At 51.9% G+C, this 121,896-nt stretch overlaps 4 protein-coding genes and 1 long non-coding RNA gene across 5 annotated transcripts in view; 4 read left to right on the forward strand and 1 right to left on the reverse strand.

Moving 5' to 3' along the window:
- LOC144943509 (uncharacterized) overlaps positions 1 to 1,367 on the reverse strand; it is a 3,975-nt gene extending 2,608 nt beyond the window's left edge. The window contains exon 1 of the long non-coding RNA XR_013639502.1: positions 607 to 1,367. This is a non-coding gene — a long non-coding RNA (uncharacterized LOC144943509). The remainder of the gene's footprint in view (positions 1 to 606) is intronic.
- A 302-nt stretch (positions 1,368 to 1,669) lies between these two features.
- On the forward strand, positions 1,670 to 16,106 carry FAIM (Fas apoptotic inhibitory molecule). Its single transcript, XM_078871027.1, has 7 exons — positions 1,670 to 2,225; positions 7,061 to 7,123; positions 8,122 to 8,257; positions 9,654 to 9,757; positions 10,195 to 10,319; positions 11,030 to 11,079; positions 13,359 to 16,106. Exons 2-7 carry the CDS (start codon positions 7,080 to 7,082, stop codon positions 13,509 to 13,511), a joined length of 612 nt encoding a protein of 203 aa, XP_078727153.1. The 5' UTR covers positions 1,670 to 2,225; positions 7,061 to 7,079; the 3' UTR covers positions 13,512 to 16,106.
- Positions 16,107 to 23,081: 6,975 nt separating this feature from the next.
- Positions 23,082 to 35,249, forward strand: LOC144943511 (E3 ubiquitin-protein ligase MARCHF9-like). Its single transcript, XM_078871028.1, has 4 exons — positions 23,082 to 23,472; positions 26,572 to 26,727; positions 28,605 to 28,797; positions 34,760 to 35,249. Exons 1-4 carry the CDS (start codon positions 23,350 to 23,352, stop codon positions 35,080 to 35,082), a joined length of 795 nt encoding a protein of 264 aa, XP_078727154.1. The 5' UTR covers positions 23,082 to 23,349; the 3' UTR covers positions 35,083 to 35,249.
- Positions 35,250 to 41,972: 6,723 nt separating this feature from the next.
- Positions 41,973 to 88,661, forward strand: LOC144943512 (mitogen-activated protein kinase kinase kinase 3-like). Its single transcript, XM_078871029.1, has 18 exons — positions 41,973 to 42,518; positions 47,177 to 47,360; positions 53,915 to 53,994; positions 58,122 to 58,237; positions 59,498 to 59,538; positions 60,382 to 60,481; positions 61,051 to 61,167; positions 64,797 to 64,917; positions 66,758 to 66,894; positions 71,445 to 71,515; positions 72,740 to 72,807; positions 73,451 to 73,543; positions 74,347 to 74,553; positions 76,976 to 77,124; positions 77,985 to 78,116; positions 78,892 to 79,021; positions 80,348 to 80,525; positions 82,483 to 88,661. The coding sequence occupies exons 3-18, from the start codon at positions 53,991 to 53,993 to the stop codon at positions 82,706 to 82,708; spliced, it is 1,890 nt and encodes a 629-aa protein (XP_078727155.1). The 5' UTR covers positions 41,973 to 42,518; positions 47,177 to 47,360; positions 53,915 to 53,990; the 3' UTR covers positions 82,709 to 88,661.
- An 8,360-nt stretch (positions 88,662 to 97,021) lies between these two features.
- On the forward strand, positions 97,022 to 119,671 carry LOC144943513 (cytochrome P450 27C1-like). The gene is given in 11 exon segments (XM_078871030.1): positions 97,022 to 97,098; positions 102,879 to 103,194; positions 109,287 to 109,477; positions 110,051 to 110,244; positions 110,546 to 110,755; positions 113,264 to 113,430; positions 114,411 to 114,461; positions 114,463 to 114,581; positions 115,569 to 115,647; positions 116,432 to 116,740; positions 117,759 to 119,671. Coding segments are annotated over 10 exon segments (1,752 nt in total). The 5' UTR covers positions 97,022 to 97,098; positions 102,879 to 102,882; the 3' UTR covers positions 117,879 to 119,671.
- Positions 119,672 to 121,896: the final 2,225 nt, after the last annotated feature.

The raw sequence follows: 121,896 nt of genomic DNA on the forward strand, positions 1-121,896 counted from the left end.
TGTAACGGATTAGTTGTTGGATAAGGGGCCGTCCATAAATGACGTCACGCACCTAGGGGGGGGGGGTCAGACATTTGTGACGATGTGTGACGAGGGGGGGGTTTGAGAAATGTGACGTCACATCAAAATGCGCAACTTTTAATAAATATAGACAAACTTAACTAAATATACTTTTTAATAATGTTTTCTCCTACAACATCAGAGTGCAGCACCACATTAAATACGCACTACAATGACAATAGTTGAAAGCGATTTGAAGCATGTTTTATATTTTGGGGGGGGGGGGGGGTGGGAAGAGCTTTGTGACGTCATATTTGAGGGGGGGGTCTGACTTTTTGTGACGCCGTGTGACGATGGGGGGGGGTGGGGTGGGGGTCAAAAATCGTCCAAAATCGCGTGACATCATTTATGGACGGCCCAAAAGGGTAAAAAAACGAGAAAAGGGTAACGGGTGGGGGGGGTAGAGAAATGGGTTACGGATGGGGGGAGGGTAGAGAAACGGGTAACGGGTGGGGGGGGGTATAACGGGTTAGGGGTAACTGGTTGATGGTAACGAGAAACGCGTCACCGTCCGGGCTACCGAGTAAACGGGTGAGGGATCGTTACCGGCTCGGAGTCTCTGCCGACCACGCTCCGCCACCGTGGGCGGGGAGGCGCTCATGACAGCGCTGTAGCTGCTGGAGCTGCTGTTGTTGTTGTGTCCACAGCTGTTGTTGTGTCCACAGCTGTTGTTGTTGTGTCCACAGCTGTTGGTGGTTCGCGCTGTCCGAGAAACAACTGCAAATGTCGCAGCTGAACGCTGTTTGCCCGTATTGCGGTTTCTGGCTGTTATTAGTAGTTGTGATAGTAGTAGCTCAAGTAACTATTGTAGTTGTAGCTGTTGTTATCGTTACAGATCTTGCTGTTGTTAGTAGTAGTTGTTGTTGTTAGTAGTTGTTTGTTGTTGATGTAGTTGCAGGGAGTCGGTTTCTCGCAGTCGCTCACACCGGAAGCGGAAGCGTCGCGTTCAAAAGCCTCGCGCCCTGCGCGTCGACCAATGGGAGTCGCGCCTCGCTATGCCCCTCCCCCTCTCGCAGCGCACATGCCGAGCGACACACCACCGCAGCAACGTACCGTCGTAACCTAGTAACCATAGTAACGGCTTCGGACAATCGTATAAGTTACCTAACTCAGCATTTTTCACAACGGCGGTGCCTAGCAACGAAGTTCTATCCAACAACCATCCCTTGGTAATAATAAAACAAAAAACACACTTATTAGGCGCCTTTCACAATGTCCCGAGGCGTTAACGCAAATGTGTAACACCGTCGGAGAGCACCGACAGTCGCGCGATCAACAATCTGCGGCATCAAATGAACCTTAGCAACATACGGGTCCCGGGCTAAAAAATGACGGTCCATTAAGAAACATCACCTAGCAACAACCGTTGCCGGGCAACGACGGGCAACGGCTGTCGCGACGGCGACGCGAGCGCGCGCGAAACTGTTTCCGGTCCACGTCGCGCGCTCATTTGCATATCGCGTAGCGGGCGAGGCGAGCCGACCAATCGCGGGCGCTATCGGGCACGGCGGGGATCATCACGTGGGGCGCGCGCGACCAATGGGGACGCGGCGCGAGGTTTCTGCAACCATGGCAACGCGCGCGAGACGAGGAGCGGGCGAGCCCCTCCCCCCTCCTCCTCCGACGTTTTCATTAAAACCGATTCTGGTGCAGGAGCACACGGCCAGAGGCAGCAGCAGCAGCCTTTAGCCTTTGCTAAATTCACGAAGCTGCGTGTTGCTGACTGCTTGACGTGTTTTTGTTTTGTTTGGGAAGGGCCCTGCGCTCATTAACTGCGTTTTAATATCCGGCATAAGTACACGTTTAGAATTACGTGAAAGCAAGAGCTTACAGCCTTGGGCCCCCACCTGCCATTTCAGAGCAGAACCTGGGGTCCAGGGCCCAACCAAGACCAGGACAAGTGTTCTGGAACCTTGACAAGGGTTCTGGGACCTTGACCCTGACCAGAACCTAGCCCAGGACCCGAGAGCCGGAGCCGAGGTTTGAGACCGTAGCCTGGGACCAAGACGGATCATCTGGACAAGAGCAGCACGAGAGAGAGAGAGAGAGAGTTAAGGACTCGGAGCTCGTCCTCGGAACAGAACCAGAGCACGACGCGGAGCAGAAGCTGAGATCCTGACGGGGGAACCTGGCCCCAGGGACTGAGACCCCGGCGTGCATCCCAGGTGCTCGCACCGTCACTCATTTGGAGAGAAAATGAACCTCCTAGGGCCTCATCATAACCACTAAATGTTGACACTCCGACTGATGCTCCTGCTGCTGTTGTGGAGTGGCTCATGCAGACAGATATGGCTTGCAGGGTTTTGGTGGTACATGTTATGTCGTTTATTGTGAAAATTCCGTCAGTTCCTATGATCACTGTTGCATTGCTTTCATGGCTTTATTTTGTTGATTTCGAAAAGTTTTTTGGGGGTTGACCATGTTTGTTTGTTGTAGTACGGAGTTAGACTGATGGCCTTAATCTAAGTTGTCTTGTGGTTGTTGTTGTTGTTGTTTGACTTGCATCCCACTGGGATTTGTGCACACAGCTTTTTCTGCAATATTTTGCTGTCTTTTCTTGGATTTTCTGTTTGCACATAGTCACATAGCCACTTTAAGATGTTTTCTTGTTCATGTTTTTTGTTTGTTGCGGTTGCACCCGATTCAAGAGCCGAATGGCTCACAGGGCTATACCTAATAAATGAACTTGAACTATCCCGGTGACTCTAACCCCGAACCTCGAGACCCCCTGAGGAGTATAGATTCGTATCGTCTTCCGAACTCATTAACCCAAACATCACTTAACAGACATCCCTTTACCCAAACCCAGGTACACTTAAAGCCCTCACATGAAGACCCCCTGAAATGCAGCTAAACCCAACCTTACTCCAGGGACCTCCTTTCCCTAATACAGAAAACCCAAACCAGAGCCCCCCTTACCTAGAGAACCCCCTAACCATATCCTTGAGACCCCCATAACCCTAATCATAACCCATATACAGTGTCCCCGAGAGCCCACGCTGTTTGCTCGAGTCAGTGAGCAGGGTCAAGCGATAATCATTTTACTTGGAGGAATCCGATGTCCTATGAAACTCTTTTTCACAGACGTCCAGTCAGTTTTCATAGTTTTCACACCGGACCCACATCGTATACCATAACTAGGGTTAACGTTGTGCTCTAAATATCTGGGATACAGTTATATAAGCCTGATACAGTACCGCCAATTAGGTTAATAGAAGCACATGAGCCAAGCCTTATGTACACAGTTGTGTGTGTTAGGTTCCAAGGTTCCTTGTGCATAAGGACGTAGTAGTGTTGCTCCACTCTAAAAGTGCACCAGTGGGCAGTAGTGGGCAGCCTGTACAACCACGTCTAGCCCCGTGTCCCACGGCATCATACCCTTGATCTGAGCAGTGTTTACCCGGTGTCAGTGGTATACAAGCGATCCTTCCTCACTGGTTGTTAATCCGGGCTAATGCCTTCCTGGATAATGACAAAATAAATGAGCAGACAAAGCCTCCTACTTCCCATAGCTGGGCTTCCACTCCACATTAAATTTAAACATTATTTTACACATCCCATGGGCTACGTCGTCTTCTGGGAGTGATTTTTTTTTTGTTCAACGCCAGCAAACTCTGGACTGGTTTTGACGTGGAGTGTTTCATCAGCAGAGTACGGCGTAACACGTCGGCTTTCGCGACCAATATTATTCATAATAAAGGTTGTTTTGGGTGAGAATGCCCAAGTATAAATGTGTCCTAACCGTCCACCACCCCCGACACAGCCAGTAAGGTTTGTAACGTAAACAACGCGACAATTTAGTTACAATTTCAGCGCACCGGTGTGTAAATGTTATTGTTTACTCTCCAACACACCGGTGGGCTGAAGTAGTAAACTAATTGGCGCGTTGTTTACGTGACAAACATTACTGGGTGGTGGAGGGTTAAGACTCATGTATACTAGATTTGAAGCTTTCGTGACTGCAAGGATTCATACTCTTAGGTTTTTTCGGTAAAGTCACGTAGGTAAAAAAATAAAAATAAATAATAAAAATAATAGAAATAATAATAATCACTTGATACAGTAAATCTCGCTGTGACGGTCCCACCTGATGACGGAGACTTGTGTTGCCTCCGAAACGTCGTGATTTATTATTTTATTTCTATTATTATTTCTATAATATTTATTGTTTATTTTTTATCTACGTGACTTTACCGAAAAAACCTAAGAGTATGTACTCATTTATACGTACGCGATCTAACCCAAAACCCTTTATTATGAAGACGAAGGCTTGCTTCAACAAATGCTATTAAATTTCCGGATTTTATTGGCAAGGACCCCTGTCTGCTTGACATGAGAAGTCATGACAGCCGAATCAAAGAACGCCATTACCTGCGTTTACAATTAAATGCCGTACCGAGAAACATTTCCACATTGAAATGGGCAGGGGGGGTGGACGCTAATTGTTAATCGTGTTCGCTTTCATGAAAACTGATAGCTGCACAGTTATCCGATTAGCACGTTTGGCTACGTACGGTGCAAAAAAAGCTCAACACACACGGATAATTATAGGACGAGGTTACCACCACTCCCAAGTGACTCTTATCCACGTAAAGTTGTGGATAATAGGACGAATTTAGTGCCTCCCCCAGAGGCCATGCCTGAGTCATTTCATAATTACAGTTAACAAGAATGTACAGCCCTTTGTCAATCCACTGCTACTAAAGGCCTCCACATGCAATGTCACCCTTTGAGGATATTTGACCAAATCTCACTACAATAATCAGTGCATGTGATTTAGGGTAAAGGCAAATACTGTGAGAGTGTTCATTTTTTTTCACCACTGCCGTGTTACCTCTTCCTGTCCACAAATTCGTATCGGAGGAAAAAAATCTCTCTGTGATAATAGGATTTTGTCACAGATGAATTGGAGCCGTGGATAATGGACGTCTTGTGTAATAGGACCACAGATAAGAGAAGCTTCATAGAATTGGATTATCTGTTATGCACATTGAATACTCTCCGAAAAAATATTCAACCAAACTTAAGAGTCACACATTTTCTTTTTATCCAACTTGTTTCATTTAAATGAATGCTCAAAAAAAAGTTATTTGCACGAGTTGGCGAGTTCAAGGCATCCTCATGTGTCACGTATTTCATGACTTTTGCACAGCGGCATAATAATGTATGCGATATACGCCTGTTGCGCTTATCATTTTCTGTTGTTGGTTGTCCTCGTCATAAACGCATTGGATAAACACTTGCAATTAAACGCAACGTAGCCAGTAATGCGAGCTTACGCAACCGTCAGCAGGCATCCTCACCACTGCGATGTTTAATTTGGGCGAAGTGGCCTTCCCGGGTTACGACTCGTCTGTTACAGGCCTCTCCGGTAGTATGCTCGGGATCTCATTATTCACTTCACCTGTGATTCCATGAATTGTCATGATATTGGGTCACGATTCAATTCAAGAATGGATTACAGTAATCCCTCGCCAATTCGCGGTTCAAGTTTCGCGGCCTCAGTGCATCAGCGGATTTTTCAAACTGATTTAAAGGCCTCATTATACCTGTGCAGTAACACCATCATCATCATCATTCATCATCACATCCATCGAACTGCACAGGTCTGTCATCGTCGTCATTGTCATCGTCATTGTCATCGTCGTCGTCGTCATTACTGGAGTCAAGTCTCAAGATACTACTGTCATTGGTGAGTGTAGAACACCATAATACGTATCGTATGAGAGAGAGAGAGAGAGTGAATGTATAATATTAAGGTTTTATAATTAAATAGATTTAAGTAAAATATATATATAAAGTATGAATATACATATTTTAAACATTCTGGTACCCACACACACACATACGGAAATTCCTAGGGGGCCAATCCTACTTTGCGGATTTTCACCTATCGCAAGGGGTTCCGGTCCCCATTAACCGCGATAAACGAGGGATCACTGTATTATTATTGTTGACTTGGGCCAATGTTAGCGAACCTAATTATATGCTCGGTTGATTATTATACGATTTTATTTACGGTAAAAAAAATACCTATCAATAATAATGCAAACGTTCTACCAGCCTGCAATGATCAATGTGGTGGAAGCATGGTCCTACAACCCCATGCCCAGCCTTTATCCAGCAGTGGATTTACAAAAGGACTGTAAATTATTATTTTAATTTTGTGAGCGCTTTGTGCTTAAAAGCATAGCGGCTCACTTGTGGAGGAATGCTCGCGGAAAATCGACATTAGAAATAGAGAATTAATGGAGTATGGGGGCAGTGAATGGGTAACTGGTTGGGTCATAAGTGGAGCACATATAGAGTGGATAGAGCATGGGTGGAGCAGATAGAGGTGTAGGGTGATGGGCAAAGCTGAAAATCTCACTGAATATTTTCCCAAGTCGCTGGTAGACGTGCCATCAAGCACCCACACACCAGCTCATCTCTCCGCTCCATCTCTACATCGGACGTACTATCAGATCTGTTCCATCTCCTTGGCTGCCGCTCCAACATTATTCTCGAATATGTTCATTGTCCCTTCCGGCGACATGGCTTTCTCAATCCCACTTCTCTTAACAGTAAAAATGACGTCTTTAACTTGAGGACATGTGCAGGGAACATAGACAGGTCAAAGAAAATGTTAAAGACTTGATCGTAGCCACGGTAAGTAAATCTGCACATTTGTTATCGCACACTGTTTTGAGTCTAGTCCACCACCCATGCACCACACTCATCTTTGGACCACCACTGTTTTAAGTCTGTTGCAAAACTGGCTCAGACTCAAGGATAGATCCCAAACATGCCGGCAACTGGTTTCAGGTCCACAGGCCGAAGACCTCAAAACTTTGCTGGCCGTATCGCACAACCATAACAATAGGAATGGAGGATGTGGTATGCAGGGTGCATAAATATCTTCCATGTCTTTGACCGCGCTGAAATATGCCCGCGAGATGGACGATGGGTGCTTGTTGATGGGTTCAGGGTAACCCTGAATCTGCTTCTCCTCTCTGTCCAGGTTGGAGCTACCAAGGGCAATGGCGTCACGCGATGAAATCACCATCACTCAGGAGGATATGCGGTGCGTGAGCAGACATCGTCATCAGCATACAATGATCAACGCCATCATCAATATCACTATTGCAGCATCATCATCAGCTATGATCAATCTACTTTTGGCTGAAGGCATCGCAATCACTTACCATCTCGCAATTGAACAATTCCTCTTCATTGCTCCATCTCCGTTGTTTGACGTACTCTCGTGCGTTCATCCTCCGTTGGCTGCCACTCCATCATCGTTAGTCTCGACAGTTGGCCATCATCCTGTCCAGCAGTGTTGGCTGCCCAAGCCTGCCTAACTTATCTTGACAAAGTGATGTCTCTGACTTGAAGGCCTTCCCGAGTTATCGCCTTCTCCCACAGTCCTGCGATGTAACGATACATCAGGCACCTGCACACGTGCTCATCTCATTGCTCCGTCTCTACATCAGGCGTCCTCTCGGGCGTGCTCCCTCTCCTTGGCTACCGCTCCGAAATTATTCTAGAATATGTCATTGTCCCTTCCAGCGACATGGCTTGCTCAATCTCACTTCTCTTAAAAGTCAAAATGACTTGAGGACATTCACAGAGAACATAGACAGGTCAAAGGGAATGTTAAATACATCATCAACATAACATGAACAGCATTTACATCCTCTTGTCATTAACATAATCAAAATACAAATATCATCCCTTTGTTAAATTATCATCATCATATTATTACCATCAAATCGGCAAAATTATTTTTTTAAGGAAAAAATTCCAGTATAAAGTCACAACTTCAAATTGCATTAAGTCTCTTGACATTCCAGCCAAACATAATTGGAGTAACAGCAAAAAAAAATCTATAATTTGAAATAAACAATACAGATTAAATTCCTGGCTTAAAGTCTCGTTATTGATGAACGTGTAGACTTTTTTTGTTCATTGTGCTTGTGCACCACTGCCAACACAGCAGCAGCATCACCAAACACTTTGCTTAGTCCTGTATTGAACCGCGACCATCAGTCGCTAATCTGTGTGGTTGTGGTCACTGGGCAGGGCGCGCTACGCTCACGCGGACCGCATGGCGGACCTGGTCGCCATGTGGGAGGTCGCACTGAGCGACGGAGTGCACAAAATCGAGTTTGAGCACGGCACCACGTCGGGCAAGCGCGTCGTTTACGTCGACGGCAAGGTGCGGTCCGCACGCCCTAGCCACGCAGACAAAGATCCCCCCTGTAGCCTTAACAGACTGTTGGGGCAAGTGCTGTAATTGAGTACCTACGAAGGCCGGCGCAGCACACATAGATAGACAGTGCCACACCTCAGCTGAACTTTGTCTCCCCAGTGCTGATGTTTACATACCACACCAGGTATCCATTTAAGGCCTAGTTTACTTAGGGGATGCCAAAGACAGGTACGGATATCGCTTATCACTGATGTTAGCCGTGGCCGGGAAGCAAACCCGGCTCGCTGTGTTATTTGCGCTGATGTGCTAACCACTACGCCACCGCTCCCACACGCATGTACGCCTGCTCACATGCCAGAGGTCGTAATCGGGTACCCGATACCCGTACCCTACCCGATACCCGGCTACCCATACCCAGCCGGGTACGGGTACCCGTTTGCGACCCTGGTGCGGCCGGGTACGGGTAGGCCGTGAGTCACTGGTGAGTAACCGTTTGTCACTCATTTCCCAACGTCTTGTCTCTTCTCACAATTCAAGTTCCTAGAATCAACCCACCCGCGCCTGCAACATGGCTTCATCCCAGAGGTCGCAATCGGGTACCTGATACCCGTACCCTACCCGATACCCGGCCGGGTACGGGTAGCCGGGTATCGGGTAGGGTACGGGTACGGGTACCCGTTTGCGACCCTGGTGCGGCCGGGTACGGGTACGGGTAAGGAATCAAAACCCGTTTGCGACCTCTGTCACATGCCCACACATCTACATGTGTCCCTGCACACCCCAATGCACACACCCACCCGCACCTATCTCATGCCCATTTAGTAAAGTAAAATTAACATTCTATTCATTGTTAATCCAACAATAATGATTTGTTTTTAATGTAGCGCCCTTTGCATTCAATAAGCAATTAACATCGCATTGTCAAACATTTTAAATGAACATCCCCAGTCGTAGCTGTCCCTGTGGACATGAGATGACTTAACGCCTGGCCGGCAATCGGATATTAATTAGTCTGCCAGAAGGGTTTGATGATTGCTACTCTGTGCGTTATTCCAAGTGAGTAATTAGTGAATAATATTTGGAAAATTTGGGCCATGACACCGGCACACAATGGCCTGCTCGTTTCAAATGACATCAGGGGATCTCTGATCGACAAAGGGGTCTCTACACCATGCCGGTCATGGGGTTTGTTTGTTTGTTTGTTTGTTTTTACCATACTTCACCAAACTGGTCAGTGCAGATTGGTGAAGGGGCTAGAGGGCACGACAGGTTCTGATATTACTTGCCACTTGATGTTACTCGCCATGGCCGGGATTTGAACTCGGGGCTTCGGGTTCATCGCGCAGCATGCTAACCATTGTACCACCGCTCCCATGCCCCTTTACACGGGCCATTTACTTAGGAGCTGATCCGCCGGGACTGGATGTTCAAGCTGGTTGGCAAGGAGACCTTCACAGTTGGCGCCACCGAGACCAAAGCCACCATCAACATTGACGCCGTGAGTGGGTGAGTGATCGATGATGCTGCTGCTGCCTTCCCATGACCCCAGCCCCCATCCGCTCCCCACCCGCCGCATCCTGGCATGAGGGTTGGAGAGTTTGAGGAAAAAGGGCCTTTCCCATGACACCTCCTGGCAGAAAGCCATCGACACTTCACGTGATGGCGTCAACGTGCAGCTAGTCCTGGCACAATCGATACGGTGACGTCACCGTCACTTCGTGGCGTATGGCGGCTGTTGTTGTTGTTCGGGAGGGGTGGAGGAGGGGGGGGGGTGAGAGGCGTTTTGGTCTTTTCTGCTTTCATGTCCCAAGGGAATGATACCTAAGTCCCTGTGCACTCTGGTCCTTTGCGGGGTTTTCAACTCGGCGTGTGGAGTTCTGATGAGGAGCACCTTGAGCACCTGACGTGGCCCGTGCATGCCCATGTGTCTGGCTGGGTCGCAGGTTTGCGTACGAGTACACGCTTGAGATCAACGGCAAGAGCCTCAAGAAGTTCATCGAGAACCGGTCCAAGACCAGCAAGACGTGGGTGCTGCAGCTGGATGGGGTGGACATCCGCGTGGTGCTCGGTGAGGCCCCACGGATGGACTTGAATGCGGGCAGGGAGTCGAAAAGTTGGAAGGATAGATGGATGGGGACAGCAGAGGAGAATGAGCGACCCCCTACTGAGTGATGGTTGACTGGCGGCTTTGACAGGAACCCTTGTCTTTTGGAGCGGAGATTATGAGGATGGGAGCAGGGTCAGATGAGAGGGGAGAGGTAGGCAAGCATTAGTCATTGGAGGATCTTTAAAACAGGGCGATCTTGAAGTTGATCCAGAATTATATTGAGAGTCATTTTGGCTGGTAAGAGTATCAGGATAATGTGACTCCCTTTATCGGTGCAGGTGAGGACTGTAGCCACGACTACAGACTTTGTATGTTCATGTTTGCGTGTTACTGCGTGCTTGTTTTTGGGGGAGCGGTAGTGGAGCAGTTAGCATGCTGCTCTACGAACCCGGCGACCCAAGTAAAATTCCCGCTCACGGCCATCAACATCAGTGACAATTACCTGAACTGGTCCTGGGGCTCCCCTAGGTCGACTCAGCCGCAAATGAGTACCTGGTGCCGTGTGTAAACATCACCACTGGGGAGACAAAGGCGGCCGGGCGTGGTGCTGGCCACCCCCCCCCCCGTGTGCCTTGCCGACCATCATAGGTGCTGCTCGCTAACAGCACTTCCCACCACAGTTGGTTGAGGCTATATGGGTGACCTTTGTCGTCGTGTGCCCTATTCTACAGAGAAGGACACCATGGACATTTGGTGCAATGGAGACAAGATGGAGACTGCGGTGAGTGTTGCCGCCGCTTGCTCCGCGGAGCGGTACGTGCCGTTCAGCTGTGACCGCCAGTGTCGGCAGTACGCAACGTTCCCGTATTCATCGCCACGACTCTTCTATTGGGGCTCATAAAAGGGTCTCTTTTTTGATGTGAAAACACAGCTTTAAATTGGTGTTGTACAAAAGACAGCCTTCAATGGGGTTGTACAAAACAAACAACTCCAGTCGATTACGTGCGGAAAGAATAATGTGATGCGTTTCCTTGACAATCATAAATGTGCAAATGAGCACGTTGTAAGGTTGCCGATTGAAATGCTGAGAGCCAGCACTATTCGCCGGAAAGCACAAGGACATTGATTATTTTTATTTATAACCTACACTGTATAGATGGATGATGTGATTAGTTTATTTATTTAGAAGGGAAACCTTGAAAGAGAGCCTTGAGACTCAATGAGCCTGTCCTTGCTGCTATATGAATGACCTTATTTTCATTTTTCTCTTTAAGTGGCACAGTGTGTTTCATTGCATGGTGATGTGAACCCAGGGGCTTACGCATGATTCCCAGCAATGGTCAACATCTGTGGAGAGCGATATATGATTGTTTTCAACTTGTAAAGAGCCGCACGGTATCCGCTCGCTCTCGAAGACAGAGGCCGACCTTAGAAGCGCCCGGAGGAGCCGCTGACAAACGGGAGGCGGTGAGCCGGTGCCAACAATTGCCCAAGCTCTGTGATCCCCTATAAAATAAGATGTGTTCAGTCAGTTAATGAGTTTACATGCGAGAGGAAATCTGAGAAAGCCCACGCATAGGAGGGGGAAACACTCTATCCCATATTGAAGGAACAGGTGGAGTCCACATTATTGCCTGGATGCCCATGGGTAAGGAAGTTTCACAACATTTATATTATCCACCAATCCTCGCTGCCTCCCCAGTACTGGATTACAGGCGTGCACCACCGCCACTCGGTTATCTGAACCAACCCTGAGCTCCCTTCAACCCACACTGACCAGCGCGGTGAAGTACGATCAAATAAGCGCTATGGCCAACACGGAGTGAGGCGGCCTTCATCCAGGAGGGGATTAAAAAAGAGTAGTTCATAATTACGGTTTAATGTGCCGCTTAATTTAATTATCTGTTCACCTTCGATCAGCTGGGATGGAGCCACAAGTCTTCCTGTTCTGCCCACTCTGACCTGAAACCCAGCCTCTCCGTGCTAGCTTTAATGATGTGGAATTTAAATGTGTCCTTGTAATGTAATTCAACCATGAAAGCCTTACCGAGCCTCAACTCTCGTTGCGGAAAGCTGCTTGCATTGGAATGTTTTGTCACTTGCATTTTGCGTTCAGCCTTTTACACGACACCCATGCCGTAATTGTAACACCACACGACACACATGTACGATGGAACCTTTGTCAATCCGCTGCTGGATGAGGGCCTCCCCAACCCATGTAGACCATGGGGGTTATTTAACCATACTTTACAGCCACTGGTCCGTGGTGAATGTGGGGAGGCAGAGGCGTGGAAGCAGAAAAGTAGTGAGCAACAGATTTTACTGCACTGCCCTCTGCTAACCCACCACTGCCCTCTGCTGCCCACCACTACCCTCTGCTGCCCACCACTACCCTCTGCTGCCCACCACTACCCTCTGCTGCCCACAACGTGGCCCCGCACAATGACAACACCCGGTGTGGCTTCTAGGGGACCATGGGTGTGTGTTTATCGTGCGGCAGGAAACCAGAGTACCCAGGGAAAACTCGCTTATATGGTGGGGATAACACTCAAAGGTCCACACACACACAGGGTCATAACACATTTGCTGTACCACCACCTCCTGGTCACCTCGCAGCGCCAGTGGGTCTTAGCAATTTTTTGCGAACTACCAACCCCTCACGTTCAAAGCACTGGATATCACAGGCATGTGCCACAACCAAAGACAAAGATCTACCGTATAGCTTTACCAAACTGTTTGAGCAAGTGCTGTTGGCGGGCACTTCTGAAGGCGGGCACGGCACACAGGGGGGTAGTATGGCCAACGCCAGGTCCGGCCGCCTTTGTCACCCCAGTGCTGATGTTTTCGCATCGCACCAAGTACTCATTTAAGGCTAAGTCGACTTAGGGAAGGCCCAGGACCGATTCAGATCATGAATCATCACTTATGTTGATGGCCATGAACGGGAATGGAACTCGGGTCGCCGGGTGCATAGCGCATCGCGCTAACCGCTGCACCGCCACCACCAGCGTTTTACCCACCCACGTGGCCCTTTCTCTGCTGCTGAACGAACGGTGGCAGGGCGAGTTTGTGGAGGAGGGCACTGAGACGCACTTCACGCTGCTGGACCGGCACGAGTGCTGCATCAAGGCGGTGAGCAGCGGGCGCCGGCGCGAGGGCATCGTGCACAGCCTCATCCTCAACGGGGTGGAAGTGCCCGAGGTTCTCGAGTGACGGTGGCACCGTCAGCACAGCCGGACAGACGGAGCGGCGGGGCGCACTCGCTGCGTGTGACCAACGATCATCAGAGATTTAAGATTATTATCATATTTGAATAGAGATGAGATTTGCTATTATTTTTATGAGAGAATACATTGCTTAAATGAACAGGCTGTGGGTGCGGCAATCCCTGCCGACTCGTGGCCACCGGCAATTCTAGGACACGGTAAAACGGGGAGCCCCAAGTTGGGAGCCACTTCATTGTCCGGGGGTAGTAAAACCCTACGAGTGGGATGAGACTGTGCAACTGCTGTGGAATCTGGCAGAAGGTGATGGGCGAGGTGCGGTGACATCAACAGCACTGGACGTGATGACCACCTCTTCAACCTCGACTTCAGTGACGCCCGACCACTCAATTCCCATCCACTCGATGCCACTCCATTGCAGGGGGCATACAGGAGGCAATGCTATTAGGAAGGCATGCCCACCTCCCCCCCCCCACAGAATCACCACTACCGGTGACATCAGCACACAACGTCATCCAGATTGCTATGAAAAAAATACGTTTGCGTGTGACCTCCGCAGGTTAACATGTGACCAACACTTCGGTTCACAGCTCAAGATCCCATCCATTAGCATCTCAAGGGCAGCTGCCTCGAACCAACACCATGATCCTTATTCTCCCACGCAATTGTAATTGTGGTTCCTGGTTCTAATATCTGTGTCGTGTGTGTGTGTCAAGATTTTGCAATTATGTCCACATTGTTTCAAGATTTCCTCTGCGCCTGCTATGAAACACTTCTGTAGATGGACGTTGCTGGGCAATGAGTGAGGCCCGGCGGATAATTCATTGAGCAGTAATCGCCACATCCCACGAATGTGAAAGATGAGCTGCCTGCTTCAAGCGTCGCGTCCGACCGCTGCTCATACATAGTGCCCGACGGCTGCAACGTACAAGGGGGCTCCGATGCTGTGACGACCGTGGGGGTGCTGCGAATGCGAGTGGCGTGATGGCGTAAACTACCGAGGGTGCAATTCGCTTCGTTTGTCATTTAATTCGGGTGTAAGTTAAGCGGGTGAAAAAACGTAAATTGTGTTTTATGCATCCTACCAGAGAAATGAAAAGCAGCCAAAAACTGAAAAGGCCATACACTGCAATAGAGAGGAGGGGCATGCAGTTTGGGATACAGAACACTCGCCAACCAAATGATAGCCCTACCCTTAACTAACCAGCCACTAGTACTAGCTCTCCCTCTGACTAAACCCTAACCACACTCGCCAACCAAACACTACCTCTACCAAGAAACCACTCGTACGACAAGCCATTCCACTGATCCGAACACCACTAACTACTTCACCAGCCAGTCTCATTATCCCCTCCCTCGAACTCAACCAAAACGACTACTCGCCAACTAACCACTACCACTAAACAACCAGCCACTCGTGCTAGTCATTTGACTGATCCTAATACGAGCCGACTATTCAAGCAGCCAATAGTATTCACCCTCCCTCTAAGCCCTCACCATACCGACTAAACACTTCCCTGAACCGACTAACCAACCAGCCGCTAGTACTAGCCCTACCTCTCGCTAAACCATAACTACGCTAGCCAACCAATCGCTACCCTCAAACCTAACCAAGTAGCTACAAGCCACTAATATTACTCCCACTGACCTTAACCGTGCCACTTATGGCTCTTTGTCAAAGCCCCTTTTCCACGATTGGGTCACTTTTCAGTGTTGGTGTTCACAGTACCCATGACACTGGCAGCGAGGAGTCCAAAGGAGGCATGAACGATTGGTCCTCACGAACCCGAGTTAATTCAGTGCAAGGCACCTGTGGCAATCGCTTCCTTGCTCCACACGTAGTCAATTTACGATCTTGGCCAAAAAAAAAGCTGTTGACCTTGTAAGCCTCTGGCTCATGTTATGCGTTTGTCTCCGATATTGTGTTCCTTTCGTGGTTCTTGTGCGGTGTTTTGTGTATGATTCTAGGTTGATGTGAATGCGTGTCCATAATCTTCCTGTTGGCGACATCGCTCGTGCTGATCATGGGTGCTTAATGCAAATTGCGGATTTACGAATCGCAGCGTGGTCAGATGTGAAGGTCGATTCGCATCTGTGATCATCCGAGTTGCTTCAACAGTAAAGTGGCGCCGGCTGCTGTCCGAGCGGCGAACGAGTGCCCACGCGGATCGGGGTTCTCTTCTCGCGTGCAGCTCACGCCCCGAGGGTTCGGTGAGAGTGGAAGACAATAAACCGCCTGGGCCCATGTTAGTCACAGCCTGGCGTGACCGCGTGATCATTCGGGTGGAGAGACGATGAAAGCTTTGAGAGATGGGTTGAGGATGCCTTCATCCAGTGGTAGATTGATCGTGGACGATGAAGAGACTAGTTGGTGCTTTGATAGGACACTGCCTTGGAATTCCAGGTGTTGGAAAGGCTTTGGTTGCGAGGTGGCTATGAGATGGCAGCACATCATTTGATCCATCTGTGTGGAATTTGAGTGTGAATCCCTCTTATCTGTAGCTTTCCTTCCTGGCCACAGCTAACATCAGCAGCAAGTAATATCAGAACTGGTCCTGGGCTGTGCATCATCCCCTTCAACCTGCACTGACCAACCAGCCTGGTGAAGGAAATTCAAAAGACTCCCAGCATCGGCAACCCTTCATGCAGCAGTGGGCTGGCTGTAAATTTATTTTGACTCCGCATGAATGAGAAAACCCAGACTCAGGTGTCTATGGTTAAACATGCAACAACAGGGCTAGCCACGTCACTGCGTGCTATAACCTATGAACGTATCATCTCCATCCTGCTTGTCATCTCCACTAAGATCTTATCCCCCTTGCTTGATCCAGTGTAGCCAGTTTCCAGCTCTTGTCTCTATGGCACGTATGACATGTGTACATTAATCCATCTGTGAGCTCCACTCATCATCAACGCCCATTACATTGACTCATCCCCATCACCCTCACCCAGCATCATCATCATCACCCCTTGCAAGACGACTTTGACCAGCATGGAAGAGTAGGCCAAATATCCTCTCTAGGAGCTCTCTAGAGCGACATCTTGTCAAGGCCCTTTCAGCAGTGGTGTGAGCAAGAAATTGCAGGGATGAACCTTTACCTTTTAGTCAAAGTGAGCATCCGAGCAGGTGGCTCAACGGCTCTAAATCAGAAGGTTGGCAGTTCAAAATCCTGGTTGGGGTTGCAAAAACCCATCATCCCACTTGGGGTCGATAAAATAGGTACCACGTTGTGGGGGAGTCAACGGTGGTTGTCCAATGGAGATACTCGCGGAGAGGCTTCCCGAGTCATGCGAATGTGTAATTTCCACCACTGACTCATCAGGTTGCCACACACGCGCACACCGAGAGCCAACAGCGTCCCTTCTCTCGGCGTGCGATGATCGTGGCGCGCAGAAAGAGATGCGTTATCGGCTATTGATTCTGGCCGCTCTCCCTGCTCCACGTTTCCTTTCGGGTTACGGGAACATCCATTACTGGCACTCGTGACCCGTCCCAGGGCGGCTCGGAGAGCGAATGAATGAGCCGATTAATCAATGCGCTAATGAATGAAGTGAGCGAGTGAATGAATGAGCGAAGAGGCTTGTGAGTAAGAGGCCCCGTGCTCTCGGCTCTTTGGGAGATCAGGTGAGGGTGGAGACGATGGCGACGAGGAGGATATTTTATTGGTGATGTGCGTGTGATGTGTGAGTAATGGATACCACGGGTGTGCACATTAACATAATGCTGCTTGGATAATTGATGATCTACCGGTGATGACATACGGATGATGATGTGTGCATGATTATGTGAAAGTGTAGATTCCGGTGATTTGATGATGCAATGTGATGGCGGTGATAATGTTGAAGTTATATTTTGTGAATGTACAAATGATGATGAATGAGTGATGATCATGATGCATGGATAGAGATATATGGACGGCGAAGATGCTGATGTGAAAACTATAATAGAGATGATGATGACGATGTTGATGATGATGGTGATGAGCAGTGGTGATATACAAATCACTCTTGTGTATCAAAGATGACGATTACCACCGCCATCATCAGCAGCATAATCTGCTTCAAGGCGTATGGATACAAACATATGGATGATGACAGTGATCGACTGACGATGTACACCTGAAGATGTGCGGACAAAAGTACGTGGTGGATGATGCGGTACAAACGACGATGACGACGACGATGACGATGGCTGCTACCGCCGGGGCGTTGAGATGCCCCGGGGCTGCTTCGTGACAATGATCCGGCAACTCGAGCCCTCGGCATTGATTACAACAGGAAGCTTTTACATGTTCCATCCGAGATGCGACCATCGCTCCTCCAACACCACCACCCCGCGAGACGGGGGGGGAGGGGGGTGTGTGGCGGAGTGGTGGGAGAGGGGTCACGCAGAGGGTGGGAGAAGGACCAAGGTCTGGGGAGGGTGAACATGTGCATGGGGATCGAGAGGGGTCCGGCATGGGCGTGTGGGAGCCAGATTTGAGTGTGGGGTTGAGTTGGTTGGTCGGGGATTTATGGGCAGGGCGTGCGGGGGGGGGGTATGGATGATAATGACGATGTCACTGATGAGTGCATGGATATGTATTATAACGGAAAGATAATGTGATGATGAATGGATTAATTGTGATAACATAGATGGTGCGATGATGCACATATAACGATGTGTAGATAATGCGATGATGAATGGATCATGTCGAGACAGCGACGATGATGATGATGTCCGGTTGCCTGGTAGGGTGTGAGGCTTGTGTTGGTAGTTGGGTGATCTGCTCGTGTTAGCTCTACGTGTGTGTGACGGGGTAATGTGGTGTACGAGGTGTGCTCAAACGCAACGTGATACTGGTAGGAACCTCCTGGTTACACCAGCCCACAGGGGATTGTTGTGTCCGTCGTGCAGGGAGGGGCTGGGTGGGGAGGGAGGGGCTGGGTGGGGAAGGGAGGGTGGGAGGGGTGGGGCTGGGTGGGGAGGGGCTGGTCACCCCGTGGTGCCCTTATAAAACTCAACGTTTAACCTACTCACGCCGGCTTGTGCCCGCCCTCACAGTCGGGCATATGTGCGGAATACACCACGCCGCCGTTGACCCTGGTCATTGACCGAGCAACCCAACGTTCCTAACAGCTCCCTCCGCAGGAAATGTGTTTACTGAGCCGGGCGGTGCCGGCTCACGCTGTTGCACGTGGCTGCTCGTCATCATCAGCACTGTGGAGGCAGCAGCGAGGGTTGGCGTATCACACACAGATGTTGTGAAACTCCCTTCCCGTGGGCTGTCGAGGTGCCATGCCCCGTTTCCATCTGCACGGGGATAGAGTGTTGCCCCCTTGACGCGTGTGGGGTTCCTCCCACTTGTGTAATAAACAACTCATCGTTAAATGGACGAAAACATCTTAAACGTAGCAGCGCCATCCTGACGAGGTTGCCCTGGATAGAGAAGTACATCTCTCAATTTGGAACGCACTCACGTCTGCACATGGAGACGCAAGGGAACCAGAGACGAGTGGCCCCGAGGCAGCCAGAGCCGGCGCTACGAACAGTTGGTCCAAGCTCTAGTGGTCTGCCAGTAGGGTGCAATGATTGCGATGAATTCTCGCAATGCGCAATCTTGGAAACTGACGCCGGTACACGATGGCGTAGTCGTTTCAAACGGTGTCACGGGATCTTTAACGTCCACTGTGAAGCAGAGGCCGCGAAGTATTGTTTTTACTCATAATAAAGGTTTTTGGGTCAGATCGCGTTATTTATAAATGTGTCGTAACCCTCCACCACCCGACACGGCCAAACAGTAAAAAATGTGTCACGTTTTCAAAGGACAAATTAATTGACTTCTTTAGCCCACCGGTGTGCTGAAGAGAGAATCAACAGCATTTTCTAAATTTGAGTACGACGTTTCGCTGATAATTACAATCAGCTTCATCGGGCAAGAATGGGAAAGCTCTCCTGTTGCTTCCGGTCTTAAATAGAGCAGCATCAGGGTGACGTCATCATTTCATTCAATTCAATCTGGTGCAGTGATTCGAGGCAAGGAGGGGAGGGTATTGTAATTATATAGATTGGTAATCATTCAATTGTAAATAACGCGATCTGACCCAAAAACCTATATTATGAATAATATTGGTCGCGAAAGCCTACGTGTTATTTTTTTATGGTTAATCGCACACCCGCAGTATTAACCAGGGCGGCCGTCGGGTCTCGAACCGCGAAACCACTGCAACGAGCGGTGTACACTCTGCCACTGGACCGGTGTCGCCACCACCCCAGCACTCACCAGCCCAGCGCTGTGAATGCAAGGGTTGGTGGATCACGCCGAGAGTTAGACTCTCAAGCGCGGTGTCCTGCGATGAGTCCAGGAGATGTCAGCACCCAAGCAAGTCGATTCATGAACCCATCTGTGCGGACCTTTGAATGCCAACTTCTCCTCTTCTTACCATATGAAGCCAAACACTTCGTGTTAAGAAATATAAGAAATATGGAATCGGCCAAACATCCCAATGTGGCACCCTCCTGTACACGAGTCGCGAGACTCAGTGAGGCTTCAATTGATAAAATATTCAGTGATACCAGCCAGGCTATTGATCTGAGTGATCACCAGCCAGGCTATTGATCTGAGTGATCACCAGCGAGGCTTTACTTTCTCCGCGTCCCACGGCCGTGCTCTGGCGAGCAGCGCACGGGTTAAAGCGCCGCCTGCGCCGCGTAACCCCCGCGCCGCGCTGCGGGTACCGGGGTCCGGGCGGGGCATCGTCGAGGGGACCCCGGGATGCCGACCGCTCCCAGTGCGGCCCCTGGGAGCCGTGGCGACGGCTGCTGGTGTCTGTGGGACGCGGCGGGGTTCTGGGGTGACGTGGATGAGAGACGGAGTGCGGGGCCTGGGGGATTTGAGGGATCCGGGATGCGAGGGAAGGGGTTCCGTGACGCCTTGGTGCTAGGGGTCCCGGGACGAGGGGCTTCGTGGGGGGTTTGGGGAGGGGTTTTGGGGGTCGCGGTTCAAGGGGTCCGGGTTCAGGGGTCCGGGAATCGGGGTTCGGAAGATGCGATGATAGGGGGGACTGGGGTCCGGTGATATTGGGAGACTTGGGGTCGTGCGGTGTCGGTGTAAGGACAGGGGCTATAGTATCTGCGGTGCCGGTGTAGGGACAGGGGCTATAGTATCTGCGGTTATAGTATCTGCGGTTATAGTATCTGCGGTGCCGGTGTTAGGGGACCCGGGGTCCGCAAAGACTCGGGGTGCCGCACATCGCTCATCACGTGGCGAGAGCAGCTGGCAGCAGTGCAGGTGCGTGTTCACGCGTGTGTGTGTGTTAACGCGTATGTGTGTGTTAACGCGTGTGTGTGTTCACGTGTGTGTGTATTCACGTGTGTGTGTGTTCACGTGTGTGTTCACGCGTGTGTGTGTGTGTTTACGTGTGTGTGTGTTTACGTGTGTGTGTTCACGCGTGTGTGTGTTCACGCGTGTGTGTGTTCACGCGTGTGTGTGTTCGCGCGTGTTAACGTGTGTGTTCACGTGTGTGTGTTCACGCGTGTGTGTTAACGTAAATGTGTTCACGCGTGTGTGTGTTAACGCGTGTGTGTTCACACGTGTGTGTTAACGCGTGTGTGCTCGCCCGTGTTAACATGTGTGTTAACCTGTGTGTGTTAACGCGTGTGTGTTCACGCGTGTTAACGTGTGTGTTCACGCGTGTTAACGTGTGTGTGTGTTCACGCGTGTTAACATGTGTACGTGGGGAGCTGTAGCGTAGCGGTTTGCAAACCGTGCAACCCGAGTTCGATTCCCGTTCACGGCCAACACCAGTGACGCTTATCTGAATCGGTCCTGGGCCTCCCCTAGGTCGAGTCAGCCTCAAATGAGTACCTGGCGCGGTGTGTGAACATCGCCACTGGGGAGACAAAGGCGGTCGGGCGTGGTGCTGGCCACCCATTCCCTTCATGTGCCGTGCCGGCCTTCATAGGTGCTGCTACTCGCTAACAGCGCTTGCCCCAGCAGTCTGTTAAGGCGATATTGTGTGCACAATCACACACACGTGTAACACTCACACACACACGTGTAACACTCACACACACGCGTGTATATCCCACACACACGTGTGTAGCACACACACACACTGAGTGAGATAAGAGGGGAGAGGTAGGAGAGTGTGTGGAGGGGAGTAGAGTGAGATGAGTGGGGAGAGGTAGGAGAGTGCGTGGAGGGGAGTAGAGTGAGACGAGATGAGAGAGGTAGGAGAGTGCGTGGAGGGAAGTAGAGTGAGATGAGTGGGGAGGGGTAGGAGAGTGTGTGGAGGGGAGTAGAGTGAGATGAGTGGGGAGAGGTAGGAGAGTGCGTGGAGGGGAGTAGAGTGAGATGAGATGAGAGAGGTAGGAGAGTGCGTGGAGGGGAGTAGAGTGAGACGAGATGAGAGAGGTAGGAGAGTGCGTGGAGGGAAGTAGAGTGAGATGAGTGGGGAGGGGTAGGAGAGTGTGTGGAGGGGAGTACAGTGAGATGAGATGGGAGAGGTAATCAAGCATTAGTCCTTGAAAGATTTTGAAAACAGGGCGATCTTGAAGTTGATCCAGAATTGTATTGAGAGTCATTTTGGCTGGTCGGAGTATCGGGATAATGTGGCTCCTTTTTCCGGTGCAGGTGAGGACTGTAGCCACCACAACAGCCTTTGTGTTTGTGTGTGTGTGTTTGTATGCGTGTGTTTATGTGTTTGTGTGTGTGTTTATGTTTGTGTGTGTGTGTTTGTGTGTGTGTGTGTTTGTGTGTGTGTTTATGTTTGTGTGTGTGTGTTTGTGTGTTAATGTTTGTGTGTGTGTTTATGTTTGTGTGTGTGTTTGTGTGTGTGTTTATGTTTGTTTGTGTGTGTTTGTGTGTTAATGTGTGTGTGTGTGTTTATGTTTGTGTGTTTGTGTGTGTGTGTTTATGTTTGTGTGTGTGTGTGCGCGTGTGTTTGTGTTTATGTTTGTGTGTTTATGTGTGTGTTTATGTTTGTGTGTGTGTGTTTCTGTATTTATGTTTGCGTGTGTGTTTGTGTGTGTTTGTGTGCGTGTGTTTATGTTTGTGTGTTTATGTTTGTGTGCGTGTGTTTATGTTTGCGTGTATTTATGTTTGTGTGTGTTTATGTTCGTGTGCTTATGTTTGTGTGTGTGTGTTTATGTCTGTGTGTTTGTGTGTTTCTGTGTTTATGTTTGCGTGTGTGTGTTTGTTTGTGTGTTTATGTGTGTGTGTGTTTGTGTGCGTGTGTTTATGTCTGTGTGTGTGTTTATGTGTGTTTGTGTGTGTGTGTGTTTATGTTTGCGTGTGTTTGTGTGCGTGTGTGCTGTATAGCGCGCACCGCTGACGGGCTGCCGCATCAACCAGAAATCCGCGGAAGTTCGCGACTTGTGGTGGTGGACAAGGCAACCGCTGGAAGAAGAAGAACGGCGTAGGGGGGAGGGGAGGGGTGGGGAGGGGTGGGGAGGGGAGGGGAGGAGTGGGGAGGGGGGGTGGAGAGGGGAGGGGTGGGGAGGGGTGGGGAGGGGTCGAGAGGGGTGGGGTGGGGAGGGGTGGAGAGGGGTGGGGAGGGGAGGGGTCGGGTTGGGGAGGGGTGGAGAGGGGAGGGGTGGGGAGGGTTGGGGAGGGGTATTCCCCGGTCCCTGACGTCACGCGCGAGGAATCCCCCCTGGTACCAATGCGCGTGACGGAACAGTTTAAGCCGTTGCCATGGAGGCGGTCAGCCGGGGGAGGGGATGTCGCTGGGAGCTTACGCCGGGGTCCACTGGGGTCCTGAAGACGCAGAGGGGACCCTAAGGGCGCAGCTGGAGGAGTCTTGAGAAATCCCCTTGGAACCCCCCCCCCCACCCCCCCCGAACCATGAGCTGCCGCGGGGTGGAGGAACCCAGCGAGGGGGACCGGAGCCGCCAGGATGCGGGGTCGTTGGGGACGGGGTCTCGGACCCCCCCGATCTGCAGGATTTGCTTCCAGGGACCCGAACAGGTGGAGTCTTCTCGGTCTGCAGTCTCTCTCCCCCGCTCTGATCATATCTAAACAAAATACGCAAGCAGACTACGCAATTTCGTGAATCTGTACTTCTCGTCAAACAAGGACCACTAATGTTAAAGTGATGGACGTTCATCTTCTTGGTTCTTTCGGTAAAGTCACGTAGAAGGGAAGTAATAAAAATAAAACATAATACAATAATTCTCACGACGTTTCGGCCACAACGCAAGCAGCCGTCCTCAGGTGAAGACCAGGTCTGTCGGGGAGACAGCCTGGTCTTCAGACGCTGTCTCCCCGACAGACCTGGTCTTCACCTGAGGACGGCTGTTTGCGTTGTGGCCGAAACATCGTGAGAATTATTTAATTACGTTTTATTATTGTATTACTTCCCTTCTACGTGACTTTACCGAAAGAACAAAGAAGATGAATCCCTGCAGTCACGAAAGCTTTAAATCGTGATGGCCGTTGCCTATAACAGTTGGCAGTTCACCAGCTGACTGCTGATGAGGCATTGAATGCCGAAACCCGTTCAGAAGATTCCCACGGATTGAACCGATGCTGCTGGAATTATGCACTCTCATCAGTCGCGTGCGGCTGATGGGTTGGGATGTGAAACAAAGATACATACTTGTATATTTTACATGATGTTACAGATACTGGACTTGAAGGATACGTATAATGTGCTCCCTGTATATTCATGCCACGGCGTCGACTGCACGGCCGCTGCCGGGTAACGGCTTGAAGCCAGAGAGTCGTGGTACACTTTGTAACAACATTGTTGTTAAAATTGTTTTATTCCTGGGTAGTAAGTGTTATTTCCAATTGCTTGTGCCTCAAAAGTAAAAAAAAAATGGCTATTCTCCACAAACTTTGCTTTTGTGACCAGGACAGTGATATTTTGAAATTTAACTATTTTCAATGGGAAAACGTGTGCATTTGTGTTATTCCTTCACGTAAAGTCCGGTTCACAAAAGCAAAGTTTGTGGGGAATAATATCTCTAGATTTGAAGCTTTCGTGACTGCAAAGATTCATCCTCTTAGGTTTTTTTCGGTAAAGTCACGTAGGTAATAAAAAGTAATAAAAAAAAATAATAATAATAATAATAATAGAAATAAAGTGGGAATAATAACCAGTTTCTATACTTTTGAGACATAAGCGATTACGAAAGAACACTTACTACCCAGGAACAAAAATCGTGTGACATAGTGACGTATCATTAACGGCCTTGCCCGTGATGACCCCTTGGCCTGAGAGCTTGGAGATGGGGGTGGGAGGGAGGGTCCTGAGATACATAGCGGTAGTTATTGTTTATTTCGCGTGACCAGGTGAGACTATCAAGAGATACCGGGGTAGAGGCTCATTTGCAAGAGTGACCTTGGGGCATCGGTCTGCCAGTAGGAGGCGATAATGGCGATTGTGCGTAAAACCTCATTTGAGTCTCATGTGCAAGAGTGTCTACCAGCCACGGTGCTGCTGTATGTACAATCCAAATTGAGTCACTCGCGGTGTCATTTTTCGAATTTGGCAAAATTGTACCGTAAAGCTGGCACACAATCGCCTACTCTTGCGAAATATGCCATGGGATCTTACACGTCCACTGAAGCAGACTGTGCGTAGTAGGAGCAGTAGTATTATGGCTGTTACACCGGCAGTATTAATCGGGATGGCTGCTGGATTCGAACTGTGAACTTTTGCAGCAGTGACGCGCTACCGCTGGACCGCGTCACTGCCCAGGGCGAACTCGTTGACCACGAGGCCACCCGAGTTCGAATCCGGGCCACGGTTCACATCGGTGGCCGAGGTTATGGTTGAACAACTCCCATGATCGATATCGTGTGGAGAGGCCTTTATCCAGCAGTGGATTGAAAAAAGGCCTGTAATTTATTGTAACTGTGTTATTATTCGTATCTAAATAACGCTGTGCATAATTCACGTGCAAACTACACACGAACTTTGAATCTATATACGGTACACGCACATCTTTATCACCCTGCTATCGCTACTACTTCCATGGGCACTGTTCAAGCAGACACTCACTGTCTTGTGTCATCGATCATTGCTACCCCTGTGTTCAACCACGACGCTGCAGGTTACACCAACAACAACAACCGCCATCCGCCACTAAGTGGCAGGGACATCACCACGAGGCTTGTGCCAGGCCAGGTGCACTTTAAGGCCAACGTGAATCGTCGAACGCCCGCCGGCAGGAGGTCACGAGACAGAGCCGGTTGCAATGGGTTGATTGCTTGAGATGTCTGGCCCGATGCACCAGTCACCCACTCAATCTCCCACTCAATCACCCACTCACCACCCTACCAGACGGAGCGTTTCATCTCACCCGGACAGTATTCAACCACCACCGCACAGCAGGTCACTGCACCTGCGTCTTCCCTCCGACTGCTCCACTTTGAAATTTCCATCCAACCACCACCACCATCATCTCTTATACTACTACTACTACAGTATCGATACTAATAATAACCATATTCATGATCCATAAACGCCGCTATCTATTTACAGCCTGGATAGTGCTGCTTGTCGCTGGCCGCTCGCCGTTCCGCCGGGGCTGTTCTCAGCAGCTGTACCAACAAACAAACTCACAGAGGAAGAGCGCTTAGGGGCCGTCCATAAATGACGTCACGCACCTGGGGGGGGGGTCAGATATTTGTGACGATGTGTGACGAGGGGGGGGGGGGTTGAGAAATGCGACGTCACATCAAAATGCGCATCTTTAAATAAATATAGACAACACGTTCTACTTAATTAAATAGATTTTTTAATAAATGTGTTCTCCTACAACATCAGAGTGCAGCGGCACATTAAATACGCACTACAATGACAATAGTTTAAAGCGATTTGAAGCATGTTTTATTTTTTTGTGGGAGGGGGGGGCAGAGCTTTGTGACGTCATATTTGAGGGGGGGTCTGACTTTTTGTGATGCCGTGCGACGATGGGGGGGGGGGGGTCAAAAATCGTCCAAAATCGCGTGAACGTCATTTATGGACGGCCCCTTACTCACGGAATGCCGGTGCCCGTCTGCCCTGTGGCCCTGGCTGCCCCGCTAACCCGTGCCCCCCCCCCCCCCCCCCCCCAGGGGCTGCTGCTGAGCCCGTGCCGCTGCGCGGGGTCGGTGCGCTTCTCGCACCAGCGCTGCCTGCTGCAGTGGACGAGCGAGCGCGGCTCGTGGAGCTGCGAGCTGTGCGGCAGCCGCTACCGAGCGCTGCCCGCGCGCCTCAAGGGGCCCCTGCAGGTGCGATCGAGAACCCCCCCCCCCCTTCCCCTTCAACACAAACCCTGACCGCTAGACCCTAACCGATAAACACTAACCGCTAAACCCTAACCGCTAGACCCTAACCGCTAGACCCTAACCGATAAACCCTAACCGCTAGATCCTAACCACTAACCCTAACCGATAAACCCTGACCGCTAACCCTAACCGCTAAACCCTAAGCTAGACCCTAACCACTGAACCCTAACCACTAGACCCTAACCGCTAGACCCTAACCACTAAACCCTAACCACTAACCCTAACCGCTAACCCTAACCGCTAGACCCTAACCGCTAAACCCTAACCACTAAACTCTAACCAGTAACCCTAACCGCTAGACCCTAACCGCTAGACCCTAACCGCTAAACCCTAACCGCTAAACCCTAACCGCTAAACCCTAACCACTAAACCCTAACCGCTAGACCCTAACCACGAGACCCTAACCACTAAACTGTAACCACTAGACCCTAACCGCTAGACCCTAACTACTAGACCCTAACTACTAGACCCTAACCGCTAGACCCTAACCGCTAGACCCTAACCACTAAACTGTAACCACTAGACCCTAACCACGAGACCCTAACCACTAAACTGTAACCACTAGATCCTAACCGCTAGACCCTAACCGCTAGACCCTAACCGCTAAACCCTAACCGCTAGACCCTAACCGCTAGACCCTAACCACTAGACCCTAACCACTAGACCCTAACCACTAAACTGTAACCACTAAACCCTAACCGCTAGACCCTAACCGCTAACCCTAACTGCTAAACCCTAACCACTAACCCTAACCACTAACCCTAACCACTAAACACTAAACCCTAACCACTAACCTTAACCACTAAACCCTAACCACTAAACCCTAACCACTAACCCTAACCACTAAACACTAACTACTAAACCCTAACCACTAAACCCTAACCGCTAGACCCTAACCGCTAGACCCTAACCGCTAAACCCTAACCACTAACCCTAACTACTAACCCCTCACCACTAAACCCTAACCGCTAAACCCTAACCGCTAAACCCTAACCGCTAAACCCTAACCACTAAACCTTAACCACTAACCCTAACCACTAACCCTAACCACTAAACCCTTAACCACTAAACCCTAACCACTAAACTCTAACCACTAACCCTAACCACCAACCCTAACCCCGACCGCCAGAGCCCACGAGGTCCCAATGGGATCACTCTAAATACCAGAGATCAGAGTCTCCCTTTGACGATTGGTGATTTGTTCGTTTCCAGTTTGAGCAAAAAAGACACCCATACTTGAGAATATAATTCGTGCACGCACTCGGTCAGCGTTAATGTATCCAGGAGACAAAAATAACGAAATGTTCAGCGTTGGCAATGTGTCAAGACAGCGCGCAAGTGGTTTGAGAGGCAGTCTGATTCATCTGTTTGAGCAGCAAGGTTCTCTCGTTATGGGGCACCTTGACAAAGACAAGGTCGCACAAATGTTGGCATCCATCCTTGTGGATGTATCTGTGATAGCGGCTCCGTAGGCAGAAGGTGCGTGCGTGTTTGCATGTGTGCGTGTGTGTGTCCGTGTGTGCGGAGTGGTGGTGTAGTGGTTAGCGCGCCGCACGATGAACCTGGCGACCCAAGTTCGATTCGCGCTCACGGCCAACACCAGTGGCGATTATCTGAACCGGTCATGGGCCTCCCCTAGGCCGACTCAGCCTCAAATGAGTACCTGGTGCGGTTTTGAAACATCGCCACTGGGGAGACAAAGGTGGTCGGGCGTAGTGCTGGCCACCCACCTTTAACGGCGCTACTCGCTAACAGCACTTGCCCCAACAGTCTGTTGAGGCTGCACGGGGGATCTTTGTCTGTTGTGCGTGCGTGCGCAGTGGCGCGCCGTGTCTCTGTCGGTTGTGGAGCGTGTGCAGGTGTCGGCCGTGGTGCTGGGCGCGGTGTTCCTCTGCGCCAGCCTGGCGTGGCTGCTCTGGTCGGCGTTCAGCCCCGCCGCGCGCTGGCAGCGTGTGGACCCGCTGTTCCGCGTGTGCTACGCCATGTACGCCTGCATGGACCTCGTGTGCATCGGTAGGCGCGGCGCACGGCCAATAAATGGAAGTCGCGTGAACGAGCGGGTCGATTTATGACCGATTGAGCAGCACCGGTGTTGCTGTAGACTGGTCTCGCAGTTGCAACTGCCTCATGATGTCGGTCACGACGATCAGCGGAATGTCGTTACCCGTTGAAATGTTCGCCAATCACAGCACCGGTGGTGCTGGTGAAGCAGGAATAGACTGGGCACGTTGGCTCGCGTGACAACTTTATTAATGATCAATTCAAATGGTCCCCACCCTCCCCAATCGACAGCCACCATGTGTGGGCACATGATGGCTCAGCACCGGGCCTATTATCGGGCATTTGTCTGCTGGTAGGAGGCGATGGATACTTCTGCTGTGTGAAATCCCAAATGAGCGATTGACGGTGTCACTTTTCTAATTTGGCAAATTTAGCATGGGTGGGAAAAACCCGATTTTTCCAGCGGCAGGCATCGGGTTTTTTCTTTAATACAATTAAACCCGATTTCGGGGAATTAAAACCTGGTTTAATGAATACGAAACTCTGATCCAAGGCTTAGGCTGCTTCCTCGTCGGTGCTGCTATCGTACTCGGGGGGCCGTCGGGCACGGGGTAGTCGTAGAATGCGGCGGGCAGGTTGGTCGTGATGAACACGAGCTTCTCCACAATCGTGGGCGCCAGTGAGTTCCTTAGCTTGGGGAATGGATGAAGCCCATCGTTGTGAAGTGCGGTTCTGCAATTAGAACCAATTAAACCGGATTTCTCCCAATCTCAGATGATCGGGTTTAATATAAAAAGACAACTAAACCCGATTGTAAAAAACCCGACTGTGCCACCCTTGAAATTTAGACCGGTAGCGCCGGCACACAATGGCCCGCCCTCTTCGTATGGCGTCGGGGAATCTCTAACGTCCACTGTGAATGAGACGGCGCGTGATGTCTCGTTGTCACACACCCCAGCGTTAACCAGGGTGGCCTGCCGGATTCGACACGCGAACCCCTGCAAAAAGCAGCAAACATGTCACCACTCGGTCGCGTCTCTGCCCCACAGCCACCCTGACTTTGTCTCAAGTTTAAAATGTTTCGGCCTCATGCTCATATGCGCCACGGTGGCGAGACGTTTACTACCTCGACTGGTATGCAGGTTGTGGGTAAGATCCCACACCTGACGCCTGTATATTTGGAGTTCGCACGTCTCTTTTCCGTGGTTGTGTGGGATTTTTCTCCGGGCACTCCGGTTTTTCCCTCCACAATTCAGAAACACGCATTGAGAGTATTTGGCTGCTTTACATTTCCACACGATAAGCCACTTCGTTGAGTGATCATTTGTGGCCACGTTGATTCTGAAAAAGAGCTATATATCTCGATGGGCCTTACCTCACACCACAGTCAGATGTTTATCCAGTATCGGGCACTTGTTTGATGACGACGACAAACATGACGATGATGTGGACCGGTTTGTAGCCCTGACGAGGTCCTCCACGGTGCATGGCTCCTAGAGGAGTTGACAGACCAACAAACAGATGCTCCGTCGTCCACCACCACATGAGATGATCAACTTGTGAGACTTGCAAAGGGCGGGGCTACTTGAGTTAGTGGTCGGGGCTAATATGAGAGACAGCGAATCGGATTCCTCCGTGCGGGTTGGGATAGCGATGGAGTGGGCGTGGTTACAAAGTGGGTGGGGTTATAAAGCAGGCGGGGCTGACCGCAGGAACCTCCCGATAATATGGTAGCTTTACGCTAACCGCATTAAATTTTGATTTAAAGCTTCTGTGACTGCAGGGATTCATCTTCTTGGTTCTTTCGGTAAAGTCACGTAGAATGGATATAATAAAATTATAAAAATAAAACATAATAAAATAATTCTCACGACGTTTCGGCCACAACACAAGCAGCCGTCCTCAGGTGGAGAACAGGTCTGTCGAGAAGACAGGTATTTCCATTCTACGTGACTTTACGGAAAGAACCAAGAATGCTAACCGCATTGTTCGTGGAACACGGTGACGTGAGACCACTGCTGTGCTACTGTTCCTGGGCCATTCCTGGGCTGGTAGCGAACTGTTCTCCTGAAACCAAATCTGTAAATGACAGGGAAAAGCCCCGCATAGCGGAGACCGGCTCTCAGTGGTCGTGGAAATGAGTCACAGGGGGCTTTACCCACCCAAACGAGTTGGGCATGTGTGCCCAACCACGGCTGGATGACGAGGGCCTTCCTCACCACAGTACGCATCGTGGGGGTTGTTTGACCGCATCTCACGATGCTGCTCAGTGCGGGTTTTGTGAAGAGGGGAGGATATAACACATTCCTGCGGAGGGAGCTGGTAGGAACGTTGGGTTGCTCGGTCAATGGCCAGGGTCAACGGCGGCGTGGTGTATTCCGCAAATATGCCCGACTGTGAGGGTGGGCACAAGCCGGCGTGAGTAGGTTAAACGTTGAGTTTTATAAGGGCACCACGGGGTGACCAGCCCCTCCCCACCCAGCCCTACCCCTCCCATCCCCACCCAGCCCCACCCTCCCCACCCAGCCCCTCCCCACTCCCCACCCAGCCCTCCCCACCCAGCCCCTCCCTGCCCACCCAGCCCCTCCCTGCACGACGGACGGACACAATAATCCCCTGTGGGCTGGTGTAACCAGGAGGTTCCTACCAGTATAATGTATGTTACTGCACTGGGCCCTGCTGCCCACAGATATCGCCACGTGCTATACCGTGAGCAGGCAGCACGGGGCGCTGCCATGAAAGCAATAATACGAGGAAGTCTCCCATGGCCCCGTTAAGAGATCAAAAGTGAGGTTTGGGTCGGGGCTTAGGGTTACAAACGTGTTCATTGGGATGGACTATGCAACGTTTTTGCCTCATATCACCTGAATTCGTTTGTGTGAATTAATATGTATTACTCAATAATTTCCATCAAATAATAGCTTATGAATGGTCATCATTCCAAAAACGATGCCCCCCACCCCCACCCTCAGCAGAGAGATGTCGATATAGGAAAAGTCTAGGGTTCCCGAAATGAATACCCTCGCCAATAATTAGGTTCGGCAAGCAGCATCCGGACGCGGCTTCGATGTTTCCTCAAACTCGCAGAACACCCCAGTGGCCACAACAAATCAATTTGTCTTCAGATAATTTATGAAAGAAGTCGTGCAACACGGGAGGGCAGCGACTCGGTCATGGAGCTTGGCTCCGCGCCTCTGAGTTGCGGCCGTTACGTCCGCAAATGTGTGCGCGTTATAAATTGCATTATTATTATAAACCACAGGAGCACCGATTTTGATGAAAACAATAATTGTTCTGTGAGTGTTCAGAGGATCATTACCAGTCAAATATACCCCCAAGAAAATACTTAACACACTCGTCAGTATCACCGTGTGGGCCTTAAGATAAAAAAACACACATAATCGGCGACGTTTCAGGCAATGGCCCTTTTGCATTCGTAAATGACACAGCGGATGCAAGCAACAGAAATGGCACTTCAATAGAATCTACGATAATCCTGCAGTGACGTCAAACTAATCACGGCCACAAGATATATGTGTTCAATGATATATTAAATTGAAATAATGTACTCGTAATACCCTCGAATAATACGTACTAGTTCTCCTGCGTGGCAAGAGAGAACCGCTGCTCGCAGTATCTCTTTAGGGTGGAGTTAGGGCACCGAGGCTGCCACTTTTATGCCCCGGCTAAATTACTCAGGGAAGTGAGCAGAGCACGCCCTGTCCCCAGAGACTGGATGCTGATTGGCACTTAACAGAGTCCGAGTCTTTCACCCAACCTTACGCACGAATTTCAAAATACGTACGCAGTGCTTGAGTCCGCATGGGCGAGCGATGCTAATTCACGAGGCTTCACAATCCAGACCGACGTTAGATGTGTTACCCCCTTCCCTCTCGAGATATTTCTGCGATGTCCGTTTGTAGCGCAACAAGTGGCTGTGAGATGATAATTATAAATCCGTGGAAGCTCCACAAGTGTCTCTCCCTTTAATACTCATCAACCCACTGTTACAATTGTGTTACTTTTGAATATATCAGTGCCAGTGAGGAAGCCGTTGAGTTATCACATAACAGTGGTTGATTTTGATTTGCTTGATCAAGAGCTCAGAGGTGGTATAGCCCATTAGTTTCAATCCGGCTGCTGGTGTGGAGCTTTGGTTCATTGCTCTTTGCAAAACGATGCCCGGGTGCGGTCAAAGTGACGGCCCGGGGCACCAATTTCAGTCGAGTGAGCGCTGAGCGTTAACGTCGGTCTTAGGTATTTGCTGAGTGTACGCGAGCACAGTCTACTCATGACGTTATGAAGTAATAGCTGGGCAGGCGGGTGGGACAGACTCAGGTTGTAGATGATGACACCAGACAAAAGCAAAGACAAAGATCTCCCCTATAAATAGCCTTAACAGACTTTTGGGGCGAGTGCTGTGAGCGAGCACCTTTGAAGGCCGGGCACGGCGCACGATGGGATGGGTGGCCAACACAATCGTCTCCCCAGTGCTGATGTTTACACACCGCACTGGGTACTCATTTAAGGCTGAGTCTACCTAGGGGAGGCCCAGGACTGGTTCGGATAATCGTCACTGGCGTTGGTGGCCATGAGCGGGAATCGAACTGGGGTCGCCGGGTTTGTAGCGCAGTGTGCTAACTGTTGCGCCACCGCTCATAATGGAACGCACATGCACCAGCGGTCGTGATAAGCGCCATCATTACCATCGAGCGCTCGTGACACACAGGGCCCTGGAGGCAGCAGCTGTGAGTCGGTCAAGTCTGGCTACTCTCACAGATGCATTACTTTTAGATAAACCTGTTTTGCTCGTTGCATTATGAGAAACGCAGGTTAATCTATAAGCGAATGCCAGCATTCCTCTCTGCAAGAGTTATGCATTCATACTTTTTATAAAGTGACGCCGTCAGACCAGCAAACACATGGCCCATAGGTTTTCACAGCCAATGTTATGATTCAGGACATATATATTTGGGTTGTACCATGTAAGGATTTGTCCAAATCCCTGCCATTAGGAATCCTCCAACACCCGACACAGCCTAATTATGTCATGAGTACAAGTACAAACGTTAAATGTGACAACAATCATCGCTACCAAATGTAGCAATTGTGTACCATATGTATGTATAGCAGAGGTGGGACAAAGTCATTGTTATGCAAGTCCAAGTCGAGTCGCAAGTCATCAAATTCATGACTCGAGTCTGACTCGAGTCCAAGTCACATGACTCGAGTCCACATCTCATAGGTGGGACAAAGTCATTGTTATGCAAGTCCAAGTCGAGTCGCAAGTCATCAAATTCATGACTCGAGTCTGACTCGAGTCCAAGTCACATGACTCGAGTCCACACCTCTGATGTATAGTATCAAATTGCTACATTTTGTTAAGAGGATTGTACATTTCTATATTGTCTCATTGATAAATCATCATTCTTAAACTTATTGCCAAAGCTAAAACAATAAATAAGTGGCGTGTTAAACGCTTGTACACATGCTCATTAATTGATTTGGCCGTTTTGGGTGGTCGAGGGTTCCCCACAATAACATTTGGTCAGATCATTATGTAGCCTAAACCAAAACTCAAATATGAATCACCAGCATACACAATTTCAATACAATTGAAAAACTCAATTCAATATAAGGGAGAGTCTTTCATATATATACTGCATTTATTTGCTTTAAAAACATTGCCAAAACATTGAAAAGCATCATTATCAGCCATTAATTAATTATCCAGCGATGGGTGAAGGTCTCCCCGTGTTGTGGTCTCCGGATGCCAGGATCCACCTTACTCGTGTAAACCGATCTCATTGCCACCTCTGTCGTGGTCATCCTCTGAGCCACATTTTCAAACGGACATTTCTTTATTTCATGCCCTGATGCCAAAAATAGTTGGAATAAAAATTGTAAAAGGTTCAATGAGGACGATGAGATCACAAAGAGTCTGCTCTCTGTATTTCCCACCCACGTACGGCAGGCCTCATTGTGCACGAGGGCCCGTCGGTGCGCCGGGTGGTGCGCCGCTGGCTCGCCGTGAACCAGCACTGGCGTCTGCTCGACTACGACAAGGCACGTGCCGTGGAGGACGAGAACCCCATTACGGGACCCCCCGCCCGGCCTCCGGCCCTCCCGGGCCCGATCGGGGCCGTGCGAAGCCCCGAGGTCAGCGCGGTGGTCGGATCACCGTCCCGCGCGTCGCCGTGCGCTTGCGCTTGCGGTTGCCTCGGCGGACGCGTGTGCGGCCGGCACGGGCAGGAGGTGGAGGAGCGCGGTGCCACCACCACCACCTCGGATGTGTGATGGGACGGGCCCAGGGCCGCCGATTGTCGTCACTACTGTGACCGCTGCTGGAATGTATCTATGCAAATAATCATACACGTGGGACACGGAGCGGTGACAATCAAAAGAGAAAGCCAAGACAGAAACTGCTGGCTCACGCAGCAAATGGAACTTCACATGGTGAACAGGAGCACTGTAACACGACAGATGCGTTTTCGCAGAGGGGGCACGCGAACATTCTTTGTTTCGCCTGTGGCTTAAGGTATAAATGATGCATACATTCTTAATGATTGTCCAACACTTCCCCATTCCTCTGGACTCCCCATTGCGAAATGTCCACTGCACCCATTGCATCTTCGTGGTGTTCACACGAGGAAGTGGCATTGGAATTTAGCAAGGTCAGACTTCTCATAAAACCCCAACAAATTCCTCGTGCTCGGGCTACACGCAGGAACGCGGGCCATTTTGGGTGATGGTGGAGACCAATTGCATCTGGCGAAACGCACTTGACAGACGGCCAGCGTTTCATTCGCCTGTAGACTGGTCCGTGTGCAGGGTGCTGTGAAGACCAACACTGACATACGAAACAACAAGTTGAAAAAGAACTGCATTGCTAATTGGTGAGTACAGCTCATAAGACAATCAAATGCTAATCCTCCCCTTAACCCTTACCAACTATCCAACCAAACATTAGAACCAGCCAGGGTTGGTTATTGACAGGCACTGCATCACCGATGCATAATAATCATTTGGTATTTTACCCTATATTCCTATAATTCTATACACAGGTTTATAAAAAAAATATATATGAGGATAAAACAAGGCGAGATGGAGACAGCGCGCCAAAATAATTCCCGGAGCAGTTTTGCCGGCCTACTCCAGCTAAAATTGAGCACCCGTACCAGGACAACAGACGTGTACCCCACCCCAAAGCAACACGCAGCGAGTCTTCCTCTTGATTTCAATGACCTTACCCCACACATTTACCTCTGGCACTTCTCTAGGCTCGGGGGTTCCTCTTCAACTCTCTCGTTCGCTTTTCGGTTTCGTTGTTGACAGCGTCTTGGCCAGTAATGAGTTCGGCCCCTCGGAATGCCACTCACCCCTCCGACTCGACGCTTCTCACGAACGACTCATCTCGCCAGGAACCGGTGCTGTGACTTGTCAGGAGGGGTCTGATGCTGCTGCTGTGGTGAAATTCCAAAGTTTTGTTTAGGAGTCATCTTACATTTTTCAGCTTGAGCCAAATGATTTGTAATATTTTACCACCGATACAATGCTGCTGCTGCTACTCTTAAATGATAAATACAATAAAGCTGGGTTGCTATTTATTCCATGCATTTGTATTTTATTAGGAGGTAGTAAAGATTCTGGTTTTTGCAGGTTGAGTTTTTTATCATCGACATAAATATATATTTTTTTCATGGAGAAGGGAAAAATTAATCAGTAAGTTATTGAAGCAAATGTAAAGAGGCAGCCCTGCAATATCTTGCTCATGCCCCTGCTGGCAGAAGAGCCTCCACGAGATGGAAGCTTCTACATATCCTCTTAAAAGACTAGTTGGCCTACTCTTCCACGCTAGGCAGACTTCTTTGGAAGAGGTGGGAGTACGGCCGAAGGTGACCTGCCTGTTGACTACGGTGTAACCATTATGCCACCGCAGAGGAATTCCGATTAAGTTAATGTTGAACTGGTCATTTACACAATTAGAATGTGGCTTTATAAGATGTGTAAATGCAAGATGTTTGCTCATAATATGATGGGTATCTTATGGGCTTGACATCATCAGTTCCCCCGTTCTCAATGTGTTGTTCAAAGTTTGTGTACCATTGACTGTCGTGCCGAACCATACACTTCAACAGGGTCACTGCGTTTATGTAAAATGTTAGTGGTGCGTCGTTCCATTTCAACCCGTGGGCGTAAAGGGGGCCGCGTGGGGTCTGGTGGAGATCAGATGGAGTAAAGTGGCAGGCGTTTTGGGTAAAGTTAGGGTCAGGTCCGGTCAAGCGGAGGTGAGTTGGGGTCAGGTTCGGGTAAGTTGGGGTCATGTGAAGTGAGGGTCATGTGGGGATCGGGTCGTGGCGGGGTGTTCTTGCCTTCGCCCCGGCCATCAGACGGATGGCGTGTACCTGGGGTGAGTGCACAGCACCCACACGACAAAGATCCCCCGTATAGCCTTAACAGACTGTAAGGGGCAATGCTGTTAGCGAGCACCTATGAAGGCTGGCACGGCACACGAGGGGGTGGGTGGCCAACACCACGCCCGGCCGCCTTTGTCTCCCCAGTGGTGATGTTTACACACCGCACCAGGTACTCATTTGAGGCTGAGTCGACCTAGGAGAGGCCCAGATAATCGTCACTAAATGTTGGCCGTGAGCGGGAATCGAATCCGGGTCGCCAAGTTCGTAGCGCAGCGCGTTAACTGCTACACTACCGCTCCCCACACACACACAGACACACAACACACACACGACACTCACACACACACAGTGACACACACACAGACACAACAACAACCGCCATTCGCCACTAAGTGGCGGTGACGTCACCACGACGCTTGTGCCAGGCCTGGCACAGACACACACACACTCACACAGACACACACGACACACACATACAACACACGACACTCACACACACACAGACACACACACGCTGCCTGCCATCACAACCTCCCTGGCCTCCACAGATTCCTCGTTTGTTCCCCTCTTGCCGAACGGACGCGATCGGAGCCACGTGACTCGCATAAACAATGCTCGTGATTGGTCCAAATGCGGGTGCTTAGTAGGGGCGGGGCTGAGGGCTCGACCAATCAGTGTCAAAGACAATGTCAATATAATTATTCATTTTAATTTTATTTTTTCACCCACGTGACTTTACCGAAAGAACCAAAGGAGATTCCTCCTTGCAGTTACGAAACGTTCAAATCTAGAAAGAAATCAGTTTGCATGTTTATCACAAGCACTGTGTGTGGTTAGTGTAGTACTGGATTCCTTACAAAGGGTATCTCTTTGGTGTTGAACATCTTAACACCTCCTGTTTTATTGCCAGAAAGGGTTAAAAAAAACTTCTTATTTTTCATACGGCGAGTTTCCGGTCAAAGGGTCAGGGGCGAGGAGGGGGCGTTTCCGATTGATAGGGGGCGGAGTCGTTCACAGATCCCTCCCCTTGTGACCCCCCCCCCTCCCCCGTCGTGACCCCCACTCCCTGCGTGCAATCTGTTTTCTACGTTCATTCTATATGTGAAGCTTTCGTGACTGCAAGGATTCATACTCTTAGGTTTTTTCGGTAGGGGGAAATAAATAAATATATAAATACTTCTTGTAGAAATCAAATAATAAATCACGACGTTTCGGAGGCAACACAAGCTTCCTTCATCAGGTGTAAAAAGGCACAGCAAAATAACTACTAACTGATGTAGGAAGCTTGTGTTGCCTCCGAAACGTCGTTATTTATTATTTTATTTCTATTATTATTTATATTAGTAAAAATAATTTTTATTTATTTATTTTCCGCTACGTGACTTTACCGAAAAAAACCTAAGAGTATATTTCTACGTTCACTTTGTTGAACACGCGGTCGGCTTTCGCGACCAATATTGTCCATAATAGAGGGGGGTTTGCGGTAGATCGCGTAAATATACGTGTGTCATAATTGGTTTTTTACCCTTCTATCTGGCAACAAAACTGACACCTTTTTACAAGGAGTCATGTTTGCATAGACCACAATACCTGCAGTCATAATGCAAACAAAAAACATAACTCTGATAATATATGCACTGTCCTTGAAGTTGATTGGTCCACACCCGAGACAGCTTTTCGGGTGTGGACCAATCAACTTCAAGGACAGTGCACATTATCAGAGTTATGTTTTTTGTTTACATTATGACTGCAGGTATTGTGGTCTATGCAAACATGACTCCTTGTAAAAAGGTGTCAGTTTTGTTGCCAGATAGAAGGGTAAAAAAACAATTATCATATTTTTACTGGCAAATGAGGTTCCCATAGTATACGTGTGTCGTTATACTCGCCCCACCAGTAAGGTTTGTCACGTTATACAAAACGTGCCAATTCGTTACTCGTTCTGCCGGCCGGTGTGTTGGAGAGCAAACTCACATTTACAATTTGAGTCCGACGTTTCATCGGTAATTACAACGAACCTCATTCGGCGACAACTCTGGCTGTCGCCTGATGAGGCTGGTTGTAATTGACAAACCTTACTAATTGGCTGTGTCGGGTGGTGGCGGGTTTAACGACACATTTATATGCGATCTAACCCAAAAAAAAAACCTCATAGGATTAATTTTGTCCTTTCATAAATGAGATATGCCATTGTGAACATGCAACCCAAGCAATGGCTCGGATAGGACGGCCATAGAGACACATAGAGACGTTATAATAGATACGTAAGATCTTGATTTGAAGCTTTCGTGACTGCAGAAATCCATACTCTTTGGTTGTTTCGGTAAAGTCACGTAGGTAGAAAAATAATTATTTTTTATTACATCTTTCTACCTACGTGACTTTACAAATAATTAAAAAAAATTCTACCTACGTGACTTTACCGAAAGAACTAAAGAGAAAATATACGTAAGATGCCTATAGAGATACATTCAAGATAAGCCACAGTGTAACCCAAACTATGGACCAGATAGTAAACCACTGAATCTGCACTCCTTTAGAGGAGGAACAGCATCACCAAACGAACTTTCTCCTGAAGCCTTCTCGTGACTTGCAGACCTCGACATTTGCCATACGCAAGAATGCAATAAATTGGCCATAACGTCTATCATAGTTTTTGCTTTAAAGGCAGTGTTGTAAACAATTGTGTAGGAACATTTTTAGGTTTTCTTTCGTTACAGTATCAAGTTTAGCTTTACAGAAGCACTATTTAATATTTTTTAGGGCCCAGTCCACCTTCAAAAATTGTCCTTGTAAGCATACCCACTGTACTCTGTTATGTGTTCCAGTTGTGTCCAGCCGATGCACAATGAATGACCACCATAACGATGTAGTAATGAATGAATAACGTAGCCGCACAAGTCGTAAAAATACAGCACCCGTGCCAATGTGTGGTGTTCCTTGTTTTCCTTGCCTGTCTCCCTCTATTAAATATGCCCACTGTGTCTGTGCGCGAGATGCGGTCGCATTTAGACGCCGTATAAACCGACGTTTAAGTAACCCATCTTCGCTCATTCTACGTGGTATCTAAAAAAAATGCTTCCCTGAAATGACTTGCTCAATCCACTGCGTATAAACCCACGTTTAAGTAACCATCTTCTCTCATTCTATGTGTGGTATCTAAAAAAAATTGCATCCCTGAAATGACTTGCTCAATCCACTGCTAATGGATGGGCTACCAACTGCAAGGGGAGCTCTGCAGAGCCCTCTCTGGTGGTTGTTTTTGTTGCAGATCCCTCCATGCGGCCAGACGCCCTGGACAAGCAGGCATGAGTGTCCCACACTTTACAACTCCACTACAGACGGAGACGGGAGACAGTCCACCCGGTCTGTCTCCACGAGTCCACCGTTTTGCCAGCGGTTCCCTCCTTTTATTGATTTATTTACACGCTTTTATTTAACTCACTTTGTTGTCGTATCCTCAAATCTTGTAACTCAATTTTAACCCACTTCCCAATGTGGTATCGACTGCAAACTTGGTATACGTATGTCATACTGATGACAATACTATATTCTATCATAAAAAATAAAATATCTATTTTTAAACATTCTTTTTTATATGTTATGCTTTGGCTTGGGTCTAATTGTCCACGCTCAACTCACGTTGGCTGTAATTGGCCACGGCCTCGTACGTTATGGCAAGCCTCGGGGCCATTTCCTGGAGTCGTGGAGTTCTGCCATTACTCGTACGGTTCATTTCATTAAAGCGTGTTTAAAAAAAGTATTTTTAAATATTACTTATTTTTGTCTCCTTCATTCCCCGCCCCCACCCCACCTTCCGATCAACCGTGGGGTTATCATCCGTGTGTTTGTTACAGCACGTTACTGCTGCGTGGACAGGCAGGTGGGATTTGAGAACGTTGAATGTTGTTGTAACTACGGCGCCGCGAGATCGACGTAGCATCGAACGTCTCGCATTCTCTCTCCCCTGCCTCCTTGCGTCTCCTCTCCGTACAAAGTCTCCTGTCCCCTCGTCTGTCTCCACCTCCTTCTCAGTCACCTCCTGTCTCCTCCTCCATCTCCTCCCCTTCCTCCTCTCTCCCCTCCTCCTCCTGTTTCCACCCCCTCCTCTTCCCCCAGTGTGTCTCCTCCTCCTCCTGCTGCCCCCACCTCCTCTTCCCCCAGTGTGTCTCCTCCTCCTCCTGGCCCCCACCTCCTCCTGGCCCCCACCTCCTCCTGCCCCCACCTCCTCCTGCCCCCACCCCACCTCCTCCTGCCCCCACCTCCTCCTGGCCCCCACCTCCTCCTGCCCCCACCTCCTCTTGGCCCCCACCTCCTCCTCTTCCCCCAGTGTGTCTCCTCCTCCTCCTGCTGCCCCCACCTCCTCCTCCCCCAGTGTGTCTCCTCCTCCGCCTGGCCCCCACCTCCTGTCCCCACCTCCTCTTGGCCCCCACCTCCTCCTCTTCCCCCAGTGTGTCTCCTCCTCCTCCTGGCCCCACCTCCTCCTGCCCCCACCTCCTCCTGGCCCCCACCTCCTCCTGCCCCCACCTCCTCCTGCCCTCACCCCACCTCCTCCTGCCCCCACCTCCTCCTGGCCCCCACCTCCTCCTGCCCCCACCTCCTCTTGGCCCCCACCTCCTCCTCTCCCCCCAGTGTGTCTCCTCCTCCTCCTGGCCCCGTCGTCTACGTCACCGCCCCCTCCTGCCCCCCCCCGCCCCCCAGCCCTTTCCCAGCCCCGCCCCCCGACTTCTCGCGAGGCTCCTCCCCCCGGGTCCTGGGGGAGGAGCTCCGCGTGCCGCCCCCGGCTCCTCCCGTCTCCCCGAGCCCCTCCATTGGGGCACTTCGCCTCGCCCCGCACCCCCCACCCAGAGCCTCCTCCTGGCTCCCCTCGACCTCCGATGTCTCTACAAGGGCCCCCTCCCCGCTCGTCTTCACGAGCCCCCCTCTCTGCCTAGGACCTCCACGAGTTACCCCCCCGGTCCCCTCCTCCACCTCCTCTTCCTCCACCTACTCCCGACCCTGCAAGTCCTCATGTCTGCCCGCGCGGGCTCTCCTCTGCATCTCCATGCCTGTCTCGGCGTGTCTCCCTGTACCCACGCAGCCCCCGGTCTGTCCCCCGTCTCCGTGAGTCTCCCCGCCTGTCTCCACGAGAGCATCGTCTTCCAGCGGCCCCCCTATCTGTCTCCCTGATTGCTCCGCCGCACGCTGTCTGGGCCTCGTGGCCCTCCCTGGACCCCCCCTGACTTTCCTTGGATTGTACCCCCTGAGGTCCCCACGTATCCCGCGGGACCCCCCCCCCCCACTGCCTGTCAAGAGAGAGAGGCCCTCTTCGTGGAGGTGAGTGTGGGGAGGAGGGCCCTGGTGCTCGGGATTGTGTTCTCTTCTGTAGGATGGTGGCGGTGGTGATGGTGGTGTGTGCGTTGTATAAGAGGACGTGGAGCTGAGTGAACTTTGTCGATGACTGGTACCAGCGGTGTCAAGATCGGCCACTGTAGAGGAGGAGGCTCGTGAAGGACGCTACTGGAAAGTTGGAGGCAGTCGCCCTCCAGCAACAACGGAGGGCGGAGGAGCGACGCTCACAACAACGAGCGGAGTGCCGGGTGGCTAAAGCACAGCAAGTTGGTACAGTAGGGGGCACAGGTGGTGCATCAGCCACTCATCTCGGTCATCTCAGTCAGTCGACCCGTGGCACCAGCTGGGTCTGTCCCGTGACCTCCTGCCAGCGGGCGTTCGACACTTCACGTGGCCTCAAGGTGCACCTAGCCTGGCACAGGCGTCTTGGTGTCACGTCACCGCCACTTAGTGGCGAATGGCGGTGGTTGTTGTTGTGTGTGTTAGAGGACGATGGCCGGGTGGAAGCGTTTCTCCGTGTGGTGGTTTTGGTGGTGGTACTGTGTGTGTTTGTTCGGGGTGTGTTGTGTGTACCATAGAGGATGGCCCCGGTAAAGTGTTGTGTGTTGTGTCGAGGTGTGTTGTGTAGAGGTGTGTGTATTGTGTAGAGGTGTGGGTGTGTGTGTGTAGAGGTGTGTCGTGTAGAGGTGTGTCGTGTAGAGGTGTGTCGTGTAGAGGTGTGTCGTGTAGAGGTGTGTCGTGTAGAGGTGTGTTGTGTAGAGGTGTGTCGTGTGTTGTGTAGAGGTGTGTCGTGTGTTGTGTAGAGGTGTGTCGTGTGTTGTGTAGAGGTGTGTCGTGTGTTGTGTAGAGGTGTGTCGTGTGTTGTGTAGAGGTGTGTCGTGTGTTGTGTAGAGGTGTGGGGTGTGTTGTGTAGAGGAGTGTTGTGTAGAGGTGTGGGTGTGTTTATGGAGGATCGCCTTGCACAGTTGTGCTTGGTGTAGTGTTTTAGGTTGGGGTTTTGTTCTGGGTTCGAAATGATGGCCGGGTTGGTGTCGTGTTCCGCTGTGTATGGCTTCGGGTGTGCTGTGTATGGGTTTCGGTGCGCTGTGTATGGGTGCGGGTGAGCTGTGTATGGGCTCGGGTGTGCTTTCTGAGTTAGGTAGCAGTGTTGGGGAGTGCTCTGTGTGTCGTATAGGATCTTTACTGTGCTATGTTTTAGTGGGTAGCTGGGCTATGGTGTTCTCAGTATTGTGGGGTTGGTAGTGTGGTGGTATCAGGGTGTGTTCTGTAAGATTCTGGTGCCGGTAATATTTTCGTGCGCTTTGTGGTGAGTCTTGGGTGGTCGTGTCAAGGTGTGCTCTCCCTCTCTGTTCTGCGCGATGGTGGGTTAGTGTGTGCAGTGCGTGTGTGTGTTTGTGCTCTCAGGATGGTGTGTTTTTGGAAGGGTTATCAGTAGAGGGGTGTCCTCTATTTTATGGAGTAGTCGGTTCATTGTGTTGTGCGCGGTAGTGGATTAGGTTGATCGCTGTGTTGTGTAGGGGAGGTAGTGTTTGTTTGTGGTACTGGTAATTCGGGTGTGCTCTGTGTTGTGATGGTATTTGTGCGCGCTGTGTGTAAGGTGGTGTGTTTTTGCGAAAGCTGGCCGAGGAGAGGTGTGGTCAGTGTGGCATGTAAGGTATATTGTTTTGTGTACTTTGTGTGTGGTGTGCCATCGGTTGCGCTTTGGTGTGTTGTGTAGGGACGGGTGTTTGTGGAGCCTGGCTGGGTGTCTGTCGAGTCTTCGTGATGAGAGTTTCTTGACAGCTTCAGGAGTTCCTTCATCCAGCCATGGGATTGGATCGTGGCTGATGACGATGATGACCTATTTAGGTGGAGGTTATGTTTGGAGAGGCTGACCAACGTGTCGGTCTGTTCAAGTGCAAGTGTGGTCAGGTGGAGGTGCATTGAGGTGAACGATGTGCAGGTGAGGGGTATGCAATTGTGGTGTTCCCAGATGGAGGTGTGTTTGGATGGACTTGCCACATGGGAGGTGTGTGCGGGTTGAAGTGTGCTCGGGTAGCTTTCGCTGACAATGGCTTTACAACGTACCTTTTGTGTTTCCATTGATAGTCTTGGTTCTTTCGGTAAAGTCACAGTGTTGATGACAACTGCGACAGTGTATTTTTCTCCTACCTTGTGATAGATTACGTTAAACCACAGTTTGCAATTACATGAGATTGCATCTCTCTGATGTGTTGTCGAGTTGTAGGAACCGAATTGTTTCGGAAGAGGCTCTCGGCACGTGGAGCAAAATCATCAGGCATCGTGCGGAACAACAAAACGCAGTACAATCCGAAAACGCATAGGATGGGGATATACAGCACAACCACAAAATACCTCCATGAGATTTTATTTGAGGCACCCAAACTGCCAGCTCAAGGGATTGCTGCCTGAGATTTGTGCCATGTGATGTTCCTTACCACCACAATTCTGCATCTTTCAAAGCACCGAAGGAAGAGCGATCGCAATTTCTAAATTGTATGAGAGTGTTTTTAACACAAATAATCAACTGGGGTTTATCAATAATGCCTGTGGCAAAGAGGCGTGAGCTTCCACTCCGTAGGTCTTCATGGTTGTGCTGCTGGATTAGCTCTCCGATATGTTTGGGTTTTTCGGCATAATGTCTGACGTTTCGCTTGATGTGCTGGGAGATTATTCAGCAACTGAAATCTGAAAAAAACTAGAAACTGTCGCCCTCCTTGAGCGACCCAGGAACCTTCCCCACAGCCCTCGCCCCCCCAGGTGAAGGAATCTCCCCAACCCCGTAGAACAGGTTCACTCTCAGAGTCTTCAGGTCCACTGAGTTGGCAACTCGGTTAGAGCTCTGCTGAGGAAATGAGTAACTCCCGTTGTGATTTTTGCTTGCGACCTTGAGGAGTTCTCACACTGGGGCATCACCACGTGGGGTCAGATCACCGTGCTTCGTCGCCGCTGAGAACCCCCCGCGGCTTCAGAGAAAAGAGACAACCCGAGTCGGCCGTTATGCGCCTCAAATAATAATGTCAGGAAAAGCGAGTTGGAGACTTAAGAGTGGAATATTCTACCACAGTTCGCCGCGGCACATGTTGCATGAATGAATATCTGTTTGTTTTAGTTGGGCTGTTTTGTTTTCGCCATTTTTTTCTGCTTCACCAGTCCGACGAAATATATATATTTTTTACAATATAATGTGGATTTATACAATGTCAGAACATAATATTTTGCAAGGAAGGCAGTCATATGGAGAGCAAACAATACATGTCTTGAGCCTGAACTTCAACAGCTGCTGGGAGTCGACAGCATGCATGGCTGGAGGAAGAGAACTCCAGATTATTGAGACAGCAGAGGAGAGCGACCTCCCACTGAGTGAAGGCTGACTGTTGGCTTCGACAGAAAGCCATGGTATCTGGACCAGAGAGTGCGTGGACGAGAGTGGGTGGAGATGAGAGTGTAGAGGTTGCAGTGAGATGAGAGGGAAGAGTTAGGAGAGATGAGAGGGTAGAGGTAGGCAGAGGCAAGTCCATGACCTACAGGACGGTGAGTGCAAAACTGAAATCGATCCAGGATTTGATTGAGAGGAAGTTGAGGGATCGGAGGGTTCACTTGATGTGGTCTAATTTTCAGGTACGGCTGACAAGTCTGACAGCGGCACTGTGAGGCTTGTTCCAGGTTATAGTGCCCGATACATAAACATCGTTGATTATTATATAGGAAGGTTACTACTTTGGTCTGGGACTCTGGGTGAACCAGTGACCAACCCTTGAAGCCTGAAGGTGTCCATGTCTGCTTGTGAGCGAGGATCACAATGCTGTGTGTCGACACGTGTAGTTTACCCATCGTGTACATACACAAGAGTACACACGTGCTTACGTGCGAGAAGGTCCGGTGGGCATGGAGCTGCGGGCACTACCTTGGCCTGCGGAAGAGATGTGGCTGGGCTTCAGGGCCTTGTGTTTTCTTTCACCCTCACTGTGATGGAGTGGGTGAAAGTCTAAAGTGGGAGGTAATTTGGTTGTCTAAACTGGGAATGAAGACACACACAGCATGTGCACTAGAAGTAGACACCACGCGTCCAGAGACGACATGCGCACAGCATGCACTACCTGCACTCTCATTTTGTCACCTGGGTAAACGTAGACACAGCATGCATTGTGAGTATAGTAAAGATACACACAGGGTAGACTACGAATTGACATGCACACGGCTTGCAATATCAATAAACACACAGCATGTGCATTGAGTGAGTATGCAACAAGCATGCACTATGGGCAAAAGATACACAGCGTACACTACAAAGACAAAGATCCCCCCTATACCCATAACAGACATGGGTCAAGTGCTGTTCACGTGCACCTGTGAAGGCCAGCACCATGCCCGGCCACCTTTGTCTCCTTAGTGGCGATATCTACACACCGCACGAGATCCTCATTTGAGGGTTGAGTCGACCAAGCGGAGGCCCAGGACCAGTTCAGATAATTGTCATGGGTGCTGGCCGTGAGCTGAAATCGAATTCGGGTAGTTGGGTTTGTGGCGCAGCGGCGATATAACCGCTGTACTCCTGCTCTCCTCCCGCTCCCCATTATGTAGTGTACATCTACACCACTGTCTCTTCTGGTGAGGACCCAGCATGCCCTGTGTGTTCACAGCAGTGGCCCCTAGTTCGCCGTGCGGTGGAGGTGGAGGACCCAGGCTCACGATTGAGGCTCCCGTTTGCGAATCGAGGCAGCAGCTGCTGGTTCCACCGGAGTCGCCTGCCGCCTGCGCCACGTGACGCCGCGACGGTGCTCGCCCCCATGGGATAAACCGGCACGCGCCGGGGTCTGGACCCAGGTGAGGATCGTGGTGGGCAGCAACCCGTGCGGTTGCCACCTCCTGAAGTACCAAAAAAAGTGGCAAATATCGAAGGGAGAAGAATCTCAATATAGGGAGAGGGGAGAAGTACATATGAATACTTTGTTTTGATTTAGTGTATTATTTTGCAACTGACAAAATTCAGGACTTTGAATGTTCTGGGAACCCTTAGATATTTCCAAGGACAGCGACTTGTTTTTTGGGGGTTAGCTGTTGTCCTTCGTGTACTTTCTGTAGGTTGTTTTGTGGTGGTGACGACAGTTCAGGCGTGAGCTGTGTTGAGCGTATGTTGTTTGGGCTGTGCGATGTACTTATGTATGTTGAACTTCTTTTGGACCGCACTTAGCCAACCCGGCTAATCGGAGCGTACGTCCGATGCGTTTTGCGTGCTGTTAGTCAGTTCAGAATGTGCTGCGTGCCGTGTGAGTGAGCGTGTCACCGCGTTTTGCCGTGTGCGGTGGAAGGTGGCAGGGGCTCGCTACAGCGCCTGAGCTGGCGTCGTGGTGAAACGCGGCCGCGCTTGAGGAAGTGGCACGGAGTTAATGTTTGAGCGACTGCGGCGAGCGGGGCCTCGCGGAAGGAGTGACGTTCGCTGTGTTGATGTTGGGCAGGAGGGCGGCGGGAACAGTCGCTGCACCCCCCCTCCCCGTCCCTCCCCCCCACCATCTCGAGCTGCAAAGCACCAACTCTCTCTACCGCAGCCGCTCGCTGGCACAGGCTCACTGCTTTCAACGTGCGCCTACCCGCACGCTGGGTTGAAGCAAGTTGCAAAGCAAAAGACGAAGAGTTATTGAACATGCAATCTTTTTTTTTAGTTTTACACTGCAGAACTCAGGTTGACGCTTTAATGCATTAGGTCTGTCCTTCCTGTCTTCAGGTCACAGTAACTCGCGTGTAGATGTTCCAATTTAAATGACATTTTGTTTGTTTGTTTAAAGTTGCGTTGCTTTTAGGGACGTTCCCCTCTACAGAAAACCGACGTGTGAAAGGGTTACACAAAACGAGGCGATAAATGCGCAGCAAATAATAATACAATGCATCTTTACTGGGGAGACAAAGGTGGGCTGGGTTGGTGCCGTGGCCACACCACCACTTCCACGTGTCCTATCGGCCTATATAGGTGCTCGCTAACGGCACATGATTCTTCAAGTCTGTGAATGGCTTATTGGGGAGAAGATTCTTTCACTATGGGAGAAGTTGGGCATATGTGTACTTGTGTTAGTGTGTCGTTATGTTTGTATGTGGAGCGTGTGATGTTGTTGGTGCGTGTCTGGTTCTGTGGTTCTGTTTTTATATGGCATGTTGGCGTGTTTATGTTGTTACGCTTGTTTGCATATGTGTCTTTCTTGGGGGGAGCGGTAATGTAGAGGTTAGCGCGCTGCACTTATTAACCCGGCGACCTGAGTTTAATTCCCGCTCACGGCCAACACCAGTGACGATTCTCTGAGCCGGTTCCGGGACCTCCTCAAGTTTGACTCAGCCCCAAATGAGTACTCTGTGCGGTGTGTAAACATCGCCACTAGGGAGACAAAGGTGGCCAGGCGTAACGCTGGCGACCTACCCCCTCGTGTGCTGTGCCGGCCTTGATAGGGGCTCGCTAATAGCACTTGCCCCAATAGTCTGTTAACACTATATGGGGATCTTTGTCTTTTGTACAGTTAACTGTAATGGTGTGTGTGTATAGGGTTGCGGTCTTGTGTGGTTAAGTGCGGTGGTGTGTGGACATGTGCGGTGGTGTGCGTGTGTGCGGTTATGTTTGTGTGTGACTATGCGTGTACGCATGTTGGTGTGCGCATGTGCGCTCGTGTTTCCTGTCTGCTTGTGGGGATCGTGCTGCTTGACTTCCTGCTGCTATTGTGTCTGTGGCACGGGGCCCAGCTCACAGGCAAGCCTCCCCCCACCAACCCACACCCCCCTACGCCCCCCCGCCAACCACCCAGGGCTCAACCACACTCCGCCAGTACTCGAGGCCAGACCGTGTGAATGTGCTGCGCGCATTGAAATATCACGTGGTGATTGATAATTTTGCAGAAACGTCACACGCGTCAGTGCAGTCCTAGTTCCTGTACGGCACCCTGCAAGTAAATACTGTGGTATTGGATTTTACTTTCGAGAATTCACTTGTGATTTTTGGTCGTTACATTGGTGTGTTTTTTGCACCTTTTAGTTTGATCAATTTCTACCTATATTCATAGACTACCAGATTATCAACGTGGGTGCTATGGCGTTTTGTTAGGTACGGTGAGTTACTTGTGGCCGATAATGACTGCAGGTGATGAACCAAGCAATTCTCTCGTGCGCTTACCGGATAAAGTTCCTCCGATTAAATTTTGACTTAAACTTTCGTGACTGCAGGAATTAATATTCTTTGGTTCTTTCGGTAAAGTCACGTAGATAGAAAAAAAATAAAGTGAATAAAAATACCACGACGTTTCGATCGCAACACAAGCGGTCATCATCAAGAAAAGGGGTTAGCCTCTAAAGGCACACTGTTTATAAAGGTTTGGAGATGGGCGTAGCCCAAGTGTATCAGCAGCACCAACAATGCCAATGCAGAAGCACCAGAATTGCTAATGCAGCAGCAATGCCAATGCAACAGCAATTCCAATTCAGCAGCAATGCCAATGCAGCAAAGGGACACCAGGAAATCATTGCACCCCGCTCCACACACCACACTGCTGACGGTGGAGGTTGATTGACAAGAAAACACAAGTCAAGTCTTTCCAATGATTGCTGAGTCTATAACCATCATCTCGGTTGAAATTGTGTCAGTGTCTTTATATATGGATGACTTCATGAACGAACCTCAATTGATAGCCAGTGGGCTTGCAAAGTACAATCGTCTTAGAGAAATATATTTTGTGTGAGCCAGCTGCATTAAAATAATGATCAGCCACGGCAGAAGTATTGGTACTACCTTGTTTCAAATCTGCCTTATGCTCACGAACACGGTCCGAGACATGTCGCTTCGTTTCCTCAATGTAATTGCTGGCGCAGATACAGCTTAGTTTCTTGACGCCGGGATATTGCATGTCAGGAATTTTGTTCTTCACAGATGGGATCACATCACGAATTTTATGTACTGTGTTAAATCGGACCTGGTTCTTGTGTTTGTTCATGATTTTGGAAAAAAAATTGGTTACCCCTGCTGTGTATGGCAGGGTGATGGTTTTGATTGGATCCTCAGATGGCTCCTTCCTCACGGTTGGGGTGATGGCTTTGCGGATTGTGTAATCAGAATATACATTGGCCTTGAGAGCTTGGTGTACGTGTTTGAGTTCACTGGTTCGGTGTTCATGGTCGGAGATACATTGAGCTCTATGGTGTAGCGTTTTGATGAGGGAATTCTTCTGGTGGTGGGAATCAGGTTTTAGGTAGGCATCGGTATGGGTTACTTTCCTGTCGACAGAATGGCTCATTGAGCCATCTGGTCTCTTTTTGATTCGGACATCCAAGAAAGGTAGCATGCCATCCTTTTCTGCCTCCATGGTGAATCCTCCGGTTAGAAGCCGTTTTCAGCAATGTTGAGATCGGTGAGAAGGTTGATGGACCACGATTATGATTTGTTTCATTATCACCCAGGAAAATGGTCACTTATACTCATCACTTGTTTTCAAGAGGGTCCTTCACAAGTTATCACAGTTGCGTCACGTTGATAGCCATTATAATAAAATGCAGTAATTTGCGGGTATTATTTGTTTAGGTGATAATGCCTACTATTGCGAATGATGTCTTAGGACCTTTAACATCCACTGTGAAGCAGACGACGCCTACTTTTATGGTTAATATACACTCGGTATTAACCAGGGTGGCTGCTGTATTGAACTGTGAACCTCTGCAACAAGTGACGAACACGATACTGCCAGGCCGCCCCAATGTGAGTCAGGACCGTGCAGAGATGGGGCTCACGATCACAGAGGTGAACAGACTTGCTCGGGACAGACATACAGACTCACCAGAGTCAGACATAGAGCCTCACCAGATGCGCACTCGCCAGAGATGCAGATTCGTAAGAGACGGACGGATAGACTCGCCAGAGATCAGACAGACTAACCAGAGATGGACAGACTCGCAATTGTCTTTCTGGTTGTGCTATGGCTGGTAGAGCTATGATTACCCAGGGTCTCACTATCCTGTAGCAAGTGCTGTTGTCTTACTGACAGTGCTAAGATGGGAAATCACCACGAGTCGCTTGCCCCCTGGCCGGAGCGTAGCGGTCCCCCCCCACAAGACGCCGCCAGGCGGGCCTCCTGCCCCGAGCGCGCCGTCACGCCGAGCGCAAGTCCAGGAGCCGTGCGCCATTTGACGTCGGCCTCAACGGTAGCGAGGGTCCATGTCGACCGTGCTCTGCACCGACCACGATTGGCGTGGATGCTCAGATCTAGGATTCAAATTAAATGATGTCTTTGATATGATTGGGGTTTTGTGCAGTTATTGCCTGGTGACAGCTAAGCACGACGTGTACGCTTGATATCCCAGTTTAACCTGGTTTAATCACGGGCGACAGGAATCCAGATCTTAGAGGGGTGCCCACTCAGCGCTGTGACCCCTAGCCCGCCCCACCTCATGCATGCATCTCATTAAACAGGTACCTTTGAAAACATACCAAGTCGATAATGTAAACTTAATGTCAACGTAATTTAATAGGTGCAAGTTGCCGATTATCGTTTGCCGTAATTAAGTGTAAGGCGTTACATCGCCGCACACGTGTCCCCTGCGAGAGTTCTTGCCGTGCGTTTGGACCGCGAGGTTTGAAACACACTGTGGTCTCCACAGTGCAGCCGATTAGCCCATCAGGGGGCCGGGTTGTGGGTAGCCTCCGGGCTCATCCGTTGACCCTCGAGTGCTAGCGCTCGCTCGCGCTCCAACTGGCCGCGTGGCTCGGCGAGAGAACGAGCGGCTAGCCGTCGGGAGGTGTACGAGGTCAATTCCTGGTTGGGTGGTTAACTCGACCCATCATCTCTCCTCCCTCCGGGGTCGATAAAACACGTATCACTCTGTGGGGAAAGTCAACCTTGGTTGTCCTCTGGATAGACTCGCCCCCTCCATAGTTGTGTGAAGTTTCCACCGCTGGCTCATGGGCTGTCGTAAATAGGTGAGCTACTACCTTGTAGCTCATTCGAGCAGGAAATGGCCTCGACTTTAATGAGCCGCACTGACCAGCATGGTGAAGCAGAGGTCGCAAACGGGTTTTGATTCCTTACCCTACCCGGCCGCACCAGGGTCGCAAACGGGTACCCATACCCGTACCCGGCTGGGTACGGGTAGCCGGGTATTGGGTAGGGTACGGGTATCGGGTACCCGATTGCGACCTCTGTGGTGAAGGCGAATGGAGATGTCATTAGGTAAGCTATTTTTCACCATTAGAGGGTGGGTTGGTGAACATGCGATTGTGGATGCACTATGCTGCGGTCCATCTAAAGCACTTTCTCAAGCATATATAAGAATGGAGTGTTTTTTTCCCCGTTAAATGGAAGTACAGTCAAACATGGCCCACGATCACTGCGGGGGAACCCTTCAACCAGCAGTGGATTTACGAAGCCCTGCAGTGTTTAATATCATCATTCTTAGAAATTATTGAGATTATGTTTTCGAAGGGCCGCAGCACAATGCATTCGCAAGCACATGTTCATCAGCTCCCCCCCCCTCTCCAATGGTGCAAAACAGCTTACTTATTGACATCTCCATTTACTTCTGCACGTTTATGAATGACTAGTATACATGTCGTCATAAACGTAATTAAGAGCGCTCATTTGTTGATGTGATCTGTTGGTGTATTATGTCGGTGCTGTGTATTCTCTGTTAAATGCGGACAACCTGCGTGTGTTAATCCTACGGTGCTGTCCGGTGTTTATAAGTGCCATGGTTGAAGCGTGTGTGGCCCTCGGGGTCAGGCTGCGCCGTTGACAATTTCTGCTCCGAAACCTCCGCCACACTCGACCGCCGCCAGCACCTTCCAGAGGTCGATCGCACCCCGCATAGATGCCCGCCGCAGTAGTGTGTGTGGCAAAAGCTTGAGAGAAGAATCGCTCGGAACGCCGCCTAAACGGGACGACCGCACTCTGATCGCACGTGGTTGCGAAAGCCTGCGCGCACGCGCTAAAGTACCGTGGTTGGCACGAGTCGGGAGATTTTTATTTTTTAACTGATGTAAAATTATTACCTTGATGTAATTGTCTTTGCCCAGATCAGATATTTCACGCTTGTCAATGCCGCTTGAGGTGGCATCAATGCTGTGGTTGCAATTTCTTCTTCACGGCCAACAACAGCACATTATGTGATAACCATTTGAAATGAGTGGGGTTATTCAGGAAATTCTCTCTCACCAGCCGTATAAACTAACGTTTTGATACCTTACGCAGTGCCGATTTCTGCCCTGCTACATGAACTACGAAGACCTGCCAACCCTGGCGAAACGCCTTAACTGCGAATAAAGGGTCGGGGTTCGGACGAAGAGTGACTTGTACAGTCGCTTCCTGCCGGTGAGCAAACGAGTGAAGGACGACGATGCGTCTGCGATTGTCTCCCCGCAGGGTCTGCTGCTGTTGGCGGCTTCCCCCGTGAGATTGGCTGAGTGATCTCAAGAGCAGCAAGGAGAAGACGGCCAAGATGGGTAAGTGAAGGGGCCGGGTGAGCGGGGGCGTGTATGTAGCACACTCAGTTGGTGTGCAGGTACACGCGTGTGTGTGTGTGTGGGAAGTGGTAGTGTAGTGGCCTGGCACAAGCGTCGTGGTGACGTCACCGCCACTTAGTGGCGAATGGCGGTTGTTGTTGTTGTGTAGTGGTTAGCGCGCTGCGCTAAGGACCCGGCGACCCGAGATCGATTCCCGTTCACGGCCACCAACAGCAGTGATGATTATCTGAATCGGTCTTGGGCCTCCCGTAGGTCGATTCAGCCTCAAATGAGTACTTGGTGCGGTGTGTGTAAACAACAGAATTAGGCAGACAAAGGCAGCTGAGCGTGGTGCCGGTCACCCACCCCCTCGTGCGCCACGCCGGCCTTCATCAGTGCTCACTAACAGCACTCTGCCCTGACGGTCTGTGAAGGCTACATGGGGGATCTTTGTGTGTGTGTGGAGGTGGTGTATCGGGTGTGCATCCAGCATTGCGTACGCGTGTGTATACCCACAGGTTTGTCATGATCTGAGACTCGGCTGCCCTGGCTGTCCCTGGGGCTCGTCGTCGTCGTCGTCGTCGTTTTTGTTGTTGTTTGTTTGTTGTTGATATTTGGTGTTGGTGTTGGGCCCCGGTTGCTTCATCTCGACTTGTGCCGCAGTGTTTCTCTCTCCCCTCTCCCACGTTTATCTTGCCCTGACCCCCTCTCCTCCCTCCTGCCCATGATTTTATTTTTGTAAAGCATCTTGAGGTTATTATCATTTATTATTTATACCGCAGCTCCCATGCAATTTATGTTGATGCGATTGCATGTAGACTCGATACAAATTGAAATGGTTTTGTGTGGAGTTGCTGTATCTAGTAAGCTTGTTCACTCGTGTGTGTAACCGTGTGTGTACTGTTGTTTGCATGAGTGTGTGTGTACCCATGTGTGTGCGAGTGTGCACTTGCGTATGCGAGTTTGTGTATCTGTGTGTGAGTGTGTACCCTTGTGTGTGAGTGTGCATCCTTGTGTGTGAGTGTGTACCCACCCATGTGAGTGTGTACCCGAGTGTGTGTACCCCAGTGTGTGTACCCGCGTGCGCGAGTGTGTGTACCCGCGTGCCTGAGTGTGTGTACCCACATGTGCGAATGCGGAGCTGCTGGGCTTGTTAGGTCTCCCCCATTGTCCATTGTTGAGTCAGCAGCCACAACATCTGGCAACAATTGGGTTGGGGGTACTGGGAAGAGGTGAGGGGGGGTAGAGAGGAGTAGCATACGGTAAGTAGAGGTGTGAGGGAGAGGTGTGTGAGGTCAAAGACATCTGGGAAAGGTGGTGGGGAGACAAACGTGGCCAGCCATGCTTCTGGCCACTTGCCACTCAAGCCACCGTGGCGGCCCTAATAGATGCTCATGAACAGCACTTGTAAAAGGCCATACAGGGGATATTTGTCTCTGTGGAAGTGAGTGAGCATACGGACGAGTTGGCAAGTGAGAGTGTGTGGGTGTATGTTCCTGAGTGATGGGGAGCAGTGGTGTAACGGTCAGCTCGCCGCGCTACAAAGCCAGTGACCGGAGTTAGATTCCCGCTCGTGTGACGAATATCTTAACTGGTCCTGGGTTTCCCCTAGGACAACTCGGCCTCAAATGAGTACCTGGTGTGGTCTGTAAACATCGCCACTAGGGAGACAAAGGCGGCCGGGCGTGGGGCTGGCCACCCATCCACTCGTGTGCCGTGCCGGCCTTCATAGGTGCTCGCTAACAGCACTTGCCCCAACAGTCGCTTAAGTCTATACGGGGTGGTCTTTGTCCTTGTCCTCGGTGACATAATGAGTGAGAGAGAAGGTGAGTGAGTAAATCAGTTAGGGAATGAGTGAGTGAGTGAGGGATAGAACGAGTGTGTTGGGGGGGTGGGTGGGTAGGTGTGGGGGGGTGGGGTGGGTAGGTGTGCGTGTGTGAGTGACGCGGTTCGCGGGCCTGCCTCCCCCGCCCTGCCGCCCTGTGCCGCCGTTGTGTTTCTTGTTTTAAGAGGCTATTTTCTCCGCTCCGTTATCTCCAAACGCAGGAAGCAGGTTTTCAGGGCAGCCGCTCCGCGATTGCATGCCGCCTTCAACCGGGCGAGCGTCTCTCGCTCTGCCCGGCTCCTCCTCGTCCGTCGCGCGTTGCCCCGCGAGCTCCTCCCCGCTGCCCACTCCTCCTTCCTCCACGCTCCTCCCTCACTCCGTCGCGGCTCCGCTCCTCCTCGCTCGCTCGCTCGCCATCCCTCCGGGCTCTGCCCGGGCTTGCTTCTCCTCGCTCCTCCCCTTGGCTCTGCGTCTCTCCCCACGGCCGTCCTCTCTGACACTTTCACTTGCACTGGCGGCGACGTTTGCGCGTGTGCGTGCATGCGTGTATGTGCGTTTGTTTGAGTGTTCGTCTGCATGTGTGCGCATGCGTGCGTGAACGCGTCTGCGTGTGCATGCCTACTAGTACATGTGTGTGCGTCTCTGCTTGTGCATGTGTGTATATGCGTGCGTCTGCAAGTGCGTTTGCCTGTGTACGTACGTGCGTGTGCGTGTTTGTGTGTGCTTCTGGATGTGCACGCGTGTGTGTGCGTGCACTTGTGCATCTGAGTGTGCGTGTAAGCACGTATGTGTCTGCATCTGCGTATGTGGCCAGTCTTTCGCGTTCATCTTTGTGCGTGTATGTGTGTGTGCGCATCTGTGTGTGTGTTCGTGTGTCTGCGTACATGTGTCGGTGTGCGTGGGCGCGCGTGTGTGTGTGCACGCGTGGGCGTGCGTATGTGTGGTGTCGGGCGGTTCCTGTGCACACGCGCAGCCATGCGAACTCCTTTCCTGTTCGGGGAGTCCGTCGTGAACGACCGCTGTGCCCAAGGACATGCGCCCACCCCCCCTGACCCCCCTCCTCTTTGCCCCTGCCCTGCCCCACCATCACTCACCGTTGGGGTGGAAGCGCTGCGGTGGTCTCCGTGATCACTGTGTGGAGGCTGAAGGAGGTGCTCACGCCCCTAGGTTCTACGTGTCCACGATGCGGGTGTAGCGGTGGGCACAGTGGTTAGCGCGCTGCGCTGTGAACCCGGCAACATGACTTCGATTCTAGGCCACGGTGAACGTCGTGCCCCCCCCCCCACCCGTACCAAACTGCACTTACTAGCGTGGTGAAGTATGATCAAATAATGCCAATGACTGACTCGACAGATGCCATGACCGGCGAGCGGTGGTGGCGAATGCTAGCACCGTGGAACCGAGGTTTCGTGAATCACTGCACACTGCAAGACTGGACATCTTTGAAAAAAAGCTAGCTCATCGGAATCCTCCAGTCTAAATAAAGATTCTTATTCTCACAAATTTGGCAAAACTCTCTTAGCCGTGGGTATCAGTGAGATGCTACACCCTGGCTTGCCAGGATAATGCAATACAGCAAAAATGTGGACTCCACCTGCTCCCTCCAAATGGGATAGAGTGTTTCCCCCTTGCATGTGTGGATTTACTCCACACATGCTCCGGTTTCCTCCCACAGGCAAATACTCAATAATTGACCGATAACACCCTGAGCATATGGAGAACTGCAAATCTTGGGCAATTGTTGGCGCCATCTCACCATGTCGTTGCTTTCTTCAAGAGTGAGAAAATACTGTGCACGTCACAAGTTGAACTATTTCATTATAAATATGATTATAATTGATGCCTGAGTGAAAACAGGAGATGGCTTCCGACTGATCACCCATGTGATTATGTGCACTGGTGATTGCTGTTCACTCTCTTCTGCTGAACATCAGCCTCACCATCAGCGCGACCAAAACAATGCACCTACCTGGGTAATTTATGTTTGTTAAACATTCCACCCTCTCATCTCTGCATGGCTCATTGGGGTGGTTGAGGAGAGAGAGGGGAGGGGATCCCGACACCTGGCCATTGTGCTCATGCTGCTGCACCAGAGCTGGTGTGAGTGTCGGCGCGAGTGTCAGTGTGGGTGTGTTTCGGTGCAGGTGTTGGTGAGTTTTCTGTGCAGGTGAATATCTGTGCGAATGAGTGTCGGTGCGAGCGTCGGTGTCGGTGAGTGACGGTGCAGGTGCGTGTCGATGTTGGAGAGTGTTGTGTTAGCGAGTGTTAACTTTGTGCGGTGTGTGTTTTTGCCAATTTACAGACGAGCAACGGGCGCTCCACTCCATCATGAAGGACCTGGTGGCCCTCAAGATGTCCCAGCGGCAGAGGGCCCCAGGGGTCGACCCCAGTCGGCATAAGGGCCCCGCAGCACCCTCGGTACAAAGCACAGGCCCCCCCCCCCACCCCTTCCTCCAGCCACCCTCAACCACCACAGCTGCCCTCACTACGACCCCTTCCTCCGCAGCATTTCATCTCGACAACCACTCTCACAACAGCCGCCCTCTCTAAAGCTACCCTCACTACAGTCACCCTTCCCTACAACCACCTCCCTACAGTTACGCTATATCTGCCTTATCCACAGCCACCACCTTTAGAAGCAGCCTCCTCCATACATTGGTCCCTTCACCATCGTCCACCAAGCAGCCTCGTCCATGGGCCTCGCACGGTAGTGTGGCCTGTGCCCCAAGCCAGTTCTTTGGAGGCGAGGGGCGGCCGATTGCGCAGAGAGAGATTTGTCAAACTCCCACACCCGCTGAGGCCATGAAGTGGCCAGGAGCTGGCAGCCACGGCGAGCCTGTTCTTGAACCCATCTGTGTTGGCCCTTAAGTGCGTGGGGAGCAACACTATCCCATACAGATAGGACAGATGATATTAGTTGACACTGTGCTTTACCGTCTTCTCCCACACGAAAGGAGTTTCAAAATTATTGTGTGATCCACCAACCCTCGCCTCCACAGTGCTGGATTACAGGCCACGAGCATGGTGACCAATGGTGACCACTTACCTGGGTTCAATTCCTGGAAATGGTTAACATCAACGACACATGGTATCAGAACCTGTCCTGGGCCTTTCCTAGGTCAGCTCAATGTCAAATGAATATACGTGGTGCGAAATTTAAACATCAGCACTGGGGAGACACAGACGGCGAGATTCAGTGCTGGCTACGCAACCCTGTGTGTGCTGTGTAGGCCCAAATAAGCGATCGCTAACAGCACTTGCCCCAATAGTCTCTTAGAGGCTATGCAGGGGTTCTTTGTGTGTGTGGGTGTTGAGAGCGACTGGTTTAGCGTTGCACACACTGCATTATTATACCAGCGACCTGAGTTGAGTACCCATTTATGTCACAGCAGAATCTGTCCTTGGTCGATTAACTCGGCCTTACACGAATACTTGGGGAGACGAAGAGGATGGGACAAAGATAGCCGAAGTATGCATGTGTGGTCAACTTCTTTCGCACCGTACGTATCCAACCGTGCTAACCGGACGTGCGGGAAGATGGTGCTGGCCACACCATCTCTCTGTGTGCAATGCTGGCCCTCATGGTTTGCTCATGGCACTTGCCTCAACAGGTCTGTAAGCTGGTGAGATATGACGCATGAGCACGTTTCATATGTGGTCTTTTATATGTTTTTACAGACCGACGTTCGGGTCAAGTTCGAGTACCGGGGAGAGAAACGGTGAGACCTGGACAAGTACAGATTCTTGAGACATGACGTTCAGGCACTCACTTCAGTATTCAGACAAACAGACAGACAGACAGACACTCACTCAGACACGTACTTAAACATAGAGACGTGTATGCATACAATGAGATGGACATACATTGAGACACACACAGGGGAATGGATATCGACATTGAGACTGACATACAAAACAGACACTCCTGCATACAGATGCACATTCAGACACTCATTCTTTCAAACACAGACATAGACATTCGGGCAGAATCCTGCTCATTTATACCAACTGACAGACACAATTAGACACGCACTGAGGTAGAAAGAGACTCGGACACAAATACTCGAGCAGATGCACATTTCACAACAGCTGCCATACAGCACTCAGCGGCGGTGACGTCACCACAGGGCTTGTGCCAGGCCAGGTACATTTGAGGCCATCCTGTGAAGTGCAGGAGGTCACAGGACGGGCCCAAGTGTTCTGGGATAACTGACTGAGATGACTGGCATTTGCGCCACCTGTGCTCACTACTGCGCCAACTTGCTGCGTTTTAGCCGCCCGGTGCTCTAATCCTTGTTGTGAGCTCCGCTGCTCTCCTTTGTTGTTGGAGGGCGACTGCCTCCAACTGTCCAGTAGCGTCCTTCAAGAACATCCTCCTCCTCAGAGGCCAGGAGCTGAGCAGACAGATCCTCCTGTACCAATTCAGCCCATCTCTACACACATACTCGGGCACAAATGTACTTGGATAACCGAAAAGATTTAGAGCTTAGAGCTCCGTACAATGCAATGCGCTATCATATTTATTTCAAAAGTTTATAAGAGTGACCGTGCCTCTGCTGCAGGATCATCCAGTTCCCACGGCCTGTCAAACTCGAGGCCATCCGGCTGAAGGCACAGGCCGGCTTCGGGCAGATGATGGAGCTGCACTACACCAATAACGAGGTGAGAGCCTCACTTTGTCATTCAGCTCAGACCCTTCACCATTCCCTCACTCGCTCACTTGCTGTCCCACTCACATGCTCGCTCATGCACTCGCCCGCCTGCTCGCTGACTTATTCACTCCCCTACTGATTAAGTGACTCGCTCATACGCTCACCCACCCTCTCCCTCACTCAACTTCTCACTTCCTTACTTACCTCCTCACCCCCCCTTCTCCCTCACTCACTCGCTCACTAACCCACCCACCCAGTCACTTGCTCACCTGCTTATTCATTCACTCACTCACTTGCTCTCTCGCTCACTCACTCACTGCTCACCCACTCGTCGACCTGCAGACTCACTCGCCTGCTTCGTTACTCGCTCACTGACCCACCCTCACTCGATCACCCCACTCGCCCAACCACCCATTCACTCGCACTCGCTCACCCACCCACCCGCTCACAGGTGACCCCCCCCCACCCCTGGCCGTACGGTGGATGTCCCTCGTAACCCCGTGGCGTCGTTGTTGCTTTGTGAGATGACGACGATGGTGCCGACGACCCCCCCCCCTTCTCCCTGTGTGCGGTGTGCAGCTGCTGATCCCGCTGATCTCGCAGGACGACCTGGACAAGGCCGTGGGGCTGCTGGACTGGAGCGCTCACATGAAGAGCCTCCGCATCCTCCTGGTGGCCGTGGACTGCGACACTCGCGTAAGTGCGGCGCACCCCCCTCTTCGCGCATCGTGTGCCACGCTCGCCGTTCGCGTCCCGCCTCGTAGCGTGAGGCTATCGCGACGGAAGGCGCTGCTGTGTTTCGCGGACAAGGTCTGCGGTGGTTTTGCAGCAGGGGCCAATTTTGTCTGATATCAATGTATAGCGTGCCTTACAGCGATTATAAAATTGAACGGAACATGAGAGTGGATTGAGATAAAGAGTGGGGTTGTCATTAAAAGTGGTGTAGTTATGGTGACAGGAGAACAGGTGGGAGTGGTTAAGGAGCGATTAGGGTAGTGATAGGGGTTGGGGTAGTGATAGGGGTTGGAGTAGTGATAGGGGTTGGAGTAGTGATAGGGGTTGGAGTAGTGATAGGGGTTGGGGTAGTGATAGGGGTTGGGGTAGTGATAGGGGTTGGTGTAGTGATAGGGGTTGGGGTTGTGATAGGGGCTGAGTAGTGATAGGGGTTGGAGTAGTGATAGGGGTTGGGGTAGTGATAGGGGTTGGGGTAGTGATAGGGGTTGGGGTAGTGATAGGGGTTGGGGTAGTGATAGGGGTTGGGGTAGTGATAGGGGTTGGGGTAGTGATAGGGGTGGAGGCAGTTGCAGTAGCAGGATTGGCTCGGGGGTTGTTTTAAGTGAGGGACGGAAGCTGCAGGTCCGAGTGAAGACAATTTCTCTGTGAGCTGCAGTGCGAGTTGATTCCAGTGAAGGGAAGCGAGAAGGGAGAAGCAGCGAGAGAGCGAGACTGGGCCCAGGGCGAGGGAGCGACAACGAGGGACAGTAGAGACGCTGAAGTTAGTGCGGTTGGAGTTTTGTTGAGAGTTTGATATCTAAAACATTTATTTCTGTAGCCTTTCCAAGTTCCTCTGAGTCCGGCTTAGTGAGGTTTTTACTGCGCCGACTTCAACATGACACACTCACCCTGCCTTGCCCACCTCTAAAGGTCACTGTTACGCTGAGGTTGAGGGTGCAGTGTTCCTGCATGGGCGCAGCTGTTCGTGTTGCTTGCCAGAGGAAAGTTGCAGGTGGCACTGCAACATAGAGCAACGTTGTTTTAAAAAATAATTTAAATGCATTTTATTGTACATTCTAGCATGAGCACATCCAGAGTGGGGGGTTGGTGGGGGCTGGGGCATGATGACGTAATCACTCAGATGTGCGTGGTGACATCACTGCGGTGCACTTGCCCGCCAATAGATCAGCCAGCCAGGAAGCCAGCCAGGCAGCAAAACTTTTTTATAATAGAATTTGACATGCTGGTCACATGGCCATCACGGCAACAGTGAATCCAGTATAGCTGAATTTATTTTCTTCACGTTTGTAACAGAGTGGAAACGTTTGATGAGAGAAACCGGATTTATATGAAGGTAACACATTCAAGTTGGTTATTTCCCTTCATGGTACTGTTTAAGTGATTAATTTACTGCCCCTTTGTCAAATCCCTGCTGGATGAAGGCCTTCCCCGCACCATGTCAGTCGCGGGGATTGTTTTACCGTACTTCACTGTGTGCGGGTCGGTGAAGGGCTCACACCCAGGACTGGTTCAGATATCACCGATATCAGCCCTGACCAGGAAACAAAACTCTGCCCGCTGGGGCTCATTGCACCGCTGCTCTACCGTGCGTGCGTTCCTTACATTCCATGTTATATAACCGGTTGTGTCTCTTTGATGCATAGGCTGAGCAGTTACTTTTCCTTCTCCGCAACCGCCATCGGTCTCGCTGGGTCAGGTCGCCCACGCAAGAGAGAGGATGTGGTAGTTGGACATTCCGGCCCCTATTTATGTGGAAGCAGATGCAGGGGGAGGGGGGCTAGTTTCGTTAAAGGCTCAGTAACATGCAGTTGCCTTGTTGAACATCGGATTTTTGTGCAGCATGTGAAGAGTACGGCGAAGTTACTTGCAGGAGAGCTGCACCATTTAAGCTCGGCTGTCGTAGAATCGGAGGGCCAAATAGGACGTTCAGATACCTTTGGTGGCCAAGCACACATTGAAGACATCCCATGTGTAGCTTTCAACAGACTTTTGGGGCAAGTGCTGTTAGTGAGTAGCACTCGTGAAGGCAAACGCGGCACACGAGGGGGTGGCTGGTAAACACCACGCTGAGCCACCTTTGTTTGCCAGGTACTCATTTAAGGTTGAGTGGACCTAGGGGAGGCCCAGGACCAGTTCAGATATTCGCCACTGTTATTATGGGCAAGAATACAACTGGAGGTCGTCAGGTTTGTAGCGCAGTGCGCCAACCGCTACATTGTCACTCCCCCAAGCCACACATAAACACGCGCGCACACACACACACTGGCCTCTTGTAAGAGACAGAAATTGAGTGAGCACACTACAAGTAATAAACACAGTGTTATTCTTGGTTCTTTCGGTAAAGTCACGTAGAAGGGAAATAATAAAATAATACAAATATAAAACAATTGTTTTTTATTGTTTAGAAGGGAAATAATAACATAATACATATATAAAACAATTGTTTTTTATTGTTTTATATTTGTATTATTTTATTATTTCCCTTCTATGTGACTTTACCGAAATGACCAAGAATATGAATCCCTGCAGTCACGAAAGCTTTAAATCACAATTTAAACACAGTGTTGTTGCTAGGTTACACGTGTTCCCCTCAAGCTCACGATTAGTGCCGCCCAGATGCTTGCAGTGGCAGATAAATATAAGATGCAAGGCAGCGTCAAGCTTGCATTAGCTATGCTTGCTCGTGGCAAAAAAATAAGAAAGCCAATGGAATATCAACGTATTGGCGGTGCACCGGTACGCGTTACGTAAAAATGTAATGTTTTCACAATGATTGTTTATTTTCCACAACTCCGATCAGAAAATCTTGTGGGGTACATCAAAATCAGTTCTCGTGATGTCGAATCAGTCGGAAGATGAATGTCAGTTCAAATTTAGATTTTATTCTTGTTTTATGAGGACCGGTGTGTTAAACTTCACCGCTGTTCTGCCAATACGTTCATGTAGCTTTGATAATGTATGCATTGTCCTTGAAACTGATTGGTCTGCCCCTTAATGGTGGTGTTTCACTGAGCACTTGACCAAGGCCGCCAAAAGGTGGGTAGAACATACATTTTAAATTCTCAAAACTCCCTTTCGGTGGGTGTCAAGGAAGTGCCACGTCCTGGCTCGCCAGGAGAAGGCGGTACAGCAGGAATGTGCACTCCACCTGTTCCGTCTGCATGGGTGCTCCGGTTTCCTTCCACATGTTAAACACTCGTTATTAATTGGCCGATAACATCTTCATATGTAGAGGACCGCAAAGCTTGGACAATTGTTTGGAGCCGGCTCACCGCGTGTGTGGTTCTCTCACGCCTCTGAAGCCGACCTCTCTCCCTGTCTTCGCGCGAGTGATTGAACACTGTGCGTGTTACGATCTGGAACTATAGGTGAATATCGTTTGCCAGCCGGTTCCAAGTGCTAGGCAACAGACCTCACATGGCTGCGGGACATTATGAAATGAAGTCGTGGGGCCGTATTTTTCCCCTCGGCTGTGGGCCCCCTACCCACTGATGCATGCGCGCACACACACACGCGCGCACACACACGCACGCACACACGTGCGTGCCGCTCACGGTGGGGGCCGCTCGTTGTGCCGTTGTGCCGAGCAGGACGACTCGGGGCTGGGGAAGCCGGCGATGACCGTCAGCGGGAAGATGAAGCCGTCCCACTCGCTGGGAGACATCGCGCGCTGCGGACCCCACGCACCGCGCAGCCGCCACCTCTCTGTCGGTACGCGCTTGCGTACACCGCTGCTGCGGCAGCGGCGCTGTGCTGCCCACGTGCACTGCCGCACGCTGTGGCTGCTGCTGCCCCTGCTGGTAGCTGTCGGTACGCGCTGGCAGACAACCAAACCAGTGCTGGTACTGTTTGTACGTGCTGACAACATACCACGTGCCCCCGGAGCCGATTGTGCACTTTTGGCACGCACTGGCACGTACCAACGCTTGTGCTGTACCATCGGTATGCATTGATAGCCACTGCTATTGGTGCTCAGTACAACCAGTCATGTTGTTATGCGCCAAATCACGCCAAATCCACAGTGTACTGCTCGCTAACAGTACTTGTCCCAACATTCTGTTGAAGGCTACATGGGGATTGTTTTGTCTTTGCACCTTCGTATGGGTGAGCGAGCAGTGGTGTGGTAATACGAGTGAGTGTTGGTGAGCTTTCGCGTGCGTTAGTGCGGGTATGTGTGTTTATTGCCTCGGTGACTTCCTGCGGTGCGTGCCTGCCTGCCGAGGCCTTCCCCTTCCTGCCCCTCGCATAGGCCGCCATCGCTACAATAGGTTGGGCTCTTTGCCCATCTGATAGCCCGAGGTGGGCGGGCCGCAGGGCCTGGGGCTGCGTGGCCCAGGGAGGCTGGGGAAACCTGGAGAGCGATCGGTTACCAACGTCTTGCGTATGTAACGTACTCGTTTTAAACCACGCGGGGAGAGCCCGTGGAGACTGAGGGTCTCATTTTCAAGGCAGACCCGGGTCACAAAGCCATGCAGTTTGCAGTGTTCACACTCTTGACTTCCTGGATTTTGTCCCGAGGATGTTTGACGCGGCTGCAAGCGAAAACCTTGTGTCTGATTGATTAATTCGGCTGTGGGAATTGTTCTTCAGCTGAACCGGTGTGAGTCGAAACAATAATAATCGGTGGGTTGAACCATTGTACACCATGTGACAATTAGTTTGTTTGGATATGTCTGGTGGTTGGGGGGGGTAGTTTAACATCAATATGGCGAGACCATTTTCGTGGCCTGACCCAAGCATCTATTGTGGATCAGTACGTATCTGTCAGCCCATTGCTGGATGAGGGTCTCCCCATGCAAAGCCGTTGGGGTTATTCGATCGTACTTCACCATCCTGGTCAATGTGGGGTGCTTAAGGCCGGGAGCATATAAGTAAAGTGCAACGATTGATTTGGCTGCATTGCCCTCTCCCACAGCCTATGGCACCGTGCTGTGCCACATTTGGGATGTCTGGCAGCATGTGTTGTGTGGCGTATGTGGCCGTATGCAATTTCCATGGCGTGTATGTATTTGCGTCTTATTTATACATGCGTTGCTGTACGACTGTGTGGTGTTGTGCATTGTGGGGTGTGCGTTTGTGCTTTGTGTGGTGTATGTTGGCATGTGACGCTGTCCTGTCGGTACGTATCGCTGTGTGGTGTGCGTCGTGTGTCATGCGGTTTGTTTTGTGGGGAGCAGTGGTTATCGCATTGCGTCATGAAGCCGGCGACCCGAGTTTGATTCCCACTCACGACCAATAGCAGTGGCGGACATTTGTACCGATCCTGGTGGGACCTCCCTTAGGTCGACTCAGCTTTAAACGAGTACCTGGTGCAGTGTGCAGACATCACCACCGCCGAGGAGACAAAGGCAGCCGGGCGTGGCGCCGGGCCACCTGCCCCCCTCGTCCACATTTTTGCTCCCAGTAATTGTCGCAAAAGTCTGTTAACGCTGTACGGGGGGGGGGGGGCGGGGGGGGGGGGGCTGAATCTCTGTCCTCGTTGCGTGCCGGTAATCGTTCCGCGGTGTTTGCTGCGTGTCGACCCGTGTTGCGGCGGGGGCCGGTGCGCCAGGCTCGCCGTCGGGAGAGCGCAGCGCGTCCCCTCCGCCCGGACACGTCCCCGCCGGGCAGCAGCAGGTGGCGCGCCAGGGCTCCTACACCAGCATCAACAGCGAGGGGGAGTTCATCCCCGAAGCGCTGGATCCCTGCGTGAGTGTCTGCCCTCTTCCTCTCGCGCACGGCCGGATGAGTAGCCACTTGTTGTGTTGTGTCCACACCACCACTTGTTGTGTTGTGTCCACACCACCACTTGTTGTGTCCACACCACCACGTGTTGTGTTGTGTCCACACCACCACGTGTTGTGTCCACACCACCACGTGTTGTGTCCACACCACCACGTGTTGTGTTGTGTCCACACCACCACGTGTTGTGTTGTGTCCACACCACCACGTGTTGTGTTGTGTCCACACCACCACTTGTTGTGTCCACACCACCACGTGTTGTGTTGTGTCCACACCACTACTTGTTGTGTCCACACCACCACGTGTTGTGTCCACACCACCACTTGTTGTGTTGTGTCCACACCACCACTTGTTGTGTCCACACCACCACGTGTTGTGTTGTGTTCACACCACTACTTGTTGTGTCCACACCACCACGTGTTGTGTCCACACCACCACTTGTTGTGTTGTGTCCACACCACCACTTGTTGTGTCCACACCACCACGTGTTGTGTTGTGTCCACACCACCACTTGTTGTGTCCACACCACCACGTGTTGTGTTGTGTTCACACCACTACTTGTTGTGTCCACACCACCACGTGTTGTGTCCACACCACCACTTGTTGTGTTGTGTCCACACCACCACTTGTTGTGTTGTGTCCACACCACCACTTGTTGTGTTGTGTCCACACCACCACTTGTTGTGTCCACACCACCACTTGTTGTGTTGTGTCCACACCACCACTTGTTGTGTTGTGTCCACACCACCACGTGTTGTGTCCACACCACCACTTGTTGTGTCCACACCACCACGTGTTGTGTTGTGTCCACACCACCACGTGTTGTGTTGTGTCCACACCACAACGTGTTGTGTCCACACCACCACTTGTTGTGTTGTGTCCACACCACCACTTGTTGTGTTGTGTCCACACCACCACTTGTTGTGTTGTGTCCACACCACCACTTGTTGTGTTGTGTCAACACCACCACTTGTTGTGTGGTGTCCACACCACCACTTGTTGTGTTGTGTCAACACCACCACTTGTTGTGTGGTGTCCACACCACCACTTGTTGTGTCCACACCACCACGTGTTGTGTGGTGTCCACACCACCACTTGTTGTGTCCACACCACCACGTGTTGTGTTGTGTCCACACCACCACTTGTTGTGTCCACACCACCACTTGTCGTGTTGTGTCCACACCACCACTTGTTGTGTTGTGTCCACACCACCACTTGTTGTGTCCACACCACCACTTGTTGTGTTGTGTCCACACCACCACTTGTTGTGTTGTGTCCACACCACCACTTGTTGTGTCCACACCACCACTTGTTGTGTTGTGTCCACACCACAACGTGTTGTGTCCACACCACCACGTGTTGTGTTGTGTTCACACCACCACTTGTCGTGTTGTGTTCACACCACCACTTGTTGTGTCCACACCACCACTTGTTGTGTTGTGTCCACACCACAACGTGTTGTGTTCACACCACCACTTGTTGTGTCCACACCACCACGTGTTGTGTCCACACCACAACGTGTTGTGTCCACACCACAACGTGTTGTGTCCACACCACCACTTGTTGTGTCCACACCACCACTTGTTGTGTCCACACCACCACTTGTTGTGTCCACACCACCACTTGTTGTGTCCACACCACCACGTGTTGTGTCCACACCACCACGTGTTGTGTTGTGTCCACACCACCACGTGTTGTGTTGTGTCCACACCACCACGTGTTGTGTCCACACCACCACGTGTTGTGTCCACACCACCACGTGTTGTGTCAACACCACCACGTGTTGTGTTGTGTCCACACCACCACGTGTTGTGTTGTGTCCACACCACTACGTGTTGTGTTGTGTCCACACCACTACGTGTTGTGTTGTGTCCACACCACTACGTGTTGTGTTGTGTCCACACCACTACGTGTTGTGTTGTGTCCACACCACCACGTGTTGTGTTGTGTCCACACTACCACGTGTTGTGTTGTGTCCACACCACAACGTGTTGTGTCAACACCACCACGTGTTGTGTCCACACCACAACGTGTTGTGTCCACACCACAACGTGTTGTGTCAACACCACCACGTGTTGTGTTGTGTCCACACCACAACGTGTTGTGTCCACACCACCACGTGTTGTGTGGTGTCCACACTAAGTGGTATTGCATCAATGTGACCTTTGAGTTTTCAGATTTCACGGTGGGCTCGCTCCTGTGGTCAAGGGTCTAGTTGGTGCATCGTACAGGATAATTGTTCTTCTTTTGGATGTGAATTGAGTAGCAGCTCTGAATCGACGTCTAGTCCAGCAGCTGGCTTCCAGGCACAATCGGTTAATCCCACAGAAAGTCATCGACTCGCACGGAGAGCCATCGACCCGCAGAGAGACCCATGGACTGTCATGAGTTCACGATGCGTTCCACTGTTTGTTGTGGTCCGCCGCAGTCACATTTGAGAGATTCTTTCATTTTCTATTTATGGAATTGGTGATTGCGCTTGCCATGGGCAGTGCGGATACGACGCAAGGCAGTGCGGGCGGGCGGGTGGGCAGTGACCCTCCGGATGGCTGGGTGGTGGCGGCGGTGGTGGAAGTGCCCGTCGTTGAACGATGCCCTCCCCCCCCAACTACCACACCCCTAACATCCCGACGTCTCCACCCCCTGGTGCCCACCAACGCGCGGGACAACCCCCATGCCCTTCCCTCCCGCGGCCACCTTGCGCACCCTTTGGCTTCCAGCCAATCAGAACGCTCGGAACAGACGGACCAACAGGCACGTTATATATATTTTTAAATTATGTTGCCGTTAATTATTTTGGCAAAAGCGTTTCTCTCGTTTCCGACTCCCCCTTGATATATCTCTTTTGTTGCTTTCTCCGTGCAGTCTCAATGCAGCCGTCCGATTCTCCTCGAGGGTTTTCACAATATTAGTATGTTTTATTTATTCGTATAGACCTTGGATTGTGATAACTCCAATTAGCACGGTTGGCTATGTACGGTGCAAAAGCTGTTCGACATACATATGCATACAACTTGGATGTAGACCTCGATTTGCGAGAACTTGGATGATCGTTTCCCCGGAGTCGATTGCCAGTGGCCAAGCTCAGCATACGATTTAATTACCGTACAAGATGTGTTTCTTCCACTCTAGGACAAAAGGGCTTAAAAAGTGTGACCCGTTCAGAAAATGGTAAGCATTGATTAAGAATTAGATATTCCATATCCCTACATTTGGCAAGAGTTTAGTGTTTGCCATTAATCCCGCATTTACTCTGAGACTACCTTTGTTACACGGCAGATTTAATTACCGCAGACGACGGGGGACAACGATGCTGCTGCTGGTACGGGTCATGAGACCCTTTCTCGGTGTAAGTGTTGAGCACATTGCCCGATGAACCTTGTGACCCAATCTCGACTCCCAGCCGCGGCTAACTCAAGTGGGGAATATCTAAACTGGTCCGGATTTGCGCCCCCTAGTTCAACCCCAGTCTCTCCCGTACCTCCGATTAGCACAGTTGGACTGCTGCGTACGGTGCGAAAGAAGTTCAACGTCCGTACGTAAAGGAGCACCTGGTGCGGCGTATAAACACCAGAGCTGGGGGAGACAAAGACGGCCAGGCCGGAGTGTTCGGCAAAACGCCCTCTTGCCAGCCTTTATAGATGCCTGCGTGACTACACTTGCCTTCGTCTTTGGCAATAACAATGTTATTGCCCTTCTCTTACCCACTGAGTGGTGTCAGGCCTCGCATACCAAACACTTTGTAATGGTGTCTGGTATGCGAGAACACACCGGATCGTCCAGAGGAGAAATCCACGCGTACAGGGGTAGAATAAGAACCCCGATCAGGAGGAGGGTGTGAGAACGTGTGTCGTGGTAACAGGTGAAGGATGTTAGCTGAGTGATTGAGGTGTGTTGACGTGCACATAGTTGTGTGGAGGTGTTTGAGTTGTACGTTTCAGGCGTGTGTTTGGGGCGCGTTGCTGCCTGCCGTTGTTGTGTAGAGACGGTGGAGTAGATATTGAGTGTGCAGGCGGTGCATTTGCACTGGGGTCCACGGGCCAGACGCTGGGCTACGAAGAGAGGGCGCCCATACGAACCACGCTTGCCTACCAAGGAGAGCCTCGCTCAGTTTCATGACTGTTTTCCAGGAGGGGTCCTACCAAGTTTTCATAGTTGGCAGTGATGATTGCGATGTAGATTCCAATTGAGGAATTTTGCGGGCATTTCTTTGGTTATTTGGACCATGACGCTGGCACACAATGGCCTTGCCTTGCGAATGACCTCACGCGGTGACCTTTAACATCCACCGTGAGTGAAGTGGATGGCGCGTAGTGGTATATTTACAATTAATGATCCCGCGGTATTAACCAGGATGGCCCTGCCGGATTTGAATCGCGAACCTCTGCAGCAGGTGGCGAACGTGGCAATCGCTGGGGCCGCGTCAGCGCCCACGCTACGGAGCTGCGCGAAGAGGTGCGTGTGATGAGGCAAGGAGGTGCGTGATCCGCTGGCTGTGTGTGCCTATCTGTGCGCAGATGCTGGACCCACTAAGCAGTGCGGACAACTCAATCGGCGGGAGCTGCCAGTCTCTGGACAGCTGCTTGAGGTATCAGCACCCCCGCCCACAAATAAAAAGATCTTCCGTATGGCCTTAACAGACTGTCGGGGCAAGTGCTGTTAGCGAGTAGCACCTATGAAGGCCAGCATGGCACACGAGGGGGTGGGTGGCCAAGAGCGCGCTCGGCCACATTTGTATCCCCAGTGCTGATGTTAACGCATCGCACGAGGTACTCATTTGAGGCTGAGTCGACTTAGAAGATGCCCCGGACCGATTCAGACAATCATCACTGGTATTGGTGGCCGTGAGCAGGGATCAAACTCGGGTCACTGGGTTCGTAGCGCGGCGCGCTAACTGCTGCACCATCGCTCCCCCTTTCTACACCCCCCTTATACCACCCAGTCTCAGCACAAAGGGGGGGAGGTGGGGGGCGGCGAGCGGGCCTGTAGTGGGGGGGGGGGGGGTCTCCCCTTCTCCTAACTTGGCCGGGATGGAAAAGAATGTTCCCTTCCACAGAAACATTCTACTTTTCTCCGTTCTCGCTGGTTTTAAACGTAATGCCTATTCTAACTTAATTTGCACAGAGTGTTCCGCAACATTCTATTTGTAATAATTATATAACTACTGCACAGAATAATAATAATAAGAAGAATCAATAGAACGTTGTCTTATTTATCCATGAGATTTTGCACTGAATCTCGTACTGCTTTGAGATATCTGACCTATTATTCTCTTTTCTGGGGTTATTTTGCAAAACCACAGAATATTCCCTGAACACGTGATTTTTACTCGTCATGAGATGAGATGATGAATAATTAAAATATCTCACAGTTGCACTGCAGCACTCTGTGTTGATAACAGCCCACAGAAGCATATGCCACCGAGCTACTGCTAAGATCCCTTCAAGTGACCTCTGTTCCCACCGAGTATGGCGCAGCGCTTTCCCACTCGCCCTCTCACTGCAAGTAACGTTCTTCTCGTGACAGTCAAATAAACAAAAAGTAAATTCTAACAGTTGAAATTTAGCAAAATTAAGTGCTCTGCCAAATGTAATGTTACGGTTGTTGACTGGGCAGAGACCGTCAAATCCTTATGCTTGAGAACTCGGTTTAATCACAGCAAGTGGCTGAAACCTGGATTCGTACCCAAGACTCAGCCCGGTGGTAGCTCAGTGCTCTGATCTCTGGGCCAACCAGGCCACCCCTTTGAGTCTCTCCCCTGTGCTGCCCTTCCTCACCCTGCTGCCCTCTTCCCCTGCTGCCCTCTCAACAGTGACAGCTACCATCCAGGACGTATGTCCAGGGCTCAGAGCTTCCCAGACAACCATCACGAGTACTCGGGTAAGGGACCGCTGTTTGCAGAGGAACAAACCGCGTAGGTCTCTTTCGTGGGCCGCACTCTACTGATGAGGCCATAGAGAGTCGGAACAGGGTGCTCTATTTCCCTGCTGTTGAGAAAACCATTGGTTCAGATGAATTAACTCAATTCTTTTGGTGTGAAACAAACTCCTTTCGTATTCTTGGTTCTTTCGGTAAAGTCACGTAGAAGGGAAATAATAAAGTAATATTTTTTTTATATTAATATTATGTTATTATTTCCCTTCTACGTGACTTTACCGAAAGAACCAAGAATATTAATCCCTGCAGTCACGAAAACTTTAAATCAAGATTTGAACTCCTTTCGGTTTACTTTTAATCAGCATAAATGCAATAGATGGAACTGGGCTGTGTGTCTCAGGTTGCGCGACATGTTTAAAATTTGGCCATTCTCTCTTGATAGAAAGAGGATTTTGAAACGTTGTGGCACTACAGCACTCTAGGGACATCACTGCAATATTCGAGTCTCGCCATCGACGATGACCTGGAGTAGAGGGATCATTCTGTTGCCATGGTCGCGTTTGTGTGATTGGGTGAATGTGCGAGACTGCGCCGGTGTAACCTCTGCGTGTGTGCGGTGTCCGTGCGGCCGCCCTCCGCCTTGTAGAGTACGAGACGAGGCTGATGGAACGCGCTGGCAAGGGCGGCACCTATCCCCGGCGCCTCCAGGGCTTCTTCCAGCAGCATGACAACAGCGATGGTACCGCACCTTCCCGCGCCGTCCGCCAGCCACTGACCCTCTGCGCTGCACACCTCGTGCATGCGATGCGTCATCGGTTATTGCTGCGTGTGTAATGACCGTGAGGTCAATAGTGCCCCTTCGTCTATCAGAGACACCGTGATGTCATTCGCAAGAGTCGGCGTCACGGTCAAAATTGGCAAAGTTCGAAAATGTACACCACAAATCACTCGGTTGGGATCACACACACACAAAGAGCCGTAGCAATCATCGCCTCCTACTAGCAGACTAATGCCCCCCAGGTCACTCTTGCAAATGAGACTCATCCTGGTCTTGGTTGAGTTCTCATCTGGTTACACAGAATGAATGTCGATGAACTTGAACTGATGCTTGCGTTGTAGGGGTGACCGGTGGTGGTGGTGGTATTGATCGTGATTATGAACCAGATATTGTCATGGTTATTCCAACGATCATAATCTTTAAGCTGTTGTTGTAATAGCAGTGGTGATCATGATTCAGCTTTTGTGGACATGGTAACGTTGATGATGATGCTGTTTCACCTGTTGTAGTAATCGGGGTACGCTGCGATAAGGCGAAAGATACTACGATGTATCATGCGGTATAATATCCATGATGAAAGCACGGTAAAAAGTGAAAAACAGTTACTAAATTATGGGAAAGCGCGTTGGTTGTCAGATCATGAAACATTTCACGTTTACATTTCACGTTTGAAGTGTATTGGTGACGAGAGCAGCGCTGACCGCTGCGGTTGTGGTGACTGGTGGTGACTGGTGGCGTTGGTGGTGGGGTTGGGTGCGACGCAGGTCGACGGACCTTCCCGCGGGTGCGGCGCCCCTTCCCCCTGGCGTTCGGGCTGGGCCAGGGCAACTGCGGCGGCGGCGGCGGCAGCAGCAGCAGCAGCAGCCTGTTCCCCGGGAACGGAGATGGCGGCGCCGTACCGCGGCCACGCCGGCCCAGCGACATGGAGGGCCTGGCTCCCTCCGCCAACGACGTGAACCACTCCAGCCGATGTGAGTGGCCGGTCGCACGCCGCGTGCGCAACCCGGCGACCAAAGTTCGCCGCCGACAAGCGGTGACGGATATCTGAACCCGTCCCGGGCCCATCCCCCGAGGTCGACTCGGCCTCAAATGAGTATGTGGGGGGACAAAGGTGGCCGCGCATGGTGCTGGCCACCCCACCCCTCACTCGCGTGCCGTGCCGGCCTTCATAGGTGCTCGCCAACAGCACTTGCCCCTACAGTCTGTAAGGCTATCTTATCTTTCTTTGGTGGTGCGAGGGCAGTGTAGTTATAATAGTGAGAGTCTGAGTCTCATCATCAACGATGACCTGGAGAGTTTTAGTAGAGGCTCATGTCTGTGGATTTCATGAGGCCGTTCTCTTTGTCGAGGCAACAAAAGCAGTCGGACATGCAGTGAGACGCTCTTAGTTATTGGATGTTTATGTAAGGGGCAGATAATCCCCCCCGTCTTGCCCCAATATTATGAAGTCGGTCAATCGGTGAACTCAGTAATTCCCTTTAAATACACACTAGCTTAACTACCCGGCTTCGCCCTGGACTTGGATACACCACGCCTGTCCGCCTTTGTCTCCCCAATGGCGATGTTCACACACCACGCCAGTTACGCGTTTGAGGCTGAGGCTATGTCGACCTAGGGGAGGCCCAGGACTGGTTCAAATAATCGTCACCGGTGGTGGCCGTGAGCGAGAATCGAACTCGGGTCGCCGGGTTTGTAGCGCGGCGCGCTAACCGCTACACTACTTTGCGTTACGCTTCCACGTGCGCGGATCACGTGACAGATTGGACGTCACAGCTCACTTGGTGTGCAAAAAATATATGCATTATTGTGCTCCCCCCCCCCCCCCCCCAAAAAAAACAAGTATGTTTTAATAATTTTAGCATGGTGTACAGTCTGGAAAGTACCCACATGCCAAATGTACAGTTTGTTGCATGTCGGGAAGTATGCTAAACATTTTGAACAGACATATTCACAACTTTGCTTTTTACATTTATGGAGATAAAGCCAGTTACCTCTATTTGTCTTTCTCTCTGCTAAGTTATCTCAGTTCCCGTCTTCATTTAACTTCGGTCGTGGCAAAGTCGGCCACGCTTTGATCCCTGGTGGGCCGGCAGTCCTGGTCGTCGTCGCGCGTGATGATTTTTTTCGTCGATAATTTAATTTCCAATTTGAACACCGGCGTGGGGGGAGGTGTGCCCTGGCGTGTGGGGGCCGATCAACGTCTGAACGACTGAGCCCTCTCCCCCGCCATCCCGACGAATTTCCGCGATTTTGGGGAGTCACGCTCTGATTGGAGAGGCGATCCTAATTTGTCTCTCTCTGTCTCGTTGCTAACGCCTGTCGTGTTTGCTCTGCCATGTCTCGTTTGCACCGTCTTTGTTGCACTGGTCTCCGCATGTACGTGTCTCCTCTCTTGTTGTTGTTTCTCGGTCTGTAACATCCCACTGCTGGGCAAAGGTCTCCCCATGTTGTTGTGGTTGCTGCTGCTGCGGTTAGATACTATACTTCAAACCTCCCCCCCCCCCGAACATCCTCATTGGTTATAAATATATATAACCTGGTCAGACTCAGACTTCTCTTTTTAAAGGGACAGGAAGGTTAGCACCTCCCCTTCCCTCATCTCCCGTGTAGCCTCTCCCTGTATGCACTCGCACCCACTGTCTCTGTGATATGTTCCTGTAAACACCCAACCGTGCCTAGGGCCCCCCCCCTCCCCAATATCTGTGGTCAGACAATGCTGTGGTTGTGGGCACTTGGGCCGGCGTCGTTGCTTTTGGACAGACGCCGCTCGTACGCCGCGGTTGTTGTCAAGCACCGCTGGCGTTGTGGCCTATCGCCGCTGGCGTCGTGGTTGCGGCTGCTGCTGTGGTTCGCGTTGTGTGGTCGTGTCTGGTCGTGGCGAGCAGCGGCGTTTGGCTGGGGTCAACCTCTGGGCGGCAGCCACAGATTCGGCGGGCCACAGATGTTATCGTGCTCACGGGAGCTCGTTACATTTAGCTGCCAGCTGCAGCGGGCGCTTCCCCTCCCGCTCAATAAGCCATTGTTTTTCCCGTGATTGAGCACGAAAAAGTCAAACTTTGTGATGCTGCCACTTGTATTTGTGGTCGTGCAATGTATAACCCCTTTTCCTTTCGTCGGGGGTGGGGGGGGGGCGGGGGAGGTGGGGAGGTGTGTGGTGGCACAAGCCTGTGATCCGGAACTTTGGAGGCAGGGGTTGGTGGATCACGCAGAGATTTGTGAAACTCCCAAAACCCACTGCTGGGCTGCAGATGGCAGCAGCACAAGTGGTCGTGCCTTCCGTCGCACGCCCCCGTCGCCCACGCCCTCGCCACGTGCCCCTGTTGGTCGTGCCATGCCCTCTCCCTCAATCGTCCTCCGCCCCCCTCCACCCCTCGTGCCGTGCGCCACCCACAGCCCCACGGGCGCCCACGAACTGGCGGCTGGGGAAGCTGCTGGGCCAGGGCGCGTTTGGCCGCGTGTTCCTGTGCTACGACGCCGACACGGGGCGCGAGCTCGCCGTCAAGCAGGTGCAGTTCGACCCCGACAGCCTGGAGACGAGCAAGGTGAGGGGCGGGCACGGGGGCGCCCACGCTCACGTGCAGTGGCGGCGGCGGCGTCGTCGTTGAGAAGAATTCAAAGAACAAAATAGATGAGCGGATGCCGCCGACGCCTGCATGTGTCGGTCTCGTCCACGTGAAGAACACAAGTGTTTTGCTTACACGACCCATTGGTCCAACAGGAGTGCATCTTTTCACCACCATTGATTCGGTACAGGCAAACTCGGGACTGGATTTGACATCCGGTGTCTCATCAGCTGAGTGAGATGCTGTAGGCAAGGACCCTCTCTGTACGAAATGGGTCCTAGGTGGCCGGGAAATGTAATAATTGGTAAAGTTGTACATTTTTTTAAAATCGTAGTGTTAATGTTTTGTCTTGTTGGTATGGTATGAGAGCATGGTGTGGTGTCGTGGTGTGAGTTGGTGTTAAGGTATGACATTGTGTTATTGTATCACAAGGTGTTATGCTGTGGCATTATGCTATGATGTAATTCCACAGTAATACAAGGTGAGTTGCGGTGTGGTGGTGGTTTTGGTGTGACGGTGTGGTGTGATGGTTGTGTGTTGGTGAGGTGTTGTGGTTTGGTGCGATGGTGTTATGTTGTGGTGGTGGTTTGGTGTGATGGTGTGGTGTGATGGTTGTGTGTTGGTGAGGTGTTGTGGTATGGTGCGATGGTGTGGTGGTAGTTTTGGTGTGACGGTGTGGTGTGATGGTTGTGTGTTGGTCAGGTGTTGTGGTTTGGTGCGATGGTGTTACGTTGTGGTGGTGTGGTGGTGGTTTGGTGTGACAGTGTGGTGTGATGGTAGTTTGGTGTTCTGATCTGACGATGGTGGTGGCGGTGTGCGTCCACCGCCGGCGTGTGCAGGAGGTGAAGGCACTCGAGTGTGAGATCCAGCTGCTGAAGAACCTGCACCACGAGCGCATCGTGCAGTACTTCGGCTGCCTGCAGGACGCCGTGGAGCGCACCCTCTCCATCTTCATGGAGTTCATGCCTGGGGTACGCCTCCCCCCCCCCCCCCCGCTCAGCGAATCATTGCCGCGTCTTTCGGTCTTTCGCTTCGTCGGGAGACACGTGGGACGGCGTCGCCTGGGCTGCGTCAAGAACAATTGGAGAGCTGTAAATAATCGGTGACGTTTTTGTGAAATGTCCCTTCTTCACAGCACAGGTGAGAGAGGTCGAGTGGCCTCTGTTAAGGCCACTCGCAGTGTTATTGACGAACGTGTTGGAGTTATTATTTTTGTTAATTGTGCTTTTGCGCCAACGCCAAGGCAGCAGCAGCAGTACCACCAAAACACCACCGTGAGTTTCAAGTGACGTACGCAAGAAACTCGTGTATAGAAATCAATCGGCTTCTGTGAGTTATGCAATGGCAGTTCTTTAGGGACTACTGATGGTTTTTGCACAGTGCCCAAATATTCCGAGTGCTTTTTTGTGCCGGGTGTTTGTGTATTATTTGATGATGATGACGCTCACGTAACATATAGGCTGTCGGAGCAAGTTAACCTGCCAAAAAAAGTGAGACAAACGAGAAACAACACAAGCGAGATGATAAAAAAACGACACGAAAGGAAAGTGACGCTTGAATCCAATCGCGGCCCCCAACGACCGTGACAAATTCATCGAATCGCCCGCGGCAGGTGGACGAGGGATGAAGTCGTGACGCGGCTACGAGCGGCTCGCCGTGGTTACAACCCCGCGCCGGCGCGTTGGGGCGAGCGCCGGCAGCCGTCTGACCGCCCCGCGGTTGCGCGTGTGCGTGCGGTGCTCCCAGGGCTCCGTCAAGGACCAGCTGAAGGCCTACGGGGCGCTGACGGAGAACCTGACGCGGCGGTACGCGCGCCAGATCCTGGAGGGCGTGCACTACCTGCACTCTAACATGATCGTGCACCGTGACATCAAGGGTACGTAAGCACCACGCCGCGTCCAGCACGCAATCGCGGCGAGCCCCGCCCCGTGCGGCCTTAGACAGGCTGTTGGGACGAGTGCTGTTCAACGAGTGCCTGTTGAGGCAACGCGGAGCAGGAGGGGATGCATGGCCAACACTACGCCCGGCCACCTTGAACTTCCTAGTGCTCGTGTTTTTACTTACCGCACCAACACACACGAACGGACCACTGTCCTCACACGGCATCACCGCACACACACCACCTCACACGGCACCACCTCACATGCACACCACCTCGCACACACACCACCTCACACACCCCCTCACACACACGCACACCACCTCACACATGCACACCACCTCACACACCCCCTCACACACACGCACACCACCTCACACACGCACACCACCCCTCACACACACCACCTCACACACGCACACCACCTCACACACGCACACCACCTCGCACACACATTACCTCGCACACCCCCTCACACACACACCACCTCACACACCCCCTCACACATACCACCTCACACACGCACACCACCTCACACACCCCCTCACACACACCACCTCACACACGCACACCACCTCACACACACACTACACCTCGCACACCCCCTCACACACACACACCACCTCGCACACCCCCTCACACACGCACACCACCTCGCACACCACCTCACACACACCACCTCACACACGCACACCACCTCACACACACACACCACCTCACACACCCCCTCACACCCACAGACACCTATTTACACACATGAGCGCCTTTACTCAAGGTTCTTGATGTAGATGAAAAAAAGGTTGACACAAAACGGAATGATCTAGATGGCAGGGGCAGGCAAGCATTGAGGAATGAGTGACAGCGATAGAGGAGTACTTGGGGATCACGTGTTAGTAGTGGAGGGGCAGGAATGAGTGGAGGGGCGAGGGGAGGGAAGAGGAAGAGAATGGTCAATAGGTAAGAGGTGGAGCTTTAAGCGAAGGGCAGAAGGAGGTTAAGGAGGGGGCATTGCTCAATGCACAGGGCAAGTTGATTCCAGTGGAGGGATGCAGGGAGGGAGAAGGACCGAAAACGGGATTGGGCACAGGGAGAAGAAGGAAAAGAGAGAGACAGAGAGAAGATTGAGAACGAAGAGGACGAGACGAGGGGACGTGGAAGGAGATGAGAGAGGCGAGGTGATGAGGGTGGGCATGGCCATGAAGAGATTTAAAGACGAGCGTCAATTATTTGAAAAGGCGAACAGGAAGCCAGCGGCGTTGAAGGAGGAGGGGCGAAGTGAAGCCTTGCGTCACCGGCGTGGACCTCTGGCACTTGTGCCCCCAGGAGCCAACATTCTGCGCGACTCTGCGGGCAACGTGAAGCTGGGAGACTTTGGCGCCAGCAAACGCCTGCAGACGATCTGCCTGACGGGCACCGGCATGAAGACGGTGAGCGGCACGCCCTACTGGATGAGCCCCGAGGTGATCAGCGGCGAGGGCTACGGCCGCAAGGCCGACATCTGGTGAGTGATGCTCGGCACACGGGGGCGGCACGTGGTGGGGGGGCACACGGTGGGGGGCACACGGGGGCGACACACAAGGGGGCGGCACACGGGACATGCTGGCACACATGGGGGGCACTCTTGGGCACACACGTGGCACGAGGTGCGGGAGTGGTGAAGCGCATTGACCCTGGTGCAAGGAAAACAGTGGAGCCCCTTTTTTGTCCAATTTCTCCATAACATGGCCCGTGGGGCGTGGTCCATGGTGGCGGTCCCTGCACATTCCATAGCTATGCCACATAAAGTCTTATCAGCCTCTTAGTCTGTGAGTCTTACATTGCAGTGTTATTTTAGTCTGCGAGTCTTGCATTGCAACTCGTACGGAAGGGCACCCCCAGTTGCAGCTGTTCCTGTGCGTCACAACGGTGACCCGGCACCTGGCCTGCGAGTGGCCACTTGTCTGCCGGCCGGGGGCAGCGATTGCTGCCATCTGAAATCCCAAGCGAGTAGCTTCAAATGATCATCTTATCCAACGAGACGAGAGAGCAGCTCTCTCGTCTCGTTGGACGGGGACCCGTGGGCGCCCGGTAAGGCGCGGGGGCGCCGCTGGCGCGGGGCGTCTGCAGGCCTGCCGCCGGCGTCCCCGGGCCGAGCAGCGCTCGGCGCTCGTGAAAGGAGAAGGCGGCTTGCGGTGTTATTTTAGAAATAATGCACATCCTGTTTCCTGGTGCAGACAATCACGCGCGGAGGGGGCGAGGCGGGGCGGAGGGTGGCGTGGGGAAGACTGGGGTCACCCTCCAGAGCCCCGGCACCCCCCCCCTCCTCCCCCGACGCCACTCCCTGCGTCGTTGCCCCGTTATTTCGGTCGTTGTGGGGGCTCGGGGCGGTAGTGCGTAGGGTGCGGCACAGGGGATGCCGATGTATTGATTCGATCGTTAAAGTTGGAGACTTGGTTTGGGCACAACGTGTCACGAGAAGAGAGGAGGAGGGCCGGCAGTCGAGAAGAACAGCGGAGGCCAAACGACGGGAAGCCCACCGGGCAGGCGGAGCGACGGTGACGTCGGCTCGTGTGTGCACGTGCCGAGTGAATCGCCGCATCGTGACCTCGAGAGCCTTTCAACCAGCGGTGGATTGTTCTTGGCTGACGATGACGATGATTACTAAAGTTGATTCTTCAGATTACGATGTGTGCACTCATACAGTGGCGTGTGTGAGAATCATTTTTACGGCGGTTTAATTTGTGCACATTCTAATGTTTCACTCGAAGGAAAATGTTCAGAATAAATCGGAACAAATGAGATGGAACAAATGAAAGAGTATGTAGAGCCCAGACGAGTCAAACACCCCACTGGGCAGCCAGTGGAGTACCAATAAGGTGAAAGGCACAAATGAAACGGACCCTTTCTTTGTTGAAGGCCGTCTTGTGAAGGGCTCTGTCTCCCTTATTAGTGGCCCTGGGAAGCCTGATCCAGTGCACAGCACTCTGCTGTTGTTGTTTGTCTCTCGCACTTGCTGGAACAATAAATCTGGCTGCCCTGCCGTGGCAGGGTGTGAAATTCCTGTGCGTGGGGGAACCGGGGTAGGTGAGCAGAGGTCACGGCCAACTTTCCACAGGAAGCAGCAACCCGAGCCAAAGTAATCAACACCTCGATCCTCCTCCCTCGGGGATCACCGTGTTGGTGACACACGCCGCGTGTCCCGTGCCTAGACCCCCGCAACCACCGTGACACACACGCGCACAAAGATCGGGTAAAGGAGATTTTTATGCTCGTAATGCAAGCGTCGAATCGTGCGAACGAGAATCTGTTATTTAAGATTTGTGAAAATGGTTTGTATGTAACAAGTTTCGCAACAGACTTAAAACAGTGTTATTCTGAAGAGCTTGCTCTGTGCGATCAGCGCGGTGCATTCATGATGGGATGGACATGCCGTGTCCTCGTTGTGTTCCCACCACATGACGGTATGTTCGCACCGACAGGAGCGTCGGCTGCACCGTGGTGGAGATGCTGACGGAGCGGCCGCCCTGGGCCGAGTACGAGGCCATGGCGGCCATCTTCAAGATTGCCACACAACCCACCAACCCCCAGCTCCCCTCCAGCCTGTCGGAGCACGGCCGCGACTTCCTGCGACGCGTCTTCGTGGCGGCGCACCAGCGCCCCTCCGGCGAGCAGCTCCTGCGCCACCCTTTCGTCTGCTGGCACTGACGGCCCTGGCGGCTCCCGCGGGCTTCCCTGCGGGGCCTCCGCCTTGTCCGCCGTAGCCCCCAACGAGACGACGGGCCCCCCCCTCCCCGCCCCCTCAAACCCGCCCCCCACGGCCGTGCAACTCTCAAAGCCCCCTCCCCCTCCCCACCCATCCCGCCTCCGCCCCAACCTGTTCCACGCTTGCCGTGCGAGCCGCCGGTTGATGCCTCTGCGGTGGCGCGGTTGGGCCCAGCGGCGCCTGGCGGGGGCGGCGCGTCCTCCCCTGAGACGCCTCCCGACGGCTCGTCGCCGCCTCGGAACGGCGCTCGCCGTGCCACTGGCTGTTCCGCTCGTCGCAAGCCGCAGGCGGGGGTTGCGGCTGCGCTGGAGGGGGAGCGTTGGGCCTTTGCTGAGGGGTCGCCCCCCCCCCCCGTTCTCTCGCGTGTTCTGCAACCGCCTGAGTCGTCTCCCGATCATCGGCGTCTTTGGGGTGGTGTGGGGCTGTTGTCTCCAACCTCGAGCCAGGCACATCGGCTGAGGTGGCCCCGCCGGTTGGAGCCTGGGTTGAGTTTGGGCCTCTCGGTTGCGATGCGTGGCATTGAATTGTCTTCGCCGTGATCGTGGCTGTGGATCACTTGGGGCGCTGCTTTCCGATCGTCGAAGTGATGCTGACAATTGGAGAGACACTCCGCGAGAGTGGCTGTGGTGGTGATTGCGACAAAGATGGCGACGGCAGTGAAGATGAGGTGGGCGGTGATGGTGACGATGGAGCGTGTGAAGGGGATCACGGCGACGGGTGGAAGCGGAGCTGACTCCGGTGGTGGGACGCGCGTTGAAAAGATGTAAATAATCACCGTGACCGAGACACCGACGGCTCGTGAGAGTCACCGCGGCGATGACGGCCACGACAAGGGGTGATGAGGATGAACCGTGGGGCTCCACGGACGCCGTCTTCGAGACGTTGATGACGAGAGGAGAGACTCGACGAGGGGCCAGGAGAACGCTGGATTCACGATTCTTCACGCCAATAATTTAAATCCCTCACTTAGTGCCATCTTAGATTTGTATCGAAGTGTAATCAAAGATTTCTTATATAAAGAGTGTATTCTTTATTTTTTATAAATAATTGAGAAGCTGCCTTAACTTCCGAGATATTTGTATAGCCTTTACTAACGTGCACATATCTTTGTTTCCATGTAAATACGACACAAGTATTTATCGTTTATAAAAATCAAATGACAAGGGGGCCAAGAGCGGTGAGCTGCGGTGGCGAGCCGGAGTGACGAAGCGGAGAGGCGAAACCGCCCTTCTTTTACCCGACCTCTCGCACTCCCTCCCACTTCACCCGATTTGACCTTCCTCCCCCCACTCCCCCTCCCCCTCTCCCTGGCTGGTTCCATGTGACCACTAGCAGCACTGGCAGCACCATGTGGAGCGATTGGGGTTGCCCAAGGTGTGGCCAGGTGGCCTGGCGAACACGTGCTCGGAGGAATCCGTGTGCATACAGCCCCAGCGCCCGTCTTGTCTGGGAGGTCCGGAGCCAGCCATGGACATTGCACATTCCTCTTGTGGGGCCAAAGTCCTTTATGCAGGACGACCACTTTTGACTTCTCGCCCAGCATGGCGCGCCTATGACCAAATAATCAGCAACGTGCCTGGATGTCCGAAGCTGAGCAGGGTTGAAGCCCTCGTTGCGCTTGCGTGGGCAACGGCCGTGCGCACCAGGTCTTGTTCTGTGCACGTGTGGAGCTGCTGTGTGCTCAGTTGTGGGCGGCAGGGGACAGTGCAGCAAGTTCCATTCTCTGTGCTGTACTTCTATGCTTCCCATGTCCTTACTTATTACTGCCTTGACCAGCAGGCATCGGCCAGCATGGCAAAGTATGAGAAAATAACCCTCCTCACGATTGACACGAGGACTGTATGCGTGTGAGATGCAAGTGGTGGCGGTCTTCACAGGGTGGTGCTGTATTACGGTTATGAGAGTTTGGCGATAACGAGATCCCCGCTGGTAAAGGAACAGTGTGCCATTGTGTGGTGTGGCGGAGGGGGTGGGGGGGTGGCATCGTGCCACCCAAGGCATCAATCACCTTGCAAGGGCCTCCCCAAGACCTCGAGTGTAAAATCCTAGAGGTCTTATTTTTGGCTGGCTTGGTACCAGGCTGGTCTCTGTTCGATCCAGGGGTTGCCGTGATACTACGATGGATCGTACGATAGAAAGATCCACGATAATCGTGTCGACCGTTTAAGCTAATTATCATCGTATCGCAATTATCATTTTCCGTAGAATTTTTCTGAAATATTGAATTTCCTTCTTAAAAAACAAAAGCATTTCTGGAAAAGCAATAATGAAAATGTATAAGAATAATCAAAGTTCGAAAGGTAATATCTGCAACCCGTTACATTCGTACATTTTAAACGTTTTCCGTGGGAAATAAGGGCCATGGTGGTTATGCGATGTCGTCGTTTTCTGGCGGCACGGACTGCGATCGTCACATGACGACGAGCACCAGACTTCTGGCAGGCTCATGTTGCGCACACTGCAGTTGTGAGCAACATTTTACAGCGATCTTCATTCAGTACTGTGCAAGTGCAGGAACAAGCACAAAGACGATCCAAATGTAAATCGCAACTACACAGCTAAGGGATACTGACGGCAAACGGTAAACGTCACATCGTGAAATTGAACGTATCGTCAAAGAATGATAGCGCGGCAACCCTCTCGCCGTATCCCAAACTTACGCACGAGGCCCCCTGCATCCCGACACCCCCAGCCCGGCAGCGGTCGCCAAGGTTTTTGACCGCGCGTCATTGCGGGAGCACGGTTCGAATGTTGGACGGACACCGTCGACCGGCTGGGACGCGTTAACCCGAGTGAGCGAAGCACTGCCAGGAGAAACCAATCACACGGCCGTGATGACTTAACTTTGCACTTTTCACGAAAAGAGAGTTACCGACTTAAAGGTAAACCAAATTTCTTTTTTTTGGAGCGTTTATTTTTGTACAGAGAGACGCAAACAACGGAAGCAGCGGTGGAACTACTCGTTGGATGAGTGACATTGGGGGAGGCGGCATTCTTTCTGTTACACCCAGACCTTGTGAGCGACCTTCCACAGTGGGCTTTAGTCGCCTTACACCGCACGCGTGACCGGTGCGATCTGTGAAGCGATGGCTCGGTCACGCTGCTGAGAAACTAATTGGGATCGGGCCAAACGGGTCCAGGGCTACAAGGGCTGATGGGTGGAGGAGGCTGAGACTTAACGACGCAGCCAATGATCGGGTAGCGTCCCAGTGGACATCCACCGAGGAGATGGAGCAGTGAAATCCGCTCCTCGTGCGCAGCTGCCGGGTGGATTGTTACTGCGCAGCGGCGTGAGAGATGGCGGCCACTTGGGGCGAGCCTTCAATCAGCAATAGATTGACCATGGCTGATGATGATTATTACTAGCTCCCGGTAATAGATTTTGCCCCCCCCCCCCCGTCTATTATCGGCTTTAGCCTGGCACTCCATAGGTCAGATGCTTGATTTGCTCATGACGGCGATTGTACATTTGTGAGTGTCCAGCACGGAACTGAAAGTAATGTAAATTGTTTTGGCTAACGCTGCCCATAAGTAAAGCCAGTCGATTTATGAGCTACAGTTTTTACGGAACCAAATTTTAAAATGTTTGCGTTTCTGATTGTCTGGTTTTGTAGACGTCCACTCGACTGTGTGCCAAGTTTCACCTTTCTAGGCCCTGTTGGAACGCCATTAGGACTTACACCGGTCACGACTATCAGTGTGTGTATTATCATATCTGAAGCTCCTGTTCAGGAGTGGGACAACGGGCCTTTGATATTCAAAAGAGGCAGCTGTGGATGGAGCGGAAGAGGTGTGTGTGTGTTTTTAATACACTATGTAGCAATTGCTAAAGGGTATATGGGAGAAAACCCGACTACAATGCAGGAGAGGTAGAATGAGATTGAGGAAGAAAGGAAATCGGTCGTAGATGGTGGTAACGTTTTGTTAGCCTCGACGAGAAGAACGGGGAGAGGGAGTGGGAAAAGGAGTTTGATACTGGGGTGGGCAGCAGCAGAGGGGGAAGCCAGTGGTTCTTAACCTTTCCTGCAGCCTTGCACCCCTTTGGTTTCTCAATGGTTACAACATTTTATGTTACTAAACACAAAGGTTTGATGAAACCAAGTATGTTGTACTTACATGCCCGTGCTTCATTTGTGTTATCGATGATTTACCTTCTTAACAAAAATGTCAATGACATGCCTCGCACCCCCAGAAAGGGCATCTCGCACCCACAGGTGGTGCGTGCACCCCCAGGTTTAAGAACCACTGCTCTGAGCGAAATGTGCCCAGGAGATTCCCACGCAAAGCGTTGCCGTTTGGGAGTGGAGTGGGCGCAGGGAGAGGACGGTGGGCTGAGAGAGGGGAGGCGAGAATGTAGGGTAAGTTTAAGTCGAACAGGGTCATGGCGAAGTTTGAGTCTGATTGAGACAGCGGATTACCCCCCTACCCCCTCCCATACATATAATTCCCAGAAATGATGTTGATCGGGAGCCAAAGATAATCCTTGAATCCAGCCTGCATTTTGCTCAATTAGTCAAGCTTTTTAGGGAAAAAAAAACAACCTTGAGGAATACAATGGTTGCCTTTTTTGCTTTGCGAGACCCCGTAAAGCATTCCTCTCCCCGCGTGCAGGCGATTCCCACACTGGCTGGCCCACGTCTCTTGAGGCAGGGCATGTGGAGTGGCTGGAGTTTGCGTGTCGGCCAGGGAGCCCTTCGTATGAAGCCTTGTAGCAAGCAGTGTCCCGTGATTGTCAGCCACTTTTGCTTCACTTCCATGATCACCTCCCGAGTCCTATGCATGGCTAGTTCTAAATACGGCAATAATCAAACTCCTATGTGCAGTAACGGGGAATGCTGCATGTGGTGGCGGAACTGGTTACTTTGTAGCCAGAGTTCCATGTGCGACAGCTGCTGGAGCGTTGAAAGGAACTCGCTGCAAAATGTCTTTCTCGCAAGCTGCTCGCAAGGACCCAAATGCACTTATGTCTCCTTGTCTGCGTGCGTGGGGGGTGGAATCCCCAACTGGTGTGGCATGCGGTTTCACAGCCACACTTGGCTCACACTGAGCTCTGCCCACATTGCCCATCGGCCACTCGGGGCACGACCCTTGCCCATTTATCTCTCTGCAAAGTGACACGGCCGCCCTCGTTCCTAAATGTGGCTTGCCAGAGGCATACTTGTGTTTGTTTGGGTCCGGGATCCTGCCATGGTGCAATGGTTAGCGCACTGGACTTGCAATCCAGAGGATCGTGGATTTTTTTTTAATCTCCTGGCACGAAATATTTCTTAAATCCCCCCCCCCACCACCGCCTTTGTCCGCCCGACAGTAGAAACGGGTTCACTGCGGTTCGTCTGACCACCGTGGAGAAGTAGGCCAAGTACCCTCGAGAGGCGGCCCTTGCACGCGGTGGCGTGAGCCAGCAGTATCATAGCTGCTCTTTCATTAAATGTGTCACGCCAGAGGAACGGCAGTGCGACGCAGGTTACTGCAAATCCCCCTCTGATTGCAAGCACTTGGGACAAAATGTAATTTCGACCGTGACCCACATTCATTGACCAGGGAACCACGTGCATCTGCGATGCCAACTTTGTGGGCCTCATTGTGAGAAAAACAAGCTGTGCACGTGGCACCAAGGGTCCGTTTTACAAACACAACCTGTGCCTGCCAATTTGCGGTTTTAATCCCCTCCCCACCCCCCCATCCACCCCCCATCTACCCCCACCGCACATACCCCAAATCCCCCACCCCCGCCCCTTCATTCACATGACATTCTCGTGTCACAGTGCCTTGTTTAATAAAATTTGCCTTGAAGCGGTGGGGTGGGGGGGAGTGTGGTGGCAGGGTTTGGGTGTGACATACAAGGTAAAGATGTTTACTCGTCTCGGTTTCAATTCTAAGTAAATAAAAAAAATACCAAATTAACAAGTCTTGTGGTGTGTTGCGCGCAGACTACATTTCGATGTGTGTTCCATCTTATCGGTGCGAGGGTTCAGCAGAAGATTGATGCCGTGCGGTTGATCGAGGACCGGCTCGCGACTATTGAGCATCTTTGCGCCACTAATTCCCTAAGTAAAAACATTACCAATGTGAGAGGTTGATTCTAAACGAGGGTGGTTCTGGTTGGCTCGTCGTCAGCACTTCTGCGCCGGTCCCGCTGAAAAGCCTGTTGTGCCACAACCTGCCTTGAGCCATCCGTGATCAAACTCGCCTCTAAAGGGCTAACGAGTTAACGACCTCGACCTGTTGCCAAATTACTCGCGCTCACAACACGAGAAATGAAACGACAGTAAATTTGCGCATTCACTTTGGTGACGTTCCAGCTCCGAGTTAATCGGGAGAGACGCGCCTGCCTGACTGTCATGCTCGCACGTTGGGACATCTGCTGCTGCATCGACACTGGGTACGAGATGAGACCGGTGACACGGTGGGATCTCGCTTCTGGGATGTCGCCTTCTGTGATGTCGCCTTCTGTGGGCTGCTCTAACAGAGGGGTGCATGGCATGACCCCAGCATAGACATGTGTAATGACACTGGGAATATATCATTGTATATCGCTTATGTATGTGTATAATTCCACGGGTAATCTTACAGAAAAAAAAGTTAACGGCGTGATATTTCATTTCAACTTAGTGAGGTCATAGTCGGCCATTCATTATCCACTGCTGGATGAAGGCTTCCCCCCATGTCATTCTCCCTCGTGGTCTTGCAATACCGTGCGATCCATGCGACTCCTGTACGTCGACCGATCCCGTTGCTCCATCGCTGCTGGTTGGGCTGTCGTGCGTTTTCCTTTGGCTGCCACATTCCATCGCTCGCGTGACCACGGTGACCGCACGGCCTATCCGAACCCACCTCTTCGAACTCGACGTGCCCCGATTTGCGTTCGTTCGCTGATCCACGTGCCCCTCGCTCACTCCCGAAAACTTGACCCCCCCCCTCCCTGTATGCACGCAAACTTTTTACGCTCCCCTCCCCCACCTGCATACATACGCCTGACGCACCCCCTTCCCCCCCCCCCCCCCGACAGACCTGTTCTTCACCTGAGGACGGCTGCTTGCGTTGTGGCCGAAACGTCGTGAGAATTTTATTATGTTTTATTTTTATTATTTTGTTATTTCCCTTCTACGTGACTTTACCGAAAGAACCAAGAAGAATACTGACGTGTTAAAGCAAACAAATAGTCCACATCGCCGGACTAACTTATTTGAAGGCCAATGAAGACAAATTATTATCGAGGCTTCACCCCCCCCCCCTCCGTTGCCTATGCGTACGCACATTGTCAGTAGACGCCCCTATACGCCCTCCATGGATGGCCCCTTTCGTTAAGACGGCTGCTTCCAAGCTGTGGGTCTCCATCGGGTGGATGTGGTTCGAGTCGAGTCGGGGTTATTGTTGTTCACATACGCACACGGATGGCACATGTCTGGCACAAACTCTGTCACTCGAAGCGTTATCACTTTGATACGTAAACTCAACATAAAAAATATATATTCACATACTATCTTCACTTTATATGTGTAGTATTGTAAATTACGGCGGGAGACCACTTGACGGGTTGCACACTTTATTAACACTTGTCTTGCCACAATAACACGTGTGGTCACTACAGCTCACGCTACACGTTCCACCCGACACGTGTGGTTACTACAGCTCACGCTACACGTTCCACCCGGCTACACACACACAGGCATTCCAGCCCCGTAGCATCCGGGGGAACCTACAGACCCACCCCAGCTTGGGTATGGGTCACGACCACTGGGTCCCGCGGCCCGGCCCTCACACAGACGTCCGGCCCGGGTCCCAAGGTCCCGCCTCTGAGCCACACAGGGTCCCGGTCCTTACAAGGACAGCGGGACTAGGTGTCTCAGGGCCCTATCTCTTCCTCCTCCGTCTTCACTGGTCACCAACTCCTCGAGCGCCCGCGCGCACCGCCTTATATAGCCCTCCGCTCCCGAGGAGACGGAGCCTATGCGGACCGCGATGTGAGCACCCACCCTAGTCGACCAATCACCACGCGCTGCCACACGATCCCTTTTTCCAGCTTGTGTCAGCGCACACAACCAATCCCCACGCGCTGCCACACGATCCATCACTGTCAGCGCGCGTCACCACTACACAGCCAATCACCACGCGCTGCCACACGATCCATCACTGTCAGCGCGCGTCACCACTACACAGCCAATCACCACGCGCTGCCCCACGATCCCTACTTCCAGCGCGTATCACCCCTACATATGCATAAAGTAAAGGTATGTCTTGGCGGTGAGTTGTTGTATGCTCGTGCAAAGCGATGTGTGTTTTGAGTTGGCGTGAATGACGCGATGATGGTGCGGCAAATGAGAAAGATCCAACCCCCATGGGCTGTGTGTCTGTTGGTTGTGTGGAGGTGGCGTTTGGGTTGAGGAGGGAAGTGATCGGTTGAAGCCCAGAACTAGCCAACCAGACACCCTCAACCACCTGGGCCCTCCAATTGCAACGTCCTTGTGACTGTCACACGAGCCTCATCCCAAGGGTGCAGCGTGCCCCTGGCCCACACGACCGCTGCGCTGCCAACGTTGGGAGTGAAGAGAGAGACAGAGAGAGAGAGAGATCAAGACCGCTGTGGGCACGAACAGCGCCGACGATTACATCCCGCCTTTACAGCACTAACATTCGTGCGCTTCCATAGGCACATACCATCCTGCCATTTCTGCTGTGGGAATTCATAGCGGTGAGCTCAGGGTTGCAGATCACGGATCTTGCCGCTGCTCGCCGCAAGTTTAAATGCCAAGGCGCTCGCCGCACGTGGATTAAAGCGTGGCTTCAAGTGGCGGTCGAGGGGATGATTTAGTTGTTGTGCCCAGGCCGGTCAACCCCGTGTCTCCTGGATATGTGGGGGAGGGTGGGGTGGGGAAGAGCTTCACAGCTCATCGGATGTCCTGCAGTACAAATAAATATTCCGATTCTGCGGATAACATAGGTCGCTCGGTGGGATCTCAAGCGGGCCTGCCATTCCACCTTTCTTTTGTGATATCCCCGAGTGGATAACCCAGGAGAGAAGGTGGGGGCAGAGTTACGTGGGTGGGTGGAGTGACTCAGTCTTGCGTGGGTGGAGTGATTCAGTCTTGAAAAACAAGAGGTGTTTACCCTCTCTGGAAATAAAACAGCTGTTAAGATGTTCACACACAACAAATAGATGACTTTTGCAAGGAATCAAGTCTGCATTAACCACACACGGTGCTGGTGATGAACAGGGCTCTGGTAATATAATTATATATGGCATTGTCTTTGAAAGTGATTGGCCTACACCAGATATAAACCCTCTTCATGGCTGAGTCTCACTACCAGTGTCGGACCAGAAAACGCCACGAGGCCGTAGCGGACTGCAGCAGCGCGTTCGTTCCGGTTGGTGGCTCCAGCAACACGTTTTTCCCTGACGCTCCTCGCGAATCGTATAAGGTGTTGGCGGCAGCTTACCGCAACAAACGGAGATCTTCAGCGTGACTTGCATCTCCCGAAATAAAATTGGGACCCCCTCCTATCTCGAAGATTGTTTTTGTGCCCTATTTTCTAATCTAATTTTGCAAGCAATGACAGGAATTTGTCCGTATGATGACATTCGCGGACGGCGTTTCTTCTGCGCGTCCTGCCACGCAGAGGGCGGCTCGGGGCGGAGCAGCGTGGTCACCGTGGTCACCCTGACCACCGTGGTCACCGTGGTCACCCTGGTCACCCTGACCGCCGTGGTCACTGTGGTCACCATGGTCACCCTGACCGCCGTGGTCACCGTGGTCACCATGGTCACCCTGACCGCCGTGGTCACCATGGTCACCCTGACCGTCGTGGTCACCGTGGTCACCGTGGTCACCGTGGTCACCCTGACCGCCGTGGTCACCGTGGTCACCGTGGTCACCCTGACCGCCGTGGTCACCGTGGTCACCGTGGTCACCATGGTCACCCTGACCGCCGTGGTCACCGTGGTCACCATGGTCACCCTGACCGCCGTGGTCACCGTGGTTACCGTGATCACCCTGACCGCCGTGGTCACCGTGGTCACCCTGACCGCCGTGGTCACCGTGGTCACCGTGGTCACCCTGACCGCCGTGGTCACCGTGGTCACCATGGTCACCCTGACTGCCGTGGTCACCGTCGTCACCATGGTCACCCTGACCGCCGTGGTCACCATGGTCACCCTGACCGCCGTGGTCACCATGGTCACCCTGACCGCCGTGGTCACCGTGGTCACCATGACCGCCGTGGTCACCGTGGTCACCATGGTCACCCTGACCGCCGTGGTCACCGTGGTCACCATGGTCACCCTGACCGCCGTGGTCACCATGGTCACCCTGACCGCCGTGGTCACCGTGGTCACCATGGTCACCCTGACTGCCGTGGTCACCATGGTCACCCTGACCGCCGTGGTCACCGTGGTCACTGTGGTCACCCTGACCGCCGTGGTCACCGTGGTCAGCCTGACCGCTGTGGTCACCAAGACCGTCGTGATCACCGTGGTTACTGTGGTCATCCTGACCGCTATGGTCACCGTGGTCATCCTGACCGCTATGGTCACCGTGGTCACCGTGGTCACCCTGACCGCCGTGGTCACCGTGGTCACCGTGGTCACCGTGGTCACCATGGTCACCGTGGCCATTCCATTAATATGGAGATGTAACGCCTCAGCAATGCAAAGCGTTTTAGATCACACATTGAAGCATTCGAAGGGCAACCACAGGAGCAGCTGCGTCACACAAGGAGACTCGGCACCAGCCTGCCAGTGGGCATCAGACCGCCAGTAAGGGGAGATGATGACTAACTGTCATCTCAGTTGTGTGATTTGCAGCGTCATGTTTTTTCTTCAAATTTTAACCATGACCCCGGCTACATAATGGCCTACACGTTTAGAATGACCACAAGCGACAAGTCCACTGTGATGCAGACTGAAGCGAGCAGTCCATGTGTAGTGGTGGTGTTGACGTGCGCCGACTGTGACAGTGATGGATCACGGGGCGGCGCGGGGTGCGGGGTTGGGCACGCGTTGTGGGCGTGGTGTGGACGCGCGCGCCGGGAGTGACAGATGACGGGGCGGCGCGGCGTGGGTGGTGAGGCACGATGAGATGTGGGAAAACAGGATCGTAGCCAGCGCCCAGCGATTGGTCGAATAAGTGGGTGCTCGCAGCGACGTCCGCAGGTGGGGTATAAAGGGGGACGCGCGAGAGCACTCGGGGAGAGTTACCCAGTTGAAGACCCGAAGACGGAGCTGAAGACCTAGTGCCCCGAGACCCCTAGTCCCGCCGCCCTTGTGGGGACCGGGGCCCTGTGTGGCTCGGAGGCGAGGCTGTGGGACCCGGGGTCCGACGCCCCCGTGGGTCGGGCTGGGGACCCACAGTCGAGACGGATACCCCGGGCAGGGAGTGTCCCGAGTAGCTCAGTGGCGTTAGTCGCCGAGTAGCTAAGTGGATGTTGGTCATCCGAGTAGCTCAGTGGCGTTAGTCGCCGAGTAGCTAAGTGGGTGTTTGTCACCCGAGATACTAAGTGGATGTTGGTCATCCGAGTAGCTCAGTGGGCGTTAGTCGCCAAGTAGCTAAGTGGGTGTTTGTCACCCGAGATACTAAGTGGGTGTTTGTCACCCGAGATACTAAGTGGGTGTTTGTCACCCGAGATACAAAGTAGGTGTTAGTCACCTGTGAACGAGTTTGATAAAATAAAGAGTGTGTTACCCGTGAAGTCGTCTCCCGCCGAGTTACTACATTACACATGCAAGGCAGCCCTCGAATGTCACCGAGTTTAAGGAGTTCTGTGAGGAGGGATGGGCCAACATTCCTCAAATCCGATGTGAGAGACACTGACCAACGGTTACAAGAAACGCTTCGTTGCAGCCATTGCTGCTCAATGGGGTGTCGAATCTAAAGGTTCACAAACTTGTTCACACGTGGTTATTGAATGTACAATAGTGTGAGGAAAAATAAATGTTGAAAAAGTATCATGTTTGCGTGTCATTTGTTTAATCAGATTATCTTTAACTATGAGGACTTAGATTAAGATCTCATAACATTTCAGGTTTGAAATATGTGAAATATGTGAACATTCTAAGGGGTTCACAAACGTTTTATTGGCACTGTATCATGGGGTAGTGGGTGTATAACAAAAGCGCTGGTCACCCCACCTTTGACCGAGTAAGCTCTTGCCTGAGCACGATCTGTTATGAGTCTTCGGATGCTTTCGGCTCAGGTCATGCAAAGCCTATACCTCCACCACACTGCTCAAGTATGTCTGGGGTCAAGGGCCAGCAACCCTTGAACCCTACCCTCAATTGCTACAAGAAACAATGCCAAGCCTAGGTAAGGACGGATCAACACGGAAACGACGCATGCCTGCCCACCGACTACGAGACAAGGAACTGCGAATCGTTGAGGTCAACATCCGTGGCCTGAGATGCGACATCGGAGAACTGGCCAACTTGTTCAGTGAGAAGGAACCCACAGTTGTCGTCGTGGTGGAAACATTCCTGGACCCATCTGTTGAAGACGGAGCGGACTGCATTGCAATACCCGCTTGCAACGTGCGCTGCTAAATAGATAGAGCTGCCTTATCCGGAGGGGGCTTTGCAGTGTACTGCCTACAAGGAACTGACTGTCAAAGGAGATCTCACAGATATGGAACTTATATGGTTCACAATCACCTTACATTCCTGGACTCTACTCATAGTAGCCGTGTACAGATCACCCAGTGCTAACAATGACATATTTGATTATCTGGACACTGAAACCCTGTCAAAAATGACAGTTCGATGCACATTCCATCATGCCGTTGGGAGACTTCAATGTCCATCATGAAGACTGGATAGGTAGCCGAATAACAGACTCAGCTGGCCGCCGAGCTGGACAGCTTGCAAGCTGCTTGGGCTTTCAATAGATTGTTGCATTTCCAACAAGAGGTGATCAAATCCTGGACCTTGTCATCACTGACCTTTCTGCCGTATCTAGAACGCTTGCCAACCTGTTACCTCAAACCACAACCCAATCCTGGTAAAGCTCGATGTCCGTGTGGACAGAGACATGCCCTGCAAGAGGAAAGTGTGGCAATACAACAACGCCAATTACTAGGCAATGAGAGGCTTTGTCGCGTCTACAGACTGGTCAAGAGCCCTCTCGGAAGAGAAGACGTGTGGAGAGGTCACTGACACCATATGTAATGGTATGGAGCTGCTATAAATCCACAGATATTTTTTTCAACAAAAAGTCCGGAGGTAAGGCATGGTTTGATGAGATGTGCAGGAGAGATAGATACAAGGAAGAAAGCGATGCCTCTTACCGCCAGCTCAACAAAAACAACACTGCCGTTGATGTATTAACGTCTGATATATGGCTGTTGTTTGCAATTGTATCAAATAAAAAAAGAGAGAGAAAGAACCGCCACAATAAATCTTGCGCAAATTACCCAAATTTTATTGGCAAAAATGGCGCGCAACAATTACGGTAATTCCAGTAAATAATCGTGGCTTAATAAGCCTCATGATGTGTTTAGCAACCAAGCCAATTAAATTAACATGAAAAGTAAATCCGAACCCACCTTTTAAGCATTCCCCTCAAGGGGGCAAAGGATTGAGTCACTTGGGATCCACACCCTGGGCCACTTGGGAACCCAACCCTTAGGCTCACCTGGACCACTTGGGACCCCCTAAAACTGAGACTCACCTGGGCCACACCTTGGAAGATGCACGTGGTGCATCTTCTCTGAGTGCACGGGAAGAAGATGCCCTGGCCATGCTATTATTGGCAGTGTTTTGCATCGTCCCGTTAGTAAGAAAGCCGACGGCGCGTAGTATTTTAATGGTTGCTGCACACATCGCAGTATTAATTGGGTGGCCACTGGATTCCAACCGCGACTCTCGGCAACGAGCGGCAAACACGCTACCAGTGGGCTGCATCGCCGCCCAACTTTACCTGTTAAAGCCCGAGTCTCCAGACTCACTTTCAGGCGGGCCCTGCAAATGGAACGTGTTTGGCCAATTCCATCAACGGATGAGTGGCATCTCAGCAGGGAGGGAGGTGCCAGGGCCCGGGATCAGAATGCGTGGTGGTCACAAGCTCGTCCAGAGGGCAACGCTAATCGCATTCGCACAAGGCGGGAATCATGAACCGCGGCTTTGCGTGTTAGCTACCGCTCATAAGCCGCTTATTTTTTCATAGCTTTGGCACATTTCTTGAACTCCCTCTCATAGAAAATGCCTTCATTGTGCGAGCCAAGGGAAGTGTTTTCGTGAATGACGCACGGACAAAAGCCCATAAAAACGCCGCAGACGGGGCCTCCACCAACACTCGACCATCCCGGATCCTCAGCTCGACCAGGACCAGGTCCCCTTCTCTACCAGGTACTTGGCTCTGCCGGGTCCTCTCATCTCGCAGCCCTTCGTCTCTCCCAACTCCACGCCTCGATTGCTCTGACCCGGCTGCACATATCAAGAGTTCAACCCATCCGGGTGCTCGGGTATACAGCCTCGATCCCAGCCTGTGTCTCCCCCTGTCCCATCCTGCCTCCCCGGGTCTCACCCTGTCTCTCTCTCTCTCTCTGTCCCACCCTGTCTCTCTCTGTCCCACCCTGTCTATCTGTCTCCCTCTGCATCTCGTAGCTACACGACCCAGACTCCGTGTGCCCTTGGTTTATAGAGTTATCTCTAACCCAGGGCTATCTCTACCCAACGAGGCACGACTACTAAATGTCGCATTGCCTCGAATGCCAACCACAATAGTCGCCAACAGGTAGGGGCGGCCCGAGACGAGCTTGCCAGCCTTCGGGAAAATATTGCCCCAAATTTTGCGTTTTATGTTTTTAAGTGTTACTCTTTTAAACAGAGGGATAATTTGTCGGTTTACCCGTCCGTCCAACCAATACATCCTCAGACATTTTGAGACGTGAATAATGTTTAACACGTGGTAGGCTTTCGCGACCAATATCATCCATAATAGATTTTTTTTTGGGGTTAGATCGCGTAAATATATATACGTGTCGTTAGCACCCTCCACCACCCGACACAGCCAAGAGTTCAACCCATTGGCTGTGTCGGGTGGTGTCGGGTTTTAACGACACATATTTATACGATCTAACCCCCCAAAAACTCTATTACAAATGAATTGTGATTCACATTCCCTCTACGCGCACGAGATTTGAAATAATGACATCTTGGGTTATTCTATCTGTATTCTTTTATTTGTATTTTCCTCGAATTTGCACCCCCCCCTACTTAACTTAGCGCCCGAGAAGAACTCCGTAGTTCGCCTCTATGCCCCTGCTAGCAGCCCAGTGTTCAGGACAAACTTGCCAAGCCTGCCGATTTAAAGAGTGGGCGATCCTTTCAGCTCTTTCCAAAGCTACTTAATACAGCAGTCACAGGGGAAGCCTCTCGCTGTTTAACGCGTAATAAGCTTTACACGCCACCAATGTTATCCATAGCCAGAGGCATTTTGGGTTCGATCCCGTAAATGTCGTTAAACACGCTACCACCCGACACAGCCAATAAGTAAGGTTTGTCACGTAAACAAAACATGGCAATTAGATACTATCTTGATTTGAAGCTTTCGTGACTGCAGGGATCCATACTCTTTGGTTCTTTCGGTAAAGTCACGGAGGTATAAAATAAAATAAATCACGACGTTTCGGGCGCAACACAAGCATCCGTCATCAGGTGCATTCCCTCCACTTTACCAATTAGATACTAGTTCAGCACACCGGTGTGTTGCAGAGTAAACGCACGCCGTTTACAATTCGCGTAAGACGATAGGTCGGTTTGACATGCGTGCGCTGGTACTAATTAACTCTGCCACGCATCTTCAACCCGAATTGTACCGGGCGTGACCCCGTACACATCCCGTGAATCGGCATCTGCTGCGGCGTTCGGGTGCCAGCGGGAATTGTGATGTGTGACGAGATCTGGCCACGCCGTACCGCCGCTACCGAGTGGGTAGCTCCATTCCAGCGGGGAGAACGCACAGCTCCGAGAACGGGCCCCGTGATCAGCGAGGTACACGGCCGAGTTTGGTGGATGGTGGGAAAGGTGGCCACGTTGAACATATTCCTCTCACGGACCCGAGCTCTCGCCCCCCGCCTTGCCCGTGTGACTGGCGGTGTCTAAGCGTGTGACTGGCGGTGAATGTTGTATATATACTGTAGGCATTTTTCCAAAAAATTATATTAAAAATAATTCTGCCAATATTTTTTTTTATAATCGATCAAAAAAACACCCTCAAACCCGCTACCTTCCACAAGCACCAAGGATCTGGAGGTCGTAAAAAGTCCATTAAATAATAAACTCCGGGGCAAAGGAAGGTTAATGACGATCTGCAAAATCTCCAGATTGTCAAAGGACCACATGCCATGACCTCCCCGGACGTTTTAAACAGTTCACAAACATATCTCCAGAACCATAAAACACAGACATATAGCCTGGACAATCGTACATTATAACCAGCGTTTTTTTTAATTCCTCCCTTCTCTCCGGTAAAAAGTCTAAACTTAGCGACAAGAAAAGATCGACATTATAGACTACCAGATTAAGAGCCAGACTGCAGTCTACATTAGTGGCTTTATTATCAATGTCCTTATTTGACTCTTATTCATCGCACATATATATATATTTATTTTATTGTATCGTTCTATCTACGTGACTTTACCAAGACAACTAAGGAATATGAATTCTGGCAGTCAATGAAGCTTAAATGGAACCTTAATTACATCTCCGACCGCAGGATATTAAAATATAACTCGAGAATAAAAAGCACGGATCCCTGGATACAGACAGGGGGCAAAAGTTAATAAAACCCTTCAATACCGGAGGGAACATCTAATGACATTACGAATCTTGGTTAAACATAAACCAGATAATAACCACGAGATATTAGACCGGGGGTAACTCATAAGAGATACAAGAAATAGGTCAAACACACAAGCCTAGATACTATGTATTCCATGAAATCAGAGCCTCCACCGGCCACCTTTGTCTTCCAACAATTTGACACAAACACATGGTAGCCATAAAATACGTATGAAGGGTGTCTGGCCTTGAGAAAACAAACACTATGAAGAGGTGGGGGGGGGGAATGCAAACAAAAACATAGCCAGTCAAAGGTCAAAAAGGGGGGGGGGGGCAGCCAGACCGCTGCGGCCACGGGAGAAGAACGAGACAGAGGGCATCTGTTTTTTTTTTTTCGCAAGAGACGCGCAAAGAGGGGAGAGAATTTCACATTTAAGCACGGACACCGATCATGCAATTCAGTCTTGTAAAGGGGCAGGCTCCGGGTCATGGCCTCGAGATCAACCATGGGTGTCGTGTCTCGCAGAAAGAAGGGACGATCTGTTGTTAAGAGCTGAGTTCGGCACGAACCGACAGAGTATCGCTGAAAGTTTTATTCTACATTTATCCTGATGTTTTGAGCCGCTTGCAGAATCGAGGATTGCGAAAAGTTGCATTGTGCGAAGCTATCAGAGTTGTGTAAGAGGTGTGCTCATACAATGTACAAGTTTTGAGAGTGAGTGACCCAGCCAGCGACGAGCAGCTCACAGCAAGAGCCCTCTTGGAAGAAGGGCGGAGAGCACGGAAGTTGAGCAACGACACAAGGCGAAGCCCCGATGGAAGGATGGAAGAGGCAACACTGAACGCCAGTGAAAAACTGGCAGCTGCCCGCCAAAGGAGAGAACGGAGCAGTGGAAAGAGCCCGAGCCAGCGCAGCCCTGAAGTGAGGGCGGGAGAGGCACCAGCGGATGTCCGTGTGAAGCACGATCAAGAAGAGAGCATGGATAAAATGAGAGAGAAAGAGTGACGAGCGACGACAAGTAATCAACCTGGAGAAAGGGCGGAAAGCGCCAAGCATCGACCAAGCGAGCATCGCAGAGGACCAGCAGCAGCAGCAGCGGATGAGCGACGAGAGCCATCGTGCATCGCCAGAGAGAACGGCGCAGTGGAAAGAGCCTGAGCCAACGCAGCCCTGATGTAAGGGCGGGTGCCCGTGTGAAGCTGGCAGCTGCACGGTCAAGGAGAGAGCCCGGAGCAGGGGAAAGAGCCTGACCAGCCGCCCGTGAGCGCCGGCGAGAGCGCCGTGGGTTCGACCCACACACACACCGACAAGCACCAGCTGGGAACCACGACAAGAGTGAGGAACGGCGACCAGCGACAAGCTGCGAGCGCTCTCTGACGACGGAATCATCGCGCACCGACGACGGCGAGCATCGCGCCAACTCAACCAGCAGTGGAGAGAGCTGCAACGCCAAGAGGAAGAGTGTTGGCGCAGGCAAGAGCGCCGTGTGTTTAATATACACACACACACACGTACACACACGTACACACACACACACAGGTACACACACAGGTACACACACACACGTACACACAGGTACACACAAAGATGACAAACACACACAGGTACACACGTACACACACAGGTACACACACGTACACACACAGACACACACACAGGTACACACACACGTACACACACAGGTACACACACACAGGTACACACACGTACACACAGGTACACACACAGGTACACACACACACAGACACACACACACACACGTATACACAGGTACACACACAACAACAACCGCCATTCGCCACTAAGTGGCGGTGACGTCACCACGACGCTTGTCCGGAGGGTCAATAACCATTGGCCTCTCCCCTCATGGCATCTGTGACCACCACAGTGGCGAAATTACCAAGAGACTACGATATAAACATACACAAACACACACAGGTACACACACACACGTACATACAGGTACACACACACGTACACACACGTACACACAGGTACACACACACACGTACACACAGGTACACACACACGTACACACAGGTACACACACACGCACACACAGGTACACACACACGTACACACAGGTACACACACACGTACACACAGGTGCACACACACACACACGTACACACAGGTACACACACACACGCACACAGAGGTACACACACACACACGTACACACAGGTACACACACACACGTACACACAGGTACACACACACACGTACACACGCCGTCCCAGCGGCCCTGCTGGGAACCCGAGGTGTTTTCAGCACAAGGAAGGCGTACCGCGTAAGCCGCCAAGTCAACAAGTGGCAAAGAAGACACACGCACACAACACGCATATCGGGACTAATAAGATTGTTCCAAAAAGTTGTCTTTGTGTTTCAAGAAGGGTTGCCATCCCAAGGTGGTGCGTTAAATATCAACTGATCGTGAAAAGCATTGCTGCCCGTCGAGTTACATGAATACGATTGTTAGAAGTATTTTAGGTATTCGTTTTCGTTAATTGCATAATCTTGCCAATAAATTAATTGATAACTACTTTTGCCTTCGGGACATGTTTATTTATTGCCGTTCGTATGAGTATCGTCACATTAATTTTTAAGAACTTTTTTCTATCGCCGTGGATGCTCGCTTTACGCGGAGGAATAGTAGATTGTTCTATTACCCAGTTTAACAAACGTAATCATCGAGGGTTAAATGTACGGATCAATGAGGAGAACATCTCCAGAAGTACTGTGTTGACAATTACAAGCATAAGAGTTCGCATATTAGAGTGTTATGGGTTTTTTTAGAGATTAAAGTTGCTTAACACATAAATGTCTGAGTGGTGCCTTCCTGAGTTCATGCATAATAATCTTAATTATGAGAACTGTATCCTGCGGTGAGATTTGAATTTGGAGACCTGACATAAACACACTAAGACATAATCAGTAAATGTTAAAGCGAGAATAATTGTATTATCCTGATTGATAATACAACCCTAGACAACGAAGCCGAGCTTAATTTACAATAATTACATCATACTTGTATAACTTCATACAAATTCATTGTATCATCCCGATTGATAATACGACCCGAGGCAACGAAGCTGAGCCTAATTATCATAATTGCATACAATAGCATAATTACATACACTCGCAGAACTTAACACAATCACACAGCCCTAATCAGCATAATTTACGCGCATAATTACATAAATTAACATAATTTCGTATAATTACGCATTGACCAATTTTCATTTAATTGCATTATTTCTATACATTTTTCAAGACCCAGCATATGCAACATGTCCCAGTGACTGGTGGTGTCCCCGTGTCTCCCGTGGGGCTGGGCTCGCAGCACCATGCGCTCCGCCAAGGCGCTGCACGGAGTGCTGAGCAAGTCCAGGGGGACCGCGGGACTCGAGTCCCACTCCGACTCCACGAGTCGCCTCGGCCACCCTCGGCCGCTCCACTCCACTCGGCTCGCGCTGCCTCAGGACGAGATGGGGAGACGACGAGGAGGGGGGGGAACCACCGCGGGGGACCATCCGGAGGGAGACGGAGTCACCGCCCGGAAGCCGAGGGGCGTGCGGGATCTCCCCGGGCCCGGCTTCGCCTCGAACCTGGTGGAGTTCTTCTGGAAAGATGGCTTCAGCCGCATCCACGACATACAGGTGAGTGATGTGACCCGAGTTCGATTCCTGTGCACGGTCGACGTTCTCAGGAACGAATTAACTGAGCCGCTGCTGGGCCCTCCTCGAGGTAGACTCAGCCTTAAAAGAGTATCGTCTGCTGCTGCGCGCTGTGTGCGGACATCAGTAGTGGGGAGACAAAGGCGGCTAGGCGTTGTGTGATTGAGACACCGCAATGTTGAACGTGTTGCGGTGGAAATTGCGGTGCGACCTCTGTGTGTGTATCCTGCTTGCCCCTTCCCTGACGCGGCGACGTTACGCCCCTTGTACACGGGCACAGGGCTCCCTCGCTCCGTGTGTGTGTAGTCGGAGTAGTAGATGCGTTTTAAAAACAAAAAAGAGATCGACCGCATAGCCGCACGTAGAGTTAATGAATCTTCATTTGTTCTGCAAGTATGGAAACTCACAACACCAACGATGCAATAACAGACATGCGAAATACAATAACAAAGTTATGGGAAACTGATATTGCAATAAATGTGATATCTTGGCGACACTAACACAGATGTATTAAACACATTGGGTGCTGCTGCTGCTGCAGTGGCGTACAAGCACAGTTTGTGGCCTTAAGTAACATATATTAATAACAGATATTAAACAGATGAAACGTTTTAGCCATTGCACACCACAGGAAGGGGAGTGAAGAGAGATAGTGAGGACACGGCTGGATATGAGCTGCGGGCAGCGTGAAGGAGCGCCAGGTAGGCAGGGGAGGAGGAGGAGGGGGAGCAGGAATGACCGGGTCAAGATGTCTGGGATGAGAGGGAGGCGGTGGTGATGATGATGATGAGAGGATGGTGATGATGAGATGGTGGTGATGATGATAGTGTTGTTGTATATGTTGTATTATGAAATTTTGATAAAAATAATAAAAATGAATAATTTCAAAAAAATGCGCAAATCGCATAAATTATGTTAATGTGTGTAATTATATGCATAAATTATGATAATCACGGAGATAATCGTAGTAATTTATGCGGATGCTGGCGATTATGTTAATGTGTGTAGTTATGATAATTAAGCTTAGTTTCGTTTATCCAGAGTTTTATCAATCAGGATAACACGATTATCATTGATTAAACATTTACTGATTATCTTAGTGTGTGTTATGTTATATTAGGTCTCCAGTTTCATATCTCATCGCAGGTAACAGCTCTTATGAATAACACAGTTTTGCATGGACTTGGAAAGAAGCACTCGAACAGTTGGTGTTAAGCAATTTTAATTCTAAACAAACACATGACACTCTAGTATGCAAAGGCGAAAGGCAAGATTATGCAATTAACGAAAATGAATGACTAAAACATTTCTTATTCATGTAACTCGACGGCAGCAACTGCTTTGCACGATCAGTTGATATTGAACGCACCACCTTGAAATGGCAACCCTTTTTGAAACGCAAAGATAACTTTTTGAAAGTCTTATTCGTGTGCGTGTTGTGTGTGCGTTGTCCCTTGTAAAAGTAACTAAATTTTCCTTAGAGCCGGGAGTTGTGTCGTTAGCTTGTGGGGTGTGGGAGGGAATATACAAACAGCGGCCAGGTTCTCTCTGGGTTGGGCGTGGCCGCAGCGAGCCCCTGCTGCTCCCTCGCTCGGACGTGTCTCTGCTTGTGCGCTCTCTCTCTCTCCACTGCTGGACGACGAGTTGGCACGACGCTCGGTGACGCCCGGGTCGTGCTGCTGCTGTCGCTCTCTCCTTGATCGCTGCCAACTTCACACGGACACTCGCCCTTGCTTCAGGCTGTGTTGGCTTGTGGCTCTGGACGACGCGGCTGTGCGCGCTCACCGGCTTGGAGCGCTCTGGCGATGAACGATGGCTCTTGTTGCTCATCCGCTGCTGCTCGTCCTTTTCGATGCTCGCTTGGTCGACGCTTGGCGATTTCCGCCTTTTTTACAGGTTAATTGCTTGTCGTCACTCGTCACTCTCTCTTCTCCGTGCTTTCCTTTGTTCGTGCAGCTGCCAGCTTCACTCGCACTTAACTTCGTTCTGCGAGAAGCGACACCTGCTTTCGGCATCGGTGTTTGCTCCCTCACGACGCTCCGCCAGCCGGAGCACGGCTGAAACCCAGCCTCGACCCAGGTTGAACTCAGACTTCTGCGACTCGAACGACCCCTCCTCGTTCCATCACTTCTCGAGGCACGACGCGCCCCAGCTCCCTTGCGAGTCCCGTCGCAACGCTGCGTCGCAAGCCGAGTCGCGAGACTGAGCACGACTCGAACCAGACTGCTCATTCGTGATGTGCGCTTGTGCTTAAACTCAAAACGTGACTCCCCTCTCTGCGCATCTCTTGCGAGAGAAAACAACCAGAAAAAAACAGATCTCCTCGGAATGTCAGCACAGACCCCCCCCCCCTGTGACCTTTTGGCTCCCTCCTTGCTTGCCCTGCGTGGTTCATCCCAAGGCCAGACCCCGCTGGAAGACAAAGGTGGTCGAGGAGATTTATGCAATACCTTATGTGGTCCTGTATGTTACATTTATTCTTGATATTTCTTATGAGTTCCTTCGGTCTTAGTATCGTGGTTATCATTCGTCTATGTTTAATGAATATTCGTAATGATCCTCGTTACATCATTATTTTGAGGGCTTCGCCGAGTTTAGTTCTCCAGGGATTGGTGTTTTATTCTGAGTTATATTTTAATGTCCTGAGGTTAAGTGTAACAAAGTTTCCACTTAAGCTTTCTGGAATTCGTATTCTTTAGTTTTTAGGAAGGTCATGTAGATAGAAAACATATAATTCTAAGTAATATATATACGGTGAATACGAGTAATACAAGGGAATTACTAATAAAAAGCCCCTATTGTTTGCTGGTTAATTCTTTTTGTTAAGTTTCTACTTTTCGGTACGGAAAACGTTAAGGAAAATGCGAGTTGCAAAAGTTGTTTTTCTCTGCTCTGCACCCCATCCGTGCACCTCCAGATGTCTTGGGAGGTTAGTCCATCGATCTTTTGTCCATCTGGATGTCTCTGACCTCTCTGTGACCGAATTCTTATCGTTTTAATGGCCCTCCATGTTGCATAGATTCCTGGTGTGCTTGTGAGGTGTAGTGGTTTGTTTTCATTATTTAATTAAATAAATAAAAATATATATAAAAACATGTTTTTTCTTAATTATTCTTAAAATTAATAACGGAAAACAGGGCATAGATACAACAGTGTGGTGGTGATGAGAGGGTGGTGGTGATGATGAGGGTGGTGGTGATGATGAAGAAGGTGATGATGGATGAGAGGGTGGTGATTACAGGGTGGTGATGATGAGAGGGTAGTGGTGATGATGAGAGGGTGGTGATGATGAGATGGTGGTGGTGATGATGAGGGTGGTGGTGGTGGTGGTGATGATGAGAGGGTGGTGATGATGAGAGGGTGGTGGTGATGGAGAGGGTGGTGGTGATGATGAGAGGGTGGTGATGATAAAGAGGGTGGTGATGATGAGAGGGTGGTGGTTATGAAGAGGGTGGTGGTGATGAAGAGGGTGGTGATGATGAGAGGGTGGTGGTGATTACAGGGCGGTGATGATGAGAGGGTGGTGGTTATGAAGAGGGTGGTGGTGATGACAGGGTGGTGATGATGAGAGGGTGGTGGTGATGGGAGGGTGGTTATGAAGAGGGTGGTGGTGATGAAGAGGGTTTTGGGATTGAAGAGGGTGGTGATGATAACAGGGTGGTGATGATGAGAGGGTGGTGGTGATGGAAGGGTGGTTATGAAGAGGGTGGTGGTGATGAAGAGGGTGGTGATGATGAGAGGGTGGTGGTGATGACAGGGTGGTGATGATGAGAGGGTGGTGATGATAAGGTGGTGATGATGAGAGGGTGGTGGTGATGGGAGGGTGGTGATGAAGAGGGTGGTGGTGATGAAGAGGGTGGTGATGATAACAGGGTGGTGATGATGAGAGGGTGGTGGTGATGATGAGGGTGGTGGTGATGATGAAGAAGGTGATGATTGATGAGAGGGTGGTGATTACAGGGTGGTGATGATGAGAGGGTAGTGGTGATGATGAGAGGGTGGTGATGATGATGAGAGGGTGGTGATGATGAGAGGGTGGTGGTGATGATGAGGGTGGTGGTGGTGATGATGAGAGGGTGGTGATGATGAGAGGGTGGTGGTGATGATGAGGGTGGTGGTGATGATGAGAGGGTGGTGATGATAAAGAGGGTGGTGATGATGAGAGGGTGGTGGTTATGAAGAGGGTGGTGGTGATGAAGAGGGTGGTGATGATGAGAGGGTGGTGGTGATTACAGGGTGGTGATGATGAGAGGGTGGTGGTTATGAAGAGGGTGGTGGTGATGACAGGGTGGTGATGATGAGAGGGTGGTGGTGATGGGAGGGTGGTTATGAAGAGGGTGGTGGTGATGAAGAGGGTGGTGGTGATGAAGAGGGTGGTGGTGATGACAGGGTGGTGATGATGAGATGGTGGTGATGATAGGGTGGTGATGATGAGAGGGTGGTGGTGATGGGAGGGTGGTGATGAAGAGGGTGGTGGTGATGAAGAGGGTGGTGATGATAACAGGGTGGTGATGATGAGAGGGTGGTGGTGATGGGAGGGTGGTTATGAAGAGGGTGGTGGTGATGAAGAGAGTGGTGATGATGAGAGGGTGGTGGTGATGACAGGGTGGTGATGATGAGAGGGTGGTGGTGATGGGAGGGTGGTTATAAAGAGGGTGGTGGTGATGAAGAGGGTGGTGGTGATGAAGAGGGTGGTGATGAAGAGGGTGGTGATGATGAGAGAGTGGTGGTGATGAAGAGGGTGGTGGTGATGAAGAAGGTGGTGATGATAGGGTGGTGATGATGAGAGGGTGGTGATGATGAGAGAGTGGTGATGATGAGAGGGTGGTGGTGATGACAGGGTGGTGATGATGAGAGGGTGGTGGTGATGATGAAGAGGGTGGTGATGATAGGGTGGTGATGATGAGAGGGTGGTGGTGATGAGAGGGTGGTGATGAAGAGAGTGGTGGTGATGATGAGAGGGTGGTGATGATGAGAGGGTGGTGATGGTGATGACAGGATGGTGATGATGAGAGGGTGGTGGTGATGATGATGAGGGTGGTGATGATGATGAGGGTGGTGGTGATGATGAGAGGGTGGTGGTGATGATGAGAGAGTGGTGATGATGATGAGAGGGTGACGATGGTGAGAGGGTGGTGGTGATGACAGGGTGGTGATGATGAGAGGGTGGTGGTGATGATGAAGAGGGTGGTGATGATAGGGTGGTGATGATGAGAGGGTGGTGGTGATGAGAGGGTGGTGATGAAGAGAGTGGTGGTGATGATGAGAGGGTGGTGATGATGAGAGGGTGGTGGTGATGATGATGAGGGTGGTGATGATGATGAGGGTGGTGGTGATGATGAGAGGGTGGTGGTGATGATGATGAGGGTGGTGGTGATGATGAGAGGGTGATGGTGATGATGATGAGGGTGGTGATGATGATGAGAGGGTGACGATGGTGAGAGGGTGGTGGTGATGATGAGAGAGAGGAGAGAGAAGGAGCGAGCAGCAGAAGGGAGCTGCACCGAGCGGAGTCTGTTCTCACAGGGGGTGGGGGGAGATGAGAGGGGAGGGGTTCTGAGTGGGGGTCGCCACACAGAAGTCACGTGATTTACAGGAGGCTGGAGCTGATTAAGATATATAGGTGTAGGCAGGCTACAATGTCCAGTCAGTGAAAATGTTGTGAAGAACATTTCAAAGTAAACAGCATGTATTGATGGGACGTGCACTCCAGCACTGTTACCCTGACGACCTGAGTTTGATTTCTGGCCCGGGCTAAAATCAGCTCTTCAGGTCACCAATGACTGCACTCGAGAAAACCCATCACGTTCAATTCAGTTCTGCACTTGGCGTCGATACATTTAAACTCGGAGAATACATTTTTTGAATTGTTACGCAAAGAATATCACTGTTAATACAGACTGAGGCCACATCATATGCTGCGTGGCTGCAGTTGTTCGCGCGCGTGCGACTGCACTCGTCACTGTGTGACCCTCTGCGTGTTTCCTCTCACATTTGCCTCGTGCCTCCCACGTCTCACGTGTCTCCCCGTGCGTCTCCCCCGTGTCTCCCCGCGCTGTTTGGACGGCCCCCAGCTGCAGCAGGCTCGTCGCTTTGGCGCCATGTGGGGCACGAGCTTCGGGCCGCAGTTCGTGGTGTCGCTGGCGTCCCCGGGGCTGGTGGCCCACGTGCTGCGCTCAGAGGGCCCCGCGCCGCAGAGGGCCAACATGGCCTCGTGGAACGAGTATCGCGCCCTGCGGGGACGCGCCAACGGCCTCATCTCGGCGTGAGTCGCTCCCCCCGCGCCCGCGGAATGCCCGCGGCGGCGGCGGACCGGAGAACCCCAAGAGCCGCGAGACCTAGCGACGAAATCGACGAGTTGGCGACGGCCGAATGCTCGTTGACGGCATCCGAGCGCTTTCGGATGCGCTTCTGTGGCCGTCTGGAACGCTCTGCTCCCTTCCGATGTTAGGAAGCCACTGGAGCTATGCGCTTGTAAATCTAAATTGAAAACGAATTTCAAAAACTCGCTGTTCGCCGATTGGCGTCCTCTGGTCTAACGCCGTTTGAGACTAGGCCCAAAAGAAAGCTGTCTCTGGTTGTGGACAAATCAGTTTCAAAGACAATGCAAATACTATCAGAGCATTTTTTTGGTTTGCATGTTCACCACAAGTGTCTGTGGTGAATGCAGACACGATTCTTTGTTTGGTGTTTTAACATCCCAACACCTGTTGTATTGCCAGGGAGGGCAGAACTGACTCTGATATCGTTTCTTTAGCTTTTTTGGTGTTTAGTTTGTTGCCCTTCCCCCGCACCGCCGATTTGTCGAAAGTTCAAAACACGTGCGCACGTTGCGCAGGGAGGGCGAGGAGTGGCTCCGCATGCGGGCGGTGCTACGCCAGCCCCTGATGCGAGCCCGCTCCGTGTGGAGGCACTCGGAGCAGATCAACGCCATCGTGGAGGACGTCGTGTCGCGCGTGCGATGCGACCGGGACGAGCGCGACGGCACCGTCCGGAACGTCAACGGGCTCCTCTTCAAGTTCGCCATGGAAGGTGCCGCACACTCGCCACGGGCACCGCCTGCGTGGGCGCCGCTGCTGCCGACACCGCCAACACCCACGACTGACGACGCTGCACGAACATTGACGCCACCACCGCCAACAACAACAACACGAATTGGCTGATGGACTAAAACCACAAGTGTTGTTATTCCTACGTGGAGTGTCGTGCTCACGTTGGGCCGGCGGCGACGACGATGACAGTGGTGGCGGTGTGTGTGTGCACGTGTGTGTGCGTGTGCGCGTCTGTGTGTGTGTGTGTGTGCACGTGTGTGTGCACGTGTGTGTGTGTGCAGGCATGGCGAGCGTGCTATTCGAGAGGCGGCTGGGCTGCCTGGCCCCCGAGGTGCCCGCCGACACGCGCGACTACATCGCCGCGCTGCAGCTCATGTTCAGCATGTTCAAGACCACCATGTACGCCGGCGCCATCCCTCGCTGGCTCCGGCCCGTGCTGCCGGGGCCCTGGGAAGACTTCTGCCGCTCATGGGACGGGCTGTTCCGCTTCAGTGAGTCGCCCAGGGGGGGATTGGGGGGCCGTGGGGGCCGTGGATGGCGCAGGTGTAACAGGTTCCGGAGACACTTGTAGAGGTAACTTCTTTATTACAATACAACACTCCAACAGTCCAACAGTCCAACAGTCCAACAGTCCAACAGTCCTGATACTCTGTTACAGCCTAGGTACACAGCCTAGCTACACAGCCTAGCTACACAGCCTAGATACTCTACTCTGGCTACGCTCCGGAACTCGCCCTCACAAGGTCGTAGAGTCGGGAGTTCCAGAGTCCCAGCGCTGGCTCTCACAGCATCCCCGGGTCTTCAGATGGCTGGTCGTGGGTCTTGGGTCTTGAGTTACAACTGGGCCCCGATCGTCCAGGGAGCTCTCCTTTTATGCCTGGTACAACGAGGGGTGGGGCCGTGTGCGCCCCCAGATATCCCACAGAGCACACACAGCCCCCCCCTTTGGCGGCGCCAAGGGGATTAAGCGTCTGGACCCCCTGGGAACTCAACGCCTGGCGCCCAGAGGCTTAGCGTCTGGACCCACCTGGGAACCCAGAGCCCCCAGCAGCCCCTCCCTTCTTATGTCACTACATTGGGACTGGGAGGGCGGCGGCGTTGTGGCCACTGTAGGGGGAGTTGAGAGGGTGGATACCCCCCCCCCCCCCCCCCGAAGTGGTGGTAGGTTTCACACAAAGCTTAGGCACCCCCAAGTCTCCTGTCTTGTCTGCATGGGTCGTCTCTCGCTTCACCAAGTCTCTATCTCGTGTCTAAGTCTCATCTGTCATCTCACCAGGATTTGATTAATTGAACGGGCGGGGGGCAGCCCACCAAAGATAATTTCTGGTTTGGGCCCCCCAATCAGCCAACACCACCACCGAAGAGGCTTCAGAGACCGTTGTCGAAGTTGGAAAGCGCGGAGAGATGAGAGAGGCACAGGTCGAGGGATCCGGAGATGGAGTGGGCTCCTCCGGCCCTCATAATATCTGCCATGTTGTGTCCATAATATTGAATTGTGCTTACAACCTCAACACCTTAGGATGTCCCCAAACAAGTCTTCCATCACACTGAGATGCTTTCTCATTTGTCCACACACATCTTGAGATGGTTTCTCATCATCCCATTAATATGGCTTCATACCTTGAGATGCCTTTGCATGTCAATAAACGTATTGAGATGGTCCTTAAAAAGTCCATCAGTAAACTTCAGATGAATCCCAACGCCCCCACTCGTGACCCCCCCCCTCACGTGCCCAACGCCCCCGCTCGTGACCCCCCCCCCCCCCCCTCACGTGCCCAACGCCCCCACTCGTGACCCCCCCCCTCACGTGCCCAACGCCCCCGCTCGTGACCCCCCCCCCCCCCCCTCACGTGCCCAACGCCCCCACTCGTGACCCCCCCCCTCACGTGCCCAACGCCCCCGCTCGTGACCCCCCCCCCCCCCCTCACGTGCCCAACGCCCCCACTCGTGACCCCCCCCCTCACGTGCCCAACGCCCCCGCTCGTGACCCCCCCCCCCCCCCTCACGGGCCCAACGCCCCCACTCGTGACCCCCCCCCTCACGTGCCCAACGCCCCCGCTCGTGACCCCCCCCCCCCCCCCTCACGTGCCCAACGCCCCCACTCGTGACCCCCCCCCTCACGTGCCCAACGCCCCCGCTCGTGACCCCCCCCCCCCCCCCTCACGGGCCCAACGCCCCCACTCGTGACCCCCCCCCTCACGTGCCCAACGCCCCCGCTCGTGACCCCCCCCCCCCCCCCTCACGTGCCCAACGCCCCCACTCGTGACCCCCCCCCCTCACGTGCCCAACGCCCCCACTCGTGACCCCCCCCCCCTCACGGGCCCAATGCCCCCACTCGTGACCCCCCCCCCCTCACGGGCCCAATGCCCCCACTCGTGACCCCCCCCCCCCCCTCACGTGCCCAACGCCCCCACTCGTGACCCCCCCCCCTCACGTGCCCAACGCCCCCGCTCGTGACCCCCCCCCCCCCCCTCACGTGCCCAACGCCCCCACTCGTGACCCCCCCCCTCACGTGCCCAACGCCCCCGCTCGTGACCCCCCCCCCCCCCCTCACGTGCCCAACGCCCCCACTCGTGACCCCCCCCCTCACGTGCCCAACGCCCCCGCTCGTGACCCCCCCCCCCCCCTCACGTGCCCAACGCCCCCACTCGTGACCCCCCCCCTCACGTGCCCAACGCCCCCGCTCGTGACCCCCCCCCCCCCCCTCACGTGCCCAACGCCCCCACTCGTGACCCCCCCCCTCACGTGCCCAACGCCCCCGCTCGTGCTGCCCCCCCCCCCGCTCCCTCACGGGCCCAACGCCCCCACTCGTGACCCCCCCCGCTCCCTCACGGGCCCAACGCCCCCACTCGTGCTGCCCCCCCCCCCTCACGTGCCCAACGCCCCCACTCGTGACCCCCCCCCCTCACGGGCCCAACGCCCCCACTCGTGCTGCCCCCCCCCCCCTCACGTGCCCAACGCCCCACTCGTGCTGCCCCCCCCCCCCCCCCCCCCATCAGGCGAGATGCACGTGGACGCGCGAGCGCGGGAGCTCGAGGAGGAGCAGTCGACGGGCGGCGCTGTGCGTGAAGCGGGGTTCCTGACCGAGCAGCTTACGTCTGGGGCGCTCTCGCGACAGGAGCTCTACGCCAACGTGACCGAGATGCTCCTGGCGGGCGTGGACACGGTACGGAGCCCACGGCCGCGTGCCACGCCGCGCCGCCTCCGGCCATGCGCCACCAAACCCCGGCGCCGAACGAGTGTCCACGACAGTGAGCGACACGAATATTCGTCGACCGTGGGGTTTTTAAATTCAGTCGACGACGCCCGCGACGGGTGTGAGCCGCGTAGCGCGACGAGACGAAAGTGACCATCCTGATGGAGGACGCAGGCCGAGATGACTTTGGTCGCGTCGCTCGGGACTGGGGTGCGCTCACGAACACCAAGCATGGTCAACGGCTACACGGGTAAACAATACGATTGACCGAGTTCACCTATTGGCTGACCAGATAATATTACTCTTTGGTTCTTTCGGTAAAGTCACGTAGAAAAAAAAAATAATAGAATGCGACGTTTCGATTGCAACACCTGGTTGATTACGTTCTTCAAAAGATTGCCAAATTTGAATTTAAGTGTCAGTTGTGTGGTAATCCTCCCCGTAGAGGTGGTTCAAACTTGATTTGAAGCTTTCGTGAATGCAGGAATTACTCTTTGGTTCTTTCGGTAGTAAAGTTCTTTCAGATAATATTGTTGGGGGCGGGGGGGGGAGGGGATTGGGTGCAACAATCACACCAACATCGAATCATTGTATGAACCCAAATTCATCTTCTTGGTTCTTTCGGTAAAGTCACGTAGAATTGAAATAATAAAATAATAAAAATATAACATAATAAAATCATTCTCACGACGGTTCGGCCACAACGCAAGTAGCCGTCCTCAGGTGGAGAACAGGTCTGTCGAGGAGACAGAGTCTGAATGACAAGCCCCCGGCTTGGAGCGACTATTTAAGCTGAGATGGAGAGACTCAATTAGCTGAGCCTTCTTATCCCTTCAGTCACGAAAGCTTTAAATCGAAATTGAACCCAAATTGTGTTGCATTGCGAGTGCCAACATTCCTCGTCCCACGTGCCTCCCGTGCCTCACGGTGCCCGTGTCTCCACGCCACAGACCTCCTTCACGCTGTCGTGGTGCCTCGATCTGCTGGCGCGCCACCCCGCTCACCCAGGAGGCCGTGCTGCGCGAGGTTCGCGAGCGGGGGCCGTCGGGGGGGCGGGCCCTGTCCGCCGAGCACGTGGCGGAGATGCCCCTGCTGCGAGGGGTCCTCAAGGAGACGCTCAGGTACGGGGTGAGGGGGGGGGGGGAGGCCCTGGGGCCTTCAGCCATGAGGCCCCTTTCCGGACGAGCAGTCCGAGCCGCCTCGAGCTCGCCATGTGGAGCTGTTACTCAACTTGTGGTCTTCGGCCAGCTGAGTCACGACGCCCCACGGCAGTGCCATAATCAGATCATGACGCATCAACGTGTTCCTGCAATCCGGTGTTGGTCTTCTTCTTGCCCGTGCTCTCGTCTCCACGTTCCGGGTTCACCACCCGCCTCGCCCTGTGGCCCTCGCCACGTTAATGGTCTCCTCCTGGTGACCAGGACCATCCCGGTCGTCTCGTGACCTCCTCGCTGGTGACCCTGACCTGGGACGTGGGGCCGATTCATTGACTATAAATTGTCATCGGCTACTTTGTTTGCGGCCAATCCCTCCGAGGAGGCAGCTGTCCTCTCCAGGCCACGCTCGACCTGACGAGTCTACCGATGTCGCCAAGCTCCACCCATCACCTCCAGCGGGAAGAGGCGAGGGAGTTTTTTTCCCCCAAAAACTGTTTTGGTATCATCGATGAGTCCAGTAATCGGATCGAGAATCAGTAAAGTAATCCAGTCATTTTCAGACATCCGAGTCCAGGAATTGACTCATCCTGATAAAGGAAATAAAAGCGTTTCTTACACGACCCATCAGCCGTAGAGCTTTCGGGGAGTATACAATTATCAGCGGCATGGTTTGCAAGACAAGCAAAACTCTGGAATCTTGTTTTGCGGCAGTGAAACAACACTGCCGATATAACGCATTCCCAGAAGGCCGTGCGGCTGATGGGTTCTATAAGCAACTCTGTTGTTGTTGATGTGGAGTCACAGATTTGTGAGGGAGACACATTGGCTGCTTAATCATTTCATTTATATTTTCCACGACGATCACGATCACTTTTGAGTTGCACATTATCCTGACGGTCAGCATGGCGATGACGATGGTTGTGATGGTGGCATTGGTGTTGTGTCGCACAGGTTGTACCCGGTGTTGCCAGGCAACGGCAGAGTGACTCAGATGGACATGGTACTGGGAGGTCACCACATCCCCAAAGGGGTGAGGATCTCACACCACCACCACTGCCTCTTCCGTGATGCCTCGTGGGTGGGTCCGTGTGTTTAAAGTGGCCGGGCGTGGTGCTGGCCACACCACCCACTCGTGGTCCGTGACATCCTTCATGGGTACTCACAAACTGCACTCGTCTATCAAAAGGCTTTACGAGTTGGGGGAATGACATTGATGTTCGTATGGAGAGTTGCGGTACAGTAGTTAGCGCACGGCGCTACGAACCCGGCAACCCAAGTTCAATTCCCAGCCACCACTAGAACCAGTGGTGATGTCTGAACCTGGCCTGGATCCTCCCCAAGGTCAAATTAGCTTTGAATGAGGACCTGGTCCGGTGTGCAAACATTAGCACCGGGGAGACAAAGGTGGCTAAGGATCTTGCTGCCCACACCACGACCCTTTATCATCGCTCTGCAGTCCACTGGCAGCATTGACGAAACATTGTACGAAAAATTCCCTAGCCTGGATATTGCCTTTTCTACTATTCAATCAGTCCAATGTCGGGATTTCCCCCAACCACAAACACTGAAGGGTGCGTGCAGAAAAAAGGCAGCCGGGCATGGTGCTGGCTACCGCCCCCCCCCCCTCGTACCGGCCTTCATAAGTGCTCGCGAAAAGCATTTGCCCCAGTGGCCTGTGTAGGGGGGGGGGGAGAACACGGCCTTGTGTGTGGCCAAGGGAGCGACACCGGCCACAAGCACCGCCGGTGTTCATGCGCTGCCCTCCGATGCCCGAATGTCCCTCTGTGCCAACACGTCTACTGTTGCACCCGCAGACCCAACTGGCCATGTGCCACTACAGCACCTCGCACGACCTGGCCACGTTCCCGCAGCCCGAGAGCTTCTGCCCCGAGCGCTGGCTCCGCGACGGCGCCTCCAGGGGTGGGCCAGCGGTGCCCCACGGTGACGGCAGCGGTGACGGGGAAGAGGAGGGGGAGGAGGAGGAGGGAGCGCACCGGTGCCCCGAGTCGGCTCACGGGTCGCGGGACTCGCAGGGGTTCGCGTCGATCCCGTTTGGGTACGGGGTCCGCAGCTGCGTCGGGCGGCGCGTGGCCGAGTTGGAGATTCACCTGGCGCTGGCTCGGGTGGGCACGAGCGCACACACGCACACACCCCACGTACGGACATGCATTGAGAATTGCAATACAATTCGGATTCGTATGGCATTTCAAAGGAACACCGCAAGTGTAGGGTTTGATTTTTAGGATTTTCTTTTTGGCGACAACTTTTTTTTCCCAGTTGCGCTATCGGTGTCGCGAGACGAACTATCCATTCTGAAGTCTAGCAGAGCACCGTGACCCTTCGTGGTAGAGAACGGCCCACGGGAACATCACAGAGCTACCTGGGAACACCATTCAAGTGGCCTGGTCACAACAGCAGAGGGCAGCACGTTCACACTCGCTCTGTGCAAGAGGGCACGGTTCATCAAATTACGATCGAATGGATGTTTTTGAATACCAGAGTTGGAACGTGGACAAATTAAGGGCAGACCCAAATTTAGTGTGATCGGTTTTATTGTGCAGTCATTGGTGATCAAGCCTCGACAATCAACTCACTGCACTCGAGAAATCTGATCTTGACCGCGGCCAGAATGCAACCTTCTACTGGTGGGAACCTCCTGGTTACACCAACCCACAGTGGATTATTGTGTCCGTCCGTCGTGTAGGGAGGGGCTGGGTGGGGAGGGAGGGGCTGGGCGGGGAGGGTGGGGCTGGGTGGGGAGGGGCTGGTCACCCCGTGGTGCCCTTATAAAACTCAACGTTTAACCTACTCACGCCGGCTTGTGCCCGCCCTCACAGTCGGGCATATTTGCGGAATACACCACGCCGCCGTTAACCCTGGCCATTGACTGAGCAACCCAACGTTCCTACCAGCTCCCTCCGCAGGAATGTGTTACACCCACGGTAATAGCCACAGCGGCCTGCCAGATTCGAACTGCAAACCCCTGCAACAAGCGGCGAACACGCTTACCGCAAAGCCACGATCATAATCCCACTCGCGCCCGCGCGAGACTCGTACACACGCACGTCCGTGCCTGGCCGTTGCCCTGAGCCTGCGCCTCGACGCGATGTCGCCCCTTCTCCTCCCCCGCCTTCCTCACAGCTGCTGCTCGAGTTCCGCGTGGAGGCCCTGCCCGGAGCCCCGCGTGTCCCGGCCAAGACGCACGGCCTCCTGGGGCCCGGGGGCTGCCTTGACCTGCGCTTTGTGGACCGTCACTCATGACTCACCTGTACTCACCACGTGACTCACGCTCACCTGTACTCATCACCTGTCCAACGCTCACCTCTGCCTCTCACCTCTACTGACCACCCAGATATTTCACCCGACCCATAGCAAACTCGCACACGCACAACACTGCGGGCCACCGCACAGCCGTGTGGAGCAGGAGACAAAGCAACGGTGTAATTAAGTTGTTGTGTAGATCAGTAAGTAGGTTCATAGTTGGGTTTTTTTCGGGTTCGATCGTGTAGGTATGACGTCAATTAGAGCTATGCTCCACCACTAAACAGATATGTGACGTCGTGGACAAATGTGCCAACTTATTTAGTTTTGGCAGCAAAAAAAAACCCGGTTACGTTGAAAATCGGGCAAAATGTTGACAATTTTGCACCGCGTCTCGCTGGAGATTAACACCAGGCCGTCATTCGGCGTGAGCAAGGACCTCGAGTGGATGGGCCAGCGGATCCCGAGTCCTTGAGCAGGTGGTGGTGTCATTGATCAGGTGGTGATGTCATTGATCAGGTGGTGGTGTCATTGATCAGGTGGTGGTGTCATTGATCAGGTGGTGGTGGTGTCATTGATCAGGTGGTGGTAGTGTCATTGATCAGGTGGTGGTGGTATCATTGATCAGGTGGTGGTGGTGTCATTGATCAGGTGGTGGTGGTGTCATTGATCAGGTGGTGGTGGTGTCATTGATCAGGTGGTGGTGTCATTGATCAGGTGGTGGTGTCATTGATCAGGTGGTGGTGGTATCATTGATCAGGTGGTGGTGGTGTCATTGATCAGGTGGTGGTGGTGTCATTGATCAGGTGGTGGTGGTGTCATTGATCAGGTGGTGGTGGTGTCATTGATCAGGTGGTGGTGGTGTCATTGATCAGGTGGTGGTGTCATTGATCAGGTGGTGGTGGTGTCATTGATCAGGTGGTGGTGTCATTGGGCAGGTGGTGGTGTCATTGATCAGGTGGTGGTGGTGTCATTGATCAGGTGGTGGTGTCATTGATCAGGTGGTGATGGTGTCATTGATCAGGTGGTGGTGTCATTGGGCAGGTGGTGGTGTCATTGATCAGGTGGTGGTGGTGTCATTGATCAGGTGGTGGTGGAGTCATTGGGCAGGTGGTGGTGTCATTGATCAGGTGGTGGTGTCATTGATCAGGTGGTGATGTCATTGATCAGGTGGTGGTGTAATTGTGCAGGTGGTGGTGTCATTGATCAGGTGGTGGTGCCATTGATCAGGTGGTGGTGGTGTCATTGATCAGGTGGTGGTGTCATTGATCAGGTGGTGGTGTTATTGATCAGGTGGTGGTGTTATTGATCAGGTGGTGGAGTCATTGATTAGGTGGTTCAACGCACATACAAGTTCAACACATTCCTCCAAGGGGAGGAACTTGGAGTGGAAGTTAATGCTTAAGTGCATAGAGGCCGTACACAGTACAACTGTAAAAAAGCATGTTTTAAACAAAATAAACAACACATGAATGATGTCAGACTCCTCCTGTAATGTGTTCTCGGTAAACCAGGGCCTGGTTGAGGTTCTTGTAGGTCCGAGGGCGCTTCTGTTTCGTAGGCCTTCAGTGATAACTTTACAAAGTTGTTGCCAACATGTTGCTGCTACCGCTGCTAATCACTCGCTAAAGCTGATTTAAAAAAAGAAACTGTCTCGTATCAACCATCGGACATCAACGCCGCCTTGTCCTTCCCTTGCACGACTCTCGATTGAGAATGAGATCGTGCGAAAGACACAATTTGAAGACGTTATTGATAATTTTGCAATAAATAAAAAACATCTCAAAAAGCTCATCTCCGATGTTCATTTCTCTCACCTTATGAAACAAAAAAGATTGACATTGACATTACTCTGCCTCTGTGTATATAATACTGGCTATCCTTGCTATATAAATATACATTATTCAAGAATATATCTTGGTGATATATTCTTGAATAATATATTCTTTAGTTGCCGTATGCCCGAGGCACTGCGCCTATTTGATAATACGGCCCTGCAGTAAACAGTCACCCACACAGACAAAGCTCCCCCGTAAAGCCTTAAGAGACTGTTGGGGCAAGTGCTGTGGAGCGAGCCCTGTGTTACAGCTGGCACAGCGCACGTGGAGGTGGTTGAGGCCGCCACCACAGCCAGCCCACCTTTGTCTCCCCACTGGTGACGTTGACACACCACACCAGGTACTCATTTAAGGTCGATTTGACCATAGGGCAGGGCTCAGGACCGCTTACAAATATTCCTCGTCGTTACTGGTCGTGAGTGGGAATCCAACTCGGGTTTTGTAAGCGCAGTGCGCTCACAAGCTCACCACTTCCCACGCACGCACAAAAATAGAGACATTTGGACACGCACTTGCACACAATATCACTCTTACAACCATCCGAGCAAGGGCGCCGTCTACTCGAATGGCTTTCCAGAAGGCGGTAACAGCAACCACGTGCACTTCACCTGTTCCGCCTGTGAGGGATATAGTGTTTGGGGCCGTCAATCCATAAATGACGTCACGCACCTGGGGTGGGGGGGGGGGTCAGACATTTGTGACGATGTGTGACGAGGGGGGGGGGGTGAGAAATGAGACGTCACATCAAAATACGCAACTTTAAATAAATATAGAATTGTTATAACAACACTAATTGTTATAACAACACTCCTACATCAGAGTGCAGCGCCACTTTAAATACGCACTACAATGACAATAGTTTAAAGCGATTTGAAGCATGTTTTATTTTAAAAATGTAAATGTTTTTTTTTTGGGGGGGGGCAGAGTTTTGTGACGTCATATTTGAGGGGGGGGGTCTGACTTTTGTGACGCCGTGTGACGAGGGGTGGGGGTCAAAAATCGTCCCAAATCGCGTGACGTCATTTATGGACGGCCCCTTTCCTCCTCGCATGCGTGGGGTCGTATTCTCTGGGTGCTCCCATTTACAAAATAAATACGCGATCCAAAGCCTAAATAATAATAACACGTAAACGTTCACGACATCAACAGCAACGTTTCTACAAAACGCAAACGAATCATTTGGCGACGCTGCTGCGTCATTCCTCTCCCTTCGTGTTCGGCTTCAATCGAAGCCTCGGCGGCTCCGGCTGAAGAGGCCACGCGGTGGCCGCCTGGGGCGTTGCGCGCGACCGCCGACGTCTCTGGGTTGAAGCGGCGACTCGGCAGAACCCGAAGCAAACCTCGAAACAACGAAACTAATAAAATATTAAAAATATCTTTTTTTAAACACGCTTTAATGAAATGCACCATACGAGTAGTGGCAGAACTCCACGACTCCAGCAAGTGGGCCCGCAGCTTGCCATGACGTACGGGGCCGTGGTGATTTACAGGCAACGCGAGTTGAGCGTGGACAATTAGACCCGTAAAAATGAATGTTTAACAATATATTTTTTTCATTATAGAATATAGTATTGTCATCGGTATGACATACCTATACCAAGTTTGCAGTCGATACGACATTGGGGAAGACGGTTGAAATTGAGTTACAAGATTTGAGGATACGATAACAGAGTGAGTTAAATAAAAGCGTGTAAAATGTAAAAAAAAAAATATTTTAAAATTTTAATGATAGAATATAGTCTTGTCATCAGTATGACATAAGTATACCAAGTTTGCAGTCGATAGCACATTGGGAAGTGGGTAAAAATTGAGTTACAATATTTTTTGAGGATACGACAACAGACGGAGTGAGTTAAATAAAATCGTTTAATAAAAACGATCTGTTTCGTGAGTTCATTCTACCAGGTGTAAGGTCCAACTCATCTATATATAGCTCTAGTTTCCTTTTAGAAGCGAGCTGGCTGTCAAAATTAGAGCTTCGACGAAGTGGCTTATCGTGTGGAATTTTATAGCGGCCAAATGCTCTGAACGCGTGGATGTTGATTCTAAATGTGTGTGCCGGGGGCGGGAGGGAACCGGAGGAACCCGGAGACAAATCCACGCGACCACGGGGGGGGAGGGGGGGAAGAGACGCGCAAACTCCGAACATGCAGCAGGCATCAGGGTCGGGATCGAACCCA

Source organism: Lampetra fluviatilis, chromosome 31, assembly GCF_964198595.1.
Source record: "Lampetra fluviatilis chromosome 31, kcLamFluv1.1, whole genome shotgun sequence".
NCBI classification, from domain to species: Eukaryota; Metazoa; Chordata; class Hyperoartia; order Petromyzontiformes; family Petromyzontidae; genus Lampetra; species Lampetra fluviatilis.

Coding starts and splice junctions, on each gene's coding strand:
- LOC144943512 (XM_078871029.1), top strand. Junction 61,168..64,796: donor CCGTGGACTGCGACACTCGC/GTAAGTGCGGCG, acceptor TGTGCCGAGCAG/GACGACTCGGGGCTGGGGAA. Junction 80,526..82,482: donor GGCCGCAAGGCCGACATCTG/GTGAGTGATGCT, acceptor TCGCACCGACAG/GAGCGTCGGCTGCACCGTGG.
- LOC144943511 (XM_078871028.1), top strand. CDS start 23,350: ATGAGCTGCCGCGGGGTGGAGGAACCCAGCGAGGGGGACCGGAGCCGC. Junction 26,728..28,604: donor GCCTCAAGGGGCCCCTGCAG/GTGCGATCGAGA, acceptor GTGCGTGCGCAG/TGGCGCGCCGTGTCTCTGTC. Junction 28,798..34,759: donor CATGGACCTCGTGTGCATCG/GTAGGCGCGGCG, acceptor CACGTACGGCAG/GCCTCATTGTGCACGAGGGC.
- FAIM (XM_078871027.1), top strand. CDS start 7,080: ATGGCGTCACGCGATGAAATCACCATCACTCAGGAGGATATGCG. Junction 9,758..10,194: donor AACATTGACGCCGTGAGTGG/GTGAGTGATCGA, acceptor GCTGGGTCGCAG/GTTTGCGTACGAGTACACGC. Junction 11,080..13,358: donor GAGACAAGATGGAGACTGCG/GTGAGTGTTGCC, acceptor GAACGGTGGCAG/GGCGAGTTTGTGGAGGAGGG.